Consider the following 118,092-nt stretch of genomic DNA (forward strand, 5'->3'; position numbering starts at 1 on the left):
CACGTGCTGGCATAGACAACTCCCTACCTCACCGAGGGTTTGAGACCTGTCAGCTACTCTCACCTGGTTTAGCCAGCTTGTCGAAGCCGTCGCCCGGGGTGTGGCCGCTATCGCATGCAAACAGCTACAGGGAGCTACAGGTGAGAGCTGAGTGCCAGGTGGGGACCAAAGGTGGACAAACCGCCCTGAAAAGGACACGACAAGTTCCCCCACCGGAGGTGCTACCCCTCCCTGATACCCCATACACCCGGCATATAGAGAATATGTAAATATGCAGGCAAGTATGCACACGACATTATTCTCCCTCTCAATCCACACGTCTATTTTTGGGGATTCGAGAAACTATCTTGTTTTCCCTGCCCCCAACACTGATTCAGAGAAGGTAATGTCTGTTTCTGAAAGACTGAGGAGTTGATTTTCACAAATGAACCAGTTTCAAACAAAGGAACAGATATATTCTGATGTAACCACACTGCCAAAGTATCCAAGATGTGAGACTGAAGTGTTTGGCTGGCTGCTCTCATTGTCTGTGTTTCACTGAGTGAAAATGCTGGTTCTCCCCATTGATTCTCTGCATGATACTGTTGGTATCTCAGCTGAGTCCCCAGGACACAGTGCAAGAGAGATGAAGACAGATTCTGAGGACTGACGATTTTTAAGCCATATTTAAAGTCACATCTCTCTTAAGTGACCAAGACAAATCATCAAGGAGAGATGGTGACTTACCTCTGCAGTCAATTGCGTGACATACACCGAAACAGAAGGGCAGAAAGCAACTGCAATATTGAGAAATATTAGTATTCATGTACCCAAAGCCATATGTGTTAGTATAACGACAATATTGTTCGCTTTTACTTTTTAACATCAGTAACTTTGACATAACCATGTATGGACTAAGAATAAACCCTGCCACCTTGAATGAGTTTCAGCTAAAGTTATTTCCTAAAGCGGAACAGAAATTATTCTAATTGAGTTTGAGCAGAAAGCAGTGATCTTTCAGCTGTTTATTTATTTATTAATTTTAAACTTTGAGTTATTGAAACAAATAGAAATCCAATCTCTTGTCATGCAAGCATTTGAAAAATTGACATTTTAACATAGAAGTGACGCAGAGTTGGACCAACATCAATTTGCTTCAATGATGAGGCATTCCAGAGTGATTACAATACACCCTCTGCCTTCCTTTAGAAAAGCAACCCTATCTGAATTATGGTTCACAATGAATACAAAGTAAGATTAATGTCTTTGTGATTTGGTTTAGTTAGAACTTGCTTGCATAAACCTAATTTTTGCTGACTACCTGAGGCTAAAACAGGGTAGTTAAGGAGCTTTTAATAGAAATAACATTTCCATGCATTGTGTTTTACAATAATCAACCATTTAATAACTATGGTTATAAATGGCACAATAGGAAGCTGTCAGAGTTGAACCAGCAGAGATAACACTGTGCAGAATGTCAGAATGAGGAAGCCAAGTGGCTGGCTTGGATTGGTATTATCCATGTGTCTCGGTATTTTAAATACCATTGTGTTCTGCATTGAAATTTATTTGTTGAAGTCCTGAATGCCAAAATGACATTGAATGGTCAGTAATCTCACATGAACCTATTGTAAAAAGAGCTCCTTTTTTAACCACTGCTTAGTGTTTCATTATATTTAGCACAACGCTTTACAGGATAGGCAACCCAGGTTCAATTCCCACTGCTGCCTGCAGGGAGTTGTATCTACTCCCCATGAACTACTTCCGGGGCGCCTAGGTGCGACTTGAGAAGCAGCCGTACTCTCAATAGATACGATTAAATATTCCCGTTTCAGCCTGATACAGCTGAAAAGCACACCTGCTTCCAAGGTCGGTACAGTCAACAAAAATATCTTAATGCGTTTAAACAAACTATTGCTGCTTAAAACAGATGGAAACAACGGCGATTGTGGTCAGAAGTGCCCACGGAGGCCACCTTGGAGGAAGCACGGGTGTTGGTCTGGGTTACAAGTGCGTTTAAGGAAACAGTGTTTTAAACTCCCTATACAGGTGTCCCCCGCTTTTCGAACGTTCGCTTAATGAAACTGTGGTAAACCATATACATGTTGTAACTGGGTTACCTGTCCGGACACACCCCTCTGCTGACTGCCCCTGTGGCTCCTCCCACAGGTTCATGTTTAAAGGTGATTTCGCCTTGCCCCTCCCCCTCAGTCCGGGGGGCAGACACCCACCATGGAGGTCGTATTGTACAGCAAATAAAAGCCTTTCAGTATTTTACCCAACTTCAGTCTTTTGGAGTTATTGAAGATGCGCTTCAATTTTATTCGCTGTACATTTTAAAGCACGGAACATGCGCTGAGACCTGACAAATTAGACCTCAATCTGCAAACGCCTGAAGCTGGAAGCGCTTTCGAACTCTGGCTGGCCTGCTTCGAAGCGTACCTGCAGGAGATTAAAGCGACCGACCCTGTAGCAAAACACAGAGTTCTACTCTCCAGGGCCAGTCCACAGGTCTATTCGCTGATCAGAGACCAGCCGAGCTACGACGGCGCGATGAGTGCCCTCAAAGGACAATACCTGCTGCCGATAAACAGTGTCTATGCTCGGCACCGCTTAGCGACACGGCAACAACGGCCCGGGGAATCAAGTGCTGAGTTCATCCAGGCTCTACAGACACTCGTGCGAACCTGAAATTACCAGGAGCTGACGGCAGCGCAGCATGCAGAACTCCTAGTGAGAGACGCCTTTGTCATGGGGACCAGGTCAGTGTATGTGCACCAGCGGCTGTTGGAAAAAGCCGATCTTACCTTAAGTTCGGCGATCGAGCTGGCCGACACGCTGGAGGCTGCTCTGCATAACTCCGAGGCTCTCCAGGCACGCGATCCCCCGATGGCCTTGTGGGCACCGCAGACCCCGCAACCCGCCGGTGAATCGACCTCGGCTGCCAGCAGTCGCGAGTCCACGAAGTGCTACTTCTGCGGACTCGAGAAGCACCCCCGGAAACGCTGCCCGGCTCAACAAGCTACCTGCTCCAGCTGTGGAAAGAAGGGCCACTTCGCCAAGATCTGTAAGTCCAAACCGCGAGTGGGATCGAGCAGCGCCGCGTGCGAGACGTGGGGGTCGCCATCTTGCCTGCCGCCATCTTCCCTGCACGCCGCCACCACGTGCGAGACATGGGGTGGCCATCTTGGTCGGCGCCCCCTCCCACCGCTTACGACTAACGGGTGTTCACGGGGCACCTCACCGCGCCGGACCAAGACAGCGACTCATCCCTGGCCTCTGTGACCCTCGACCAAATTTCTCCCCACCAGCTTGCAAGGTCAATGATGGACATCCTGGTGGGGGGGGCGCAGGACAAGCTGCCTGTTTGACACAGGCAGCACGGAGAGTTTTATCCACCTGGACACGGTGCAGCATTGTGGACTCGTGATATGGCCGGTAAGTCAGAGGGTCAGCATGGCTTCCGGGTCGCATACAACAGACATCCGGGGGGGTTGTGTAGCGACGCTAGTGGTGCAGGGCACAGAATATCGAGACTTTACGTTACTGGTCATACCTCAACTGTGTGCCCCTGTGCTATTGGGGCTCGACTTCCAGAGCCACCTGAAAAGCGTGACAATGAAGTATGATGGGCCCCTCCCACCAATTACTCTCGTAAATCCCCAGTTTTGTAGGGATATGTCACATACCCCGTTACTGACCACACACACACACACACACACACACACACACACACACACACACACACACACGGACCCGCACATCCCACCGAACACCACTTGCGGCCTCTCCACCCTCAGGATCCCCACCGCTGTTCGCCAACCTGACCCCCGACTGTAAACCTGTGGCAACTAAAAGCAGGAGGTACAGCGCGGGGGACAGAGCCTTCATTAAGTCGGAGGTGCAGCGGCTGCTCAGGGAGGGGGTCATTGAGGCAAGCACAAGTCCTTGGAGGGCGCAGGTGGTCGTTGTTCAGAACGGGGAGAAGAATAGGATGGTTGTGGTCTATAGCCAGACCATCAATAGGTTCACACAGCTCGACGCGTACCCTCTACTCGGCATCGCGGATATGGTCAATCAGATAGCACAGTACAAGGTGTACTCGACCGTAGACCTAAAATCCACTTACCATCAGCTTCCCATCGGCCAGGAGGACCGCCCTTACACTGCCATCGAGGCGGATGGCAGGCTTTATCAATTCCTGCGCGTCCCCTTCGGTGTTACGAATGGTGTATCTGTCTTCCAGAGGGCAATGGACTGGATGGTGGACCAGTGCCAACTGAAGGCCATGTTCCCATATCTGGATAACATCACCATCTGCGGTCACGACCGGCAGGATCATGACAACAACCTCCAAAAATTGCTCCAAGCGGCCAAAGCCTTCAATCTCACCTATAACAAGGACAAGTGTGTATTCGGGACCACCCAACTTGCTATCCTTGGGTGTGTTGTGGAGAATGGAGTAATTGGCTCTGACCCTGACCGTATGCGCCCCCTGTTGGAACTCCCTCTTCCCAACACCCTCAGAGCCCTCAAAAGGTGCCTGGGCTTATTTTCATATTACGCCCAATGGGTCTCTAACTGCGCAGAGAAGGCCCGCCCCTGGTCAAATCCACCATATTCCCCCTCTGAACCGAGGCTCGTGTGGCCTTCAGCCACATAAAAGGGGACATTGCCAAAAGCAGCAATGGATGTGGTGGATGAGTCCATTCCCTTCCAAGTAGAGAGTGACGCCTCCAACTTTGCACTGGCTGCTACCCTCAACCAGGCGGGAAGACAGTGGCGTTCTTCTCCCGTACCCTTCAAGGTCCTGAAATTCGGCACTCCTCAGTGGAGAAAGAGGCCCAGGCCATAGTGGAAGCTATTAGGCACTGGAGGCACTATCTCGCTGGCAGAAGGTTCACCCTGCTAACTGACCAGCGCTCAGTCGCATTCATGTTTAATAACCAACAGCGGGGCAAAATCAAAAATGATAAAATTCTGAGGTGGAGAATCGAACTCTCCACCTACAACTTTGACATCATGTACAGGCCTGGGAAGCTCAACGAGCCCTCCGATGCCTTATCCCAGGGAACGTGCGCCAGCGCGCAGATCGACCGGCCATACGCCCTACATGTAGATCTTTGCCACCCGGGGGTCACCCGGCTTTTCCACTTCGTGAAAGCCCGGATCCTGCCTTACTCCCTTGAGGAGATCAGGACGATGACCAGAGCCTGCCAAGTTTGCGCAGAGTGCAAACCACTATTCTACCGACCCGAAAAGGGACAACTCATCAAGGCCACCCGCCCCATTGGGCGACTGAGTGTTGACTTTAAGGGCCCCCTTCCCTCCACTGACCACAATGTGTACTTTCTTAACGTTATCGACGAGTACTCACGGTTCCCCTTCGCCATCCCCTGCCCCGACACCACTACCACGTCAGTTATAAAAGCCCTGCGCAAGCTCTTCACTCTACTCGGATACCCATGCTATATCCACAGTGACTGAGGGTCTTCGTTTATGAGTGACGAGCTGCGCCAATATCTACTGTGTAGGGGAATTGCAACTAGTAGGACCACGAGCTATAATCTCCGGGGGAATGGACAGGTGGAGAAGGAGAATGGCACAGTGTGGAAAGCCACACTCTTAGCCCTCAGGTCAAAGGGACTGCCGGTCTCCCGCTGGCAGGAGGTCCTTCCCGAGGCACTCCACTCCATCCGCTCCCTGTTATGCACGGCCACCAATGCCACCCCTCATGAGCGGCTCTTTTCTTTTCCCAGAAAGTCGACCACTGGAACCACCCTACCAACTTGGCTGACGTCCCCGGGGCCAGTGCTGCTCCGGAAACATGCGAGGAGCAATAAATACTCCCCGATGGTCAAGAAGGTTCATTTACTTCATGCGAACCCTCAGTATGCCTATGTGGTTTTACCTGATAGGCGGGAGGACACGGTCTCCATCCGTGACCTGGCTCCCGCAGGAGCAGTGGGCCCCTCCCCTGAACACTCCGTGGTGACTATTGACCCCGTACCCACCGATGTATGTACCCACAAGACACCGTGCACCCCAAACCCTATACAGACACCACACGACACACCCATATCGGGCGCGACGCACACGCACGAGGGATTACCGACGCCTAACGTGCTGGCACCTGAAGTCTGGCCGGAGCCAGCACAACCGCCGTCGATGATGCAATCACCGCCGGTGCTACGCAGATCACAGCGACGGACTCGACCGCCTGATAGACTTGACCTGTAAATATACTTGTTTTAAATATTGTCAGTCACTTCACCCTGCAGGAATCTTTTAAAAAAGGAGGGGTGAATGTGGTAAACCATATATATGTTGTAACTGGGTTAACAGTCTGCTGACTGCTCCTGTGGCTCCTCCCACAGGTTCATGTATAAAGGTGTTTCGCCTTGCCCCTCCCCCTCAGTCCGGGGGCAGACACTCACCATGGAGGTCGTATTGTATAGCGAATAAAAGCCTTTCAGTATTTTACCCAACTTCAGTCTTTTGGAGTTTTGAAGGTGCGATTCAGAAACCTTGCTGTTACGAAAGACCTACATTAGTTACCTGCTTTCGTTAACAGAAGGTGTTTTCACTGTTATTAAAAAAGGCAGCGCGCTCCCCGAGCAGCCAAGCTCCTCCCCCGGAACTGCATTCCAGCCGCCATAGCTTTACTTTATTTACTTTACTTTATTGTCGCCAAACAACTGATACTAGAACGTACAATCATCACAGCGATATTTGATCCTGTGCTTCCCTCTCCCTGGATTACAAATATTAAACATTAAAAATATTAAAAATAGTAAAAATTAGTAAATATTAAAAATTTAAATTAAAAATCATAAATAGATAGAAAAATGGAAAGTAAGGTAGTGCAAAAAAACCAAGAGGCAGGTCCAGATATTTGGAGGGTATGGTCCAGATCTGGGTCAGGATCCGTTCAGCAGTCTTATCACAGTTGGAAAGAAGCTGTTCCCAAATCTGGCCGTACGAGTCTTCAAGCTCCTGAGCCTTCTCCCGGAGGGAAGAGGGATAAAAAAAAGTGTGTTGGCTGGGTGGGTCGTGTCCTTGATTATCCTGGCAGCACTGCTCTGACAGCGTGCGGTGTACAGTGAGTCCCAGGACAGAAGGTTGCTTTGTGTGATGTGCTGCGCCATGTTCACGATCTTCTGCAGCTTCTTCCAGTCTTGGACAGGACAACTTCTATACCAGGTTGTGAAGCACCCTAGAAGGGTGCTTTCTACGGTGCATCCATAAAAATTCGTGAGGGTTTTAGGGAGGCTTAAACACGTGCCTGTGAGCAACCATTAGCAAGATGAGTTCTAAGGTATTGGAAAAGCCTAAAAGAGCTCGTAAGGGTGTTACACTTAGCGTAAAACTAGACATAATTAAGCGTTTTGATCGTGGTGAACGAAATAAGGACAAAGTGAGTTTGGCTTGTGGAAGTTGACGAAGATGATGTTGAAGAGTTTTTAGCATCCCATGACCAAGAACTGATAGATGAAGAGCCGATGCAATTGGAAGAGGAAAGGATAACAATCGAAACCGAATGCAGTAGCGAACGGACTGAAAGTGCAGTCATCCAGGAACTGAACGTAAAGCAACTGCAATGATTGCAGAAAATTACGACTTTAATTTTGAAAGGGTACGTAGGTTTAAGGTATATTTGCAGGATGGTTTAAGTGCTTACAAAGAACTGTATGATAGAAAAATGTGCGAGGCAAAGCAGACAAGCATGCTGTCGTTTTTCAAGCTTTCCACATCAGCCACAGCAGACGACGAACCTTGACCTTCGACATCAAGGCAGGCAGACGTAGAAGAAGATAACCTGCCTGCCCTGATGGAAACAGACGACGATGAGATAATATTCCAGTGTCCCACCACCCCAATCCCCGTGCTGCAGACCGATACATTGCCACGGAGAATGCAGCGGTAGCCGGGACGCACCCAGCACATCTTTAAATCGCATCTGATCTGGGCCGACATTCACGTGCCGGGCAGTACCTAATTAATTAGCTTGTTTATTTCGGCTTTTTTCTTAAAGATGCGCTGGGTGCGTCCTGGCCACCGCTGCATTCTCTGTGGATCGGTATCGGTTGGCTGCCCGGAGGTTGGGGACCACTGCACCACCCCAATCTGCGACAACTCAGCCTAACACACCATCATCAGTGTGCTCTGCGCTGTCTTCCCAATTCCGGTAACTGATACTACACTGTACATACATTATTTCTACTTTATATAGGCTGTATATTTTTACGTGTTATTTGGTATGATTTGGCAGCTTCATAGCTTAAAGGTTACTGGAGAGAGTGTTTCTGCTGAGAGCACTTGCGTGAGAGTTTCATTACAGAGAACAGTGCAGCAACGACGGTAAAAAAGTATTTCTACTTTATATAGGCTGTGTATTTGTCATATCATTCCTGCTTTTACTATATGTTACTGTGATTTTAGGTTTTATGTATTATTTGGTATGATTTGGTAGGTTATTTTTTGGGTCTGCGAACACTCACAAATTTTTCCTATATAAATAAATGGTAATTGCTCTTCGCTTTACAACATTCCGGCCGACGAACAGTTTCATAGGAACGCTCTACCTTCGGATGGTAGGGGAATCCTGTAACGACTATCTTGCTGTCAAAGGTGCAGTCTCTGGTGAATAAAATCGATGATCTCAGAGCCAGGGTGCTGAATCAGAGGGATATTAGGACCCTGTGTGTCCTTTGTTTCACAGAATCCTGGTTAACACCGTCTGTACCGGATGCAGTGATCCAGATCAACGGGTTTACTATACACCGTCAGGATAGATCTATAGAGTCTCTCAGAAGCAGAGCTGGAGAAGTCGACCTCATGATCAACTCTTCTTGCTGCACAAATGTATCAGTGTTGTCCTAATTCTGCTCACCAGACCTGGGATATCTAGCAGTTAAGTGCTGTCCTTTTCACCTACCATGGGAGTTCTCTGGGGTCACTTTGGTAGCAGTTTACAATCCACCTCAGGCCAATGTCAAGCAGGCTTTAGATGATCTGAGTAATGGGATCAACATGCACGAAACAGCGCACACTAACACATTCACCATCGATTTGGGAGATTTTAACCAGACCAGTTTGAAAAAATTGCTAAGCAATTACCATCAACAGATCACTTGAAATACCAGAGGAAACAATACACTGGACCATTGCAACACCACCATCAAGAATGCCTACCGTGCTATTCCACACCCTCACTTCGGGAAGACTGATCACCTGGCTGTACTTCTACTCCCTGAGTATAGGCAGAGACTGCAGACTGCAGCACCAGCAGTGAGGACCAAGAAGGTATGGACAAGGGAAGCACAGGAGCACCTACAGGACTGCTTTGAATGGGTGGACTGGACTGTATTCAGGGATTCATCTTCAAACCTGGATGAGTATGCTGCAGTTGTTACCGACTTCATTAAAACCTGTGTGGATGAGTGTGTGCTGGATATTCCCAAACCAAAAGCCGTGGATGAACCAAGAGGTATGTTGTCTGCTGAAGGCTAGATCTGTGGTATTCAAGTCTGGCAACCCAGGCCTGTACCAGAAAACCAGGTATAATTTGCAGAGGGCTATGTCAAAGGCAAAGAGACAATTTCGAACAAGGTTGGAGGCAACATCGGATGCACAACAACTCTGGCAGGGTCTGATGGAGTACTTGGTAAGGCTCTGAAAACCTGTGCCAACCAGCTAGTGAAAGTATTCAAAGACATTTTCAACCTCTCACTGCTATGGGCGGAAGTTTCCACTTACTTCAAACTGGCAACAATTATACCAGTGCCGAAGAAGAATAATGTGAGCTGCATTAATGACTACCACCCAGTAGCACTCAGATCGACAGTGATGAAATGCTTTGAGAGGTTGGTCATGACTAGACTGAACTACTGCCTCAGCAAGGACCTGGACCCATTGCAATTTGCCTATCGCCACAATAGGTCAACGGCAGATGCAATTTCAATGGCTCTCCACACGACTTTAGACCACCTGGACAACACAAACACCTACATCAGGATACTGTTCATCGATTATATCTCAGCATTTAATACCATTGTTCCCACAATCCTGACTGAGAAGTTGCAGAACCTGGGCCTCTGTATCTCTCTCTGCAATTGGATCCTCGACTTCCTAACCAGAAGACCACAGTCTGTGTGGATTGGTGATAACTTATCCTCCTCGCTGACGATCAACACTGGCGCACCTCAGGGGTGTGTGCTTAGCTCAGTGCTCTAATCTCTATATACACATGACTGTGTGGCTAGGCGTAGCTCAAATACCTTCTATAAATTTGCTGACGATACAACCATTGTTGGTAGGATCTCAGGTGGTGACGATAGGATGTAGAGGAGTAAGATATGCCAACTAGTGGCGTGGTGTGTAAGACGAAAGAACTGATTGTGGACTTCAGGAGGGGTAAGACGAAGGAACACATACTAATCCTCATAGAGGGATCAGAAGTGGAGAGAGTGAGCAGCTTCAAGTTCCTGGGTGTCAAGATCTCTGAGGATCTAACCTGGTCCCAACATATCGATGTAGTTATAAAGAAGGCAAGACAGTGGCTATACTTTATTAGGAGTTTGCAGAGATTTGGCATGCCAACAAATACACTCAAAAACTTCTATAGTTGTACTGTGGAGAGCGTTCTGATAGGCTGCATCATTGTCTGGTATGGAGGGGCTACTGCACAGGACTGAAAGAAGCTGCAGAAGGTTGTAAATCTCGTCAGCTCCATCTTGGATACTAGCCTACAAAGTACCCAGGACATCTTTAGGGAGCGGTGTCAGAAAGTCAGCATCCATTATTAAGGACCTCCAGCACCCAGGCCAAGCCTTTTTCTCACTGTTACCATCAAGTAGGAGGTACAGAAGCCTGAAGGCACACACTCAGTGATTCAGGAACAGCTTCTTCCCCTCTGCCATCTGATTCCTAAATGGACATTGAATCTTTGGACACTACCTCACTTTTTTTCAAAATACAGTATTTCTGTTATTGCGTTTTTAAAAATCTACTCAATATACGTAACTGATTTACTTGTTTATTATTTTTTAATATTATGTATTATTATTATTTTCTCTGCTAGATTATGTATTGCATTAAACTGCTGCTGCTAAGTTAACAAATTTCACATCACATGCCGGTGATAATGACCTGATTCTGCTTCTGACCACGTGGGTTTCCTCTGGGTGCTCCAGTTTCCTCCCACAGCTCAAAGACATATCGGTTGGAGGGTTAATTGGTTATTGTAAGTTGTCCTATGATTAGGCTAGGATTAAATTGGTGGGTTGCTAGGCAGTGTGGCTTGAAGGACAGAAAGGGCCTACTCCACGCTGTATCTCAAATAAATAAAATTATTATCTCCCTTCAAGAACTCTTGCAATTATTTCTTTTACCATCTCTTTCCTAAGCGAAAAAACCCGTCTTAATATTTGCACTTTAGGCAAGTGTTCTAAATCTGGGGATCAGGTGATTCACGAAATATGACCAAACATTATGTCTAATAATTATATGATTTCTGATTTCTCTATACACTTGTGGGTAAATAAGATGCCTAGCAATCACTCTTTCCTAAAATTTGCACCGATTAGGCACCAGATCACATTCTTGGGTGTACAGGTGGCTGTTGGTGCCAAAGCTCTTGGTCTTTGCATTGCGAAATGGTAATGGGCTTCTAGTGGTTAGCTAAACAAGCAACTAGTTTCAAAGATTTACATATTGATTGGCTCATTGTGCCACTGGCCTGAAATTCCTTTGTACATTCTTGCACTAAGGGGAAAATGTTTTGTTTTAAATGTTTACTGTAAATTTATGACATAGAAAGTTGCAGAAAGCTCTCTCCATTTTGAACCTGGGTAAGTTCAGGAGCAAGTTAACACCAGATCAAAGAAAATAAAGAGGGAATCTGGAAACACTTAGCAAGTCAAACAGCATTTACCAAAATTAGTTCTGATGAAGGGTCTTAGACCAATAAAAAATGAACTTCTGTTCCTGTTTCTACTGGTGCACCCCTCCCCCCCTCCAAACCTGCTGAATGGTTCCAGGATTTTCTGTTTTTCTTTCAGATTTCTAGCATTTGTAGATTTTGGCTTTTAACCAAATATGCAAAGGATCTCTCCAGCCAGAGCTTGTTTGTCTCTTGTTCGTGGACTTCTCGCCTAAAGCTTTGCTGTTTTATTTTTGTGTTCAGTTCTTCCTCTGACTTCCTCTTTGGTAATTTGCAGGATTACACCCCTGGTCCAAAACCCACCCAGGTTTTCTCTGCCTTTATCTCCTGTGATGCCCTCTGTGAAACCAGCACAGATGAAATTAATGTATTTACGGAATGTTAATTTGAATGACTCAGGTTCAAAATTAGAACTCAGTTCACGTATGAACTACTGTGAGATCAATTCAGTTCAGCATTCAAACTTCCAGAAAATGCAGTCAACAAGAAACTAGGGCTTTCTTTTGGGTTCCAAGTGCCCTTCAAACGTAAATGCTCCCCGCTGTGCTCCCACACTCTGACATGGAGCAGTTGAATAGATTGTGATGTAGACACTGGAGCAGAGGCACACTGAGCAATCGAGTGGCAGAACATGACGTCGGTCTGATTTGACTCCATATGCCATTGCCTAGAAAAGATCTTTTAACACCTGATGGTATCAGAATTATGAAGCATACTGTGTCGATGCTGTTTTAAAGTGATCATTGGTTACATAAAGGTTAGGTGCTGATTGGTTTCTTCTGGTTGTTAACCAATTCCACTATTTTTGTAGCTTGCCATAGAGGTTTCGTTTCTAGTTTCCATGGGGAGAGCTGCCACGTGTGCTGAAGGTTCCAGCAGGATAGACTGCCAACGGGAAGAGGAAGTATAGAGTGGGTGTCGGGAATTGGGACTGTATGGAGGGGAAGGTGGAAAATTATCTGCGCCCAAATTGATAGGGGAGCAACCTACTAAGGTTCAACTTGTTAGATGTCTGTAAATTAGTATATCACATCCTCAGAGAAATCTTTTACCTACATCACAAGTGGTTTTAAGGCTGAATGTTGCAAAACCCTTTGTGCGTCTGATTTCATTTGGGTTGCTGCTGTTGGTACTTGCAAAATCTCACAGCTTGCTGCTAATTATCATGTTAGTGAGGTCACTGGTGCATAATGTGAGCCAATCACGTTCTGTGTTGCTGGAGACAGAGTGAGCACGAGGACGTGGTCGGGTGGGAGTCTTTCTCACTGGTTGGGGTATCAGTGGCTGCTTGTACATTGCTTTGATTAGGCCACATATCAGCAATGACATGGGTTCAAAGTGAAAAGGATCTTGTTCTATCAGTACCCAACTAGTATGCGATCATAGACACCAATCCTGTACACAGTCATGATGCCTTCAATTCTGTGGTAGTCTGCTGTGCCAGCAGTACCTGAGACACCATGAAACTTTCTTTCCCCCTTTCTTTCCAATCTTGATGAAGAGTCTTGGCCTGAAACATTGACTAAATTCCTCTCCATCGATGCTGTCTGACCTGCTGAGTTCCCTTCAGCATTTTTTGTGTGTTGCTTTGGATTTCCAGCACAACAAGCATATGCTGACAATGTGACCCTAGGCTGTGCAACCGACACACAACTAGAAAGCAAATCTAGAAGGGGGACCAAGCTCCGTGGAGTGAAGAAATTGTGTACTAAAGAAACATTTTCACGGCTTGGCGCACAGGAGCCTTGCAGTTGCAGGGGAGCAGGTCTGAAAATCTGTGACCGTTTGCTGCATACTGCACAGCTGGGTATTATGATGAGGCGGGGCCTGCGTAGCTGAGGAGCAGGTAGGCGGTGTGTAAACAAAGGTGGCGAAGGATAAAGAGGAACAGAGTTGGTAGACTGTCTCTTGAACGTCTGTTTTCTACAGGAAAACAGATAATTATCTGAATGGTGGCCAATTAGGAAAAGGGGAGGTGCAACGAGACCTGGGTGTCATTGTACACCAGTCATTGAAAGTGGGCATGCAGGTACAGCAAGCGGTGAAAAAGGCGAATGGTATGCTGGCATTCATACCAAGAGGATTTCAGTACAGGAGCAGGGAGGTACTACTGCAGTTGTACAAGGCCTTGATGAGACCACACCTGGAGTATTGTCTGCAGTTTTGGTCCCCTAATCTGAGGAAAGACATTCTTGCCATAGAGGGAGTACAAAGAAGGTTCACCAGATTGATTCCTGGGATGGCAGGACTTTCATATGATGAAAGCCTTGATCGACTACGCTTATACTCCCTGGAATTTAGAAGGTTGAGGGGGGATCTTATTGAAACGTATATAATTCTAAAGGGATTGGACAGGCTGGATGTAGGAAGATTGTTGCCGATGTTGGGCAAGTCCAGAACGAGGGGTCACAGTTTGAGGATAAAGGGGAAGCCTTTTAGGACTGAGATGAGGAAAAACTTCACACAGAGAGTGGTGAATCTGTGGAATTCTCTGCCACAGGAAACATTTGAGGCCAGTTCATTGGCTACATTTAAGAGGCAGTTAGATATGGCCCTTGTGGCTAAAGGGATCAGGGGTATGGAGAGAAGGCAGGTACAGGGTTCTGAGTTGGATGATCAGCCATGATCATACTGAATGGCGGTGCAGGCTCAAATGGCCGAATGGCCTACTCCTGCACCTATTTTCTATGTTTCTATGTTTTTACAGGAAGAAATGATGCAAGTATAATAGCACCAAACACAACCACAACACCTCGGCCCTGTCCACCAGCTGTTCCACAAAATACTTTCAGGTACCAGCCATCGCCTTGTTCTGTTAGGCCAGCTAAACCAAATTTTAAAATAGATAGAAAATTTAAGATTTCCTGTGCATTCTGTTGGCGTCTACCTTCTAAGTGACCATCTTCCATCATCTACCTACAGGAACAATATCAGGAAGATTGAAAGAGTGCTGAGGAAATCTACAAGGATGATGACAGGACTTGAGGACCGGAGTTACAGGGAACGGTTGTAGAGATTAGGACTTTATTCCCTGGAGCGTTGTAGAATGAGGGGAGATTCGATAGAAGTATACAAAATTATCAGGGGTATAGACAGGGTAAATGCAAGCAGGTTTTTTCCATTGAGGTTGTGTGAGACTAGAACTAGAGGACATGGGTTAAAGCTGAACTGTTTCTGGAACAAGCTAGAAGTGGAAGTGGTGGATATGGGCTTGATTTCAACAATAAAGGGAAATTTGAAGAGGTACACTGTTATTCCACCATCAAGAATACTTACTATGCCATCCCATGCCCACAATTTGGAAAATCCAGTCACCTGGCTGTACTTCTACTCCCAGCGTATAGGTGGAGACTAAAGACCGCAGTACCAGTAGTGAGGACCAAGGTAAGGTGAAGGGAGGAGGAGGAGGAGCGATTACAGGACTGCTTTGAGTTAGTGGACTGGATAACATTCTGGGATCTACCTTTGAGTCTGAATTAATACGCCACTTCACTGATACCTGTGTGGATGAGTATGTGCCTTCAAGAACATACAGGACATACCCAAACCAAAAGCCGTGGATGAACCAGAAAATTCGTAGTCTGCTTAGGGCTACATACAATCATATAACCATATAACAATTACAGCACGGAAACAGGCCATCTCGGCCCTTGTAGTCCATGCTGAACTCTTACCCTATCCTATTCCCACTGACCTGCACTCAGCCCATAACCCTCCATTCCTTTCCTGTCCATATATCTATCCAATTTAACTTTAAATGACAACACAGAACCTTCCTCAACCACTTTTGTTGGAAGCTCATTCCACACAGCTACCACTCTCTGAGTAAAGAAGTTCCCCCTCATGTTACCCCTAAACTTTTGTCCTCTAATTCTCAACCCATGTCCTCTTGTTTGAATCTTCCCCACTCTCAATGGAAAAAGTCCAATCATGTCAACTCTATCAATCCCCCTCATAATTTTAAACACCTCTATCAAGTCCCCCCTCAACCATCTACACTCCAAAGAATAAAGACCTAAGTTGTTCAACCTTTCTCTGTAACTTAGGAGATGATACCCAGGCAACATTTTAGTAAACCTCCTCTGTACTCTCTCAATTTTATTGACATCTTTCCTATAATTCGGTGACCAGAACTGTACACAATACTCCAGATTTGGCCTTACCAATGCCTTATACAAATTCAACATTACATCCCAACTCCTATACTCAATGCTCTGATTAATAAAGGCCAGCAAAAGCAAAAGCAAACTAAAAGCTTTCTTCACCACCCTATCCACATGAGATTCCATCTTCAGGGAACTATGCACCATTATTCCTAGATCCCTCTGTTCTAAAGCATTCTTTAATGCCCTACCATTTACCATGTATGTCCTATTTTGATTAGCTCTACCAAAATGTAGCACCTCACATTTTTCAGCATTAAGCTCCATCTGCCATCTTTCAGCCCACTCTTCTTACTGTCCTAAGTCTCTCTGCAAGTTTTGAAAACCTACCTCATCATCCACAACACCACCTATCTTAGTATCATCTGCATACTTACTAATTCAATTTACCACCCCAACATCTAGATCATTAATATATATTACAAACAACATTGGACCCAGTACAGATCCTTGAGGCACACCACTACACACCGTCCTCCAATCTGACACACAGTGATCCACCACTACCAGAAGCGAGATCAGTCGGGAGGGATGAACGAGCAAGGGAGTTGCAAAGCGGAATGGAGGGGGAGGGAAAGATGTGCTTGGTGGTGGGTACCCATGGGAGATGGTGGAAGTTATGGAGAATTTTGTGTTGGATGCAGAGACTGGTGGTGTGGTAGGTGAGGACAAGAGGAATCCTGTCCCTGGTGGGATGGTGGGAGGATGGGTGAGGGCAGACGTGGATGAAATGGAAGAGATGCAGTTCAGGATAGTGTTGATGGTAGAGGAAGGAAAGCTCCTTTCTTTGAAGAAGATGGTATCTCATTAGTTTGGGACTGAGAAGCTTCTCTTGTTTGACAAAAGGAAATAGCATTTTTACAAGAGACAGTGTGGAAAGAGCTGCGTGTCTTTTATTAAATAGCACTTTCTTTTGTTCTGCCTTATTGATGCAAAAAGAAAATCCCCACCACTGTTGTTAGGTTTTCGTGGTAGTTGTTTCTAGTTTTCACCTCTTTAAATAGTGTAACAATATCAGTGTTTTAGATCTTCCCCATATGAGGAGAATTTAGGAGCATAACCAGAGCCTCAAACTTGTGCGGTCTAATTTTCCTCAGTGATTTTATGTATCCTATCTGGATGGAGTGGCTTTCTACTTTGGGGACTGACAACCAGTTAAGACATTTTTCTATCTATGTTCATCTGCCCTGATATTCCTACTGACCTTTTACTGCTACATCAAGAGCACCCCCTTTCCAGCAGAGACAAAAGCTGCAACTCTCTGGGAAACCTCGATTCAAGATTCAACATTCAAGACTGTTTATTGTTATTCTTCAGTACATGGGTGTAAAGGAGAATGAAGTGATTATTACTCTGGATCCGATATAGAATCCAGTAAGAATCATGTTCAGAATCAGGTTTATAATCACCGGCATGTGTCGTGAAATTTGTTAACTTAGCAACAGCAGTTCAATGTAATACCTAATACAGAAAAAGAAGAAAAATAAATAAACAAACAATCAAATAAATAAACCTACTACAGTATATGTATATTGAATAGATTAAAATTATTCCAAAACATAATATATGAGGGGTGATTGATAAGTTCGTGGCCTAAGGTAGAAGGAGCCAGTTTTAAAAAACCTAGCACATTTATTTTTCAACATAGTCCCCTCCTACATTTACACACTTAGTCCAGTGGTCGTGGAGCATACGGATCTTGGACCTCCAGAAAGTGTCCACAGCAGGGGTGACTGATAAGTTTGTGGCCTAAGGTAGACAGCGATGAGTTATACAGCTCTCGTTACATGCACATGCTGTTCAACTCTGAGTGATTATATGGAAAATTTGAGGTTAATAACTCATCTGTTAATAACTCATCAGGGGGGATTGATAAGTTTGTGGCCTAAGGGAGAAGGATATGAGTTATTAACTTCAAACTTTCTGCATAATCACTCAAAGAGGTGAACTGCATATGCATATAATGAGAGGTATATAACTCATCGCCGTCTACCTTAGGCCACAAACTTATTAATCACCCCTGCTGTGGACACTTTCTGGACGTCCAAGATCCGTATGCTCCATGACCGCTGGACTAAGTGTGTAAATGCAGGAGGGGACAGTGTTGAAAAATAAATGTTAGGTTTTCTAAAACTGACTCCTTCTACCTTAGGCCACGAACCTATCAATTACCCCTCGTATAATAAAAAGGTGAGGCAATGTTCACGGGTTCAATGTTCATTTAGGAATTGGATGGCAGAGGGGAAGAAGCTGTTCCTGAATCACTGAGTGTTTGCCTTCAGGCTTCTGTACCTCCTACCTGATGGTAACAGTGAGAAAAGGACATGCCCTGGGTGCTGGAGGTCTTTAATAATGGACGCTGCCTTTCTGAGTCACTGCTCCTTGAAGATGTCCTGCGTACTTTGTAGGCTAGTACCCAAGATGGAGCTGACCAAATTTATGGACCTCTGCAGTGTCTTTTGGTCCTGTGCAGTAGCCCTCCCCATACCAGACAGTGATGCAGCCTTTCAGAATGCTCTCCACAGTTCACCTATAGAAGTTTTGAGTGTTCTTGTTGACATACCAAATCTCTTCAAACTCTGAAAGAAGTATAGTTGCTGTCTTGCCTTCTTTATTGCTGCATCAATATGTTAGGACCAGGTTAGGTCCTCAGAAATCTTGACACCCATGAACTTGAAATTGCTCACTCTCTCCACTTCTGATCCCTCTACGGGGATTGGTATGTGTTCCTTCATCTTGCCCTTCCTGAAGTTCACAATAAGCTCTTTTGTCTTCCTGACGTTGAGTGCAAGGTTGTTGCTGCGACAGCACTCGATTAGTTGGCATATCTCGCTCCTGTACACCCTCTTGTCTCCATCTGAGACCCTACTAACAATGGTTGTATCATCAGCAAATTTATAGATGGTATTTGAGCGTAAAGAACATAGTAATAACAAACAATAATTACAGTATAAATATAAAAACAATCCTATAAAACACAATGTACTAGTAACCATTACATAGATAGACTAATTATATGTACATGAAATAACACTGGATGATGTGTATGTAATGGTGCTAGGGGTGGTGGGGTCGGTTAATGGGTGGAGATGTTGGTTTGTCTGATGGCTTGGAGGAGGTGACTGCTTTTCTTTCTTTCTTTTCAAATCTTTTTATTGTTATATTATACAAAAGAAATAACACAAGTACATTGAAGTAACAACACTTACAATGTCTCAAAAAAGACATTATCTTAAAGATTGAAAAAAAATTTGTGATAACAAAAAAAACCTACTAAGCAGAAAAAGTGGGGAAAAAACCCCATTAGGTGTACAACCCCGGAGCCATGCGTCATACAAAAAGCTTCTAAAAATAAACATCAAACTGCCAGCAAGAAAAGAATATATACCAAAAAATTTACAATTAGATCATGGAAAGAATCTATCAATTAGCTGAAATGATAATAACGAGCAAATGAGCCTCATCTTTTCTCAAAACCAAATAAAGCTTCAAAGGTTCGACTTCTAATCTTCTCCAAACTAATGCATTGCATCATTTGAGAGAACCATTGTGACAAAGTGGGAGCTGATGTATTCTTCCACTTCAACAAAATGGCCCTCCTAGCTATCAATGTAACAAATGCAATAACATGTTGGGCAGACACAGAAATACCATGAATATTTTGAGGAATTATTCCAAAAAGCACAATTAATTTATGAGGTTGTAGATTAATTTTAAGTGCTTTAGAATTTGTTGAAAAAACTGACTTCCAGAACTGTTCCAATATAGAACAAGACCAAAACATATGTGTCAGTGTAGCTATCTCAGTTTTACATCTATCACAATAACTATCAACATTTGAAAATACTTTAGAAAGTCTCTCCTTCGTCAAATGATAATGATGTACAATTTTAAATTGAATCAGTGAATGGCTAGCACAAATTGAAGAAGAGTTAACCAACTTCAAAATCCGCGTCCAATCCTCCGTCATAAAAGTCAAATTGAGTTCCTTTTCCCAATCCTGTTTAATCTTAGATAAAGGATGCTTATCCCATTGTAATAATAAATTATAAATTTTTCCAATAGAACCCTTGATCGAAGGGTTCATACTCATAATAGTATCTAAGAAGTCAGCCTCCGATATGTAAAGCAAATTACTTAAATATTTTTGTAAAAAATGTCTAACTTGAAGTTATTGCAGAAAGTGTGAGTATGAAAGAGAATATTTATCAATTGGTCAAAAGACATCAATCTATCTTCTCTAAATAAATCCAAAAAAGAATTAATACCCTTATTTTTCCAAAGTAGAAAAATTGGATCACTCAAAGAAGGCTTAAAAAAGTAATTTCGATAAATTAAACTACAAAGTTTAAATTTTTTAAGATTAAAAAAATTGCGGAACTGAAGCCAAATTAGTAAAGAATACTTAATCACAGGATATAGGTTTAAATTAGCAACTGTAGCTAATTGTATAGGTAAAGCAGCTCCCAATACCGAGGTTAAATAAAACTGTTTTACTACTTTCAGTTCCTGGTCTACCCAAATTGGCCGATCACTCTTATCAACCCAATATAACCAAAAGGACATGTATCGCACATTAACAGCCCAATAAAACATTCTTAGATTAGGCAAAGCAAGACCTCCATCCTTTTTCAATTTTTGTAAGTGACATTTACTAATTGTTGGACTTTTATTATTCCAAATAAAAAATAAAATAATAGAATCAATCTGATCAAAAAACTTCCTAGTTAAAAAAATAGGGATATTCTGAAATAAATATAAAAATTTTGGTAAAATCATTTTAACTATATGAATACGACCAACAAGTGAAAATGTAAGTGGACTCCATCTACTAAATAAATACTTCATAGAGTCTATTAAAGGAACAAAGTTGGCTTTCTAAAGATCCTTATATTTTTTAGTAATTATAATACCTAAATATTTAAAAGAATCCGTGACTGAAGAAGGAGTATTATCATATATAGAGACAGAATCATTTAAAGGAAACGATTCACTTTTACTGAAATTTATTTTATATCCTGAAAAGAGGGAGGAGCTGAGGACAATACAGAGTGACCTGAAAGCCAGGATCAGGGAGGCTAAAGACAGGTATAGGAGGAAGCTTGAGTGGAAACTCCAGCAGAACAACATGAGAGAGGTCTGGAGGGGGATGAGGACCATCACTGGGTTCCGGCAAACTAGCAACAGAGGAGCGGAAGGCAGTGTGGACAGGGCCAATGAACTTAACCTCTTCCTTAACAGATTTGACATTGTGGCCCCTGCCCATCCCACTCATGAGCCATCTGTTGTCGGCCCCCAACCAACACATATTCCACTCTCCCCTCCTACCCTTCCTCACAGTCTCCCACCCTGCTCTCATGATTATACCCCTTCCCCACACGAAACCACCATGGTGGGCTTCACAGCTGAACAGGTGAGAAGACAGCTGAAACGTCTCAACCAAAGCAAGGCTGCAGGACCGGATGGTGTCAGTACCAGGGTGCTCAAAGCCTGTTCCCCTTAGCTGTGTGGAGTACTTCGCCATGTATTCAACCTGAGCCTGAGGCTCCGGAGGGTTCCTGTACTGTGGAAGACATACTTCCTCGTCCTTGTGTTGAAGACGCCGCGCCCCAGTGGCCTCAATGACTACAGACCGGTGGCATTGACCTCCCACATCATGAAGACCCTGGACAGACTTGTTCTGGAGCTGCTCCGGCCTATGGTCAGGCCACACTTAGATCCCCTCCAGTTCACCTACCAGCCCTGACTAGAAGTTGAGGATGCTATCGTCTTCTTGCTGAACCGTGTCTACGCCCACCTGGACAAGCCAGCGAGCACTGTGAGGGTCATGCTTTTAGACTTCTCCAGTGCGTTCAACACCATCCGCCCTGCTCTGCTGGGGGAGAAGCTGACAGCGATGCAGGTGGATGCTTCCCTGGTATCATGGATTCTTGATACCTGACTGGCAGACCACAGTACGTGTGCTTGCAACACTGTGTGTCCGAAAGAGTGATCAGCAGCGCTGGGGCTCCACAGGGGACTGTCTTGTTTCTCTTTCTCTTCACTATTTAAACCTCGGACTTCAACTAAAGCACAGAGTCTTGTCATCTTCAGAAGTTTTCGGATGACTCTGCCATAGTTGGATGCATCAGCAAGGGAGATGAGGCTGAGTACAGGGCTACGGTAGGAAACTTTGTCACATGGTGTGAGCAGAATGATCTGCAGCTTAACGTAAAAAAGACTAAGGAGCTGGTGGTAGACCTGAGGAGAGCTAAGGTACCGGTGACCCCTGTTTCCATCCAGGGGGTCAGTGTGGACATGGTGGAGGATTACAAATACCTGGGGATAAGAATTGACAATAAACTGGACTGGTCAAAGAACACTGAGGCTGTCTACAAGAAGGGTCAGATCCATCTCTATTTCCTGAGGAGACTGAGGTCCTTTAACATCTGCCGGATGATGCTGAGAATGTTCTACGAGTCTGTGGTGGCCAGTGCGATCATGTTTGCTGTTGTGTGCTGGGGCAGCAGGCTGAGGGTAGCAGACACCAATAGAATCAACAAACTCATTCGTAAGGCCAGTGATGTTGTGGAGATGGAACTGGACTCTCTCACGGTGGTGTCTGAAAAGAGGATGCTGTCTAAGTTGCATGCCATCTTGGTCAATGTCTCCCATCCACTACATAATGTACTGGGTGGGCACAGGAATATATTCAGCCAGGGACTCATTCCACCGAGATGCATCACAGAGCGTCATAGGAAGTCATTCCTGCCTGTGGCCATCAAACTACGACTCCTCCCTTGGAGGGTCAGACACCCTGAGCCAATAGACTGGTCCTGGACTTATTTCACAATATACTGGCATAATTTACACATTACTCTTTAACTATTTATGGTTCTATTACTATTTATTGTTTATGGTGCAACTGTAACGAAAACCAATTTACCCCGGGATCAATAAAGTATGACTATGACTATGAAAAATCTCCAAATTCATTGAATAATTTTAGCAAGGCAGGAATAGATTAGTCAGGATTAGATATATAAACCAATAAATCGTCAGTGTAAAGAGAGATCTTAGGCATGGTCTCAATCACAAAAATCCCATGGATATTTTTAGCCTCACGAAAAGCAATAGCAAGGGGTTCTACAGGTTTCCCCCGCAATCGGAAGGTACAGCGTTCCTATGAAACGGTTCGTAAGCCGGAATGTCGTAAAGCGAAGAAGCAATTACCATTTATTTATATGGGAAAATTTTGTGAGCGTTCGCAGACCCAAAAATAACCTATCAAATCATACCAAATAACACATAAAACCTAAAATAACAGTAACATATAGTAAAAGCAGGAATGATATGATAAATACACAGCTTGTATAAAGTAGAAATACTTTTCCACAATCATTGCCTGAAGTGTTCTCCATAGTGAAAATCTCACGCAAGCGCCGTCGGCAAAAACACGGCGCAAGCGCTCTCCAGTAACCTTTAAGCTATGAAGGTGCCAAATCATACCAAATAACACGTAAAAATACACAGCTGATATAAAGTAGAAATAATGTATGTACAGTGTAGTATCACATACGGGAATTGGGAAGACACCGAGCAAACTGATGATGGTGCGTTAGACTGGGTCATCGGAGTTCTGGTGGTGCAATGGCCCCCCACCATCCGGGCAGCGAACCGATATCGATCCGCGAAGCATGCAGTAGTAGTCGGGAGGCACACAGCACATCTTTAAGAAAAAAGCTGAAACAAACATGCTAATTAATTAGGTGCCGCCCGGCACGTAATTGTCAGCCCAGATCAGTGCTGATTGCCGATTGCGTCGCCTCTGATCTGGGCCGACAATTACGTGTCGGGCGGCACCTAATTAATTAGCTTGTTTATTTCGGCTTTTTTCTTAAAGATGTGCTGTGTGTCTCCCGGATACTGCTGCATTCTCCGCGAATCGGTATCTGTCCGCGGCCTGGGTGTTGGGGTGGTGGGACACTGGGGTGTCATCTCGTCGTCTGTTTCCATTAGAGCAGGCAGCTCATCTTCTCCTATGACTGCCTGCGTCAATGTCGAAGGTCGAGGTTCATCGTCTGCTGTGGCTGATGTGGAAGGCTTGCTTGTCTGCTGAGCCTCGCGCATTTTTCTATCATACAGTTCTTTGTAAGCACTCAAACCATCCTGCAAATATCCCCTAAAACGACGTACCCTTTCAAAATTAAAGTCGTACTTCATCATTACTCACTCGGTTTCGATTGTTATCCTTTAAATTGCATCAGCTCTTCATCTATCAGTTCTTGGTCATAGGATGCTAAAACCTCTTCAACATCATCTTCGTCAGCTTCCACAAGCCAAACTCACTTTGTCCTTACTTCGTTCACTATGATCGAGACGCTTAATTATGTCTAGTTTTACGCTATGTGTAACACCCTTACGAGCCCTTTCAGGCTTTTCCGATAACTTAGAACTCATCTTGCTAACGGCTGCTCACAGGCACGTGTTTAAGCAATGCCAGCGAGATTACAGTTCCGAATTCGGGGGAGTGCGGCTGCTCGGGTGCGCGCTGCCTTTTATTGCGCGATGATTTTTTTATCGCGCACTGATTTTTTTCACGCGCTGCTTTTTTCGTAACAGTGAAAGCACCTGTTAGCGAAAACAGGGTACTAATGTAGGTCTTTCGTAACAGTGAGGTTTCGTAAAGCGAACGCTCGAAAAGTGGGGGGGACACATGGTAATATTAAATTAAATAACAAAGGACTTAATGGACGGCCTTGCCTTATCCCCTGTGAAAGCTGTAAAAAAGAAGACCTACAATTGTTAGTGACAACAGTAGCAATAGGAGCTTTATTTATCATTTTAATCCGATGATTAAGATTAGCACCAAAGCCAAATTTCTCTAAAACATTGTAAATATTTGCATTCATTCGATCGAACGCTTTTTCAGCATCCAAAGATACAACACATTGTGGAGTTTTAAAAGAGGACGAATATATAATATTAAATAGTCTCCGAACATTTGAAAAAGAATAGCGACCCTTTATAAAGCCCGTTTGATCTTTGAAAATAATTTTACCCAAAATATTCTCGAACTAATTGGCTATTATCTTTGACAGAATCTTAGCGTCGACATTCAGTAATGAAACATGTCTATATGAAGCACAGTCAGTGGGATCTTTATCTTTTTTAAGAATTAAAGAAATAGAAGCCTCATATAAAGTAGAGGGTAAGTCACCTTTCACAAAAGAATCCTTAAACATTTCCAACATATACGGAGTAAGCAACTTTCCTAATTTTTTATAAATTTCGACAGGATAACCATCAAGTCCTGGGGACTTACCAGAATGCATTGAAAAAATAGCTTTATTAATTTCTGCTTCAGTGATTTGAGCATCAAGAGTTTTCTGATCCTCAGCTGAGAATTTAGGAAAGGCAATCTTTCGTAAAACAGCATTCATTTCAGAGGAATCTAATGGACATTGAGATTTATAAAGTTGAGATTTATACAATCTTGAAAAATCTTATTAATTTCTTCATATTCCTGAGCCAAGGTACCATCTTTCCTATGAATTTTCAAGATTTGCCTTTTGGCTGCAGCCATTTTTAATTGAGATGTGAGCAGTTTATTATTTTTATCTCCAAACATATAAAATTGGCTCTTTAATTTAAGCAAATAGCCTTCAATGGGATGTGTTAATAAAAGGTTATATTGTGATTGAAGTTCCACCCTTTGTTTAAATAAATCAATATTGGGGGGAAATTGCATAGATATTATCTAAATCTTTAATTTGTTTTGAAATTCTATCTAATTCTGCTTTAGTCTGTTTTTTAAGTTTAGCTGAATAAGAAATAATCTGACCACGTAAAAATACTTTAAATGTATCCTTTATAATTAATTTGGACGTACCTCTCATATCAATAAAAAGAAAAAAAAATCTTTTATCTGGGTTTCAATAAAACTGACAAAGTCACAGTTTTACAATAATGTCTGAGACCTGCGCCATGGTAGGCGGGCAAGAATGACATCATCAAATTCAAAAGACAAACTCAGAGGTGCATGATCAGATATAGCAATAGCGTCATATTCACAATTTTTAACATTAGGCAAGAAGCGGGGATCGATTATAATATAATCGCTCCTCAAATATTTTTTCTAAACATGTGAGAAGAAAGAATATTCTCTGTTATTGGGATGGAGATACCTCCACAAATCAATCAACCCAAAATCAATCAAAAAGGAATTAATAAATGACGCGGAACGAGTTAGAAGTCGCTGATTGGTTGAGCTCTTGTCAATCATAGGATTTAAGCAGCAGTTAAAATCCTTGCCCATTATCAGCATATATTCATTTAAATCAGGCAGTTAAGCAAATAGCTTTTGAGAAAAAGAAGGATCATCTAAGTTAGGACCATACAAATTGACCAAAACAACTTTTTTGTTACAGATCGTTCCTTTAACAATTAAAAATCTACCATTAGAATCTGATTCAATATCCTCTTTAATAAATATATTAGATTTAATAAAAATAGAGACACCTTTTGTTTTACTCTGAGAAATAGAGTGGAATTGCAAACAGTTCCACCATCCAAAAATTCTATTTTGACCTCCCGCCCTGATATGTGTCTCTTGAGCAAAAATTATATCACGTTGGAATCGGTTAATAATCTTAAAAGTCTTTTTTCATTTAATAGGATGATTCCAACCACATACATTCCAACTTACTATATTAATCCGTTGAAATACCATACTATAATTTTATTGTACGTTATACATGCGCAGAGCACATACCGATACGGGATGATCAAAACTGGCAGCGATGAAGAATACAACAAGACAGAAAATACGCATGCTCCGGAACCACCCAATGGGAAAAAGCCCCTAACTCTAATCCCACCCCCCTTCCTAAAAGCCCAAGAGAAAGGCAAGCTACCTATGATAGAATTCAAAGCCACACTGACCTGTATTTTCTTTCACTCCCCCCCAGTTAGTAAAAAGAGCAGAGTGATCTTGTAAAAAAGATGATAAGGTCTCAGCAAAGAGAAGCATTTACATTCCATCATCTAATAAACAAGAAAGAACCAAAACAATGTTATTTCTCAGAGAGAAAAACCAGCGTCATCTTTAAGTTTAACATTAACTTCCTAAAAAATCTTTAAATTCAATTATAATAAAAGAGAAAAAAAATTTAATAGTATATTTGACCCAGCTGGATTTTCAAAAATAGTAATTAATAATATCATAAGTAATTAAACCCTCCCAAATATATATATAAAAAGCCCTGTTAGTAGGAAAAAACTAGTAATTAGTTGATTAAAAAAAGAAACAAAAAACATCAAACAAGGTATTAGATTAAAGGGACAAATCCCCTTATCTTCTTTTCTCAGTCGAATATTCAGATAATCATTTAGATAGTCATACTTGAGCCATAAGTCTTCTTTCCAAAGGAAAACCAATAATATACAATAATGAACAAATCTCCTTATTTTCTTTTATTAATTTCTCAATGAAATATACAAATGACCTTCATAAATCTTCTTTCCAAAATGCAAATAATATACAGATAACCAAACAACCTTTCAGATAGTTCATTCAGTAGCGGCGTCAGTAACGTGGCGGGTATAGCCTGAACAAAGTCCAGTGCAGCTTTTGGATCAAAAAAAGTACGAGGAGGAGAATTAGCAGGAAAAACTTTAATTCTTGTCGGATATTCGTAAAAATGGAGCTCAGGCTCCATAAATCTAAAAACTCTCTGATTTCTTGCCTGTCGCATTACTTGATTTTTAATTTTAAAGTGTTGAAAGCAAACCAGAACAGATCTTGGTTTACTTGAATCCTTCAATTTCGAAGTAAATGTCCTGTGTGCCCTTACTATAGCAGGCGGCTTTAATAAAATGGTAGAAAATAAAGCTGAAAAAGTAAAGTGTGGTAAGCAGTTAAATCTCCTTCTTCAGCTCCTTCTTGCAGCCCAGCAATTCGTATATTCTTTCGGTGAGACCTAGTTTCCAGATCTTATTTTGATATCTTTCCAAACGAGTTGTAGCTTCAGACAACTTTTGCTTAGTTATCTTCAATTCTTCTTCATGCATAATAACTTGAGTTTCCAGGTCTTTAAGTTTTCCCAGAAATGACTTCATTTCATTTCACTCCAAACTAAAGGTGTAGCTATGGGCACCCGTATGGGTCCTAGCTAGCCTGCCTTTTTGTTGGGTTTGTGGAACAATCTATGTTCCATACCTATTCTGGTATCTGTCCCCCACTTTTCCTTCGCTACATCGACGACTGCATTGGCGCTGCTTCCTGCACGCATGCAGAACTCGTTGACTTTATTAACTTTGCCTCCAACTTTCAACCTGCCCTCAAGTTTACCTGGTCCATTTCCGACACCTCCCTCCCCTTTCTAGATCTTTCTGTCTCTGTCTCTGGAGACAGTTTATCCACTGATGTCTACTATAAGCCTACTGACTCTCACAGCTATCTGGACTATTCCTCTTCTCACCCTGTCTCTTGCAAAAACGCCATCCCCTTCTCGCAATTCCTACGTCTCCGCCGCATCTGCTCTCAGGATGAGGCTTTTCATTCTAGGACGAGGGAGATGTCTTCCTTTTTTAAAGAAAGGGGCTTCCCTTCCTCCACTATCAACTCTGCTCTTAAACGCATCTCCCCATTTCACGTACATCTGCTCTCACTCCATCCTCCCACCACCCCACCAGGAATAGGGTTCCCCTGGTCCTCACCTACCACCCCACCAGCCTTCGGGTCCAACATATTATTCTCCGTAACTTCCGCCACCTCCAACGGGATCCCACCACTAAGCACATCTTTCCCTTCCCCCCTCTCTCTGCATTCCGCAGGGATCGCTCCCTACACAACTCCCTTGTCCATTCGTTCCCCCCATCCCTTCCCACTGATCTCCCTCCTGGCACTTATCCGTGTAAGCGGAACAAGTGCTACACATACCCTTACACTTCCTCCCTTACCACCATTCAGGGCCCCAAACAGTCCTTCCAGGTGAGGCATCACTTCACCTGTGAGTCGACTGGGGTGATATGCTGCGTCCGGTGCTCCCGATGTGGCCTTTTATATATTGGCGAGACCCGACGCAGACTGGGAGACCGCTTTGCTGAACACCTACGCTCTGTCCGCCAGAGAAAGCAGGATCTCCCAGTGGCCACACATTTTAATTCCACATCCCATTCCCATTCTGACATGTCTATCCACGGCCTCCTCTACTGTAAAGATGAAGCCACACTCAGGTTGGAGGAACAACACCTTATATTCCGTCTGGGTAGCCTCCAACCTGATGGATCCTCTCGTATCCCCTTTTGCCTATCACCTGTCCAGCTCTCGGCTCTATCCCTCCCCCTCCTGTCTTCTTCTATCATTTTGGATCTCCCCCTCCTCCCCCAACTTTCAAATCCCTTACTCACTCTTCCTTCAGTTAGTCCTGACGAAGGGTCTCGGCCTGAAACGTCGACTGCACCTCTTCCTACAGATGCTGCTTGGCCTGCTGCATTCACCAGCAACTTTGATGTACGTTGCTTGTCATTTCATTACTACTCTTTTCCAATTGGTCTTTAATTGACCCTTTCTGATCCTTAATTGAATTCAGTGTATCTTCAGCCCATGATGGCATTTCATCATATCTTTCCTTTTGCACCTTTCCTTTCCCATTACCTTTATCACTACGTTCTGATAAATTCTTCCCACTTCTCGTAGACATAGACATATTGTTCCCCCTCAAGAATCAGCAAGTAAAAATTTTAAATTCAAAGTTTAAACTAGGGGGAGAGAAAGAAAACTAAGAGCAGCACAAAATTACTGCTACTCCATTTGCAGACGGGGCGGTCTCTCGCTTTTGAATCTAGTGGTCCTGGTGTGGATGCTGTGTAACCTCTTCCCTGATGGGAATGGAAATGAAACTCACCAATTAAACAAAAGCCCCTTCATCCACTGGGACCTCAACAGTCACCACTCAGCACCGTTGAAGTTGTGTAGGTCCTCTTGGACTGGTTCAGAAATATGGACCTCAACAATGATGAATCTAAACCGGGGTTCACAAAGAGTCAGAAGAATATCCACAAAGGGTACAGATGTAGAAGATCCCTGGATTATGCATTGCATTAAACTGGTAGTCAGCTATAATTGGTATCAGCAAGATCCATATGAGATACAAATATAGAAAATTTAAGAAAATCTGTTATCCATCAGAACATATGCACGACAGGAAAATATGAAGGGAGAATTACAGTGAAATCTGGTGCATTGGGCATTTTCTGCCTCAGCTATCTATATATAACTTTATGGTTTTGCTCTACAATCCCCATCACTGATAAGAAAAAAAAACGCACAGTTGTCATTTAATACCTCAATTTCATTCTAATAATTAATTATTATTTCTTTTCCCTTCAATAGATTGTTACTATAAGCAAATTTGAGTTTGCTCTTCTGGGAACTATTCTCATACTCTCTGTTCATTTGTAGCTCGCCTCTTAATTATGTTTTGATTTGATTCACACTGCTTTATGAAGATTGCAATTGTCGTAAACCTTATTTAGCTATTTTATTTTAACCTCTGTGACTGGTGTCATTCAAGGGGTGCTGACCCTGGATTTTCATCCTTCCTATCTCTCATAATGTGTCATCTCTGCACTGAAAACATCTCTTTAAAGGCTTCCATTGGTTTGGCTACTAGTGTTTGATTTCAATCTACCTTCAGCCGTCACTTGAATTTTACCCTCCTCTAATTATCTACTTTAATTTTAGTTGGAAACATTTCTGTTTTCTTAACTCTTTGATATTTTAAAAGACAGAGATGAATTTAAAACAGCTTTTCATGAGTCAATCATGATTCTAAGTATATTGTTAAGTGCAGAGAGAGCACCAAATTTTGGAAAGGTGCAAGAGAAAATATTTTGCCTTTGAGGATGAAACACTGAGAGAAAGCAGTATCGTAAATGAATGAGAGAGAAAGTGAGGGATGAAGAAACTGGTAGGAGAGAGGGAAGGAGAATTAAGGAGGAGTTTGGATCAATAAAAAGGGGAGGGAAAAGGAAGAGTTGATCAGAGAGAATTGGAGAGTGGGCTCATAATGAGAAAGCATAATCTGATTCAGTAGCCAGATAGAGGGTAGAGATTCAAATCCATCCCCAGCTTTCAACTGAGGAATTGCCTTCGGGTGTCTCCTGTCTCCATGCCTGGGAGAGGTCTGTCTGATCATTGCTGGCCATCTCCTTCCTTTTTACGGGACATTGCATTTGGTAACCTGTATCATGATAAGGCACGTTATTGCATGTTACATCAGAAAAATGTTTTCTTTCTCTTTATTTTGTGTCACAAACCATAAGAGGCACATGAGGCAATGACGGCAGATTACCATACATAAACATGCAAACAAGCATTTTAGAGATTCGTTAACTGTTTCATGACCTCATTTTTTTAAATATACAGTATTTCTGCTTTTGCATATTTTAAAAACTCTATTCAATATACATATCTGTAATTAATTTACTTATTATTTATTGTTATTTTAATTTTATTTATCATTTCTTTCTCTTCTATATTAGGCATTGCTTTGAACTGCTGCTGCCAAGTTAATGAATTTCGCGTCACATGCCAGTGATACCAGCGACACATACCTGATTCTGATGAATCTTCTGCTGCCTGGAATCTCAAGTTTGTGGCCACAGTCCTGATTTGCAGGCTGCCCGGGTCGCAAATAGCTCACAGGAATTAAGCAACATTCTAAGCTGGGAGCACCTGATCTGGGGAGCAGTTACACATTGTTTGCTATTTGAAGATGCTTCTCCACAATTCCTTGCTTTACTTCACTGTCTTAGTGGATATTGGATGTAAGAGTGGGGATGGGGCTGCAGGCCAGAAGAAGCCTGAATGGCTTCCTGGTGGATTTACTCAGGTTTAGCCAAGGTATTAATGTACTGCTCAAAGGTGGGTGTTAAGAGAGGGATTGAGCATTCCTTGCCTCTCTTTATGAAGGTATGGAGGGGATCAGAAATGGAAGTTACTTGCAGTCTTTGTCACCATCTATAGAAACAATACTAACCAAATTTACTGTTACCTTCCTTAAATATAATTTTGGTTTTATCGACATTGAGCCTCATTCAGGACTTGCTTTATTAAGTCACAATAAACACAATATTTCAGGTTGATATATCCTGGACTTTATTTTTGAGTAATACATTAAAGTCAAGATTCTTTCTGACCCTTCAGAAGGAAGTAAGCCCTTGGCCCGATGTCTATTAAAATAAAAAAAGGAATTGCTTTTGTCTCCTGGTCAACATTTATTTCTCCGTCAACAGGACTGAAATTGATTATCTGGCCATTGTCACATGAATGTTAATGGGAGCTCATTGTGTACAAAATGATTTTCACTTTCCTCACGTTCACTCAGTACAGTAAATACCCTTCAGAGAAAGACAAACAAAACAATAAATAAAACACCCTGTGCTGCTGGAAAATCTTAAGACATGTGGAACTCACACTTTAACTGCCCAAATCTTCCTGTGCACATTCCAGCCTAAAGGATACACTGAAGCTTGGTGCAGACAATTCAAAGACTTAGCGACGAGGAACTGCGGGCCAAGGTCTTACCAACGGCTGAGTTCTGTGCATCAACTTTTTAAACACTGTTCGAAAAGGCCACCCGATGCTTTGTAAATAGAATTCATTGACTTGATGACACCACAGACTACTGACTGGATGGCTCAATGAACGCAGACGTCCCACCTCTCCCAGAAGTTCCGTTAGACTCCCACATATCGATAGCAGCTCCCTGATGCCTGCATATTATATACAATATCCCGGAAATCGATTTTTTTGAGAGCGAGCGAGCGAGGGTGGGGGGGCAGTGTGTGTGAGAGAAAGAGAGAGAGAGAGAGAGAGAGAGAGAGAAAGTGAGAGAGGGAGAGAGAGAGTGGGAGAGAGAGAGAGAGACAGAGAGAGAGAGAAAGTGAGGGATACTGAGAGGGGAGAGGGAGGGAGAGAGAGAGGGAGAGAGAAAGTGAGAGAGAGAGAGGGAGAGAGAGAGGGAGGGAGAGAGAGAGAGGGAGGGAGAGAGAGAGAGAGTGGGAGAGAGAGTGAGACAGAGAGAGAGAGAGAAAGTGAGGGAGACTGAGAGAGGGGAGAGGGAGGGAGAGAGAGAGGGAGAGAGAGAGGGAGGGAGAGAGAGAGGGAGGGAGAGAGACAGGGAGGGAGGGGGACAGGGAGGGAGGGGGAGAGAGAGAGAGAGAAATAGAGAGAGAGAGAGAGAGAGAGAGACAGAATGAGAGAATCCTGATCCTGATCCTGATTGGTCTCTCTTTGTGCTAAGTAGACTTATCAGTTTTCTCTGTGGGCAGGCTTTACAGTCGACATCTCTCTCTCTTTCATTGTCCATCAGTTCAGTTTAGTGTCCTGCAGCGCCATGACAGACTATTCCAAAAAAAGAAAATAGAAATCGTACTTCACCCCAGACTAAATTAAAGTGTTCCCCTGCCTAACAGGGGTCAAAAATAATTACAGTGTTGCTCACTGCACTGTTTACAACAGTGACTTTTCCATTGCCCATGGTGGGTTAAATGACTGTAAAAGATATGTTGAGGTGAGTTTAACAGGTGTCATTCGTTTATTAGCATAGCTAACGTTATTTAAACTAGCAAGCGAGCTGCTAAGGAGCTGCTCTATTGATGTCTTACGTGATGAGGCCAAGATCCCTGTAGACTTGCTTACAGTTGTAATAGAATAGAATTAAAAAAACCGACTCCATGATAATATAATATAATTATGTATTATGTCCTGTACATACACCCTTGGAGGTCGACGGGGGGGGCGGGGGTGAAATGAATTTCTGCAGGGTGGGGTGGATGTCTGTGAACGTAACTAAAGGCATGAGGTATTTTATTGCATTTTAAATATATCTCCACTAATAAAGTTGAAACAAAACATTATTATATGTAAAACGCCGAGGTTTGTATTGAAATGAGCAAAATAAATCGAGCGCGCTTCCTTGCATTGCAAACTGGACCGGATGGATGCAGCCCATTCCATGACAAGCGAAGTCTTATGGTGTTCCTTTTAAATCTATTGTAGTTCTTTATTTTCCTGTAAATGCCGGCAAGAAAATGACTCTCAAAGTATTACGTGGCTGTATGTTTGTACTTTGATAATAAATGTACAGGTATTTGTATTTTGCAACTGCTGATGTCAGCCCTCGCGTCGAATCACGTTCCATTTTGGTAGTTATAAAAGGCAGAAGTCCCGCCTCTTGTTTGGTTTGCCGTCAACAACATTCGCGGAGCGCGTTCGTGTATTCAGCCATCGATCCCCGAAACTTGCGAGATGCCCGTGTTCTCGGAGTGCTTGGGGACTATCGGGGCCACTCTGTCCTCACCGACGTGGGTCCTCCTCGTCACTTTCCTCGTCCTGCTGAGCTGGTAAGTGACTGACCAAGTCATTCTTCCAAATCAAAGGAGGAAGTTTGCTGCAGTTGGAACTAAGAGTGAAAAGTCTAACTTTCTCTGGATGTTTTGTTATTGATCTAGTGTATATTAGTGTGGAACCAAAGTAATCAGCGGGAAGGAAAGTGCCTTTGCAATTTACTTCGAGATACTGTTGAGCCAATAGGGTTTAGTTCAGTTATTTGGAATCGAGTTGATCTGATGGGTTGGGGTTCAATGTGTAGGGACTGAGCTGATCTGAGAAGGATGAGTTCAGTGTGGGGGAATGGGGTTGGGTTTCAATGTGTAGAAATTGAGCTAATCTGATAGGGTTAAGTTCAGTGTGAGGGTATGGGGTTGGATTTCAATGTATGGGGAAGGGGTTGCGTTTCAATGTGTGGGGAAGGAGTTGGGGTTCAATGTGTGGGGAAGGAGTTGGGGTTCAATGTGTAGGGACTGAGCTGATCTTTAAGGGCCCCCTTCCCTCCATCGACCGCAATGTGTACTTTCTTAACGTAATTGACGAGTACTCGCGGTTCCCCTTCGCCATCCCCTGCCCCGACACCACTACCACGTCAGTTATAAAAGCCCTGTGCAAGCTCTTCATTCTGTTCGGATACCCATGCTATATCCACAGTGACAGAGGGTCCTCGTTTATGAGTGACGAGCTGCGCCAATATCTACTGGCTTGGGGAATTGCAACCAGTAGGACCACGAGCTATAATCCCCGGGGGAATGGACAGGTGGAGAAGGAGAATGGCACAGTGTGGAAAGCCACACTCTTAGCCCTCAGGTCAAAGGGACTACCAGTCTCCCGCTGGCAGGAGGTCCTTCCCGAGGCACTCCACTCCATCCGCTCCCTGTTATGCACGGCCACCAATGCCACCCCTCCTGAGCGACTCTTTTCTTTTCCCAGAACATCGACCACTGGAACCACCCTACCATCTTGGCTGACGTCCCCGGGGCCAGTGCTGCTCCGGAAACATGCGAGGAGCAATAAATACTCCCTGATAGTCGAGAGGGTTCACTTACTTCATGCGAACCCCCAGTATGCTTACGTGGTTTTACCTGATGGGCGGGAGGACACAGTCTCCATCCGCGACCTGGCGCCCGCAGGAGCTCCGGGCCCCTACCCTGAACACTCCGTGGTGACTATTGACCCCGTACCCACCAATGTATGTACCTACGAGACACCGTGCACCCCAAACCCTAGACAGACACCACACGACACTCTTATACCGGACGCGACGCACACGCACGAGGGATTACCGACGCCTAACGTGCTGGCACCTGAAGTCTGGCCGGAGCCAGCACAACCGCCATCGCCGGTGCAATCACCGCCGGTGCTACATAGATCACAGTGACGGACTCGACCGCCTGATAGACTTGACCTGTAAATATACTTCTTGTAAATATTGTCAGTCACTTCACCCCGCGGGACTCTTTTTAAAAAAAGGAGGGGTGAATGTGGTAAACCATGTATATATGTTGTAACTCGGTTACCTGTCTGGACACACACCTCTGCTGACTGCCCCTGTGGCTCCTCCCACAGAGTCCTGTATAAAGGTGTTCGCCTTGCCCCTCCCCCTCAGTCCAGGGGCAGGCACTCACTGTGGAGGTCGTATTGTACAGCAAATAAAAGCCTTTCAGTATTTTACCAAACCTCAGTCTTTTGGAGTAATTGAAGGTGCTTCAATACTCGAATTACGATCATTGGAAAATCGGGTGATCACTATGCACCACAAAAAAAACTCTCATAGACAGCATGGTGATAATGAGAAAACTTCCCTGTGGTGTTGACTGAGAGATAAATATTGGGTGTTAAATTTCCGAAATAGTGCCAGGGATCTTTTTCTATATCTGGAGAGGTTAGGAGTTGTGGAGAGAAAGATGATACATATCTTCAAAAAACACTTTATTCATAAAATTTGCAAATATAAGTGTATTTGTGTGCCACCATTCAAAAAATACTGATTTCACTTACAACATTCATGATATTTCAATGACATCAATTTTTCTTTTGCTTATATTCTATGAGGAAGACCTTGCATTGATTTGAGTGTCTCTGTGCAAAATCAAGAGATTTGTTCTTTGTTTGGAAGTTCTGGTGATGAGCATTCTACCAAAGGAATTTGACAGACTCTTCCAAAACCATCCGTCAGAATCCAGTTTTTCTCCCACAGAGCTCTCAATGTTCAATGCAAACCATTACCTATTTGACTTTTGCTCTGAGGTGTTTGTGCATTTCTTTGTCAGGGACAGGTGGTATGACATAGTTCAACAGTATGGGAAGTTTTGCAACAATGTGACCAGAATCCTCCTCTGTAGTACTGATGATAGACACAGCCTCTCTGGTAATAATACTTGATGTTTGTGTCCTTAATATCTTTGCACAGTTTATGCAGCTAGGCAATGATACCCGTCACAATTAGAGTCATAGTTGGTACATTCTTCCTCTTTGTGCATGATGTCTTTGAGGAAACAATCAATTTTCAATCTCCTAATAAGATGGAATATGACCTTGAAGGTTGCAGCACAGAAGTTGGGTATTGACTACGTCTGTGGCATGTATAGCAACATCGAGAGCATCTAGTAGCTGATGAGTAGGTTCTTTTCTGATAACAATAGAGATACCAATAGAGACAATGTTTACACAGTGCCAATTTCTGTTTCCCCCGGCTATACATTCCTCCTAGCTCTTTGTTCCTGAGGTGTTACCCTTGATTCCAGTTTGAATTTCAAATTCCACATAAAGTGACCAGAGCAGCATTTCAATAGTAGAGAACTATTGCAAAGATACATCTGTTTCTGTCACATAATAATGCTGAATTAACAAATTCATGCCTCTATGTTGAATAGACTAAATTACTGCAATGCACTTTTTATCGGCCTTCCAAAGCAATCTATTGACAAACTTCAACTCATACAGAACAATGCTAGACTTTGAACTTATACCAGAATGATGGAGCATATCACATCTCTGCATCGGCTTCATGTATTTTTTAGAATTAATTTTAAAGTTCTCTTAGTTGTTTTTAAAACTCTCAATGGTTTGAGATTGGAGTACATCACAGAATCGCTTTCTTTTTATAATCATGCTCGGAGTTTCAGGTCTTCTTCTGCTGGTCTCTTCAATTTAAATAATCTCCTCAAAAGATGATTGGTAGGTCAGCAGTTTTGAACTATGGAACTCAGTTGACACTTTTAAAAGGGAGCTCAAAGCCTATTTACTTAACCTTGCTTTTAGCTAACACCATTTTTATTTTCACGTTTGCACTTCATCTCACTGTACAGCACTATGAACTAGACCCATTTCTACAAAGAGTGCTCTATAGATAAGTTACATTATAATTATTATGCTATCTGAACCGTATCTGCAGTACATTAGATTTGTAATCAGGCCTACCTGTGAAGAGGATAAATGATCATTTGCCCAAAAAAATTGGTTCATTTTTGCTGCCGTACATATTGGCCCCCAGGGCCCTTTGAACCTGTTGGCAGATGGCCAGTGATCTGCAGACTGACAGTGAACTTGAGTAGAAAATGGCAATATTACCCATGTGTTGTAAGGGCTTAAGTTGCCCTTGTCAAGACAGAGCACCCTTCTGCAAGCAATCAAGAAAGTATGGGGCAATTTATGTTAGGACCGGTGGACTAACTGCTTCTAGATTCATTGTTTTCTTAATTTCATTCTTGGTATTTTTCTGTAAGACTCTCTCAGTATTCTTTTCAGATGTGAACTATTGGAGCATTCCTATCTTTGCACACAGGAAGAAACCATAACTTTCTGTATCTATAGAAAATCCAAATTTGATGATCTGGATTTATTGAAAAGTGATATGCAGAGATAGGTTAAAGCATTAAAATAAAGGAATGCTCCAATAGTTCACATCTAAAAAGAATACTGAGACACAGTTACAGAAAAATACCAAGAATGAAATTAAGAAAACAACAAGAGGCGCCTTCTTGAGCCTGCTCAGAGACAGTCCAAGTATGCTACAAGATGTAAACTCATTATCTACTCAGCAGTGGCCTGAGAAATAGAATGGACCTCCTGGTTACTGGTTTAAAAAAAATCCAGCATAGGATAGTAATGAATATTCTTTCCAGAAGAGTGGAAATGTGTTTTCGTGTCGTAGATGCAGTTCCCTGTGGTTCCCCCGCAACCCCCACCCTCCCATTTTTGTGACCAACTGCTCTTGTTGAGCTCAAAAACATGGTTTCAAAGAATCTGCTGGCACCGAGCTTAGGCATACGGTAAACAATGAGTATGATTGTCATATATTTGAGGAAGTTAACTGATGTGAATCCTTCACGTAGAAAGAACAGGGAGAGAAAATGCAGATGAAATGGTGCAGTGTTAATAAGCGTGCAAGAACCCACGGACGTCGGAGAGCAAGTATCAGAGTTTTTAACTGTTGGGAAAGGAGACCGGATAGGTGGGGCGGGGAGGAGTGCTGAGAGCACTCAGCACCCCAGGCATTTCCAGTGGAGAGAACAGTAAAGCTGATCTTTTCAGGTCAAGAGCCCTTCATCAGAACTGAAACGATGAAAAGACAAGCATGTTCAAGCTGCTTGGAGGCTGAGGAATAGAGAGAAAGGGTGCAGAACAGAGTTAATGAGATTACAATTACTTTAAAAATCAGAAATTAGAAGCGGAACAAAACCAAAATATCAGCTTTCCTCATTAGAGAGTGGGTAGTTAATTAAAATGATTAAGTTTAGTATGAATTCCCAAGGCCTCTAACATGCCCAGAGGGAAGAATGGATGTTGTTCCCATGTTGAAGTTGAAGGCAGAGAGGTCAGCGAAGGTGTGGGATGGAGATTAATGGATGGGTGGCTGGAAGTTCTGAGTCAACCTTGCAGACTGAACTGAGGTGTTCGGTCAAGCAGTCACCCAATGTGCACTTAATTTCCCCAAGGGAACCACATTGGGCAAGTCAAGTACTATGTACTTTGTGTAAAGGAACACAATACGCAAGTATATTTGATAATGTTTGTGCTAACCAATTTTAGATTTTTATAAGACTATAACCATTTAATTTAAACTTGCAGGTACAGTGTTTCATCATTTGGGACTTTTAAACAGCTTGGAATTCCAGGGCCAAGGCCAGTACCATTCTTCGGAACATTCTTGCATTACAGAAAAGTATGATTTTTTTTTATTGTGTCAGCAGTACTTCCTGTTAGTGCTTTATCTGTTATCAAACAATTCTTTAATTGGTTAAAAGAAGGTACAATATAAGATCTGAGAGAGACTTTTCTGAAATTCTTTGCTATATTTGAGTGAGAGAAGATGTGGGAGTGTTGACTTTCCATATGCTCCAGTGTAAACATTTCATTCAGTGTTGTCAAGCATTCAGAAAGTTTGGTGTTTGAATATGTGCCCCTGTGAATAGCACAATCAAAGCTTCATCTTGGAGTAAATACATTAGAGCAAAATTAACATAACAACTTAGTTGAGAATTATTATTTTTTTAAATTAAATTTTAAAAACCTTTCTATGGGAAAGGATTCAAAACAAAAGTTATTACGTCACTGTATGCACCAGCCTACCACGAGGGAGCTTTTCAAAGGCCAAAATAGATTCCAAATAGACAATATCCACCATGCTACCCTTGTCACTCATCTTTGTGGTTTCCTGAACAATCTTAACTGAATTTCCCCAGGACTTCCCCAAAAAAGCCAAGCCAACTGTATCTAATCCGTCCATGCTTATTCAAACATGGTAATTCCTGTTCCTAAGAATCTTTTCCAATAATTTCCATACCACTGATGTAAGATTCACTGAATTATAATATCCTGATTTGTTCCTGTTGCCCTTAAATAAAGGAGAAAGGTTGGATATTTTCCAGTCTTCTGGGATCTCACCTGTGGCTAAAGAGGGTACAAAGATCTCAATTAAAGTTCCAACAAAGTTCCTTGCCTCCCTCAGTATCCTGGGGTAGATTCCATCAGGCTCTGGGGATTTAACCACCTCAAAGTTTTTCAATAAACCAAACACCTATTCCCTAATATCGATATGTCATAGAGTAGAACATCAGCAAACCCCTCCTTGATCTCACGATCATCAATGTCCTTGATTTTGGTGAATACTGATGCAAAATGCTCAGTTAGGACCTCAGTCACTCCCTGCCTCACGGCATCCTTTGTTCTTCAGTGGACTTACATTTTCCCTAGCTACACTCTTTCAATACCTTGGGATTCTCCTTAATCCTACTTGCCAAGGACATTTCATGGCCCCTTTTAGCCCTGTAAATTCTTTCTTCAAGTTATTTCCTGTTTCTTTTGTGTTCCTCAACGTCTTTGTCTGATTTGAGCTGATGGATTGGTGTGTTGCTGCACAACACTTTAGTCAAAGAAAATAGTTTACTTAACTGCAAGCACTGCAGGTTTTCTTTAGTGCAGAATGAAATAGGGTGATTTCTAAATGACTTGCTGTATGCCAGAAAGACTTCTGCCCATGCAAACTTTACCCTTCAGATAAAAATAGCAGAGACCTTCAGCAGCAGAGCCTTTCAGACAGGTGTATGTAGTGGATGGTTCACCTGCAGGAGGTCCTAGGATTGTCATCATTGACATGGTCTCTGGATATATTGTTCAATGAAGAGGAATTGGGTACTTATCACTCTTGGGGCATAGGCTCTCCTTCAGCTTCTTTTATGCTGATCTATCATTGACTGTCTTGTGCCAATAGATGCAACATATTCACCAAAGGAATGCTCAGAGCAAGATATAATAATTCCTGTATATTTTAGCTGCTTGTGTGCCCACATCATGACTCAATAGTATTATATGAATATCGTTTGTTTTCTTCTTGGCAAGGGTTTTTTTAACTTTGATCAAGAATGCTACAAAAAGTATGGAAAATTCTGGGGGTGAGTACATCCTTCTTTTGCAAGCTACAGTAAATTAGTTTGGCACAACACTGGGCTGAAGGGCCTGTTTGTTTGCTGTACCTTTCTGTGTTCTCTATTCTGTGCCACGATGCAAAACACCACTGTTCATGTTGACATTATTCATTCATCTATTTGTTTGGATTGTTATTTAACTTTGATTTACCTGTTTCTTTTGCATTTATGCAATCAAACTGTGGAAATGTCTCCATGTTGCATTCATTCTATGGTCCTGAAGATGTCCTTCATTGGACTGAGATGCAAGAGGGGAGTTCATTTATGGGACAATAGATCTTTGCAATGAATAATGAAGTACTGAATGTTTTCCTTTCCTGGGATTCGGTGCATTTTAGCCATTCTTGGGTTGTTGTGAGGATAGATATTGCCAGGATTGGAGGACCTGAGCTATAAAGAAAGCTTGAATAGGTTAGGACTTTATTCCCTAGAATGTAGAAGATTAGGGTGAGATTTTATTGTGCTCATTAATGAGGGATAGTGCAGGCATACACCAGGAGGCCAGCATGTAGGATCTTCAACTAAGCTTTATTCATAAAGTTGCTTGCACAATATGTGAACTCCTCCCACTTGGGAGTGGCTAACTGAGAGGCACAGGAATACCACAACATCTCCCTTCTCGGAAAAAAGGAGAACTAGGTATGTACTTTTTGTCCACAGAAATAGGCAGTGAAATTGAGCGATTCAGTTCACTTTACCCATAGCTTGTAACTTGTGCTCCTTAAGTAAACATAAAAAATAATTGCCAACAATTATAACTGTCTTTCTGTTTTTTCTTTTCAAATCTTTTTTTTATTATTATTATTATTATTATTATCCAAAATTGACAAGAGTACGTCGAAGTAGGCAACACTTACAATGTCTCAAGAAAAAAAAACATTGTGTTAAAGATTGAAAAAATTTTGGTGACCAAAAAAAGAGGGGGAAAAAACCCCAACTAAAGCAAAGTGAGGAAAAAAAACTCATTCGGTGTTCAACCCCGGAGCCATGCATCATACAAAAAGCTTCTAAAGATAAACATTAAACTGCCAGCAAGAAAAAAAAATGTACCAAAAATTTACAATTAGATCGTGGAGGAAATCTATCAATTAACTCAAATAATAGTAATGAGTAAACGAACCCCATCTTTTCTCAAAATCAAACATAGGTTCGAAGGTTTGACTTCTAATCTTCTCCAAACTAAGACATAGCATCACTTGAGAGAACCATTGTGACAAAGTGGGAGCTGACGTATCCTTCCACTTCAATAAAATGGCCCTCCTAGCTATCAGTGTAACAGATGCAATAACATATTGGTCAGACAAAGAGATACGGCGGATAATTCCAGGAATTATTCCAAAAAGCACAGTTAATTTGACTTTTATGACAGAGGACTGGACACGGATTCTGAAGTTGGTTAACTCTTCTTCGATCTGTGCAAGTCATTCATTGATTCAATTTAAAATTGTACATCGTTACTATTTGATGAAGGAGAGATTGTCTAAAATGTTTCCTAATGTTGATAGTAATTGCGATAGATGTAAAACTCAGACAGCTACACTGACACATGTTTTGGTTCTGTTCTATACTGCAACAGTTTTGGAAGTCAGTTTTCTTCTACGATTTCTAAAGCACTTAAAATTAGTTTACAACCTTTCTCTTTGTTTCTAATGGTCTCTCAATGACTTTGTTTTCCTCCTGTTTTTTTCCTACCAATTCCCTTTTCTAAAACTTTTTCTGAAATGTTTGCAGCATTAGATCTCTTTTCTAAAACAAACACTAAATCTAATGGAGATCAGGGTAGACAACTTCAACACTCTGAGAAACCGAGAGGATTATTCTGACTGTTCAGTTACTTGCCCTAAGCTGTTAGGCGATGGAGAAAATCTCTGTGGTGAAACAGATAAACAAGCATATCTGGTATAGGTTCCCGGAAGTGTTGGAGTGGATGGAGGTCCTTGAACAGGTGTGTCCACTTTAGGTAAGTGGTTCTCTTCATGAGGATCAGGACACTCTATTTCTTCCTTTACCTTTCGTGGACTTTAAAGGCACAGGAGTGCCTGATTTCACTTTGCTCTGTGTCTGAGACCATGCATGACGTTCATTTTCTCACGCCATGTTGTCTCAAAATGTGGTAAGTGAGGTTGGAGAAAGGAAGGAAGAACGGGCAGGCTTCTTCTCAGTCTCTGGCCCATTGACAGCTCTGATAGACCATAGCCATTCGTAAGAGGAGTGGAATGATCAGCTAGCAGTGCTTTGCTGGCGTCTTTTGCCTTCAGTAGGACGCTCTTAATGGTTTGCACTGCTCCATTTGCCTGTGGGTACCATGAACTACTTGTTTGGTGGTTGAACTCATGGTCCCTAGCAAAGGCCTTGAATTATGGACTGTTTTCTGACACGCATTCTCTGGTATTCCATGTTGAGTGAATACAGCTTTCAATTGCTGTATAACTGTGGTTGAGGATGTAGAGGACGGCTTGGTCACCATAAGACCATAAGACATAGGAGAAGAATTCGGCCAGCTGGCACATCGAGTCTGTTCCACCATTCAATCATGGCTGATCCTTTTTTTCCCTTTTATCTCCTCTTGAACCTAAGTTCCCGGCCTTCTCCCTGTAACCTTTGATGCCATGTCCAATCAAGAACCGAGAAGTCTCGACCTAAAGTACACCCAGTGACCTGCCCCTCCCCCCACAGCTGCATGTGGCAAGAAATTCCACAAATTCACCACCCTTTGGCTAAAGAAATTTCTCCATGTTTCTGTTTTGAAAGGGCGCCCCTCTATCCTGAGGCTGTGCTCTCTTGTCCTGGACTCTCTCACCATGGGAAACAACCTTTTCCACATCTACTTTGTCTAGGTCCTTCAACACTCGAAAGGTTTCAATGAGATCCCTCCTCATCCTTTTGAATTCCAGTGAGTACAGATCCATCAAACGTTTGTCGTGTGATAACCCCTTCATTCCTGGATTCATCAGGACACCTCAACATTCCATGAGTAATAATCTACAGTGAGAACATATTTATCTCTTTTCAGCTCAAAAATGTCTGTGCCTGCAATTTTCCATGAAAAGTCTGGGAAATCTGTGGGACAGAGAGGTTCAGTATGACTTTTGTGCTGTTTTCTGCATGCTTCACATTGCTTTATGTAACCTTCCAGCTGTGTGCTCAGACCAAGATACCACATGGATTACCTTGCTCTTAAGAGACATTTTTCGATGCCTTGATGTCCCTGGTAGATTTGACTCATAATTTTGGCATGCAGAGAAGCAGGAATGATGAGTCTGGAGCCCTTTAGCAACAAACTGTTAAGAACGGTGAGTATGTCTCTTTCAGGCCAGTAGGGTCTGAGTTTGCGAGCTCCTTTTGGGAAAAGCTGGCCATCCATGCTCACAATATTGCATTACTTTGTTGCAGATTTGGTCCTTTTTCAACTCAGCACAAATTTCATCCAGTTTGCTCCGTGATTCAGAAAAGCTTTCAGCCTTCTCTGAGAAATTGGACTGTCGAGTCAACTGACTCTGCGACTAGCAGTATTCGTTTAATGTTTAGATGTTGTTTTCAGCCGTAGTGTTTTCCATTTGAGAGTTTTAGTTAACGGCTCTGTTTGGCCTAGTGTTAATTGTTTTATTTTCCCTTTTGACACCATTCACATCAAAGTCTGTGAACTATGGACCTGCGTCAGCGTGTCTCACTCTGCACTCGGGCCATATCCGAATTGGGTGACAGTTTCCTGTTTCTCTGAGGCAGGTTCTACTTTGTTCGCATGTTCCTCACCTGAGCCTCCGAAGATGAGTATATCATCCATGTGGCTGACTACTCCTTCCATTCCCTCCAACATTTGGTTCATCCTCATCTGAAAGAGTTCAGGGGCTGATGAGATACCAAGCGAGTGTATCCTGAAGGCCTAGCATCCATATGGAGGTTGTGAGCTTCTGTGATTCAGCACCTAAATGGATCTGCCAGAACCCTGAATTTGCATCGTTTGGTGGAGAACTTTGCTGCATCCAGCATACCTACTGTGTGCTCCACAGAGAGCAGAATAAACTTCATCTGACTCACGACCTTATTCAGTTCTGTTAGATCAACACCGATCTTCACTGTGCCATCTGGCTTGGGAACAGGAACAATGCCCGCACAGCAGTCAGTAGAGACATTCAGTCAAACACCTCCATTCTCTCAAGTTCAGCTTTGACTTTGTTCATCAATGGGACCAGTGTAGCCTTGCTCTGGTCGGAGAGTAGGGCATCACTCCTAGCCTCAGTTGGATAAGGTGCTCTTCTTTCAGCACCGCGAGGCTTGTGACCAACTCCTGGTACTTCTGCTGCTAAACATCACTTAGTGAATTGAACCTTGCCACGTGGTTCAGCTTCTTGATGGCATGTCGTCCCAGTAGTGGTGAGAAGTGATTTTTCACTGTTTCTCATTTTTATGAACAGAAGTAGTAAACGTTCCTTTCTCACTGAGCTTATGGTTCCCTGGCCCCATGAGCAGTTTCTTTGATGGGTTTAGCATAATGCCTGTTTTGATCTGACATTCAGGGATGGCTGTGACATGTACCTCAGTGTCCATTTTGAATGTCACTGCCTCATTTTGCAACTGAACCGTAGTACATCAGCCTTGTCTACTTGAATCTAGAGTTCACTCCCTTTGCCTGAATCATGGTCTTCTTTGACCTCCTGAACTGTTTTTGAGTGATGCTGGCTTTTATAATGGCGAACGCTATTGTGTTGGTGGACAGCGCACTTTGACATGGAATGGAGACTTGCCGCATCTCCTGCAGTTGGACATTTTACCTGCTTTTTGTTTCACCTGTCTGTTTTGTTTCAATTGAACTCTACTGTCACTGCTTTCTGACTGCATCTTGTTTGTACCCTTCTTGTACAGCTTCTAGATTTACCATAGCATAATTTTCATGCCTGAGTTCTACCTGTTGCTGGTGAACATTCTCACTCACCCTGACCATAGTAATAGCTTTCTCTAGTATGAATGAGATTTGTCTGCACTCGAAGTCTTGCTGACAATTTAGTGTCTAATAGCCCGGCTCCAATCCTGTCTCTGTGCTCATGTCTCAGACTTCCATATGCACGTTTGTGTGACAGGGCATACAAATGCTGTGATGAAGTCATTTACACTTTCATCTGTCTCCTGTTCTCTGGAGTTGAACTTTGCCCTTTCATATGTCACATTTTGCTTTCCTGTGAAATATTCTGTACTGTTTTGTACTCCCTTTTCTAAGTATCTGTCAATTTGAATCCCCCCCGTGAATGTCATCTGCTTTGTCACCCATGCAGTATATCTGCGTGCTTACTTGATGCTCTTCTGGAACCTGAGTGAAATTGCTTGCAACCCTAGATTTCTCAGAGCGTCTAAACCATCTCTAAAAGTCCCATGGTTTAGAGAAAGGAAATGTATTGAGGGGCTTTATAAGGTAAGTAGATGTATGCACTGCAGGTATTTGTTCCACTTTCCTGTTGATTTGTTTATTTATTTACTTGGACTATAATTTTTTCTCTCCACGAGAGTTTGACTGAGCTCTCTGACTTCTCCACTGTATCTGTGTCTCTGTGCACTCTGCAAGGCTAGTGACCCATACACAAATTATTACCATGTATCCACTTTTGAGTGCAGCCTGCAGGCGTTGCCTAGCAACCCTGGCCAGTTCTCAGCTCCATTAGCAAACTAGCATAGGCAGTTTAGGTTGATAAGTCTTTGGACAATTTTCCACAAATATAAGCAAACAAGAACAGTCTTATTGTAAATTCTTTCTTGATGGGGATCTCCTTTGGTCTTTAGCTCAAATTCAGTGCTCAACCACTTCTGTCACCATGTTGTGCTCATTAATGAGGGAGAATGCAGAGCACACCAGGAGGGTAGCATGCAAGATCTTCCACTGATCTTTACTGCTAACACTGTTTGTACAATATGTGAACTCCTCCCTTGTGGGAGTGTCTAACTGAATGACATAGGAACAGCATTATTAACCACCACAACAAATTTGATAGAGATATTCAAAATTGAGGGGGGATAGATAGTAAATGAAAGCAAGTTTTTTCCACTAAGGTTGGGTGGGACTACAAATAGAGGTCATGGGTTAAGGGTGAAAGTTGAGAAGTTGAAGAGGAACATGAAGGGAAGCTTCTTCACTCAGGTAGTGAGAGTGTGGAATGAGCTGTCAGCACGTGGTGCATGCAAGCTGAATGTCAATGTTTAAGAGAAGCTTGGATGGGTACATAGATGGTGGGGTATGGAGGGCTATGGTCCTGGTGCAGGTCGATGGGAGTGGGGAGACTGAATTTTTCAGCACAGACTAGAAGGGCTAAAGAGCATGTTTCTGTGCCGAGCTTTTCTATGACTAATTTTCTTTGGTTGCCTCCCCTAAATGGCTACATTGTGCACCCTGGCATTTGATTCCAAATGTTGGAAGAGATAGAACATAAGTGGCTAAACCTTTTCACCTGTTTATTGCAACTGATTTTCTATTCCTGGATGTTTTATTCCCTCATTCACTTACTGAAAAAAAAATTGCTTTCCTTCAGGATTTTTGATGGGCAAAAGCCTCTTCTCTGCATTATGGACCCTGACCTGATTAAATTGATCTGTATAAAAGAATTCTACACATTGTTTACCAACAGGCAGGTCAGTATTTATGTACATTGATAGTGGTTTCTTTTGTAACTCTGTTCTTGTTCCATTTTCTTTATTTCAATATTTAGATTAGCTTTCCTCGTCCCCCTCTAAGCCCCTACTTACATGTGCGATACATGTTTAATGGAACTGCCAGGGATCACTTAAGCTAGAATTGCGATGCTTAAAAGGTAAGAGCATCTCAAACATGCCACTTTGGTGCTTGTTCCCCAAGCTCCCACCCCTACCTGCTCCTGCACACTCCTGTATTGTGATTGAAATGCCCCCTCTACTTACAACATCCCTTGTTCTGCCTATCTCTGCAGTTTTAGAACCCAACATGTCATTATGGCAAAGAATTTGATGCTTAATCTTTATTTCATTCAGGATTTTGGTCTGGATGGTCCGTTTAAGGAATCTGTCCTGGTTATCCAGGATGAGCGATGGAAGACAGTCCGAAGCATTCTTTCACCAACATTCAGCAGTGGGAGGCTTAAAGAGGTAACAATAAGGACTTTCTATTAATCAAATCTATTTTAGATTATGAGAACACTTAGTCCTCTTTTATTGTCATTTAGAAGTGCATACATGCATTAAGAAATGATACAATGTTTCTCCGGAGTGATATCACAGAAAACAGGACAAACCAAAGACTAACACTGACAGAACCACATAATTATACTATATAGTTACAGCAGTGCAAAGCAATACTATAATTTGATGAAGAGCTAACTATGGGCACGGTAAATAAAGTCTCAGAAGTCCCTGAGTCGATCGACTCCCGAGTCCCTGATAGCAGGCGACAAAAAGGAGAAACTCCCAGCCATAAACCTCCAGGCACCGTCAACTTGCCGATACCTTGGAAGCAGCCGACCACAGCCGACACTGAGTCCATCTGTCTGAAAACTTCGAGCTACCGACCAGCCCTCTGATACTGCCTCCCAAGCGTTATCCTCTGCCAAGCGCCTTCGACCTTGCCTTAGCTGCTGAAACACGCAAAGCCGAGGATTTCGGGGCCTTCTGCTCTGGAGATTCTGGTTACCACACACTAGCAGCAGCAGTGAAGCGGGCATTTCAGAAGTTTCCAAATGTTCCTCCATACTCTCACGTCCGTCTCTCCATCAAGTCAGAATTGTGCACGGTCCCCTACTTGGCAAATAGCAGACATCATCACTGAAGTGGCCGCGCGAGCCGCCATCGCGCCACCATCTTCTCCAAATATATGCCTCCAAATTCTCCTGCACATACGCCTTCTATGTCCTTTATAATAACTGGCCTATTGTGCAAGTGAGGGAGATTATGACTCGTAGAAAATTTAAATACAGATTTTAACAGGGTGTTGAAGAACAACCCGATAACATCTATACTGTTCCAAGGTTACCATATACCGAATACCGTAGTTTACATCCACGTTCCCTCTATAATTTGATAATTCCCTGCCTTTCTTGAATACATTAAAGCAGCACCTTTATTCCAACAGTTGTGGAGAATATCTTGGCCTAACAACAATATTCTTTAGATTCCTAAAACTTTTCCATAATATCGAAGGAATTATGAGTGCCTGTTTACACAGAATGCTTGGAGTACAGGCTTGATCAGACAAAATTTCTTATCTTTCCCATTGGAGGTTGTATTATAAAATGGAAGCCCACAGAAGTATTTTCCTTGTGGAGCATGAAAGACGGCAGATATTGAAACAAGGAGTTGTCCTTAAGACATTTATTTAACTTTATTAATTCTCCGCTTTAAATAATTTGTTTGTAACTATTTTCTATTTAAAGTTAAAGGTTGATAACTACGTTACAGTTTAACAAAGGTAAAATTCATTGTCTATGGTATATCGCGGCACGTGATGACGTCACCTCTGGTTTTGCTGCGTGTAGTGGGTAACTTCTGGTTCGGAGAAAGAGGAAAGGTAGGGGTCCGCGCATGCTGCGTGAACATGAAAAGCTCCGTTTCTACCCACAAAGAAACATTATAGAAACAATGCTGTAAGTTCATATGATAGTAGGGATGTTGAAGTAAAAATATTAACGAGGATTCTGTTAAAGGAAGTCGCGGCTGGAGAGGCAAACGTGGCGGCTTTTCAATTTCAAATGCGGGGTCAGCTGGAGCCTGGCGGCGGCTGGATGTGAACCCCCCTTCCCCTGGGCGGCTGAAGACACTGGCTAATAGAAAAGAGCGCGCGTCTCTTTTTCACCATATGATAATGTGGAAGAGTGAACAGTAAATGGTTAAATGACTATGTTTTCGTTGGCTCTGGTTTAACTTGGTGTTTAGTCAGAGTTTCAACACACTGCATGAGAACGCTACAGTACTGATAATCCATTTATGAATTTTAGAAGATAGAACTTAATAAACATAAACAAATGCAGATAGTGGAAAACTGAAATAAAATGAGAAAATGCTGGAAATACTCAACAGGAGAGACATTATCTGTGGAGAGATATGGAGAGAATTAATGATTCTTTCTTAAAGTTTTAAAATTCCACAAGAGTGCTTTGAGTAACGATCAACATTATGCAATATTGGAACGAGTAACTAAATTACAAAATTCATAAGTCATCAGGGTTTAAAAAATGTTTTAAAATACTGTTAGGATGTTACTCTTGGCTTTAGAATAGTGCATCTTGAAAGGAAAAGACAGAGAATTATAGGTTTGAAGGAAGGAACTCTGTGAAAGGCATGGCAATCAAATATGCAAGGACCCTGCATTGTAGAAACAAAAGATATTGTAGGATTGTAGAACAGAGGACCTTAGAGCAATGAAGAGTATTCCTATGAACAATATGAATTTTAAATTCAATCATTGATGTCACTAGTGCAGGTAAATAAGGAAATGTTGGGTGAACAAGATCTAGTGGAGTGTTTAAATCATTGACATTCTACCCTTTTGGAATGTATTGAATTTTCTGTGTGGCCATGTATTTAAGAATAAACTAGAATTGAAATTGTGATTTCTACATTGTTTTGGTCTGCATTTCTAAAATTCACCAAATGCTGCAGGATTTTGTAATTAAACTCCTAGGATATTATATCCAGGAGAAAAATTCTAAGGGCATTTAATGAACAAGCCTTTAATTTAACTTGTTTGTTTATTGGCTGCATTGGTTATGTTTTAATGAACTATTTTCCTGAAGGTCATAAAATGTCTTATCTGGAAATAAAGTCAATGTTCATTTTCAAATTTATATTGGGAGGTAGTGTATAGTTAATTAGGATAGATAGGTCAAATGATTGATATCAGGATATCCTGGGGAGGTGTTAACCAACTGAAAATCTCTGAAGAATACCTAATTGAACCAGTACCTAGTTGTTTTGTACATTTTTTAAATTTTGGCTGTCTTTATTTTACCCCTTTCCCAGATGCATCCAATAATTTGTCATTATGCAAACAAACTTGTGAAATTGGCTGAAAAAAAGGTGAAGATGAATGAAGTTGTCCAACTGAAGGAGTGAGTAATTCGTCTGTTTGTTTCTTTGGCACAACTTTTTCCTTTTTAGAGTCATAGCCATTTTTTAGCCCATTTCCAGCTGCTCCAGATCCCACTACATAGAACATAGAATAGTACAGTACAGTACAGGCCCTTCGGCCCACAATGTTGTGCCGACCCTTAAACCCTGCCTCCCATATAAGCCCCCACCTTAAATTCCTCCATATACCCGTCTAGTAGTTTCTTAAACTTCACTAGTGTATCTGCCTCCACCACCGACTCGGGCAGTGCATTCCACGCACCAACCACTCTCTGAGTAAAAAACCTCCTTCTAGTATCCCCCTTGAACTTCCCACCCCTTACCTTAAACCCATGTCCTCTTGTATTGAGCAGTGGTGCCCTGGGGAAGAGGCGCTGGCTATCCACTCTATCTATTCCTCTTATTATCTTGTACATCTCTATCATGTCTCCTCTCATCCTCCTTCTCTCCAAAGAGTAAAGCCCTAGCTCCCTTAATCTCTGATCATAATGCATACTCTCTAAACCAGGCAGCATCCTGGTAAATCTCCTCTGTACCCTTTCCAATGCTTCCACATCCTTCCTATAGTGAATTGACCAGAACTGGACACAGTACTCTAAGTGTGGCCTAACCAGAGTTTTATAGAGCTGCATCATTACATCGCAACTCTTAAACTCTATCCCTTGACTTATGAAAGCTAACACCCCATAAGCTTTCTTAACTACCCTATCTACCTGTGAGGCAACTGTCAGGGGTCTGTGGACATGTACCCCCAGATCCCTCTGCTCCGCCACACTACCAAGTATCCTGCCATTTACTTTGTACCCTGCCTTGGAGTTTGTCCTTCCAAAGTGTACCACCTCACACTTCTCCGGGTTGAACTCCATCTGCCACTTCTCGGACCACTTCTGCATCCTATCAATGTCTCTCTGCAATCTTTGACAATCCTCTACACTATCTACAACACCACCAACCTTTGTGTCGTCTGCAAACTTGCCAACCCACCCTTCTACCCCCACATCCAGGTCGTTAATAAAAATCATGAAAAGTAGAAGTCCTAGAACAGATCCTTGTGGGACACCACTAGTCACAATCCTCCAATCTGAATGTACTCCCTCCACTATGACCCTCTGCCTTCTGCAGGCAAGCCAATTCTGAATCCACCTGGCTAAACTTCCCTGGATCCCATGCCTTCTGACTTTCTGAATAAGGCTACCGTTTGGAATCTTGTCAAATGCCTTACTAAAATCCATATAGATCACATCCACTGCTTCACCCTCGTATGTGCCTGGTCACCTCCTCAAAGAACTCTATCAGGCTTGTTAGACACGATCTGCCCTTCACAAAGCCATGCTGACTGTCCCTGATCAGACCATGATTCTCTAAATGCCCAGAGATCCTATCTCTAAGAATGTTTTCCAACAACTTTCCCACCACAGACATAAGGCTCACTGGTCTATAATTACCCGGACTATCCCTACTACCTTTTTTGAACAAGGGGACAACATTCGCCTCCCTCCAATCCTCCGGTACCATTCCCGTGGACAACGAGGACATAAAGATCCTAGCCAGATGCTCAACAATCTCTTTCCTCACCTCATGGAGCAGCCTGGGGAATATTCCGTCAGGCCCCGGGGACTTATCCATCCTAATGTATTTTAACAGCTCCAACACCTCCTCTCCCTTAATATCAACATGCTGCAGAACATCAACCTCACTCATATTGTCCTCACCGTCATCAAGTTCCCTCTCATTGGTGAATACCGAAGAGAAGTATTCATTGAGGACCTCGCTCACTTCCACAGCCTCCAGGCACATCTTCCCACCTTTATCTCTAATCGGTCCTACCTTCACTTCTGTCATCCTTTTTTTCTTCACATAATTGAAGAATACCAATCCACGAGAGTCTTCCTCGTTATCCACCACACCCTCAATCTTGGAATTGTCTGCAAACTTGCTTCTCCAGTTAACCACAGTATCATCCAGATTGTTGATAGATTTGACAAACAACAATGGACCCAGCACCAATCCCTGCGGCACTCTACTAGGCACGGGCCTCCAGTCAAAGAGGCAGCCATCTTATTACCACTCTCTGGCTTCTCCCACAAAGCCAATGCCTAATCCAATTTATTACCTCATCTTGAATGATGAGCAACTGAATCTTCCTGATCACCCCCCCCCCCCCCCCCATACAGGACCTTGTCAAATGCTTTACTAAAGTCTATGTAGATAACATCTGCTGCCTTGCCTGCATCAGCTTTCCTGGTAACTTCCTTGAAAAATTCTGTAAGATTGGTTAGATATGATCTGCCATGTTGAAAGCCATGCTGACTATCCTTGATCAGTACATGTCTATCCGAATACTTGTATATCCGGTCCCTTGGAACAAACTTTTCCAGTACTCATGTCAGGATCACCAGCCTGTAATTTCCTGGTTTATTTTTAAAGCCTTTCTTAAACATCGGAACGATATTGGCTATCCTCCAATCCTCTGGTGCCCCATCTATCGCTAAGGATTTTTAAAATATCTCTGTTAGGATCCTGACAATTTCTGCACTTTTACGAAGGTCTGACGGAGCACCTTGTCTGGCCCTGGGGATTTATCTACCCTAATTTGCCTCAAGGTAGCAAACACCACCACCTCTGTAAATCTGTATCAGGTCCATGAAGTTGGTGCCACTTTGCCTCACTTCTATAGACTCTGTGTCCATCTCCTGAGTAAATACAGATGCAAAAAAAATCATTTAGGATCTCTCCATCTCTTTTGGCTCCGTGCATTGATTATCATTCTGATCTTCCAGAGGACCAGTTTTATCCCTTGTAATAATTTTTATCTTAACATATCTGTAGAATTCCTTGGGATTCTCTGTCATGGATCACTTTCATATTTATTCAAGCACTTTCAACCTCTTGGTGTTCCAACAGAGGACGAATATAATATCTGACTCCTCATCACTTAATTGATTATCCTGAGTCAGGGATCAATATATTTCTGAATTCAAGGGTAAAGTGGGACTGATTGGTAATTGATTTATCGTTGCTACATAAGATGTAGCAGCAGAATTAGGCTATTCGACCCGTTGAGTCTGCTCCCACATTCCATCATGGTTTATTTATTATCCCACTCAACACCATTCTCCTGCCTTTTCCCCGTAACCTTTGATGCCTTTATTAAGAACCTATCAACCTCCACTTTAAATATACTAAATGACTTTGCTTTCAGAGCCATCTGTGGCAATGAACTCCATAGATTCACCACCCTCTGGCTAAAGAAAATCTTCCTGATCGCTGTCCTAAACGGATGTCCTTCCATTTTGAGGCTGTGCCCTTCGGTCCTAGACTCTCACACTACAAGAAACATTCACTCTATGTCCACTCTAGCTCAGCTTTTAGATATTCAACAGGTTTCAAGGAGATCCCCTTTCATTCTTCTAAACTCAGCAAGTACAGGCCAAGAGCGGTCAAACACTCCTGATACATTCTGTCTTTACAATCCCAGAATCATTCTCATGAACTTTCTCTGGGCCCTCTCCAATGCAAGCACATCCTTTCTTAGACAATGGACCCGAAACTGCAAAACTACTCCAAGTGCAGTCTGACCAATGCCTTATATGCCTCAACATTGTGTCCACCTTTTATATTCTAGTCCTCTCAAATTGTCCTTATCAATGACTCAGCCTGTAAGTTAACCTTTGGGGAATCCTGCACGATGATTCCCAATTCCCTTTGCACCTGATTTCTGAATTTTCTCACTGACTAGAAAATAGTCTATGCCATTATTCCTTCTCCCTGACTGCAAGGCCATTCTTTTCCGTACACTATATTCCATCTCCCACTTCTTTGCCCTTTCTAATCTGTCACATGTACTGGGGTACAGAGAAGAAAATTGTTTTGTATGACGTCCATACATATCATCTGACAACATCAGTATATCAAGGTAGTACAAAAGAAAGGAAACAGCACAAAGCAGAAAGATCAGTCAGAGTTACAGAGGTAATGCAGTGCAAGCGGACAATAAATTGCTAGCCCATGTTGAGATGGACTGTGAGGTCAAGAGCTCCATTAAATAGTCTTATAACAGCAGTATAGAAGCTGAAACAAACAAGAGAATATCTGCAGGCGCTGGAAATCCAAGCAACACACCATGAAACACTGGAGGAACTAAGCAGGCTAGGCAGCATTTATAGAAAAAAAGTACAATCAATGTTCTGAGCCGAAATCCTTCATCGGGACTGGAGACAAAAAGCCGAGGAGTAGATTTAAAAAGGTGGGCGTAGGGGAGAGAGAAACACAAAGTGATAGGTGAAACCTGAAGGGGGAGGGATGAAGTAAAGAGCGGGAAAGCTGATTAAAAGAGACAGAAAGGTATGGAAGAAATAAAAGGGAGGTAGAGCACCAGAGGGAGGCAATGGGTGGGCAAGGTGGTGAGGTGAGAGAGGGAAAAGGAGATGGGAAATGGGGAAGAACGGCGGGGAGGGGGGAGGTGAGGGAGCATTACCGGAAGTTCGAGAAATCGATGTTCATGGCATCAGGCTGGAGGCCACCCAAATGGAATATAAGGTGTTGCTCCTGCAGTCTAAGTGTGGCCTCATCACGTCAGTGGAAGGGCCATGGGTAGACATATCGGAATGGGAAGTGGGACTAAAATACTTCCCTATGAATTTTACATTTTTGTATTTTTCCCCGTTTGAAAGATCAAAGTCTATCAAGACTTGATGGTAAATTCCTATTCTTGGGTCTGATTCCAGCTTAGCTGAAAAAACCATGCTAAAGGATCAATATTTCATGCTTTTTTTGATATTAATCTTAATAACATTAACATAATTAGACACATCACATAACAAAAGTGGATGCAATGCATTTTCTAGGCAGATATTCTATGTTTTGTCCAAATGAGTGTCCCAAAAGAAAACAAAGTGCTGTTGGAGTGGTTTACTCTCTGAAGCCTGTCACAGAGGAGCACCTATACACCTGGCTCTGTGCATCTCCCAACATGTTGTTGTGTAGCAAACTGCGCAGGACATCAGTCATCAATAGTGCAATTCCAGTGGCAATCTCACAGCAATAATGCATATTTTGGTTGTCATGGATGCTGCAGAGGGGATGCCTGAGACTTCCCACCTTTATTCTAAAGGACATGAACGTTGCGGTCAATCAGAGGCATGTCTGTAGGAAGGAGAAGATGCACGCACTGGGGGTGGACAGGGAATCTGCCACTATCAGCAAAGCCTGGCAGGAAGTGGTTCTAGTAGTCACTTTCCAATATGAAAATCTCCACACATGGAGGAATGCTCAAAGATGTGTCATGACTTTGCAAGATTTGCCAGTGATGTTTACATTGTGAAGTTGGAAGTGCAGATTATGGAAGAGCAAGTGCTGGCTACTTTGACGTGCATTGGGGTAGATGAATCCCCAGGACCTGACAAGGGCTCCTCTTGGACTTTGTGGGAGGATTGTGCAGAAATTGCAGGGGCCCTGATAGAACTATTTAAAATACCCATGGGCAATTCTTTAAGATTGTTGTAGCCGGGGAGTGGTAGTAAGGATAAGCTCCCACTGACTATTAAATGCTCCCAATGGTGTGCATCTCAGATAGCCTCTGACAAACCAAGTCCAGCTCCTGGCATTCATGTGTGACTTAGCTACTAAGCCTGGTGGAATTGTTTCCACTGACAGAAGAAGGGGCAAAGGTGGGTCACTGGCACCTTAAAACCAGTCACTTCAGGCAGATGGGGCTCGTCAGCCATGGTTGGCAGCTTATCTAGGAGAAGAAAAACTCTGAGGCCTTGACTAGTACTGTTTTTAGTGACAATGATTTCTAGCATGATCTATTCCTTCCAAGACTGAAAAAGGATGGCATGGTGCCTAAAGGTGGGGCTCCTGGTGATGTAGTTTCTAGGTTAAGTAATCATTGCAGAATTTGCATGAGATCTTCCGACATTAAAACTGAGAATAAAAACTAATGAGCAACTTCTGGCTCACTTGGTTATCAGGGCATACTAAACTATCTAGTGTATGTTCTGTTTAAAGGCCCAGAAGATGTAACGGGTGAACAAGACAGGGTTTACAAATTTATTTTTTTTTTCCAGATTATGAGAACACTCAGTCCTCCTTTATTGTCATTTAGAAATTCAAGCATGCATTAAGAAATGATATAATGTTTCTCCGGAGTGATATCACAGAAAACAAGACAGACCAAAGACTAACACTGACAAAACCACATAATTATAACATATAGTTACAGCAGTGCAAAGCCATACCATAATTTGATAACGAACAGACCATAGGCACAGTAAAAAAAAAAATTTCTCCAAGTCCCGAGTTGATCGACTCCTGAGTCCCCGATAGCAGGCGGCAAAAGGGAGAAACTCCCTGCCATAAACCTCCGGGCACAATCAACTTGCCGATACCTTGGAAGCAGCTGACCCCAGCCGACACTGAGTCCATCTGTCCGAAAACTCCGAGCTTCCGAGCAGCCAATCTGATACAGCTTCCCGAATGCCATCCTCTGCCGAGCGCTTTCGACCTAGCCCCGGCCGCTGAAACACCCAAAGCCAAGGATATCGGGGCCTTCAGCTCCGGAGATTCCGGTTACCACAAAGTGGCAGCAGTAGCAAAGCAATCATTTCAGAAGTTTTCCAGATGTTCCTCTGTGCTCTCACGTCTATCTCCATCAAATCAGGATTATGCACGGTCCCCTACTTGACAAATAACAGATATTCATCACCAAGTGGCTGCGCGCGCTATCATCGCGCCGCCATCTTCTCCCCCCTCCCGGGAGGAAATTTATTTCATGCAATAAATATTGAGATAGTCAATCCATTTGCCTGGTGGAGAAGAGACATAGCCTAGTAATATGGACAATCCTGAATACCAAAGGAAACTTCAGAGAATTGCTGTTACTCTGAAAATTATGAGACCACGAATCAATGGAATAAAGGAGTATAAACATTAAAATGCATTTGAAAGAAAGCTAGTCTGTATCTGTGGTGTAAACCTATATAATAATTACGTTTTCTCATGCAACAAAAGATTGCTCAGTTATCAATCATTTCTTAACTAACACATTTTTCTTCTGTCAGATTTTTTGGAGCATACAGTCTGGACGTGGTCACTAGTACATCATTCAGTGTGGATGTTGACTCCATCAACAACCCCAATGATCCATTTCTCAAAAATGCCAGGAAACTTGCTGATTTTTCCCTCTTCAATCCGCTGATATTTTTGATTTGTAAGTGGAAATATTTATTTTACGTAAAGGAAGATAAGGGTTTTCTTTTAGATTATGGAAATCACTGATTAGTTGCTGACTCTTTTGTTCTGTTCCATGTTTTGGATTTTCTGCAAATTAGTTGACAAAATACTTTTGTACCCTGGGGTAAGCGCAGTCCTGTTTCTCGTGTACATAGTTTAAGGCAGGAATGTATCTTTCAAGCACAATATCTTCACAAATTACTACTTGTGACCTGGCTTCCTCTTGGCAGAGAATTTCAGAGATACACCATCCTCTAAGAAAATAAATTTCAACACACCTCATTTTGGAAATACTGGCTGCTTATTTTGTAACTATGTCTCCAGGTAGCCCACCCTCTTGGTGCTCTCCTCCCCACATACATTCACCAACCCAACTAGTTGTCTTCTTGCAACACACATCAAAGTTGCTGGTAAAGGCAGCAGGCCAGGCAGCATCTATTGGAAGAGTTTCAGTCGATGTTGCTTGAATTTCCAGCATCTGCAGAGTTCCTGTTGTTAGTTGTCTTCTTTTTGTTTTGTTCATCCCTCTCTTCCACTCCTCTTCCCGGGTTTCATCTGCCATCATTCCCTTCACATCCAGTTCCCCCTATCACCTACTAAGCCTCTATCCCAAACCTTACATACTGCTCCCATTGGCAATCTTTCCTGTCCTGTTGTAGTCTTGATGCAGGGTCTCGACCCAGAACGTTGACTACCACCTTTGCTACCAGAAATTCTGCTTGACCTGCAACAGTTTTCCAGCTTTCTGTTTCTATTCTAGAATTCGGCATTTGCAGCCTCTCTTGTCGTCTATCCCCTTAGAATCTTACGTATTTGAATATGGTCACCCCCTCAATCTTCTGAACACAAAGGAATACAGACCCAAACTGTCTGACACCTATTGACAGAACAACCGTCTCATCCCAGTAAATATCCCAGTGAATCTCTTCTGGACTGCCTCCAGCACTACTTTATGCTTTTTTTTGTGTGTGCAGCATTCCCGATACAGTCTCAACAATACTAGTGCAACTATAACAAAACATCCCTATTTTAAAATTCCAATCCCTTCACGATAAAGACCAGAATGCTGATTGCCTTCTTAACAATTTGTTGCATCTACCTGCTAACTTGCTGTGATTCATGCATCTGAACATCTGGATCCCTTTAAAAAGAAAAATGTGTGATAATTAGGATTAGAGGGGCTCGTATAGCACATGAAAAAATTATGATGATGGATTTGATCTTGGATATTCTAGCAGAGGGTAGCAAAGACATAGTTAAATGACATCTCTCTATAATCCTAAAGTAGCTTATTATATACCAAGTGGATTGGAAACATTGTGCACTATCTACGCATGCTTAGATTCTGCCCAACAGGTGAATCGTAAGGTTGTGGATACAAGTTACACTATAGAGATCTGAACAAATGATCCACACTGACATTTCAGGGCAGCAATGGGAGAGCATGCTGCTGAGAGAAGTGCTGATAAGATGTGAAATTGAGGCTCTATCTGCTGTCCTGGGACGGCAGAGGATCCTATTCTTCCATATGACAACTGGAAACTTCTTTTGGATATTTGGCCAATCTACTTTTGAGGGAGCCCAGCTCATACTTGAATCAGGAGATCTTTTGCTCTGTGCTGTTTGTGGATCCTTGCTGTTTGCTATAACCCTACATTACAATAGGAGCTACATTTCAACAATTGGCAGTGCAGCCCTTGGATACCCAGAGTCTGTGAAAATGCCACTGAATTCAGTCTTTGCTTTTACCTCTCTGGCCCCTCCCCAATCCCATTCATCCTCGAACTAAAACTAATTACTTACTTTGCTTCTCAATTGCTCTTTGTTATTTCTGTTCCATAACCCCACCTACTTTCAAATGAGCAGGTACATGGCTACTCTCAGCAGTAATTTCTATGTTTTTGTATTTTTTTCAGTGCTGTTTCCTCCACTTGTTCCAATCTTGGATAAATTCGGTATCTCCCTCTTGCCAAAAGATGTGAATGACTTTTTCATGAGAGTCATACTAAATATGAAAGAAAAGAGGCAGAAAGGTGTACACAATGTGAGTGTTAAATTGACCTATTTACATTTCTGCAAACATTTTGTCTCTTTCATTCCAAAACACTGACAGTAATTTCGTAACTGAGAAGGAGGTGACTCTAGCAATATTGTTTGACCAAGGAAGGGTGTGGGGGGGCGGGGAGTCCTTGAAAATATGGTGTAATTCTGCAGTTTCTTAAATTTGTCTTTTATGCATGCAATATAAATGTCCAACCTGGCTGCACCTGCAATCACTGTTGAAATTTATTGACCTTCTGCACTGGATAACAGAAGCTTGTGTTTGGACAGTGTTCAAGATTTGCAAGACATGGAATTTGTAGAACACCTATGAAATAGCCTTTTAGAGCAGCTTGTGGTTGAGCCCACTGGGGGAGTGGCAATTCTGGATTATTATGTAATGATCCAGTTTTGATTAGGGAGCTCGGGGTAAAGGAACCCTTAGGAGGCAGTGATCATGATATGATAAAATTCACCCTGCAGTGTGAGAAGTAGAAGCTAAAATTGAATGTATCAGTTTTAAAGTGACGTAAAGGGAATTACTGAGGTATGAGAGGAGCTTGCCAAAGTTGATTGGAAAGGGACATTAGCAGGGATGACAGCAGAGTAGCAATGGCTGGAATTTCTGAGAGCAGCTCATAAGGCGCAGGAAAGATACATCGTAAAGATAAAGTATTCTGAAGGGAGGATGAGGTGACCATGGCTGACAAGGGAAGTCCAAGACAGCACCAAAACAAAAGAGAGAGCATAAAATGTTGCAAAAATTAGTGGGAATGTAGAGGATTGGGAAGCTTTGAAAAACTAACAGGGGGCAATTTAAGAAGCCATAAAGGGAGAAAAGATGAAATATGAAAGTAAGCTAGCTAATAATATAAGAGGATCCAAAAAGTTTTTCTTCAGTTACATAAACAGTAAAACAGAGACAAGATGAAAATAACTCTGGAGAGGTAGTAATTGGCGGGGCGGGGGGGGGGGGAGACATAGAAATGGTGGATTAACTTAAGTATTTTGCATCAATCTTCAGTGTGGAAGACACTAGCAGGATGCCAGAAGTGCAAGAGTGTGAGGGGGCAGAAGTGAGTGCTGTTGCTATTAATAAGGAGATGGTGCTTGTGAAACTGAAAAATCTGAAGGTAGATAAATCATCCGGAAGCCATGGACTAGACCCTAGAGTTCCAAAAGAGGTAGCTGCAGAGATTATGGAGGCATTAATAATATATCAAGAATCACTAGATTCTGGAATTGTTTTGGACTGGAAAATTGTATATGTTACTCCACTCTTTAAGAAGGGAGGGAGGCAGAAGAAAGGAAATTTTAGGCCAGTTAGCCTGACTTCAGCATGTGGAAAGATGTTGGTCTATTATTAGCTGTAAGGTTTCAGGGTACTTGGAGGCACATGATAAAAGAGGACAAAGTTAGCAAGGTTTCCTTAAGGGGAAATCTCGACTGACAAATCTGTTGGAATTCTTTGAGGAAAATTCTTTTGGCCTTTTTTCCTTGGAGCAGCGGAGGATGAGAGGTGACCTGTTAGAGGTGTAGAAGATGAGGAGAGGCATTGATTGTGTGTATAGTCAGAGGCTTTTTCCCAGGGCCGAAATGGCTAGCATGAGAGGGCAAGTTTTAAGGTGCTTGGAAGTAGATACAGAGGAGATGTCAGGGGCAAGTTTTTTTTTACACAGAGCGGTGAATGCGTGGAATGGGCTGCCAGCGATGGTGGTGGAGGCGGATACGATAGGGTCTTTTAAGAGACTCCTGGACAGGTACATGGAGCACAGAAAAATAGAGGGCTATGGGTAACCCCAGCTAATTTCTCAGATCAGGACATGTTTGGCACAGCTTTGTGGGCCGAAGGGACTGTATCGTGCTGTAGGTTTTCCATGTTTCTAAATAACGGGCAGGAAAGACGAAGGAGAATTGGTGGATGTTGTGTACTTTATTTTTAGAAGGCCTTTGACAAGGTGCTGCAAAGGATACTGCTTAACAAGATAAGAGCCCGTGGTATTACAGGAAAGATACTAGCATGGATAAAAGATCGGCTGACTGGTAGGAGTCAAAGAATGGGAATAAATGGGCCTTTTCTGGTTGACTGCTGGTGTGTCGTAAGATTGGTGTTTGGGCCATCCCTTTCAGGTTATATATCGATGACTTGGATGAAAGAATTGATGGCTTTATGGCCAAGTTTTCAGTTGATACAAAGAAGATGGAAAGGCAACTAGAACTGAGGAAGCAGGGTGTCTGCAAAAGGACAACGCATTGGGAGAATTGGCAAAGAAATGGCAGACAGAATATAGTGTAGGGAAGTGCATGGTCATGCAGTTTGGTAGAATGATTAAAGGCATGGATTATCTTCTAAAAGAGAGAAAATTTAAAAATCGGAAGTGCAAAGAAACTTGGGAGTCCTCGTGCAGGATTCCCTAAAGGTTAACTTGCAGGTTGAGTTGGTGGTATGGAGAGCAAATGCAATGTTAGTTTTCATATCAAGAGGACAAAAGTACGGGTGTAATGCAGAGATATTGGTCATACACACTGGAGTATTGTGAGCAATTCTGTGTCCCTTGTCTGAGAAAAGATGTGCTGGCATTGGAGAGGGTCCAGAGGAGATTAATAAATGATCTCAGGAACGAAAGAATTATCTTATGAGGAGCGTTTGATGTCTCTGCGCCTGTATTCACTGGAGTTCAGAAGAATGGGTTCGGGGTGGGGAGATGTCATTGAAACGTATCATATATTGAAAGGCCTGGAGAGTGGATATAGAAAGGATATTTCCTATAGTGGGGGAGTCTAGGACCAGAGGGCGCAGCCTCAGAATAGAGACACGTCCATTCAGAATAGAAATGAGGAAAAATTTCTTCAGTTAAAGGATGGTGAATCTGTGGTATTCATAGCTACAGATGGCTGTACAATAGGAGTCCTTGGGGATATTTAAGGTGGAGGTCGATAGGTCCCTGATTAATCAAGGTGTCAAAGATTAGAGGGAGAAAGGAGTAAGAATGCTGGAGTGTGCATAGCATTTTGAACATCTTGCTTCAAATTGGTTAAGTTGATCCAAGCTGAAGAATCGTGAATTTATTCTATTTTTCCTTATGTGGAGTGTGTGTGTAACTCCACAGCCTATTTCCCAGCCAATTCTGAGGTTATAGGAGAACTTCATTGGACCAACAAATCACTAATTAGAGGTTTGGCTATAAGACAAGTCAAATGAAAGAGTGCTGTCATTGAAGTAAAAAACAGCTTTGAAAATTTTAATGCTGAACTTTTCCATTGTTTGATGAGTAGATAAGTAGGTAAATGGGTAGGTGTGTATATATTTGAAATCCTTAAAGAGGAATTGGGCTATTATTCAACTTCAGATCATTGTCAGGGACATACATATCCAGTTTATAAATGTCAGAAAATGTGCAGAAGTAGCACAGAGCTTTACAAACATGATAAATATAAATTACGGAAAAATTTAAATTTGCATAAATTATACATAACATATACAACAGAATAAACAAACATAAACAACAGTGGATGGCTGAGAGAAATACGGTTGGAGGTAGAATTATGGTTTTCTAGTTCGGCTCAAGAACCTGATATTAATGGGGAGGATTATGATGCGGAATACCACTAGAATCACCAATCACTTCTCAAGGATTGTTGATAAATTAAGTACATGTGGTGGGTGGAACAAAGCAGACAGAAGAGTTGACTCTAATGTGTTAAAGCTGAATGGGCTTCTGCGTTGTGAAAGGCTTTGGCTTGGAATTCCAGGCTTCTTGCTCAACTCTGTAAAGAGTGTGACTGCTACCCATGTCCATTACTGATGGTCCTCTCAATATTGTGAAGGATAGAAAAAATTCCATTGTTGATGTTGGGCTTTTTTGCTTAGAGGCTCTAAAATGAAAGCTGACCTTTCATGTTTCAGACAGATAGGCTTTGAAGGCTAAAGATTGTAGACTCATCAAAGTTGCTGGTGAACGCAGCAGGCCAAGCAGCATCTATAGGAAGAGGCGCAGTCGACGTTTCAGGCCGAGACCCTTCGTCAGGACTAACTGACTGACAAAGGGTCTCGGCCTGAAACGTCGACTGCGCCTCTTCCTATAGATGCTGCTTGGCCTGCTGCGTTCACCAGCAACTTTGATGTGTGTTGCTTGAATTTCCAGCATCTGCAGAATTCCTGTTGTTTAGATTGTAGACTCGTAGGTTTTGTCCTCTCTCCAGAGACACACAAGAGCTGACTTCCAGTGTTAAATGCCATTCTTTTTGGTGGTTAGATTTATAATTGGGCTGGTGGTAGACAAATTATGATGGGTACCCAACATAGGTTTGGAAATCTCTGGAAAACACCCTGTATTTGCAGGGTGATAGAGTTTGCTTAAGATTGTAGTTAGAATTGATGTGAGCTTTGGAGTCCATGTACATGGACTTACAGAAGAGAATTGATAAGGTGTGACGTAACTGGCTCACAAACAGAGTTGAAATCCATGGCATAAAAGAATCATGGATAGCATGGATTGGAAGTTGGCCAAATAGCAGAAATCCGGTGAATGGATGTTTATTTGGACTGGAATAAAGTGGTGTCATCCAGATCCAGTTTGTGATTTTGTTTTCTTCAACTATCTTAATGAAACAGACTTGGGGATTCAAGCTCCAATTCCAAATTTTGCAGATGACACAGAAGTTGTCAATGCTGTGAATCATGAAGAGAAATGGGTTGGAATATGAAACTGAACAGTAGCTTTAAATATGTGAGAGCTAGCACAGACATGACATAGATAGTGGAGGTGTCAACTGTCCTCCTCCTGTAGGCTTCGGCTTGATTCTGTTTTTGGTCCTGCTGGAGACAATAGATTGTTTTTTATCCCCTTTCACACCTTGGATTTTCAGGATCCATACTTAATTCTAAGTGACTTGTCCCTGTGCTCTCTTGGTTGAATCTGACTGTCTGGTTTATTTAAATTTTAGGATCGGGTGGATTTTCTGCACCTGCTGGTTGATTCTCAAGCAACAGCCACTAACTCAGAGCAGCAGAATGATGCCAACAATTCAGCGCATAAAAGTATGGCCAGTACATCTTTGAGCTTTATTTCCTTTTATTCCTGAAGTTGACGCCCCCTTTTCAGTCACCAGCATTCTTTGATTAGTCGACTAGTTTGCATTCTGATAGAAATGGTTGCATGAAAACAATGCAGGGAGTAATCTCTCTGCTACAATTAGCCCCTCCACTGGTGGAAGTTACCTGACCTACAGTCACAGGTCTAGCTGGGAGTTGAGCTGTACAGGAAAGTTTTTGACGTAGTGCTTCTGGGGCTGGAATTGCAGTGAGCACTTTCAACATTTAAACCGTTCGCGTGCTGATTAGCTTTTATTGTTCTGATCATTAAAGACCAGAAAAGTTGTGATTTACCCCAGCATTGGAATGCACATTTGATGTCACTTCACTTGTAATCGCCTCTCAGAGAACATCAGTCTGTAATCTCAGTGATTTAGAAAGGAATCCTCAAAAGAGTTTAAACAATGTGGCTCTGAAATTAAACAACTAAGTAGAAAATTGGATTCTATTCAGGAAACCTTAACTGAGCACGATAAACAAATAAAAGAGAATGAAGCAATCCTGTCAATTCTGGATGAGAAAATGGACGACTTGCAAAAGCGTTATGAAAAACAATCCAAGGTTAACGATGAACTAAAACAGAAGATTACTGATTTAGAAAACAGAAGTAGAAGGAATAATGTACGAATTCTTGGTCTGGAAGCGTTAACTGAAGGTCATCATCCTACGGAATTGTTTGCAAACTTTCTGGTTCAGTTCCTTCCTGATATTTTAAAATCGACACCAATGATCGACCGAGTGCACAGAGTACCTGGGAACAGAATGTTTGCAAGCAAACCTCGTTCAGTAATAATCTCTTTTCATGAGTTTCAAACAAAGGACCGTATAATTCGTGAATCTCGTCGGAAAGGTATGATTGATTATAATGGTAAGAAGATTAGAATTCTTGAAGATTTCTCGGCAGAGATTATGAGAGAACGTGCTAAATTTAAAAGCGTTATGTCAGAGCTCTACAACAAGGATTTTAAACCTTCTCTACGGTATCTGGCGAAGCTCAGAATTAGATTGCAGGATGGATCGCAGGAATGGTTCCGTTCGAGTCTCCAGGCCCAGAAATTTTTAGAGTCAGTAAAGTGATTGCTTATTATTTGTTACGCGAATAACTGTCTATTTTACCTTTGCTAAACTTTGTACTTAACTCTTTCTTTATGAACTTTTTAAGGCTTTATTTTGAGAATATGATTTTAATGTGCTAAAACTTTGCTAAGTTTAAAAGTGTCATGTTAGAGCTGTTTAACAAAAAGTTGCATGAATAATTGTGTATTTTGCCTCTGGCATATCTTGTAGTCAATTCTCTTTTTTGAACCTTTTAAGGTTTAACTTTGAGAATAAGATTTTAATGAGCTAATTTTCTGTGTGTCCATATTATTTTATATTATACTTTTCTAGAGTTGATATCAGAATTAACTGTTTCTTTATCCTCTGTTGTTCTGACTAGGTTGGAATATTTCTCACTTTGAAATTTATTTGGAGCTAAGCCAGCAGGGGGGATGTTGCTATTAGTTGTAGGCATCGATTTTTTTTGGTCAATTTTCTCTCTTTGGGAGGGGGGAAGGTGTTTGGGTTTTTTTCTTGGAAGCTGTTTGGGATTCTTATTCAAGCCTGTTGTTTGGTTTCCTTATCTCATAGGTCATTGTTTAGTTTTATCAATCTTAAGGATTATCCTTTTAACTTTTCTTTTAAATAATAATAAAATGGATTATAATATTAATGTACTTAGTCTTAACATGAAAGGATTAAATCACGCTTTGAAACGAAATAAGATTTTTACCTATATTAAAAAAACTTAAGGTCCCAATTATTTTTTTTTACAAGAAACCCACGTACGCAATTCTGATAACTCACACCTTTTTAGCCGATGAAAGAGATTCACTTTCATTCTTGTTTTCAGGCCAAATCTAAAGGAATTTTGATTTTTATAGAAAATACTGTTCCCTTCGTTCAACACAAGGTTGTTTCTGATACTAATGGGTGACTTGTTATAGTATCAGGGAAATTAGAGAATAAGTTGTTAGTATTTGCTAATGTTTATGCTCCAAATATAGACAATCCAGGATTCTTTGAGTGTTTTTTTTTGTTTCTGCCTGATCTGGGTTTGTACTCATTGGTGGTGGCAGGAGACTTTAATTGCTGGTTAGATCCAGTTTTAGATCGGTCTTCTCTTAAACCAGTGACACTTAATAATAAATCAGCTTTGTTTATTCATTCACTTCTAATGAAATGAGGTATTGTTGATATATGACATTTCTTAAACCCAGCAGATACAGAATGCTCATTTTTCTCTCATGTTCATCATGGGTATTCCAGAATTGACTGTTTTTTATTGATAACCAAATGATTCCATTAGTTTGATCTTGTGAATATAAAGAGATAGTGATTTCTGACAATGCTCCTGTGGTTTTATCCATAAATCTTCCTGGTTTTCCTCAGACAAACAGATTCTGGCATTTTAATTTAACTTCGTTATCTGACAGGGATTTCTTAAAGTTCTTGGATGGGCAAATTACTCTTTTTTGAAGAGAATATAGTGGAGGAGACTTCTAGCCTCGTCATATGGGCTGCCTTTAAAGCATATATTAGAGGACAAATCATTTCTCATACTGCAAGTGTTAAGAAAAAAGCTAATAAAGAGAGAATTAATTTAGCCAATCAGCTGAAACAATTAGATGAAGAATACACTTTGACTTCAGATCCTGTTTTATGTAAAAGATGGGTTGAAATTAAAACTAAATATGATTTTTTTTATTAACATACCCTATTGAAACTCAACCGCTAAAAGGATAAAAGTCAATTTTATATTCATGGAGATAAAACAGGTAAATTGTTGGCTAACCAAATTAAAACTAATTTAATCTAATCTATATGAATATAGGATAAGGAGTTCGTTAATGTGATTCAATACACTGTATCTGGTATTGTATTTTTTCTTTTGTTTTATAATATGTATTCTTTTGGCCTCTGTATCCTTCTATATAGAAATCAATAAAAATATTGAAAAGGAAAGAAAGAGCCACATATAATAACGGCTCTTTATTAAATATGACACATATTGGGAAGACATGCCTAGAAATTCCATTCAACCCATTAGTAAGCGTTAGATAGACTTGGCATTGGGTGCCAGTGACTACTTTGCTCCTTGCCTGCAGCTGAAGTTTTCAGCAGAAGTTTGATTAAGCATTTAAATGCTGTTTCCTCCTTTCCAAGGTAAGTAGATAGGCAACCACAAGTGAGAAGAGCCTGTGGTGTAGTCCATGGGTATTGGGAAGGGGAGAGGGACAAAGATGCACTAGAACCCATAATTTGGCGGAATCATGAATGGAAGACTGGCATTGAAGACTTGGGTGGGAAGAGACTTGGAATAGTGAGATCTGAGGACTGGGGTAGAAATTGACACTGGCTTGGAAAGGTGGGAATAGGAGGAGGTGGAGAGTGGCATGATTGTCCAAAATGAATGGGAAAATTGTACAGTCATGGGAGCTACAGTTTAGGGATTTTTAGATGGCAACTGGAAAGAAGAGGAGAGTTGTGGAGATGTTCAATGCAGTATGTCTGAGCTCTCCCAAGGAAAAAGGTAAGTAGTCTATCTATTTAGAGTTTATATGTTGAAAGTGTTCACTGCAACTCCAGTTCCATAAACACACAAGTATGTCTACAATTTTGATGGACTGTTCAGCTCCCAACTAGATCTGTGACTGTAGGTCAGACGACTTCTATCTGTGGAAGGGCTAATTTTACATAACAAGTATCTAATTTGGCACTGCTAGGAAGACTAAATTGTGTAAGGAATTCTAAACACTGTACTCTCCCAGAATAATGTGACCCAAGCTCTCCTGCAATGCTGCGAAAGGATATAGTTGTTTCCTTTTGGAGCAACGTAGAAGATTTGTACTTGAGATGAGAGCTGAAAATTCAGTTGCTGATAAAATAGCCTTTTAAGAACCAAGAGTTAAAGGGAGTATTTAAAAACTATCCCGTTAAATTTTGTTTTAAAATGAGATTTGGAGAATAAATTCTGGCTCTCCCCCTTTTCTGCAGCTCTTACTGACTCGGAGATTATGGCACAGTGCATCACTTTTGTCTTTGCTGGGTATGAGACTACCAGTAACACGCTTTCATACTTGGGATACAATCTGGCCATGCATCCAGATGTGCAGAAGAAATTGCAGCAGGAAATAGATGAGGCTTTTCCTAACCAAGTGAGTCCTTGAGAGAAAAAGACTTGTTCATCAGTACCTTTTTTTTAATTACTATAAAGTCCCCCAGCACTTTCTGGCCATTAAGTTTCAACATTTCTGAAATGGAGCCATTGTTACAAGGTCTTAAGAGCAGAATAAACAGCAGCATGAATAGTGCAATCAGCTCCTCCTGTCTGCTTCATTCAATAAGGTCATGGATAATCTAATTTCGATTCACACACTTCCTTACTTTCTCAAACTATCCCCATTCCCTTGCAGTTTAAATCTTTGTCAAATTCTGCCTTGAACATGCTCAGTTTCTTCATCTTCAGAGCTCTCTTGGTTAGAGAACTTAAGAGGTTCATGGCTGCTTGAGGGAAGATGTACTTTTCCTCCTCCACATCCTCCTCTCTCCCTTAAATATCTGACCCCTTATTCTGAAAAAATGCCCCCTGGGTTTAGCTTGGCAAAACATAATCCCCTCAGAATCCTGTATGTTTCTAAAAGGCCACTCCTTATACTTTTTGTGTATATATGTCTATGCTCCAGTCAGCTCAAGTTTCATCTAACTGCTTCATCCAAGGAAACACTTTTGTGAAATGGCTGTGCACTAGCACTGTGGTACTGTCTATGAAGACCAAAAATGTATGCTGTACTGCAGATGTTGTCTCAGCAGTGCCCCATGGATTTCGTGACAATGAGCTACTATTTTATACTAAAAATTCTAATAGCCTTCCTAATTAGTTGCTATATCCTACATGCATCAGGGCTCCCAGATTATTTCGCAATGTAACGTTTAGTCATCACATTCTTTTTAATTAACAATTGATTTTTCCATTCTTACACATTATACTCCAGTTCTCATTTTCTTGTCTGTTTAAATAATCTATCTATATCCTGTTGTGTGCTGTTTGTGTTCTTCTAATTACTTGTTGGACTGCAGGACAGATGAAAGATCTCGATCCAAAATGTCAAATGTCCTTTTCCCTCCAAAGATGCCAACTGCCCTGCTGAGTTCCTCCAGTGCTTTGTGTGTTGCTTCACATTCCAGCATCTTCCATTTCTTATATCACCTTTTCTAATGGAGCTCATTAGGACTAGAGGAATTGTTGGCGTCTGCTCTATTAGTTTCGATCTGTGGTCTTCTCTGCAAGTGGAAATATTTTCACTAACAATGCACAGTAGGAAGTACATATTTCCTGCTCTATGACAAAATATTTTATCACTTAGTGATGTCAATACCCATCTCCCATCTGTATTAATGTCCTGTTGTTAAGAGTGTTTTTGTGTGTGAAGGCTCCGCCCACGTATGATGGTGTGATGCATCTGGAGTACCTGGAAATGGTGATATCTGAAACACTGAGGTTATACCCTCCTGTATCCCGTTTGGATAGAGTCTGCAAGAAAGATGTCAAACTCAATGGAGTGACAATTCCAAAGGACACTGTAGTTGTGGTGCCTGCTTACGTCTTGCACCGTGATCCAAAGTACTGGGAAGAACCTGAAGAATTCAGACCTGAGAGGTACATGTTAATTGTGTTTCTTTTCACCAGTACCAATGATCTTTCCCCAACCTGCCATGACAACCAGATCTCCATTTGTGGGTTTTGCTGTAGCTTTTTTAAAAAATGGCAATTTCCTAATTAGTACATAAATAGGTATTTAGGCAGATAACCAAAAGCTGGGTCAAATCAATTTTAAGGAGTGCCTTTATGTCAATGGAACTAATTTGTCTTCCATTGAAATGTAAAGTGTTACTGCCATTATGTAGCATACACTGACACTAGCCACAGGGATGAATCTGTAATGTGAAACCCTGGCATTTTTCACAGAGCTCTTTTGTTATTATCTTGAAGCCACATTTTCAGTTTACATTTGAGGTTGAGGAGAGGCTGGTTCCCTGATGGTTCTGAAAATAAATGAAGATTGCTCCCTGGAAATCAGAATGTGGCTGGTAAATTAAGTTGCTGCTACAACCTAAAGCATTTGTTCATTTGCTAACCTACTTTTCATACTCTAATATAGATTGTGATCTCATGGGTATGTTTCAGACTTTAATTATCCTTTTAGGTCTTTGGCGTTGTGTGTGAATGACTTGCTTGGATTGAAGTGGATGATGAGGCTGATGTAGGAACCATGGGTTTTGCCATAGGTTGAGCTGAAAGTTTTTAGTGGGCCAAGTGGGAAGGTAACATGGAAGTTGGTGTGTGTTTCTTCTGCTCTTTACAATGGCCAATTGGCTGTTCCTGACAAAGAGATACAAGGTTCTAAATTCCATCCCAATTTCTCCTCCATTCTGAGCTTTCCCCAGACAGGGATTCTCACAAAAAACATGTCCGAGGAACTCGCAAGTCTAGTTGGTGAGGATGTTACATTGTTCTTTGAGGGGGCTTTGAATTTGTCCCTCTGTCCACTTCATAACCACTTGCTATGAAGGACCTTGGAGCAGATCATTTCATGTCTGTACAGATCCAGGGAAGCAAGAGTAGAACCAGAGGGAGGTGATGAGCAGGTAAGGAGAAGGGATGAGAGGGTAATCGGAATGAGGAATAGAAAAAGAGATGAGGGGAGAGGAGGGGGTTTCCCTCCTTTTTGCCATTCTTCCATGGCAAGAAGAATGCCATGGAAGAATGGCATTCCTATTAGATTCCTTCTTCTTTCACCTCTTCCACCAATCACCTCTTAGCTTCTTAATTCAAATTACCTCCCTGACCTAGCTAGCGTCTTCCTCACCTGGTCTCAGATATCACCTGCCAGCTTGTACTCCTTTCTCTTCTCCCACATTCTTCTTCTGGCTTTTGCCCTCTTCCTTTTCCATCCTGATGAAGGGTTGTGGCCCAGACATCAATTGTTAATTCCCCTTTCTCGATGCTGCATGACTTGCTGCGATCTTCCAGCATTTTGTGTGCCTCCATCATGTTCCTCAAGCTTTCAGGCTGCATAGCATCATTTCCCTCTGGAGTGCATGTAATGTGCAGATTGGCACACATATGCAACAATCAGTCCTGTTGCCTCATAGTTCCAGGAACCCAGGCTTCATCCTTCAGGGGTTTGCTCTTGCTCTCCACGTCTCTATGCATTTCCTCCATGTGTACTAATTTTCTTCCTCCATCTCAAAAGACTTGATCCAAAATAATTGGCCACTACAAAGTATTCTCAATGTACATTATCAGCCAAAAAAATAATTAAAGGTGCATTGATGAGCCTGTGAGGGAATGTACTACAAGAGTACAGAGAAATTGGGACAAGAGGGAATAACACTAATGGGATTGAAATTCAAGGTTCAATGTACAGTACATTTATTGTTAAAGTTCATTTATGTACCATATACTATCCTGAGATTCATTTTCTTACAGATATTTATAGTAGAACAAAGAAATACAATAGATTCAGTGAAGAACTACATGAAAGGACAGACAAGCAACCAGTGTAAACCGTGCAAATACAAAAAAAGCAGGCACAAATAACTGAATAAATAAGTAGACAGAAAGATAGATAAATAGATAAATAATACTCCGAACATGAGTTGTTGGGTCCTTGAAAGTGAGTCCATAGGTTGTGTTCAGTGAAGGCAGTGAAGAGATTACTTCCTTTGAATGGTCTGAGTGGCCTCCTTCTCCCTGGGACACAGCAAATGGGATGCAAATGTTGGCTTTGTTCCAGAATCCAACCCAGACCCCTAGAGATGTGAGGCAGCAACACAAACTTCTGTACTGCTGTGCCACCTGTAGTGAAGCTCCACTTTGGTGGGAACTTTTCCTGGAGAGGAGGCACAAGATTGCAGTAAGGAAGATTGAAGAAGTGGGTTATTTTATGTCATAGTCTTGCCTGACCCCCAGCCTGCACTGGAATCAGGTCATAATTAGAATTTCAGTCAACATCACCATGCATCAAATGTAAATCTGCAATTTCAAAAGCATCAGATTTAGTCGCCTGCTGTTCTCTTGTTGACTGTGCCAAAATTTTTCAGTCTGACCTTGAGTTCCATCTGGATTAGTGCTTGATGCCTGTGTAACTGCAACTCAAGCTGGAATTGTAAGTTAATGAGACTAGGTGGTTGCAGTTTTTCGGTGTTGTATTTCACATCTTTCTCTTCTAACCAACATGACAATGATGTGTTTCTGCCCTTGTAATTAGGTTCAGTAAAGAGGAGAGTATGTCTCGGAATCCTTCCACCTTCCTGCCATTTGGGATGGGTCCTCGAAACTGCATTGGGATGCGGTTTGCTCAACTTATGATGAAGGTCATCGTAGTTTTACTCCTGCAGCGGCTGACTCTTGTGCCATGTGACGAGACACCAGTGAGTATTGCATAATAGAGGAATTGCTTGAAAAAGTGGTTCAAGTATTGCATTAAAATGTGGGCTTTTTGTGATGGTGGGTAGGTGGGGATAGTGGTTTTGGATAATAGTGGACAAGAAGGATACTGAGATGAAATTTAAGTCATTCATCTCTAGTGAAACTCTTAATTTAACATCACCATTGTTGTTTCTTTTCTAGATCCCATTGGAAATAGATGTGAAAGGACCCTTGCATCCAAAAAAACCAATAATTCTGAAATTTGTGCCACGAATAGATACTGATTCAAAGGAATAAAACTGAAGAATTATTAGCAGCTATGAAATATTTGGAGTATGTATATCTCAAACTACTGAAATTATCTTCTTTCCTAACACTTTAAAGCAAAATATATACAAACGTAATGCGCTTTTAAATATATGTAGTATAGTTAAGTAAAGCTAAGCATCCAAACACCATTTTGTTGTTGAGGCTGAATATTGAGGAAAATGCTAATGTTCACAGGAATGCTATTACTGTGATTGTTCCATTAATTATTGCTGATGGTTGAATAGAATTTCGCATAAAATGTTTAAAAATTTCAAAATTGAAATGAATCATCTCTGAAACTTCTAAAACTATTTTTATGCTTAAACTTTTTCTGTAAAAACTGTATCAGTTAATACTTGGCAAACTAATTTTTGATTATAAGTAAATAAAATTAAATATAAAAATGGTCATGCATTGCGTTCTGTTTTGAATGCTTTTGTCTCTTTAACTTGAGTAATAAGCTTGCTTATCGAACTTGGGTTGTCCGTTCACTGATGAACAACTATCCACCAGCAAAATAAAATGTGGCAGATAAAGAAAATCTAGAATAAAAATAAGATACTGCATAGTATCAGTGGGTTGGGTAGTGTCTGTAGAAAGAGGAGCAGAACTCATGTTTGTTAATCTTTTATTAGAACCAGGTTCTGAAAAATAAACATTGATATCTCTGATGTGGTTGGAGTGAAGGCTGATGGGAAGGTCAGGCTCACTCCGAGAAACATAGAAAACATTCAGCACAATCCAGGCCATTCAGCCTACAAAGCTTTGCCGAACATGTCCTTACCTTAGAACTACCTAGGCGGACTTCCGGGGTCGAGTATGGAGTGAGTCGGTGCGTGTGACTGTGGCTCCCGACTTTTATCAAAAATCTACCTGTTTATCTTTGCCGTGTGCTTGAGATAACTGAATATTTACCATTGTGAACAACACGGGACATAGCTGGACATTGAAATGGCAAGTAGAATGTACCTTCGAAGTAAAACTGGGGAAAAAGATAGCGAAGCCTCGAGCAAGAAGGCTGATGTTACAGTAATGGCGCCGTTGCACGCTGCTGGAGCTGGACCCGGACCTGCGTTACCCGATGACTTGGAGAGGCTTCGTTTAGTACTTATTTCTGACATGACGCAAGCAGTGCATTCTGCCCTAAAAAGGGAACTTGAAGATGCTTTATCACCAGTGACTGCTACCATGGAACAAATTATGTCTTCTTACGAGTCGCACGACGAATGCATTCGTGGGGTTGAAGACGGCCTGAATGATTACAGCGACCGACTGGTGAGCGCCGAAGCCGCCATTGCAGCGTTGCAGAGCGAAAACGCATTCCTGAAGGGAAAGCTTGATGACCCGGAAAATCGGTTGCAGAGATCCAAATTGAGAGTGGTCGGCATTCCTGAAAATTTGGAAGGTTTGGACTCTGTTAAATTTATGACCGAGTTTTTTGACAAAGTGCTGGGGACAAATTTTTTCCCAAGTCCTCTCGTACTTTTGCGTGCTCACCGAATCGGACATAAACCATCTGGTGTCTCTGGAGCCAAGCAAACGAGACCAAGAACGTAAACAACGTTCCTGGTTTGCTTTCACTCCTTTCAAGATAAGCAACACATCATCAATAGACGGAAGCAGGAGCTGTATTTCCGCGGACACCGCGTGTTTTTTTATGAAGATTTTAGTGCGGAGCTGGGTAAAAAACGAGCAGCTTTCAAGGAGGTGAAATCCCTGCTTTACGGGAAAGGGGTCAGGTTTGGCCTCTTGTATCCTGCCCAGCTCCGGGTCATGCATGAAGGTAAAAAGCATTATTTCCATACACCAGAGACGGCCAAAGAGTTTTACCATTCGCGCTGGGAAGAAGAAGAATGAGAAGAGCAATGATTTTTTTTTTAGGTTATTCATGCAGCATTGAAGGGGCCTCATGCCGAGGCAAACTGTTAATTTTCACAATCCCTTTCTTTGTTCATTTTTTCCAGTTTAATTTGTGGAACGCGATCGGGTCGAACTGCTATGCTGCCGAAACTGATTAACAAAAACTTTCAACCAGCAAAATGTAAATATTTGGGATTTGTATCTCGGGCGTTTAAGTTGCCTAGTGTTTTTTTTGTTTTTAACGCTTAGCTTGACCTGTGTCATCTTTAGCCTATATGCTATATTAAAGGTAGTATAAGTGATAGGATAAATGTTAAGGAGGGGAGCCACCCTAGATTAGATTGAAAGCTGGGCTGTATGGGGAACGACCTGGAAGTTTTTTTGTTGGGTATTGCCTGCGATCATCCTCAATTGGGGAGGTAGATCTAGGTTTCGGGGGTTAATTGGGTTTTTTTATTGTTTGTGTAAAGGGGTGGGGGGAGTGTTTTGGGGGATTACCATAGCAGTTTATTCTTTTGTGTGTTAGGGATTGATCAGACTTTCTTTTCATTGTGCGTTATTGTGTGTAACTGATGCCCTCGCACTGTTTTGGATTGTAGGCCCTGTGTGCCTTTTGATATGGTTAACGTGAGTGCAGCTGATGGAGGCCACCCTGTGAGGTTTATTTCTTGGAATGTAAAGGGGCTCAATGGTCCGGTTAAAAGAGCTAAAGTTTTCTCCCATTTGAAACAATTAAAAGCAGATATACTATTTCTACAAGAGACACATTTAAGAGTGGAGGACCATAATAGACTTCGTAAAGCATGGATTAGTCAGGTTTTTCATTCCAGATTTAATAGTAGGTCCAGGGGGGTGGCAATATTAATCACCAAAAGAATGCAGTTCACACCATCTGATGTAATCAGTGACCCTAATGGTCACTTTATTATAGTCTCTGGTTCTCTCTTTCAGATACCTGTTATGATACCTGATACTGGTAAAGGTTTATGCTCCTAATTGGGACGATGTCCAATTTGCAAATAAGGTTTTGTCATTAATACCTAACCTGAATACACATAAGCTAATCTTTTCCGGAGATTTGAACTGTGCTATTGACCCACTGCTTGATAGGTCTTGCCCTAGGGGAACATTTTCTGGTATGGCAAAGGCCTTCTTGATGTTTATGTAACAAAATGTTTAAATGGATCCTTGGAGATTTTTGAATCCATCAGTTAGGCAATTCTCTCTCTTCTCTCATGTTCACCACTCCTATTCCAGGCTAGACTATTTCTTTATAGATAACTCCTTGATACCAATGACTAGACAAATTGAATAACACTGCTATAGTTATATCTGATCACTCGCCCGTGAAACTGGACCTATGTTTTCCTTTAAATGTTAGAGAATGGCCTCTGTGGAGACTTAACCCCCTTTTGCTTTCTAATGAGAAATTTTGTAGTTACATATCGGCTAACATTGACACATTCTTTGAGACTAACAAAACTGAGTCAGTATCGTACTCTTTACTTTGGGAAACTTTAAAAGCTTACTTGAGGGGTCAAATAATATCTTATACTTCACATGCCAATAAAGAGCGTAGGAAGGAAATGCAAGTGTTATTGCAATCTATTTTGGACCTGGATAGAAAATACTCTGAGGCACCCACTGCGGAATTATATAAAAGCCGGGTTGATTTGCAAGTGAAGTTTAATCTTCTATCTACAAACCTATCAGAACAATTAATTCTTAGACACGTGGCCTCTATTATGAATATGGTGACAAGGCGAACCGGCTTATGGCTCATCAGTTGAAACCTCAAGCTGCATCACGACTTATTCCCCAGATAAGAGACATGCATCAGAACTTGACAAGCAATCCAAAAGAGATTAATAACATCTTTGCAACTTTTTATTCCTCTCCGTATGCCTCAGAGTTCCCCTCAGATAAAACAAATATGGAACATTTTTTAGATAATTTGGAAATACCAACTCTTGAACCAGAGGAGAGGTGGAGAACCTAGATCGGGCTCTTGGGCAGGAAGAGATTAATAATGCCATTATGATTATGCAGAGTGGTAAGTCCCCAGGTCCTGATGGTTATCCAATAGAATTTTATAAGAAATTTAAGGATAAGCTCATACCGGTCCTTCTAGAAGTATTTCAGGAATCTTTGGAGAACGGCTCGTTACCCCCTTCTCTTTCACAGGCAGCTATTTCACTACTTCTTAAAAAGGACAAGGACCCGACTCAATGTGGATCATATTGCCCCATCTCACTTTTGAATGTAGATGTGAAAATTTTGGCTAAAGTGCTTGCATGTCATTTAGAACGTCCCCTTCCCAAGATAATTTCAGATGATCAAATAGGTTTTATTAAAAATCGCTATTTTTTTAATATCCATCGACTGGCTGATGTGGTTTATTCACCCAGTGATTCTCCAAGACCAGAGGTTGTTATCTCCTTGGATGCGGAGAAGGCGTTTGATAGAGTGGAATGGGTATTCTTGTTTAGTGTTTTGGAGAAATTTGGATTTGGCAGAATATTTATAGCTTGGGTTAAGCTATTATACCACTCGCCTTTAGCATGTATACAGACAAATTATTTTAGATCTGACTATTTCCCATTAACACGTGGAACTCGCCAAGGCCGCCCATTGTCCCCTCTTTTTTCAATTGATCCTCTTTCTATTGCACTTAAGTCAACTACATTATTTCAAGGTGTTAGAAGAGAGGACATGGAACACTGTTTCCCTATATGCCGATGACCTCTTACTTTATGTTAGCGACCCTGTAGGTAGTAGTCCTGCTATTGTGTCATTATTAGGTCAATTTGGAGCCTTCTCTGGCTATAAACTGAACTTTCAAAAAAGCTAGTGCTTTCCCATTAATAACTTGGCCTTACAGATCTGACAGGAATCCTTGCCTTTTCCTTCATCTCAAGATGGTTTTGTATATCTAGGAATACATATTGCTCTCTCTTTTACATCTCTGTTTGAAGCTAACTACAGGCCTCAGGTTAGCCAAATGAAGGCTGATTTCGAGAGATGGCGCAGTTTACCCCTTACTATAGCTGGGAGAATTCAGTCAGTGAAAATGACTATACTTCCTAGATTTCTCTATTTGTTTCAGTGTTTGCCAGTTTTCTTATCTAAGTTATTTTTTAAATCAGTCGATCAAGCTATAACCTCCTTTATTTGGGAAAATAAGGTCCCGGGGTTAATAAGCACACTCTCCAAAGAGGTCGTGACATAGGTGGAATGGGTCTTCCCAGCTTTATTCATTATTATTGGGCATCGAACATTCAAAAAGTATTATTTTGGCTTCACCGGCCAGATATAATCTGGTGCCTGCTTGAGTCACAGTCTTGCCACTCCTCGTCTCTCCCAGCTTTGGTGTATTCTTCCTCACCATTGAAATCCTCTCAATTCACACCTAACCCGGTCGTGCTCTCCACCCTCAAAATTTTTAATCAATTTCGCTGCCACTATGAATTCATATCAGCTTCAGTTTTGGGCCCCATTCATAAAAACCATTTATTTCCTCCCTCCACATTCGATTCAGCTTTCAGACAATGGGGTTTGAACAGTCTTATGTGCATTAAGGATTTGTATACTGATAACATATTTGATAGTTTTGATAACCTGCGCGGTAAGTATGGCCTTCCGCATAATCACTTTTTTAAATAACTGCAGATTCGCCACTTTGTCAAGGAGAAATTTCCCTCTTTTCCTGTTCTACCACCTGCTATGTTATGGGAAAAACTCACTCTTAGCTTTGACAATAAGGGGCTGATCTCTGAACTATACTCTCAGCTGATGTCTTTGGGAGTTCAAGATCTAAACAAAACTAAGAGTAGGTGGGAGGATGACCTCGGTATGGATCTGGCAGAGGAATTTTTTTTTATTGGGCAAAAGTATTGAATAGGGTTCATTTCTCATCATCATGTGCTAGACTGGGGCTCATACAATTTAAAGTTTTACACAGGGTACATTTAAGTAAAGCCAGACTGGCAGACATATACCCTGGGACAGACGCTGGCTGAGACAGGTGTTCCTTCTCTCCGGCTGGTTTAGTGCATGCATTTTGGTCATGCCCTCGGCTTGATGACTATTGGGCACTGGTTTTTAAAATTATCAGTGAGGTTTTGGGGGTGACACTGAGACCTTGCCCGTTTATAGCTGTATTTGGTGTGGCAGATGATGATTTGGGTTTAAATACAAGCCAGTCGGATACCATTGCATTTACATCGCTATTGGCCAGTAGGAGAATTTTGCTGGTTTGGAAATCTGCCACTCCCCCAACTGCTGCTGCTTGGTTAGAAGATGTAATGTTTTTTTCTGAAATTAGAAAAGATTAAATTCACTTTGAGGGGGTCTGTGAAAAAGTTCTATTTGAAATGGGGATCTTTCCTATCATATTTTGGGAGTCTTAAGGAATTGCCTACTAGTTGAGGGCATTTGATTGTACTTGGGCAGTTGCCTCCCATTTAACATGCTTATAATTTACCTCACAGGGTGGTTGATGAGTTGTAAATACGAGTGTATTTTGGATCATCTGACATGTTGCAGATGTGTGTGAGCCGTCATCTTGAAGTAGTGTGGGGGTATGGTTGCGAAATGTCCGTACTTGTATTTGTGAATTGTTGTGTTGTAAATATATTAGCTGCTATGATATGTTCGGGGAGGGCGTTTGGGGGGAGGTTTGTTTTGGGGGTACGATACTAAAGCAAAATGGAGGAAAATGTAATCCATTATATATTCTGTATTATGTCATTCCTTCTATAAAAATAAATTAAAAATAGAACTACCTGGGCTTTCCCCATAGCCCTCTATTTTTCTAAGCTCCATGTAGCCATCCAGGAGCCTCTTAAAAGACCCTATTGTTTCCACCTCCACCACTGCCGCTGGCAGCCCATTCCACGCACTCACCACTCTCTGCGTTTTTTAAAAAGAAACAAACAACAACTTACCCCTGACATCTCCTCTGTACCTACTTCCAAGCACCTTAAAACTATGCTCCATTTCAGCCCTGGAAAAAGCTTCTGGCTATCCACACAGTGAATGCCTCTCATTATCTTATACACCTCTATCAAGTCACCTCTCATCCTCCATCGCTCCAAGGAGAAAAGGTCGAGTTCACTCAACCTATTCTCATAAGGCATGCTCCCTAATCCAGGCAATATCTTTGTAAATCTCCTCTGCACCTTTTCTGTGGTTTCCACGTCCTTCCTTTAGTGAGGCGACCAGAATTGAGCACAGTACTCCAAGTGGGGTCTGACTAGGGTCCTATATAGCTGCAACATTGATGCTTTCCAAAAGCTCCAGCACATCCTCTTTCTTAATATCTATATCTTCAAGCTTTTCAATCCACTGCAAGTCATCCCTACACTCGCCAAGATCCTTTTCCATAGTGAATACTGAAGCAAATTATTCATTAAGTATCTTTGTTATTTCCTCCGATTCCATTCACACTTTTCCATTGTCACACTTGATTTGCCCTATTCTCTCATGTCTTATCCTCTTGCTCTTCACATACTTGTAGAATACCTTGGGGTTTTCCTTAATCTTGTCCACCAAGGCCTTCTCATGGCCCCTTCTGGCCCTAATTTCATTCTTAAGCTCCTTCCTGCTAGCCTTATAATCTTCTAGATTCATATCATTACCTAGTTTTTTTGAACCTTTCATAAACTCTTTTCTTCTTCTTGACTAGATTTACAACAGCCTTTGTGAACCACGGATCTTGTACCCCACCATCCTTTCCAATGTCTCATTGGAATGTACCTACTCAGAACTCCACACAAATATCCCCTGAACATTTGCCACATTTCTTCAGTATGTTTTCCGGAGAACGTCTGTTTCTAATTTATGCTTCCAAGTTCCTGCCTGATAGCCTCATAGTTCCCTTACTCCAGTTAAACATTTCCCTAACTTGTCTGTTCCTCTCTCTCTCCAATGCTATGGTAAAGGAGGTAGAATTGTGATCACTATCTCCAAAATGCCCTCCCACTGACACCCGACCAGGTTCATTTCCCAATACCGGATCAAGTACAGCTCTCCTCTTGTAGGCTTATCTACATACTGTGTCAAGAAACCTCTCTGAACATACCTAACAAACTACCCCACCTAAACCCCTCACTATTGGGAGATGCCAATCAATATTTGGGAAATTAAAATCTTCCACCCACAACAATCCTGTAATTATTACTCCTTTCCAGAATCTGTCTCACTATCTGCTCCTCGATGTCCCTGATCTATAAAAAACACCCAGTAGAGTTATTGACCCCTTCCTATTCCTAACTTCCACCCACAGAGACTCTGTAGACAACCACTCCTTGACTTCCTCCTTTTCTGCAGCTGTAACACTATCTCTAATCAACAGTGCCACGCCCCCACCTCTTTTGCCTCCCTCCCTATCCTTTCTGAAACATCTAAAGCCTGGCACTTGAAGTAGCCATTCCTGCCCCTGCACCATCTAAGTCTCTCTAATGGCCATAATATCATAGCTCCAAGTGCCGATCCACGCTCTAAGCTCATCCACTTTATTTATTCTGTGCTGTAGTTTCTATGGTTCTATGGATACTCCTCTCATTAAAATAGACACATCTCAAACCATCAGATTGAGTGTGTCCCTTCTCAATCACCTGCCTATCCCCCCTTTCGCACTGTCTCCAAACTTGCTCTGTATGTGAGCCAATCTCCTTTTCCGCCGTCACTTCAGTTCAGTTCCCACCCACCCCCCACCCCCCAGTCTATAAACTCTCCCTTAGCAAATTTGCAGCCTTAGCAAACCTTCCCGCCAGGATATTGGTCCCCCTTGGATTCAAGGGCAACCCGTCCTTTTTGTACAGGTCACACCTGCCCCAGAAGAGGTCCCAACGATCCAGAAATCTGAATCCCTGCCCCCTGCTCCAATCCCTCAGCCACGAATTTATCTTCCACCTCACTCTATTCCTATACTGACTGTCATGTGCCACAAGCAGTAATCCCGATATTACTACCTTTGAGGTCCTGCTCCTCAACTTCTTTCCTAACTCCCTGTAGTCTTTTTTTCAGGACCTCCTCCCTTTTCCTACTTATGTCGTTGGTACCAATATGTACCATGACCTCTGGCTGTTTTCCTTCCCACTTCAAGATATCGTAGACGCGATCAGAAACATCCCAGACCCTGGCACCGGGGAGGCAAACTACAATCTGTGTTTCTTTCCTGTGTCCACAGAATCACCTATCTGACCCTCTAACTATACAGACCCCTATCACTGCTGCCATCCTCTTCCTTTTCCTACCCTTCTGAGCCACAGGGCCAGAGGTGTGACCACTGTTGCTTCGCCAGGTAGGCCATCCCCCCCAACAGTATTTAAACAGGAGTACTTATTGTTAAGGGGGACAGCCACTGGGGTTCTCTCTAGTACCTGCTTCTTGCCCTTCCTTCTCCTGACTGTTACCCACTTCTCTGTCTCCTGTGGTCCTGGGCTGACTATCTGCCTTTAGCTCCTCTCTATCACCTCCTCACTCTCCCTGACCAGACGAAAGTCATTGAGCTGCAGCTCCAGTTCCCTAACGCGGTCTCTAAGGAGCTGCAGCTCGACGCACTGGTGCAGATGTGGTCGTCTGGGAGGCTGGGAGTCTCTGGGACCTCCCACATCTGACACCGAGCACAGAAAACTGGTCTCACACACATACTCTGTCTTTATTTTAAACAGATGACCTACCTGGCCTTGACCCTTTATCGCTGAAGCCCCCTTGAGCCAAAGCCTTCCTACTCTGTCACCCACTCTGTAAATCTGTCCTCCTCCTAAACTCTTCCTACTGTTCACACTGGCCGACCTCTATGCGCTTGCACAGTCGTGCCCCATTCAAACTGCTGAAGAAATAACTGTCACCTTTTCAACTCTGCTCACTTTTAAACTCTTCCCGCTGTTCTCACTGGCTGACCTCCACGTGCTTGCACAGTCGTGTCCGCTTTGCCTTTTTGTTTTTCTGACCTGATGGAAATTGGAATCTCTCCCTCCAATTTGGGCTCAGTTTTTAGAAAAAAAATTGTAATATGACATGAATTTAGATTAGCTACACACAAAGCCAGAAATGGTTACCAGACCTCTTCTCGTTGTTCTTGTTTTTCATTGAAAGCTTGCCCATTGGAGATCATGTATCACTTAAGTAAGAAGGTTAGGAATTAATATCTGACTGTACTTGTTATATGGTGGTAATACAAATGAATAGTGAGCATTTCCAATTATAGAAACCAAAGCAAAACAAGGCATTGAAAACAAATGGAATCTGAAACCTAAATAGAAATGTTAGACAATCTCAAGCAGTCATTGCATGCAGACTCCACCTTTTGATCTCCACGCTTGACCCTTACAATCGTATTAGCATGAGATGCTGTATCCTGTGTTAGCCAATGATCAACTTCATTTTCCTCAAACTACTTGTTTAGCTTTCCTCTATCTGGCATTGTTCAGTATCTTCCCCATTCTGCTTATTACAGATGGAATTATGCAGCTAATGGTGGTGCGGTTCTGATTTAGTGTTTCATCAGTCTCTTTTGAACCTAAGCATTGGTGTCTTTGAACATGCTACAGACTGATACATCTGTGTACTTTTACTTTTCTTAGAAGCAACCTTTATAAAATTCCATTGGATTTGGTTCTTTGGATCGTGTGATGATGTTTTGAGTAATTTCCCACTTGGCTACAACGTATGAACCATAGAACCATAGAAACTACAGCACAGAAACAGGCCTTTTTGGCCCTTCTTGGCTGTGCCGAACCATTTTCTGCCTAGTCCCACTGACCTGCACACGGACCATATACCTCCATACACCTCCCATCCATGTATCTGTCCAATTTATTCTTAAATGTTAAAAAAAGAACCCACATTTACCACCTCGTCTGGCAGCTCATTCCATACTCCCACCACTCTCTGTGTGAAGAAGCCCCCCATAATGTTCCCTTTAAACTTCTCCCCCCTCACCCTTAACCCATGTCCTCTGGTTTTTTTCTCCCCTTGCCTCAGTGGAAAAGCCTGCTTGCATTCACTCTATCTATACCCATCATAATTTTATCTACCTCTATCAAATCTCTCCTCATTCTTCTACGCTCCAGGGAATAAAGTCCTAACCTATTCAACCTTTCTCTGTAACTGAGTTTCTCAAGTCCTGGCAACATCCTTGTAAACCTTCTCTGCACTCTTTCAACCTTATTTATATCCTTCCTGTAATTTGGTGACCAAAACTGAACACAATACTCCAGATTCGGTCTCACCAATGCCTTATACAACCTCATCATAACATTCCAGCTCTTATACTCAATACTTTGATTAATAAAGGCCAATGGTGGTTCCATAATTCCATCTGTAATAAGCAGAATGGGGAAGATATTGAACAATGCCAGACAGAGGAACGCTAATAAAGGTATGAGGTGAGAAAAGGCCAAGGAGACTGAAGCCCTTGAATGAAATAAAAAATAACATTTGGAGAAATTAATAGGACTGAAAGCCAATATGTCTCCAGGATCCCATGAATTGCATCTTACGGTTTTAATACAAGTGGCCACAAAGATGGTGGATGCAATAGTTGTCATCTTCCAAAATTCCAGTCAGGATTGGTTCTAATGTAACCTCACTATTTAAAAGGGACGGATAAAGAAAACTGAGAACTACAATTAACTTGACATCAATAGATGGGAAAATGCTTTAATCCATCAAGGGAATGATTACAGGGTATTTAATAATAGTTTGGTCAGAGATAACATGGAATTCTGAAAGGGAAATCATGTTTGATGACAGTTGATGAACTCTATCTGAACTTTCCGAAGGCAGTCAATATGGTGCCACACAAGGTTGTTAAACATAATATGGTTTGGATTGAGGGTAAAATACTAGCATTTGTAAATAAAGAAAACTGTGACTATATAGATCATTTTCATGTTGGAAACCTATGTGTAGTGGAGTGCTGCAGGTATTAGAACTGGGTCCCCTGCTATTCACAATCTATATCAACGATTTGAAAGAGGGGACCAAGGTTGCTGTCAGTACTAAGGTTCAAAATAGTTTAATGTCATTTCCAGTACACAAGTGTAAAGGAAAACAAAACAATTGTTACTCCGGATGCGATGCAGCACAAAAAAAAACACAATAAGATAAAGAACACAATAATGAAAAACACCATGAATATAAATTCATAAGATAGCTTATATACATAGATTGATTGTATATACAAGATGGGAAGCACTAAGTTTTGAGGGAGATGTAATGATGCCTTAAGGAATATAAATGGATTACATGAATAGACAAAGACAAGGTAGATTATTAACAATGAGGGAAAAAATGATAGCTCATTCACTTTGGTAAAAAAACAACAAGTGTGTTGTTTTTAGATGGTGAAGGGTTGAAAGGTGTGGATAATCGAAGGGAATTGGGTTGCCTTTCAAATCAATGAAAGTTAATATGCAATTACAGTTAGGAATTAGAAAGGACATTGATATGCTGATATTCATTACAAATGGATTTGATTCCAAGAATAAAAAAGTTTTACACTCAAATTCTCTTGCAATGAATAATTTGTATAGAGACTTGGTGTAACTGACACTGGGATATTGAGTTTGGGTTTAGTTTCCCCATCAAAAGATTCGATCCCTTCACTCCCTGGCGAGGCGGTGAAGGTATACCACTTTGGTTATTTGGAAGGAGTGATTTAAGCAGACTTGACCTTCACTCTGTAATTTGACAAAGAGTGCTGACATAACAGATATATATAGGGATTTACAGGATAGTTACACAGATGATGTTTCTTTTGGTTAATGTGCAGAACCTGATAATGCAGTCTTAAAATAAAAAGTTCAATATTCAAGAGTAAGGTGAGCTGAAATCTCATCATCTTGAGGGTAGTGAATCTTTGGAATACTTTGCCCAAGATGGCTGCAAAAGTTCATTCACTGAGCAAGTTCAAGTCAGAAAGTAATAGATTTTTGGATATCAAGAGGATCGAGGAATGTGGGTTTAGGTCAGGAAGCATTGCTGAGGTAAATGATGGGCAATAATCTTTCTGGATAATGGAACTGGTGCAAGCAACTGGATGATTTCCTGCTTCTATTTTCCATATTCTTAAATCCACCTGCAACAAACTGTGGGCCGCTTACAATTCTGTATAGAATACTTTAACTGTAAAACTGACGCTACATTTTATGAATGGCAGCCAAGTGAATTGAGACGATCTATTTTTAGAGAATTGTGAAATTAATTGAACATCAGCCAGTGAGTTGTGGATCCAGTCACAAATTGATCCTTTGCCACATTTGTCAAAGATTATCTGTACACCTAATACTCAAGCATGGGAGTCACTTTCTCAAGTAAATCGTTGGCCAATGAGGACTGATAAAATGAAATTTCTTCACTCAGTAGATAGAGAATTTTTTGAATTCGCTGCCCATGAGAGCTGTAGAGACTTTGTCATTGAGTATATTAAGGTAGAAATTGGAAGATTAATTTGGCATTGGGGCATCAATGCTAGTGCAGAAATGTAATGCATTAAATATAACATTACTCCTGAATAATATGGGACACTATCCATCCTTCCTATTCTCGTTCTGACCCACAGGAATAGTTTCTCATGAGTGGTCTACAGTGTCTCAACAACTTAGTTTCCGAGACTTTAACTTTAGTTCCAAATTTGCTTTGTGAGGTGTTTTCCCGCATCACTTGTTTAGTTAAGGCCTCCTCATGAACCAAGTTAGTTATGAAATGGTGAAGTAGTTTTAACCATGGTTGATAATTTGAAATCTATGATAGGTCAGTCTTTTGAAAGAAAGTTTAAACTGAGACACTGGCTGGTAAAAGCGTACATGACATTATTTTAAAGACGAATGGGGGCACTGGACCATACAAAACTGAGAGGTGACCCTTCAGCTCAGGAGACTGAGGAGAGACATGTTGAAACAGGTCCCATTAACAAAAGCAGAGGTAGATTTTTCTCTTTAGTGGAGTGGTTGCCAGACAGGCAGCGGAACTAGAAAAGCCAGTTTAACTTCCTGCCTGCAATTTCTGTGTGCCTGAATGCTCTTAAACCTGTTGTTATTTTGTCTGAGGACATAAAGTGAGGTGTTAACAGAAGACAAAGTTCAAAGTAAATTTATTATCAAAGTACATGTATGCCACCATATACAACCTGAAATTCATTTTCTTGCAGACGTTCACAGCAGATATAAAGAAACACAATAGAATCAATGAAACAGCTGCACACACAACAAGACGCCAAGCAAAAGCCAACAAACCATGCAAATACAAAAAATAATAAGTGTCAAGAACATGAGACAAAGAGTCCTTCAAAGTGAGAGCAGTTCAGAGTTGGGGCGAGTGAAGTTATCCACTCTGGTTCAAGTGTCTGATGCTTCAGTGGCAATAACTGGTCCTGAACCTGGTGGTATGGGTCCTTAGACTCTTGTACCTCCTTCTGGATGACAGTATCAAGAAGAGAGCATGGGCTGGATGGTGGGGGTCCCTGTGACACTGTTCCTTATAGATGTGCCCAATGTGCTCAAGTGAGTCTTGCTCAACTCCCGGAGATTTAATCTGACAAATCTACAAAAAAATCTGTCAGAATTATTTAACATTACAAGATACTTGAATCTGTATTGTAAAATATTGAATAAATGTTTATTTCAAAATCATAAATGGATACTTAATAATTGAAAATAAAGACCAATATAATTTTTTTGTTCGATGGCAGAGCCTGAGGATCTGAAGGTTCTGCGCCTTTGCCACCAGACCTTAAAATGTCTTAGAGGCATTTTGCACACAACATGGTACGGACACAGTGGACAACAACTTCTATCCCTTCAGCTCCTGCTTATTCTCCCTCCCATCCCATCATGACCCAAGCAAGCCCCTACCCCCTTTAACATTTCAGATATGATGAAGGTTTGTTGTGATCCTAGGTTAATTGTTTACTGTTACTACTTACTGTCAGCAAGTGGGATTTCAACTCTCATTTTCTATTGGGAGATTGTCTGGAAATTTGATAATAACAAATGAACCAAAGGTTAATGTCTGAGTCACTGGATCTAATTGATGTCCCATTCAAAGCAGGTTACACCTGGTAGCTTGGTAAAAAATCTAGCCTTCTCCACCTGGACCAAAGTACAGCACATGGCCAGCTGGTCATAGGCTCTTAATTTGCATTTCAATACTGAGAAATTACAAGGCCAGGTCCTGGAAAAGTTGAAAACAGGATTGGGGAGGTCTTTGCACACACAAGATGTAGGAAGTTACCAAATGGGGACCCTTGCTGTGACTACAGTTATTTTATTTATTTTGTGATACAGCATGGAGTAAGCCCTTCTGGCCTTTCAAGCCACGTTGCCCTAGCAACCCTGCCAAACCTGATTAACCCTAACCTAATCATGGGACAATTTTATAATGACCAAATAGCCTATGGAGTACATCATTGGACTGTGAAGAGAAACTGCAGCACTTGGAGAAAGCCCACACATTCCGGGGGGGGGGGGAACATACAGAAACTTCTTACAGAACAGTGCTGAATTGAACTGCAAACTCTAGAACGCTCCGAGCTGTAGTAGTGTCATGCTAACTGCTACACTATCGTGGCTCCCAGTAACAACTACCATAGTTGTTCATAGTGTTCATGTTTAATGTGCAATCAAAAGCCTGAGGAATGGAGTCAAATTTTTCTAAAACAAGATACAGAGAGCAGTTAATAAGATGGATCACTTCACTCAGATACAGGAAAACGTATACAGAACTCCACTGTGGTGGATTGAAAGAAAATTAAATTTAGTGTTTAAAGTGAGAGGTAGTTCACTTTGAAAGGAGAATAAATCTTACTTAGAAAGTGAAAAGAACAGTATGAAATCTTTGCAACATACATCAAAGTTGCTGGTGAACGCAGCAGGCCAAGCAGCATCTATAGGAAGAGGCGCAGTCGACGTTTCAGGCCGAGACCCTTTGTCAGGACTAACTGAATCTAAACTTCTTCGGTGTAGGCATCACCGGAAGAGGCTTCGCATACTGCTTGAATATGTTGCTTGAATTTCCAGCATCTGCAGAATTCCTGTTGTTTGAGTATGAAATCTTTCATTGGATCGCAGAGTCCAAGGGTCTGAGGTTTTTGGCCTCTGCAAGTAGACCACAAAATGTCTTAGAAAACATCATTAGGAATGGCATAATAATGCTCCTAATTAAGGTCTAATGGGAAAAATACATGGCATAGAGGAGCATCCTGCTCTGGGAATTGCTAAATGACTAAAAGCATGAACTCAATATGGCTAAAAGTCTGGACATTTACTGGATGAATAGAATATAAAAGCAGAGTCCATGAGTTTTCCATTAGGATGCAACAAAAGAATTTAGTAGCCCAATGTTCCAGAAGGCAGTCACTTATTGCCAGGCTAAAATTGTGATTAATATAAAATCAAATTTAGCAGTTACGCATATGATAAATCCATTGCAAACAAATTAAAAATATTTTGTGGATCCTTTTCCAACAAAAGTGACTAAGTGTTTATCTGTGCCAGCTTAAATATCTTTTCAATATTAATAGCAAGAAACTATTCAGTTAATCCTCACCAATTGGAAGAATGCAAACAATGTCCAAGCAATAAAGTAGATCACGTTAGAGGCAACAGTAAATTAGTATCACCTCACTTGTTTATATTATGTCTTAATATGCATTATGTATAATTTTGGCTTATACTAACTAGAAGTTGGAAAGGCAGTCTGTGTGCATCAAAAAGTACAAAATGCTAATATGGATAATAAATTCCAACATATAAAACAAAGAACTACCTCACTTATATTACTATCATCTGTGTATTCCAGCATCTCATCTTTTCATTTTCTTCTGTGGCGTGGAACTCTGGACTCTGATCAGTGATTTAAAATCTACACTCTAGCAAAATGCCTTTCGGCCACATTGTTTGTCTTTAATGTGCTGCTCCTAGATATTTTGTCCATTTCTTTGGTATCTTAATTCTCTCTTGACCCCTTAAAGCACTCTGGATTGTTAGACTTCCTATCCACTATATAGATAGTATAAACCAAAATTGCTGCTAATTAAATACAGTACTGGGAAAACTAAACGCCATCACTTTCCATTTCTGCCCCTACTCTTTTTTTTCTAGCCACTCTCTCCAATCAATGCACAAAACGATTGAGGAACTTAGTGGCTCAGGCAGCATTTTTCAAGGAAATTAACAGTTTGTGTTCTGGGCTGAGACAGACTGAGAGAACATAGAACGTAGAACATAGAAATCTACAGCACATTACAGGGCCTCCAGCCTACACTGTTGTGCCAACCATGTAACCTACTCTGGAAACTGCCTAGAATTTCCCTACTGTATAGCCCTCTATTTTTCTAAGTTCCATGAACCTAAGAGTGTCTTAAAAGACTCTGTTGTATCCACATCCACCGCTGTTGCTGGCAGTGCATTCCACACACCCACCACTCTGTGTGAAAAACTTATCTCTGACATACCCCTTGTACCTACTTTCAAGCACTTTAAAACTGTGCCCTCTCGTGTTAGCCATTCCAGCCCTAGGAAAAAGCCTCTGAATATCCACACGATCGATGCATCTCATCATCTTATACACCTCTATCAGGTCACCTCTCAGCCTCCACCATTCCAAAGAGAAAAGGCCAAGTTCATTCAGCCTATTCCCATAAGGCATGCTCCCCAATCCAGGCAACATCCTTGTAATTTTCCTCTGCACTCTCTCTATAGTATCCACATCCTTCCTGTTGTGAGGTGTCCAGAACTGAACACAGTACTCCAAATGGTGTCTAACTAAGGTCTGTAACATTACCTCATGGCTCTTGAACTCTATACCACGGTTGTTGAATGCCAACACACCATATGCCTTCTTAACAACACTGTCAACCTGCGCAGCAGTTTTGAGTGTCCCATGTTCTCAGACCCCAAGATCTCACTGATCCTCCACACTGCCAAGAGTCTTACCATTAATATTATATTTTGTCTTCAAATTTGACCTATCAAAATGAACCACTTCACACTTATCTGGGTTGAACTCCATCTGCTACTTCTCGGCCCAGTTCTGCATCCTATCAATGTCCCGCTGTAACCTCTGACAGCCTTCCAGACTATTCACAACACCCCCAACTTTTGTGTCATCAGAAAACTTACTAACCCACCGTTCTACCTCTTCACCCTGGTCATTTCTAAAAATCACAAAGAGGAGGGGTCCTGGAACAGATCCCTGCAGAATAACACTAGTCATTGTCCTCCATGCAGAATATGACCCATCTACAACCACCCCTTGCCTTCTGTGGGCAAGCCAGTTCTGGATCCACAAAGCAAGGTCTCCTTACATCCCATGACTCATTACTTTCTGAATGAGCCTTGCATGGGGAACCTTATCAAATGCCTTACTGAAGTCCATATACACTACATCCACTGCTCTTCCTTCATCAATATGCTTTGTTACATCCTAAAGGAACTCAATCAGGCTCATAAGGCACGACCTGCTCATGCTGACTATCTCTAATCAGATTATGTCTCTCCAAATGCTCATAGATCCTGCCTCTCGGGATCTTCTCCAAAAAATTGCCCACTACTGAAGTAAGACTCACTAGTCTATAATTTCCTGGGTTATCTCTACTCCCTTTCTTGAACAAGGGAACAACATTTGCAACTCTCCAACCCTCTGGTATTTTACCCATCCCTACTAATGAGGCAAAGATCATCACCAGAAGCTCAGCAATCTCCTTCCCTCGCTTCCTACTGTTGCCTTGGCTGTATCTTTTCCATACCCAGTGACTTACCTAATTTAATGCTTTTCGAAAGCTCCAGCACATCGGCTTTTTTAATGTCTATATGTTCAAGCGTTTCTGCCTACTATGTCATATCAACAATTGCCAAGGTCTTTTTCCCTGGTGAATACTGAAGCAAAGTGTTCATTAAGTACTTCCGTTACCTCCTCCAACTCCATGCACACATTTCCACTGTTGCACCTGATTTATCCTATTCTCACTCGGCTCAACCTCTTTCTCTTCACATACTTGTAGAATGCCTTGGGGTTTTCCTTAATCCTGCTGGCCTCTTGTAACTCTCCTAATTATCTAATAATTTTTTAGAGCTCTAACAGTACCTAGTTTCTTGAACCTTTTGTAAGCTTTTCTTTTCTTCCTAATTAGATTTTCTACATCCTTTGTACACCATTGTTCTTTTACCCTGCCATCCTTTCCCTGACTCAATGGAACATACTTATGCAGAACACCATTCAAATGTTCCCTGAACATTTGCCACATTTCTGCCATGCATTTCTCTGAGAACGTCTGCTCCCAAGTTTCTGCCTAACATCGTCATATTTCCCCCTACCCCAATTTACAGTTTTCCCAGATTGTCTGCTCCTATCCCTCTCCAGTGCTATGGTAAAGGAGATAGATTTCTGATCACTACCTCCAAAATGCTCTCCCACCGAGAGATCTGACACCTGACCAGGTTCATTTCCCAATGCCTCTCATCTAGTTGGCTTATCTACATATTGCGTCAGGAATCCTTCCTGAACACACCTAACAAACTCACCCCATCCAAAGCCTTTGCTCCAAGGAGATGCCAGTCAATATTAGGAAAGTTAAAATCTCCCATCACAACAACCCTGTTATTGTTTCGCCATTCCAAAATCTGCCTTCCTATCTGCTCCTCGATATCCCTGTTACTATTGAAGTGTCTATAAAAAACACTCAATAGAGTTATTCCCCCCTTCCTGGTTCTGACTTCCATCTACATTGACTTACTAGACAAACCCTCTATGACTTCTTGCTTTTCTGCAGTCATGATACTATCCCTGATTAGCATTGCCACATCCCTCGCCTCTTTTGCCTCCCTCCCCGTCCTTTTTTGAAATATCTAAAATCTGGCATACTCAGCAGCCATTCCTGCCTCTGAGTCATCCAAGTCTCTGTAATGAGCACAATGTCATAGTTCCACATATTGATCCATGCTCTAAGTTCATCTGCCTTGCTTATGATACTGCTTGCATTAAAACAGACACATTTCAAACCATCTAGCTGAGTGCATCTTTGCTCTATCATCTGCCTATCCTTCCTCACAAACTCCCTACAAGTTATCACTACTTGTGCGCCAGCTGCCCCATCCTCTGCCTCTTCACTTTGGTTCCCATCCCCCTGCAAATCTAGTTTAAACCTTCCCCAATAGCATTAGCAAAACTCCCTCCCAGGATATTGGTTCCCCTCCAGTTCAGGTGCAACCTGTCCTACTTGTACAGGTCACCTCTTCGCCAGAGAAGGTTCCTGATGAAGGGACTTAGCCCAAAACATTCTGTTCATTTCTCTCCGTTGTTGCTGCCTGACTCATTGAATTCCTCCACTATTTTGTGTGTTGTTCCAGATTTTCAGCATCTCCAGTCCCTTGTGTCTTCGTACTAACTGCTCCACGGTGAAATCTTTTTGAGGTAGGCTACCCTAAAAAAGCTTTCTTCCAGCTTTGATGAAGGGTGTTGGGCTGGAACATTGACTTTTCATTCCCCTTTATGGATGCTGACTGACTCACTGATTTCCTCCACTGTTTTCCATGTGGCTCCAGGTTTTTTTTAGGACCTTCCGTCTCTCTTGTCTCTCCACTATCACTTTTTCTCTTCCTGTAACAACCTGATGCTGAACCAAATAGATTGCAATTAAGCATTTGGCTACACTTCAGCATGATCACTGCTTATTTTTAATACTGAAACAATTGTATTATCATTACCCTCTAGCTAAAGAAATTCCTTCTCACTTCTGTTCTAAATGGATGTCCCTCTATTCTGAGGCTGTGCCTTTCTGGACCTAGACTTGCCCATTACAGAAAACATCCTCTCTACATCCACTCTATCTACACCTTTCAATATTCCACAGGTTTCAATGAGATTACACCTCATTCTTCTAAACTCCAGCGAGTAGAGGCCTAGAGCCATCAAACACTCCTCATACATTAACCCTTTAATTCCTGGAATAATTATCGTGAGCCTCCTCAGCACCCTCTCCAATGCCAGCACATCTTTTCTTAAATAAGGGGCCCAAAACTGCTCACAATACTTCAAGTCTGACCTGTGCCTTTTAAAGCCTCATCATTAGAACGTTGCTCTTATATTCTAGTCACTTTGATAAGAATGTGTACATTGCATTTGCCTTCCTTCCTACTTCAAGTTAAACTTTAAAAAATCCTGCACAGGGACTCACAGGTCCCTTTGCACCTCTGATTTTTGAATTTTCCCCCCGTTTAGAAAATGGTCTATGCCTTTATTCCTTCTGCGAAATGCATGGCCATAGACTTCCCTACACTAAATTCCATATGTCATTTTTTTTGCCCATTCTCTGACTAAGTCCTTCTGCAGACACCCTGCTTCCTCAACACTACATGTCCCTTCACCTATCTTCGCTTCATTCACAACCTGGTCACAAAACCATTAATTTAAAGTGTATTTAAAACTGTATTGATCAGTGGTGCTTCAAATCACTTCTCTGTGCTTCTACACTGAGAGCAAAGTCCATGTAAAAAATATGAAGCAAAACTGTCGTGATTGATATGAATCACTGAAAGTTTAATTACTATATAAAGCTTACATTTTCTTATGCAATTTAATCTGTTCCACCCATATCTTAAATGTTTCAGTCTGTGCCACTCCCTTCCTTTTACAAAATTCCTTCTTTCCTATCTGGAAATATTCATGTTTTAAAACGTGCTGAATAAACACAACTGATTCATTGCTTTAGAAGTGAAAGGTCAATATATCTTAAAGTTAAGATATGCTGAGGGACTTTGATATAGAAGTTTAGCTCAAGGGATTAAATAGAATGTGGCTTCAACAAAATGTACTGTGTTTGAGAGCTGAGGGTTTCCTAAATCATGACTACACGCACACACACACACACACACACACACACACACACACAAAAGAAGAAGAAACCATCAGGGTGTTTGCCTCTCTATAACTACTGAGCATTAGAAATAGGAGATAGGGAGGAAGCCTGAAGTTGTTCAGTCTGTAAGGTGGCACTAGGGACAGGAGAATGCGTAGGGGCAGGGTGGAGTACTGAGAAAGCTAGTAACCTAGTTCTCAAAGTAGATACCATAGTTCATCAAACTGTCAGGAATTTCTGCAGCTGTCAACATGAGCTCCTGGTACCTTTGAGAGGACAAGGATAGATTCCTTGTAAATGGAATTAAGAAACAAGAAGGGTGATATGATTCCAGTGCAGGTATTCTATTGCCCACCAAAAAGTGATAGGCAGATGTGGGCAGTGCTGGAGCTGGGTCTTAGAAGGAGGAGAGGAATGATACTTGGGGAATGGCGCTCACTACCACAAACATTTTAGATTTGTATGGAAACAATTAAGTACCACTCCTGAATCGGGGTAGGGCTGAGAAGGGATCAGGATGTGTTATGAGATGCTTTGAGAGGTTGGTCTTGACTAGAATTAACTCCTGGGTGAACAAGGACCTGGAGCTGCTGCAATCTGCCTACTGACACAATAGGTCTACATCGGATGCAGTCTCATTGGCTCTCCGCTTGGCTGTGGAGTACCTAGACAACAGAAAAACTTACGTCAGGCTGCAATTTATCAATTACAGCTTGGCATTCAACACCATTAATCTCTCACTACTAATCAACAAGCTTCAGAACCTGGATCTCTGTACCTCTCTGCAACTGCACCTCAACCATATGAGCTTAGCTCAATGCACTACTCTGTTAACATTCAAGAGTGTGTGGATAGGCACAGTTCGGACATCACCTATAAATTCACCTCTGTTGTTAGCAGAATCTCACATGGCAAAGAGAAGTCATACAGGAGTGAGGCACATCAGCTGGGATGAGTGGTGTCGCAACAACAACCTTGTACTTAATGTTAGCAAGACCAAGGAATTGATTGTAGACCTCAAGAAGGGGAAGTCAGGAGAGCAAACATGAGTTCTCATTGAGGAATCAGTGTTGGAAAGAGTAAGCATCTTCAAGTTCCTGTGAATCACCAGCTCAGAGGATCTATCCTGCGCCCAACATATTAACGCAATCACAAAGTGGGCATGCCAGCAACTCTGCTTCATTAGGAGTTTGAGAAGATTTAGCATGTCAACAAAGACTCTCACAAATTTCTACAGTTATGTGGTAGAGAGCAACCTGACTGGTGCATTACAACCTGGTATAAAGCCTTCAACACACTGCATCCAAGAAGCTGCAGAGAGTTGTAAACTTGGCCGGTGCACTCATAGATATAACCCTTCCCACCATTGAGGACATCAACAAGGCGACACCCATCATTAACGTTCCTCACTATCCAGAACATACCCTCTTCTCATTACTACCATTGGGGAGGAGATAGAGGAGCCTTAAGATTCACACTCAACATTTCAAGAATGGCTTCTTTCCCTCTGCCATCAGATTCCTGAATGGTCCGTAAACCAATGAACACTATTTGTCCCTTGCATTATTTATATATTTTTGCAACTTATAATAATTTTGTGTTTTACATTGTATTGATGCCACAAGGTAACAAATTTCATGACACATGTCAGTACTAACAAACCCGATTTTGATTCTGAAGTAGCTGATAAGAGGTAGGTCCAATTTTGGATCAAGAACGTAATCCATGCATTGAGACAGAGGACAAAACTGAAATAATTAATGCGCCCTTTATTAGTCTAATGCAACAAGGAGAATGCTGGCAAAATCTCAGGGAAAACAAATGTAGATGAATAGTTGAAAACTATTAAGGGAAGTTATTAAAAAGGCTAGTTCTGTTTAAAGTAAACAAGCTACCATGAGCTCATGCACTGTAGGCATAAGGAAGTGAGAATCAAGATTGCAAATGACGCCTGTCATTTTCCAATCCTCTGTATTTACAGGATTAAAAAAACAAAGGGCCAGACCACAGCAAATATGACTCTCTTTTTCAACAAGGGGTATAACGACATAACATGTGACCTCAAGCTATTCAGTTCAGCTTCAGATATAGGGAAGCTTAAAGTCAATAATCTGAGAAAAAAAGATAAGTAAGCATTTGGAGAAATGTGGTTAATAAAAGAGAACCAGCAGGGATTTTTTGACGAGGTAGCAGAGAAAATTGATGAGGAGAATATAGTGGTTGTCTTCTAAATAGACTTCAAACAAGACTGAACATTGTGCCATAGTTACTAAACTTCATCACTTCTGATCTTGTGATGAGGGGGAAGTCATTGATGAAGATGGCTGGACCTGCAATATTGCTAGTAATAGTACAAGAGAATTCTGCAGTCATGTCCTATGCCTTAATCTACCCCCAACAACTACAACCATCCACTTAGTGCAAAATATGATCCTAATGCTCACTAATTTTAGTTATACTGAGGCTACTTGATATTACATTTATTTAAGTTCTACTTTGATATTAAATGTGATCACATTTACCCGATTGGTAAAATTCAACCTAATGGTCCATGCAGTGATAATATTACTATTTCGACAAAGAAACATTTAGGAAAGTTTCTAAGTTTAAAAAATAGCTATGGCAATAATATTAAAGGTTCTAAATCTTCCATGAAATGCAGTCTAAGTATGGAGCAATAGGCATTCCTAATCATAGTGTAATTATGGACGAATGTCTTGGGACCCCTAGTGATGCAGGTGACACGTTTATGATAATTGGGCAGATTTTCCTTTGAACAAGCCTGATCGAAGTCCCCAACAATGATTTGAAAAGCATTAGGGTAGGCCGTTTCTTACTTGCTAATTATGGCATAGACAATAGACAATAGGTGAGGGAGTAGGCCATTCAGCCTTTCGAGCCAGCACCGCCATTCACTGTGATCATCACTGATCATCCACAATCAGTACCCCATTCCTGCCTTCTCCCCATATCACTTGACTCCGTTATCGTTAAGAGCTTTATCTAACTCTTTCTTGAAAACATCCAAAGAATTGGCCTCCACTGCCTTCTGAGGCAGAGCATTCCACAGATCCACAGCTCTCTGGGTGAAAAAGTTTTTTCCTCAACTCTGTTCTAAATGGCCTACCCCTTATTCTCAAATTGTGGCCTCTGGTTCTGGACTCCCCCAACATCGGGAACATGTTTCCTGCCTCTAGCATGTCCAATCCCTTAATAATCTTTCATGTTTCAATCAGATCCCCTCTCATCCTTCTAAATTCCAGTGTATACAAGCCCAGTCGCTCCAATCTTTCAATATATGACAGTCCGGCCATCCTGGGAATTAACCTCGTGAACTTCCACTACACTCCCTTAATAGCAAGAATGTCCTTCCTCAAATTTGGAGACCAAAACTGTACACAGTACTCCCGGTGTGGTCTCACCAGGGCCCTGTACAGCTGCAGAAGGACCTCTTTGCTCCTATACTCAACTCCCCTTGTAATGAAGGCCAACATGCCATTAGCTTTCTTCACTGCCTGCTTTACCTGCATGCTTACTTTCAGTGACTGATGAACAAGGACACCAAGATCTTGTTGTACTTCCTCTTTTCCTAACTTGACACCATTCAGATAGGCATGCAATATATCAAGCACTTGTTTAGTGTCGGCCTTTGGAGGTATGTAAACTGCAGTCAAGATTATGGAGGAGAACTCTTTTGGTAAGTAGAATAGTTGGCACTTAATCATCAGATGTTCCATGTTGGGGGAACAAGAGTGCAATAAAACTGCAGATCAAACTAACCAAATAGTAAAATTATGAGGAAATACCCAAATTTAAATCTTTGTGAATGTAATTAGGAAGGAATAGGTACTGTCTCGTTGTGGAGGCAGAAAGCACATGTAAGATTACGGTGCCTGTATTTACAAAAGGGGATAAAGCAGGCATTAATATTAAGGAGGAAGATTAAAATTGATAAACCCAGAAATAGATATTATGGGATGTTATGGGATCTGGTATTTTTCCATGCCAGATATTGATAAGATAATTTAAAGGATAAGGTTGGAAAGAGTATAGCCTTGCCAAATCTTCTTCAACTAACATCCACTGTGCCAAAAAGCTGAAAATTTGTAAATGTGTGTTACTCTGGACACACTGATAGATTGAGTAATTACAGGATAGCTAGTCTAATGATGATGACGGGAAAATTACTGGAAAATCTTGAAGGCTGGAATCAGAACCAGAATCAGGATTAATATCACCAGCATATGTTGTGAAATTTGTTGTCTTTGTGGCAGCAGTACAGTACAATACATGATAATAAGGAAAAACTGTATTTCAGTAAATATACATATATTCAATAGTTTAATGCAATAAGTAATGCAAAAATAGAGGTCCTGAATACTGTGGAGGCTAGTGCCCACGATGGAGCTGACTGAGTTTACAACTCTCTGCAGCTTACATCGATCCTCTGCAATAACCACCGGACAATGATGTAGCCAGTTAGAATGCTCTTCACAGTATGTCTGTAGAAATCTGTGTCTTGGTGATATACCAAATCTCTTCAAACTTCTAATGAAATATAGATGCTGTCGTCTTTCTAGCTGCATCAATGTTTTGGGTCCAAGTTAGGTCCTCAGAGCTATTGACACCCCGGAACTTGAAATTGTTCACTCTTTCCACTTCTGATCCCTCTATGAGGACTGGTGGGTGTTTCCTCATTCAGCAGTTCAGACTGGTGTCTGCCTTCGAAAGCATCCAATCTGGATTTGTTCAGGCCAAGTCATATCTGACCAATCCGCTTCAACTGTTTGAAGGCGGCAAGAAGGAAAGTTAGTAAAAGCAAAACACTGTGGATTTTGACAAGGTATGTGACAACTTTCTGCATGATGAATTGATCAGGAACGTTAAAGCTCATGGGATCCAAGGTAAAGTAGTAAGTTACACTAACATTACTTGATGGAGATGACAGAATAATGGGAGTTTTACTGGCCAGCCAGCAGAATGCAAAGGATTCCATAGTTTTTGTGTCGTATATTAATAGTTTGAAAGTAAACCTATTAGGCATGATTTAGTGATTTTATGTCTGATCTAAACTTACCACCGTGGTTGAGCGTAAGGAAGAAAATTCTAATTCCTGGGATGACAGGTCTGTCAAATCATGAACAGTTTTAAAGCATTAGATCTCCGTATGTTCTTTGGAATTTCAAAGAGTGAAGGGTGATTTTGTTGAAATATTTAAGACCCTAAGGGGGCACAAATAGATGTTGAAGGTTTCCACTAGCTATAGAATCTCAAATGAGGGGATGTTTAAAACTAAGGTGCATTGGAATTTCTTCTCACAGAGTACAGTGAATCTCTTGAATTCTCTTCAGAGGGCTGTGAGAATCTATGTCACTGAAGGCATTTAAAGAGGAGGCAGATAAGGTTCTGAAAGATGGGGGATCTGAGAGTTATGTGCAAATGGTACAGTGGAGGAGTTGAAACCTAGAGTAGGTAATCCATGATCATATTGGGTTTGGAGGGCCAGGTAAACTACTCTTCCTCCTATTCTCCTGTGCTCTTGGATTGCAAGTTATCAGTCACTGGCTGAGTAAGCAGAAAGAGTGGTAAGTCCAATTCAATTCAGAGAAATATGTAGTAGCTCACAGTTACTGGATTCAACGAGTAACCTAGGAGGAGCTTGGGAGACAATGGCGCTTAATTACAACTCCTTTGCTTGCATCTTCAGAAACAGTTCTATTTCTATTTTTAATATCTCTATTCTTCCCTTTCAGGGTTCCTTTGAAAACCCTAACCTGGAGTTACACACTGACTTCGGTTCGGGAATGAGACCCGCTCTCGGGGTCTCACGACTGGCTGTCGTTCGATATACCAAGGACACAGTCTGGAAGATTAGCTCGTCTTCAGAGTTTCGGGATTTTGTGGCTCTGGAAGCGGGCAGGCTCGAGGTTGGTGCCTCTGCAGGAAATCGGTGTGTCATGGGAGATGGAAGATCGAAAGCAGTAAGCTGGCTGCTGGCTGTGTGCCCAGGGACCCATGTTCTTTGGGCACAGAGCTCGGAAAAAGCAACGCAACAGACCTTTAACATCGTAAATTGGCGAGTTGTTTTGTTATGTCTCTCTTTTCATTGTGAAACAGAGACACCTCTTTTTCCCTTATTAAGGAGAGAGCCTGTGGTGTGTCGAATTACTGGGTGAACGAGTAGTCTTTGGGATACTGCAAGTCTGTGTCTTTATTCATGCTTTGCTGCACGCTTGAGTGCTTGGTGGGGGGTGTCAATAGTTTTTGCTAGTGGGGAGGGGGGTCAGTGCTTTGCTGCTGCTTACGTGTGGGTGGGGGGAGCTGGGGGGAACTTTGGGGTTCTAGCATTTAACTGTCATTCATTCTTTGGGGCACTCCTCTGTTTTCATGGATGGTTGCGAAGAAAAAGAATTTCAGGCTGTATACTGTAAACATTTCTCTGACATAAAATGTACCATTGAAAGATTGATTTTCTTTAGAATAATGGAGACTAAGATGAGATTTAATTGGAGAATACAATATTATGACAATCCTAGTTAGGATGAACAAAATATTAATTTCCCTTGACAGAGAGGATGATAATGAGAAAATCTATATTAAAGTTAATCAGTAAAATGATTAGGGGTGGCATGGTAATATAGTGGTTAGCCCAATGCTTTATGGTATCAGTGAGCTGGGTTCAATTCCCACCACTGCCTGTAAGGAGTCTGTACATTCTCCCTGTGACCACATAGAATGCCTCCGGGTGCCCTGATTTCCTCTCACAGACCAAAGGTGTACCTGTTAACTTGTCATTGTAAATTGTCCCATGATTAGGCTAGGATTAAATTGGGGGATTGCTGGGCAGTGTGGCTCGGGGAGCCGCAAAGACCTATATCACGCTGTATATCAATAAATAACTTCAAAAAAAAAAGAGTTGAGGAACAAGGTTTTCACAGAAAGACTGGTAGTTGTCTGCAATTCAAGGCTTGAAGTAGTGCAGGAGACAAATTTAAAAGGCATTTGGAAAAAAAAAACAAAGGCCGTGGACTGAGAGCGGGATATAATTGGCCAAGTAGCCTCTTTGTGTGCCATAAACTTCTGTGCTATAATTATATGAACTAAAAGCCACTCTGACATTTTAAGCAGTTTTAATGGAAATGAGACCACAATGATTTATTATATACCATTCAATATTCTAACAGCTTAATATAAATAGATTACTAAATTATTAATAAATATGTCAAATTTAGTGTTGCTAAGGGACTACTTATCAATCTAACTACATTGCCTGACATAAAGTGTATAGCTGGAAGAAGTCTCATGAATAGATATCTGAAGGTCAGCAAAGCAAGAAGTGGAAACCGAGATGGTACGGCCACATAACAAGAGCATGTGGATTCTCAAAGACCATTCTTCAGGGAACAGTGCAGGGGAAAAGAAAAAGAGGCAGGCAGAGGAAGAAATGGGCAGACGACATTGCAGAGTGGACAGGAGAGAGTTTTGCTACCACCCAGGCACTCGCCCACGACCGTGAGAGATGGAGGCAACTGGTGCAGTGCTCATCTGTACAGAGCCCCTATGACCCAGGTGAGTTGTGGGATCTGTAACTGTAACATTGGTACATGGAACAATAATAAAGCAATTACCAATTAAACAGAGTCATAGAGTACTACAGCACAGGCCATAGGCCATGCCAAACTATTAATCTGCCTATTCCCATCCTTCTGCAACTGGACCATAGTTCTCCATACTCCTCCCATCTATGAACTATTCAAATTTCTCTTAAATGTTGAAATCAAACCCGTATTCAATTCTTGTGCTTGCAGTTCCTTCCAAATGCTCAGTACCCTCTGATTGAAGAAGTTCCTCCACAGGTTCCCCTTTAATGTTTCACCTTTCACCCTTAACCCATGACCTCTATCTATGGTCTCACCCAATCTCACTGGAAGAAGCTTGCTTGCATTCACCCCGTTTATGCCCCTCATAATTTTTTGTATCTTTACCAAATCTTCCCTCATTCTCCTCCACTCTAGGAAATGAAGTCCTAACCTCTTCAACATTTCCCAATAACTCAGGCTCTTAAGTCCTGGCAACATCCTTGTAAACTTTTTCCTATACCCCTTCAATCTTATTTACATAGTTCCCACAGATAGCTGGACAAAACTGCACACACACAGTTCTCCAAATATGGTCTCATCAACACCTTATACAACTTCAACATAGCATTCCAATTCCTGTTCTCAATACTTTGATTCATGAAGGCAAATGCGCCAAAAGCTTTCTTTGCAACCCTTTCTACAAGAAACACCACATTCAAGAAATTCCGGATCTGTATTCCCAGATCTCTGAGCTACTGCATTCCTCAGTGCCCCACTGCTCACCATGTAAGTCCTACCCTGGTTTATCCTTGCAAAGTGCAACACCTCACATTTGTCTGCATTAAATTCCATCTGGCATTTTTCAGACCCTTTCTCCAGCTGGTCCTAATCTTGTTGCAAGCTTTGATAGTCTTCCTTGCTGTTCACTACATCCCTAATCTTGGTGTAATTTGTAAATTTGCTGATCCAGTTTACCACATGTCATCCAGATTGTTGATATAGATGGCAAACAACAATGGACCCAGCACCGATCCTTGCGGCACACCACTGTCAGAAAAGCAACCATCTGCTAAAACTCTCTGGCTTCTCCCACAAAGCCAGAGAGTTCTAATTTATTCTTGAATGCTGAGCGACTGCACCTTCTTGACCAACTTCCCATTTGGGACTTTGTCAAAGGCCAAAGTTCAGAATTTTCTAAAATCTAAGGTTAAAGGTCTTGCTAAATGTAGAAAAGATGTGTTAGAAATCTAGCTTGAATACTTCCACCTATTTTTGTGGATGTTGTATCTGGACTCCTGATATAACCTTGTGGATGAGGAATTGAACAGACTTGTTGACTTGAAAACTCATGAGAACAAGACTGTTACGTACAGTATGTTTGTGGGTCTCTGTAAACAAGTTTGACAGACCTCTGCCGGCAATTGTTACAGCTCATGGAGCAGCCAAACATGCAACTCTGTATTTAGCAAGGATGTCATAGTAAACCACAGTCACACTTTTGGAGTTGATACTAAGCACTCCACGTCCCTTTTCCCCTGGCTTCATCTGATTTTTGTTACACAGCTGTTTCTATCTATCACCTACCTGTCTTTGAAAAGAGGTCCACATAGTTCTCCTCCACCAAAGAACTCATTTACTTCATTCTAATACTGAACAACATCTCCTTCCATTCATAGAACATAGAATAGTACAGCACAGTACAGGCCCTTTGGCCCACAATGTTGTGCCGACCCTCAAACCCTGCCTCCCATATAAGCCCCCACCTTAAATTCCTCCAAATACCTGTCTAGTAGTCTCTTAAACTTCACTAGTGTATCTGCCTCCACCACTGACTCAGGCAGTGCATTCCACGCACCAACCACTTTCTGAGTAAAAAACCTTTCTCTAATATCCCCCTCGAACTTCCCACCCCTTACCTTAAAGCCATATCCTCTTGTATTGAGCAGTGGTGCCCTGGGGAAGAGGCGCTGGTCGTCCACTCTATCTATTCCTCTTATTATCTTGTACACCTCGATCATGTCTCCTCTCATCCTCCTTCTCTCCAAAGAGTAAAGCCCTAGCTCCCTTAATCTCTGATCATAATGCATACTCTCTAAACCAGGCAGCATCCTGGTAAATCTCCTCTGTACCCTTTCCAATGCTCCCACATCCTTCCTATAGTGAAGCGACCAGAACTGGACACAGTACTCCAAGTGTGGCCTAACCAGAGTTTTATAGAGCTGCATCATTACCCCGCGACTCTTAAACTCTGTCCCTCAATTTATGAAAGCTAACACCCCATAAGCTTTCTTAACTACCCTATCCACCTGTGAGGCAACTTTCAGGGATCTGTGGACATGTACCCTGAGATCCCTCTGCTCCTCCACACTACCAAGTATCCTGCCATTTACTTTGTACTCTGCCTTGGAGTTTGTCCTTCCAAAGTGTACCACCTCACACTTCTCCGGGTTGAACTCCATCTGCCACTTCTCAGCCCACTTCTGCATCCTATCAATGTCTCTCTGCAATCTTTGACAATCCTCTACACTATCGACAATACCACCAACCTTTGCGTCATTTGCAAACTTGCCAACCCACCCTTCTACCCCCACATGCAGGTCGTTAATAAAAATCATGAAAAGTAGAGGTCCCAGAACAGATCCTTGTGGGACACCACTAGTCACAATCCTCCAATCTGAATGTACTCCCTCCACCATGACCCTCTGCATTCTGCAGGCAAGCCAATTCTGAATCCACCTGGCTAAACTTCCCTGGATCCCATGCCTTCCGACTTTCTGAATAAGCCTACCATGTGGAACCTTGTCAAATGCCTTACTAAAATCCATATAGATCACATCCACTGCTCCACCCTCATCTATGTGCCTGGTCACCTCCTCAAAGAACTCTATCAGGCTTGTTAGACATGATCTGCCCTTCACAAAGCCATGCTGATTGTCCCTGATCAGACCATGATTCTCTAAATGCCCATAGATCCTGTCTCTAAGAATCTTTTCCAACAGCTTTTCCACCACAGACGTAAGGCTCACTGGTCTATAATTACCCGGACAATCCTACTACCTTTTTTGAACAAGGGGACAACATTCGCCTCCCTCCAATCCTCCGGTACCATTCCCGTGGACAACGAGGACATAAAGATCCTAGCCAGAGGCTCACAAATCTCTTCCCTCGCCTCGTGGAGCAGCCTGGGGGATATTCCGTCAGGCCCCAGGGACTTATCCGTTCTAATGTAATTAACAACTCCAACACCTCCTCTCCCTTAATATCAACATGCTCCAGAACATCAACCTCACTCATATTGTCCTCACCATCATCAAGTTCCCTCTCATTGGTGAATACCAAAGAGAAGTATTCATTGAGGACCTCGCTCACTTCCATAGCCTCCAGGCACATCTTCCCACCTTCATCTCTAATCGGTCCTACCTTCAATCCTGTCATCCTTTTTTTCTGCACATAATTGAAGAATGCCTTGGGGTTTTCCTTTACCCTACTTGCCAAGGCCTTCTCATGCCCCCTTCTTGCCCTTCTCAGCCCCTTCTTAAGCTCCTTTCTTGCTTCCCTATATTCCTCAATAGACCCATCTGATCCTTGCTTCCTAAACCTCATGTATGCTGCCTTCTTCCACCTGACTAGATTTTCCACCTCACTTGTCACCCATGGTTCCTTCACCCTACCATTCTTTATCTTCCTCACCGGGACAAATTTATCCCTTACATCGCACAAGAGATCTCTAAACATCGACCACATGTCCAAAGTACATTTCCCTGCAAAAACATCATCCCAATTCACACCCGCAAGTTCTAGCTTATAGCCTCATAATCTGCCCTTCCTCAATTAAAAATTTTCCTGTCCTCTCTGATTCTATCCTTTTCCATGATAATGCTAAAGGCTGGGGAGCGGTGGTCACTGTCCCCCAGATACTCACCCACTGAGAGATCTGTGACCTGACCTGGTTCATTAAAACTTTAAACTAGAATGGTTGGGGGGTGGGAATCAAATTAAAGCGGCTAGGTGTGAGGAGGTTAGTTCACAACAGAGGGATGGGAACCAGTGCAGAGAGACAGAGGGGTGTAAAGTGAGCGTAGAAGCAAAAAGTACAAAGGGGAAAAGTAAAAGTGGCAGGCCGACAAATCCAGGGCAAGCATTAAAAAGGGCTAAGAGAGTTGTAAAAGAGTGCCTGAAGGCTTTATGTGTCAATGCAAGGAGCATTCGTAATAAGGTGGATGAATTGAAAGTGCAGATTGTTATTAATGATTATGATATAGTTGGGATCACAGAGACATGGCTCCAGGGTGACCAGGGATGGGAGCTCAACGTTCAGGGATATTCAATATTCAGGAGGGATAGACACGAAGGAAGGGGAGGTGGGGTGGCGTTGCTGGTTAAAAAAGAGATTAACGCAATAGAAAGGAAGGACATAAGCCGGGAAGATGTGGAATCGATATGGGTAGAGCTGCGTAACACTAAGGGGCAGAAGACGCTGGTGGGAGTTGTGTACAGGCCACCAAACAGTAGTAGTGAGGTCGGAGATGGTATTAAACAGGAAATTAGAAATGTGTGCAATAAAGGAACAGCAGTTATAATGGGTGACTTCAATCTACATGTAGACTGGGTGAACCAAATTGGTAAAGGTGCTGAGGAAGAGGATTTCTTGGAATGTATGCGGGATGGTTTTTTGAACCAACATGTCGAGGAACCGACTAGAGAGCAGGCTATTCTGGACTGGGTTTTGAGCAATGAGGAAGGGTTAATTAGCGATCTTGTCGTGAGAGGCCCCTTGGGTAAGAGTGACCATAATATGGTGGAATTCTTCATTAACATGGAGAGTGACGTAGTTAATTCAGAAACAAAGGTTCTGAACTTAAAGAGGGGTAACTTTGAAGGTATGAGACATGAATTAGCTAAGATAGACTGTCAAATGACACTTCAAGGATTGACGGTGGATATGCAATGGCAGGCATTTAAAGGTTGCATGGATGAACTACAACAATTGTTCATCCCAGTTTGGCAAAAGAATAAATCAAGGAAGGTAGTGCACCCGTGGCTGACAAGAGAAATTAGGGATAGTATCAATTCCAAAGAAGTAGCATACAAATTAGCCAGAGAAAGTGGCTCACCTGAGGACTGGGAGAAATTCAGAGTTCAGCAGAGGAGGACAAAGGGCTTAATTAGGAAGGGGAAAAAAGATTATGAGAGAAAACTGGCAGAGAACATAAAAACGGACTGTAAAAGCTTTTATAGATATGTAAAAAGGAAAAGACTGATAAAGACAAATGTAGGTCCCCTGCAAACAGAAACAGGTGAATTGATTATGGGGAGCAAGGACATGGCAGACCAATTGAATAATTACTTTGGTTCTGTCTTCACTAAGGAGGACATAAATAATCTTCCAGAAATAGTAAGGGACAGAGGGTCCAGTGAGATGGAGGAACTGAGCGAAATACATGTTAGTAGGGAAGTGGTGTTAGGTAAATTGAAGGGATTGAAGGCAGATAAATCCCCAGGGCCAGATGGTCTGCATCCCAGAGTGCTTAAGGAAGTGGCCCAAGAAATAGTGGATGCATTAGTGATAATTTTTCAAAACTCGTTAGATTCTGGACTAGTTCCTGAGGATTGGAGGGTGGCTAATGTAACCCCACTTTTTAAAAAAGGAGGGAGAGAGAAACCGGGGAATTATAGGCCGGTTAGCCTAACGTCGGTGGTGGGGAAACTGCTGGAGTCAGTTATCAAGGATGTGATAACAGCACATTTGGAAAGCGGTGAAATGATCGGACAAAGTCAGCATGGATTTGTGAAAGGAAAATCATGTCTGACGAATCTCATAGAATTTTTTGAGGATGTAACTAGTAGAGTGGATAGGGGAGAACCAGTGGATGTGGTATATTTGGATTTTCAAAAGGCTTTTGACAAGGTCCCACATAGGAGATTAGTGTGCAAACTTAAAGCACACGGTATTGGGGGTAAGGTATTGGTGTGGGTGGAGAATTGGTTAGCAGACAGGAAGCAAAGAGTGGGAATAAACGGGACCTTTTCAGAATGGCAGGCGGTGACTAGTGGGGTACCGCAAGGCTCAGTGCTGGGACCCCAGTTGTTTACAATATATATTAATGACTTGGATGAGGGAATTAAATGCAGCATCTCCAAGTTTGCGGATGACACGAAGCTGGGTGGCAGTGTTAGCAGTGAGGAGGATGCTAAGAGGATGCAGGGTGACTTGGATAGGTTGGGTGAGTGGGCAAACTCATGGCAGATGCAATTTAATGTGGATAAATGTGAAGTTATCCACTTTGGTGGCAAAAATAGGAAAACAGATTATTATCTGAATGGTGGCCGATTAGGAAAAGGGGAGGTGCAACGAGACCTGGGTGTCATTATACACCAGTCATTGAAAGTGGGCATGCAGGTACAGCAGGCGGTGAAAAAGGCGAACGGTATGCTGGCATTTATAGCGAGAGGATTCGAGTACAGGAGCAGGGAGGTACTACTGCAGTTGTACAAGGCCTTGGTGAGACCACACCTGGAGTATTGTGTGCAGTTTTGGTCCCCTAATCTGAGGAAAGACATCTTTGCCATAGAGGGAGTACAAAGAAGGTTCACCAGATTGATTCCTGGGATGGCAGGTCTTTCATATGAAGAAAGACTGGATGAACTGGGCTTGTACTCGTTGGAATTTAGAAGATTGAGGGGGGATCTGATTGAAACGTATAAGATCCTAAAGGGATTGGACAGGCTAGATGCAGGAAGATTGTTCCCGATGTTGGGGAGGTCTAGAACGAGGGGTCACAGTTTGAGGATAGAGGGGAAGCCTTTTAGGACCGAGGTTAGGAAAAACTTCTTCACACAGAGAGTGGTGAATCTGTGGAATTCTCTGCCACAGCAAACTGTTGAGGCCAGTTCATTAGCTATGTTTAAAAGGAAGTTAGATATGGCCCTTGTGGCTACAGGGGTCAGGGGGTATGGAGGGAAGGCTGGGTTCTGAGTTGGATGATCAGCCATGATCATAATAAATGGCGGTGCAGGCTCGAAGGGCCGAATGGCCTACTCCTGCACCTATTTTCTATGTTTCTATGTTTCTATTACCTAGTACTAGATCTAGTATGGCATTCCCCCTAGTCGGCCTGTCCACTTTCTGTGACAGGAATCCATCCTGGACACACTTAACAAACTCTGCCCCATCTAAACCCTTGGAACTAATTAGGTGCCAATCAATATTAGGGAAGTTAAAGTCACCCATGATAAACAACCCTGTTATTTTTGCACCTTTCCAAAATCTGCCTCCCAATTTGTCCCTCTCTATCTCTGCTGCTACCAGGGGGCCTATAGAATACCCCCAGTAGAGTAACTGCTCCCTTCCTGTTCCTGACTTCCACCCATACTGACTCAAAAGAGGATCCTGCTACATTACCCACCCTTTCTATAGTTGTAATAGTATCCCTGACCAGTAATAGAACATAGAACATAGAATAGTACAGCACAGTACAAGCCTTTCGGCCCACAATGTTGTGCCGACCCTCAAACCTTGCCTCCCATATAAGCCCCCACCTGAGATTCCTCCATATACCTGTCTAGTAGTCTCTTAAACTTCACTAGTGTATCTGCCACCCCTCCTCCCCTTCCCCCCCCCCATCCCTTTTAAAGCAGTGAAATCCAGGAATATTGAGAACCCATTCCCACCCTGGTTCCAGCCAAGTCTCTGTAATGGCCACTACATCATAATTCCATGTATGTATCCAAGCTCTCAGTTCATCACCTTTGTTCCTGATGCTTCTTGCATTGAGGTACACACACTTCAGCCCTTCTACCTTACTATCGTTACACCATTTATTCTGCTTCTCTTTCCTCAAAGCCTCTCTATATGATAGATCTGGCTTTACTCCATGCACTTTCACTGCTCTACCGCTCTGGGTCCCATCCCCCTTGCAAATTAGTTTAAACGCTCCCGAACCATGCTAGCAAACCTACCTGCAAGGATATTGCTCCCCCTAGAATTCAGGTGCAACCCATCCAATCTGCACAGGTCCCATCTTCCCCGGAAGAGATCCCAATGATCCAAAAATCTAAAACCCTGCTCGCTGCACCAATTCCTCAGCCACGCATTCAATTGCCATGTCCTCCAATTTTTACCATCACTGTCACATAGCACTGGCAGCAATCCTGAGAACACCACCCTTGAGGTCCTGTTCTTCAGCCTTCTGCCTAGTTCCCGAAACTCAAACTTCAGGACCATTCACTTTCTCTAGGATATGTCTAATCTTTTTTGCAACACACACATTCTTCTCCTTTAGCATAGTTGATAGTGTCCTTGACTGTATCTCAGCTACTTCCTGCACCTCTACTCTCAATCAGTCTCCTCCCAGACTGAACAAGGACAGAAGTCCCATGGTCCTTACTATCCATGCACAAGGCTCAGCATTTTGTGCTGTTGTGTTGTTTCACTCTTCCTCAGGCTCTAGCCCTCTATGTTTTTTTCCTGTACACTGACAACTGCATTATCAGAACTTAAAGACCCATTACTTTAGCTATTAGTTCCCACCCTGTTCTCTTTCAATTTGTCTTTATCTTAATCTTTCCTTCTTTTTCTGAAACTCTATGTCTCCATTTCAGGAGATAAGATTAATGCCAAACATCATTTACAAACTTAGAGCCTCCGACAGTTAACTTGTTTATATTACCTCTCATCCTGTCCCCTCTTTTCTTCTGATTCTTCCATTTCTGTTGATTCTGTTCTGATAATTAGATGTTCCACACAGATGTATCTGACATGGCTCTTCTTTCTTAACTGTGGCTTCCCCAGTAGCATAGCTGACAGAGCAATTGCCTGTATCTCCATTATTTCTTGCACCTCTCCTCCCAGACTGAACAAGGACAGACATCCCCTGATCCTTACCATCCGCCCACAAGGCTTAGCATTCAATGGATCACTCTCAGCAATTTCAAACACCTTTACACCATCTCCTCTCCTTTCAGTATTGCTAAGGGACGGTTTCCATTGCGATTCCTTGGTCTGACCTTCTGTCTCCAGGATCACCTCCCACCCCCCCCAATTTTCTCAGCATTTTCCCAGATATGTCACAACTGCCCTTATACCATACCCTTTCCCACTATCCAGGGAGCGAAACAATTCCTTCAGTTGAAATTTGTTTGCATTTCTTCCAGTCAAGTGTATTGGATTCAGCTCTCACAGTGTGACTTCCCTTTTAAATTGAAGAAACCAACATAGATTGGTGAATGTTTTCAGGAGAACCTCTTTCCATCCTGTTACTTGTAAAAATGCCATCCCCTTTTTTCAATCCCCCCATCTCCACCGCACCTGCTCTCAGGTTGAGACTTTTCATTCCAGAACAAAGGAGATGTCCTCGTTCTTCAAAGAACGGGGCTTCCCTTTCTCAATCAACACTGCCCTCACCCGCATCTCTTCCATTTCACGCAGGTCTTCTCTCACCCCATCCCCTCGCCACACCACCAGGGATAGGGATCCTCTTGACCTCAACTACCATCCCACCAGACTCCACGTCCAGCAAATAATTCTCCGCAACATCCACCATCTCCAGAGGGATCCCAACACCAAGCACATCTTTCCCTCCCTGTCATAAGGAGGGCACTGGGAGCGGACCCAAATTCAGTTCCTAGACACTGAAGTACTAGAAACAGGACTAGGTGAACCAAGCAAGCAAGGGAAGTGGGGAAGAAACGACGCTGGACAAGTCACAGGCCCTGGACGAGGCTAGGATACAGGACCTAGGCTAGGACAGACTGGGGATGCGGGACCTGGACGAGGAACTAGGAACTTGGAACCTGGACAAGGACTCCTAGCCAGAGACTGGACAGGGACCCGGAACTTGGGTCTTGAGTTGGGCTCGGACCCCGGAACTAGGGGAGGACAGGACATGGCTACAGGATGAGGAGGGGCAACAGGACTGGATGTGAGACTCCTGGACAGGATGAGGGAACCCCAGCACCGGGCTGGGAGAGGCACATGGATAGGACAAGAACACGAAGCCTTGACTTGGTCTAGGGAGAACAGGAATGCAGAACCTTGGTCGAGGGAGAACAAGAATGCAGAGCCTTGGTCGAGGGAGAACAGGAACGCAGAGCCTTGGTCGAGGGAGAACAGGAACGCAGAGCCTTGGTTGAGGGAGAACGGGAAAATGGAACACAGAGCCGGGACCCCTCCTTGGGAAAAGGACTTGGGACTGGGGGTCTACACAGAATCAGGACTCTTCCTAGGGAAAAGGACATAGGGCTGGGACTCATACACAGAACACTGAAAAACAGATTTCCACTCAAGGTAGTGGCAAATGGCCGGACCTACCCGGCTGAGGTGAAGGCACAGAGACGGTTCCCAATGCAAGGTAGTGGCAAATGGCCGGACCTACACAGCGGAGGTGTGGACACAGAGACAGTTCCCAACACAAGGTAGCAGCAAGCGGCCGGACCTGCCTAGCGGAGGTGAAGGTAGCAGGCAAGGCTTCAGAAGGAAGGGGAAGGGGAGGGAACAGTCCAGCAACTGAAGCTGAACTCAGGAGCTGTTTATGTAGTCAGCCCAAAATGAGAATCATGTGCCTCAATTAAGGCACACAACAGGACAAGGGAAAACTGGAAAACAGGAAAACCTGGAATAAGGAACAATGGACCGGACTATGAACTGGAATGTGGACTTCACGGACCGGACCATGACAGTACCACCTCCCGCCCCCCTCAATGGAAGCCTCCTGGAACAGGCTCTCCAGGACTAAGGACGATACAGGTGGGTGGGGGGGGGGGCATTCAACACCAGGGAACCCAGGATGGCAAGGATAAAACAACAGTGTCTGTGTCACTGGGTCCATATTTAACTGGACTGTTCTGTCATAAGGGGGGTGCTGGGAGTGGACCTAAATGCAAGACACAGACACTGAAGTACTAGGATCAGGACAAGGTGAGTCAAGCAAGCAAGGGAAGAAATGACGCTGGACGAGACACAGACCCTGGACAAGGCTAGGATACAGGGCCTGGGACCTGGACGAGAAATTAGGAACTTGGAACCTGGACAAGGACTCTGAGCCAGAGACTGGACAGGGACCCGGAACCAGGGTCTTGACTCAGGCTCAGACCCCGGATCTAGGCGAGGACAGGACGTGGCTGCAGGATGAGGAGTGGCAACAGGACTGGACGTAAGACTCCTGGACAGGATGAGGGAACCCCAGCACCGGGCTGGGCGAGGCACATGGGCAGGACGAGAACACGAAGCCTTGACTTGGTCTAGGGAGAACATGAACGCAGAGCCTTGGTCGTGTCATAGGGCGGTGGCTGGGAACGGACCCAAGTGCAAGACAGACACTGAAGTACTAGGGACAGGACTAGGATACGGGGCGATGGCAAGGACATGGACAGGGAAACCAGGAACCTGGAACAGGACAGGACAAGAGAGCTAGGAGCCTGGGCTTGGACTCCGAGCTAGAGACTGGACAAGGACCCAGTACCTGGGTCTTGCCCCTGGCTCAGACCCTAGAACTAAGCAAGGATGAGGCTTGGCAGGCAGGCAGGACGAGGCTGGAATCTTCAGGCTTGAGGCTAGAGACTTGGCTTGGCTTGGCAAGAGGCTAGAGGCTGGAGTCTTCGGGCTTGGGGCTAGGCAGGAAGTTGGAGTCTTCGGGCTTGGGGCTAGGCAGGAGGCTGGAGTCTCTGGGATAGAGGCTAGGCAGGAGGCTGGAGTCTCCAGGCTAGAGGCTAGGCAGGAGGCTGGAGTCTCTGGGCTAGAGGCTAGGCAGGAGGCTGGAGTCTCTGGGCTAGAGGCTAGGCAGGAGGCTGGAGCCTTCAGGCTCGAGGCTAGGCAAGAGACAAGGCGAGGCTTGGCAGGAGGCTGGAGACGAGACTTGAGGCGAGGCGAGGCTGGAGGCTTGAGACTTGAGGTGAGGTGAGACTGGAGGCTGGAGGCTGAAGACTTGTGGCGAGGCGAGGCGAGGCTGGAGGCAGGAGACGAGGCGAGGCGAGGCTGGAGGCAGGAGACTTGAGGCGAGGCTTGGCAGGCTCCTCCTGGGCAGGGCGCGGTTCACCGCCCGACAGAGGCAAGGGACAGGAAGGGACAGAACCAACCCCAGGTAACGGCAAGACAGCCTGGCTTACCTGGGCAGAGGCAAGGGACAGGAAGGGAGCTAGGTACAGGGTGGTTCCAGGACAAGACTGCAGGCAAGACGAAGCGAGAGTTACCGGCAAGATAGGGCAAGGCTTCTGGCAAAGCAAGGCGAGACGAGAACTTCAGGTGAGGCGAGAGTTACCTGCAAGACAGGGCAGGGCTTCAGGCGAGGAAACAGAAGGCAGAGCAAGGGATACAAGGAGTAAGGACAAAAACAATCTAGCAGCCACACCTGGGTCTCTGAAGGTATTTATGCAGCCAGCCCCAATGAGCATCAGCTGCCTCAATTAGCTCAACAAGAACAGAAACAGGGTAGACAGGAAAACCTGGAGCAAGGGTCCATGGACTGGACTGTGAACCGGAATACAGACTTCACGGACCGGACCATGACAGGTCGACGGAGAATGGGAACATGGAACACACAGCCAGGACCCCTCCTTGGGAACAGGACTTGGGGCCGGGGCTCTACACAGAATCAGGACCCTTCCTAGGGAGCAGGATGTAGGGCCAGGACTCATACACAGAACACTGAGAGACCGATCTCTACTCAAGGTAGCGGCAAATGCCCAGACCTACCCAGCAGAGGCATGGACTCAGAGACAGTTCCTAACACAAAGTAGCAGTCTACCTAGCGGAGGTGAAGGTAGCAGGCGAGGCTTCAGAAGGAAGGGGAGGGGGAGGGAACAATCCAGCAACTGAAGCTGAACTCAGGAGCTGTTTATGTAGCCAGCCCAAAATGGGAATCATGTGCCTCAATTAAGGCACACAACAGGACAAGGGAAAACTGGAAAACCTGGAATAAAGAACGATAGATCGGACCATGAACCGGAATGCGGACTTCACGGACCGGACCGTGACAGTAAACAGCCCCTCCCCCACACTATGGGAGCCTCCTGGTGACTGAAGGATGATACGGGTGGGTGGGGGGGCATTCAACTGGAGGGAATCCAGGATGGCAAGAGTAAAATGACAGTGTCTTTGTCGCTGGGTCCATATTTGACTGGATTGTTCTGTCACAAGGGTGGCGCTGGGAGTGGACCCAAATGCAAGACACAGACACTGAAGTACTAGGAACAGGACTAGGTGAGCCAAGCAAGCAAGAGAAGTGGGGAAGAAACGAGACTGGACAAGACACAGGCCCTGGACGAGGCTAAGATACAGTTCCTGGGCTAGGACAGACTAGGGAAGTGGGACCTGGATGAGGAACTAGGAACTTGGAACCTAGACAAGGACTCCAAGCCAGAGACTGGACAGGGACCCGGAACCTGGGTCTTGACTTGGGCTCGGACTGCGGATCTAGGCTCGGACAGGACGTGGCTACAGGACATGGAGTGGCAACAGGACTGGACATGAGACCCTTGGAAAGGATGAGGGAACCCCAGCACCGGGCTGGGCGAGGTACTCCTGGGCTGGGTGAGGCACGTGGACAGGACAAGAACACTAGGTCGAGGGAGAACAGGAACGCAGAGCCTTGGTCGAGGGAGAACAGGAACATGGAACACAGAGCAGGGTCCCCTCCTTGGGAACAGGACTTGGGGCCGGGGCTCTATACAGAGTTAGGACCCCTCCTAGGGAGCAGGACATAGGGCCGGGACACATACACAGAACACTGAGAGACAGATCTCAACTCAAGGTAGCGGCAGACAGCAAGGCCTACCCAGCAGAGGTGAGGGCACAAAGAGACAGTTCCCAACACAAGGTAGCGGCAAACGGCCAGACCTACTTAGTGGAGGTGTGGACACAAGCGAGGTAGCAGGCAGGGCTTCAGGCGAAGGTAACAGGTGAGGCTTCGGGCGAAGGTAGCAGGCGAGGCTTCCGAAGGAAGGGAACGGAGTGGGAACGGTCCAGCAACTGAAGCTGAATCCAGGAACTGTTTATGTAGCTAGCCCAAAATGGGAATCATGTGCCTCAATTAAGGCACACAACAGGACAAGGGAAAACTGGAAAACCTCGAATAAGGAACGATGGACCGGATCTTGAACCGGAATGTGGACTTTACGGACCAGACCATGACACTCCCCCTAACTTGCTGCTTTCCACAGGGATCGCTCCTTA

At 42.6% G+C, this 118,092-nt stretch overlaps 1 protein-coding gene across 1 annotated transcript; it reads left to right on the forward strand.

Moving 5' to 3' along the window:
• Nucleotides 1-34,304: 34,304 nt before the first annotated feature.
• Nucleotides 34,305-75,004, forward strand: LOC134351976 (cytochrome P450 3A24-like). The gene is made up of 13 exons (XM_063058958.1): nucleotides 34,305-34,479; nucleotides 39,539-39,632; nucleotides 41,309-41,361; nucleotides 47,910-48,009; nucleotides 48,385-48,498; nucleotides 51,364-51,452; nucleotides 58,533-58,681; nucleotides 60,621-60,748; nucleotides 65,692-65,785; nucleotides 69,875-70,035; nucleotides 71,311-71,537; nucleotides 74,152-74,314; nucleotides 74,514-75,004. The coding sequence occupies exons 1-13, from the start codon at nucleotides 34,385-34,387 to the stop codon at nucleotides 74,607-74,609; spliced, it is 1,563 nt and encodes a 520-aa protein (XP_062915028.1). The 5' UTR covers nucleotides 34,305-34,384; the 3' UTR covers nucleotides 74,610-75,004.
• The last annotated feature ends 43,088 nt before the right edge of the window (nucleotides 75,005-118,092 follow it).

The sequence above is a fragment of the Mobula hypostoma genome, chromosome 9 (assembly GCF_963921235.1).
Source record: "Mobula hypostoma chromosome 9, sMobHyp1.1, whole genome shotgun sequence".
In the NCBI taxonomy this organism is placed as follows: domain Eukaryota; kingdom Metazoa; phylum Chordata; class Chondrichthyes; order Myliobatiformes; family Myliobatidae; genus Mobula; species Mobula hypostoma.

Bases quoted from the DNA above. Each gene is read 5' to 3' on its own strand.
- LOC134351976 (XM_063058958.1), top strand. From the start codon at position 34,385: ATGCCCGTGTTCTCGGAGTGCTTGGGGACTATCGGGGCCACTCTGTCC. The intron at 39,633-41,308 runs GTATGATTTTTT...CTTCTTGGCAAG, and splicing joins CATTCTTGCATTACAGAAAA to GGTTTTTTTAACTTTGATCA. The intron at 70,036-71,310 runs GTGAGTCCTTGA...TTGTGTGTGAAG, and splicing joins ATGAGGCTTTTCCTAACCAA to GCTCCGCCCACGTATGATGG.